Source organism: Rhineura floridana, chromosome 6 (genome assembly GCF_030035675.1).
Source record: "Rhineura floridana isolate rRhiFlo1 chromosome 6, rRhiFlo1.hap2, whole genome shotgun sequence".
NCBI classification, from domain to species: domain Eukaryota; kingdom Metazoa; phylum Chordata; class Lepidosauria; order Squamata; family Rhineuridae; genus Rhineura; species Rhineura floridana.
In genome coordinates, this window is record NC_084485.1 from 25,575,310 (window position 1) to 25,719,488 (window position 144,179).

Consider the following 144,179-nt stretch of genomic DNA (forward strand, 5'->3'; position numbering starts at 1 on the left):
CAAGGGCTAGACGACTGCTTAAGGAAAGGATTTTACTATATGCCCAAAGATGGACCCTCCACTCGGCACTTCAATCTCCTTTTTCCCTATGGTACCCTTGGTACAAGACATTGTTTGGGGTGGAACCCTACCTTTCCTTCCTGATTCCCTCACAGTTAAGAATTGCATTTACCTCCCTCCATTTTCAAACTATGCCCACGGCCATGTTAGACGGCCGCTACGCTAATATTCCCCTTGACTCTAGAGTGTGCATCTGCCAATCTGGTGAACTGGAGGATGTAGCTCATTACCTCCTGAGATGCCCACTCTACGATGATCCTAGATCTAAATTTATCTTCCCCCTAATTTACCCACTGTTAGATAGACCTGTCCCGGAACAAATAGCCACCCTCTTGGTTGGCATGGACAAACATGTCACAACACGTGTTGCTAATTTTGCCCTTGCAGCCAAGAAGATCAGGTCTACATTTGTTAAACAATCAATGCAGGCTTGTAATTGTTAATTATAGGGCTATGTGGAGCAGGTTCCTTATGCTCACGTTCATTCCTATGCAGACCTTCACCTTCTATACACATAATAACCCTCCTGTCCTGACGGTAGACCATATTGTCCTTACCCAGCTTTGATTTTCAAGTATGTATTACTCTTATGACCGACGGCAAATTTTATTACCTTTTTATTTATTTATTATTATTATTATTATTATTATTATTATTATCTTTATTTATACCCCGCCATTTTTACAAAACTGGAACTCATGGCGGCTTCCAGATAAAAAATACATATAATTAAAAACATACAAAGTCTACATTAAAATAAGATTAAACTATTTCCAATATTAAAACCATACACACATATAGCTAAAAAAGTTCAAACTAGTTTAAAAATGATATAATAGACATTAGCAATGCAGCACCCTTCACGCCCTATCCTTAGCCTTCAATTCCAAAGGCTTGTTGGAATAGGAAAGTCTTTGCTTGTCGGCGGAAGGACTACAAAGAGGGTGTCATTCTTACCTCCCTAGGAAGGGAATTCCAAAGCCTAGGGGCAGCCACCGAGAAGGCCCTCTCACGCGTCCCCACTAGTCGTACTTGAGAAGATGTGGGTATTGAGAGAAGGGCCTCTCCTGAGGATCTCAGGGCCCGGGCAGGCTCATACAGGGAGATACGGTCTGATAAATAGCCTGGCCTAAGTCTTTTACCCAGCTCTTCTACAAATTTTATATATTTATGTATTTTATGTATTTTAATCCTAGCTCTTGTGGTGGCTATCTAGCTTTAAGCAATAAAATATGTTTGGTTTGGAAAGGTCCCTCAGTTTCGGTCCTCTCAGTTTCTTGTTTTTCCAGTCTTACATTCACTTCTCCACATTTCTGCAGCAATTAGATTTTTTTTTAAAAAATCATGAAATTTTTTCAGCATTTTAGTGTGAATTTTTCCTTATAAACAAATTTTTGTAGGCACTTTTCACTAATGTGCACACTTTTGCAAGCTATTTCTTGTCATATAATTCATTTTTGTATATTATGTTATATTTATTTTTATGCACGTTTTCCCCTAACGTACAGTATATATCTTTGTAAACACTGTTTAGTTGGTGAATTGCATTGCAAAATTCAAATAAGTGCAAATTTCGAAGGATGGCTGTGTTTCGGTTCTCATATGGTTTAGGAAAGGGCAAATTTGAAAATGGAAAATGTGGAATAACAACTGCTTGACTCAGCAACATCTATTCTTCCCACAAACAAATCAGAATGAATGTTTAAAAATTAGCCAGCATCATCCAACCTCCCCACAACCTTTGTGCAAACATATCAGGATGAATGTTCAATAAATAAGTCACCTGGAAGTGTGACGCTAGACTTTCTGCAAGCAAAACAAATGTTCTGCTACTAAGCTATGAGAGCTCCCGATACATCCACTTAAAAACTCTACTGGGATCACATTTATATCAATGATGAAAAACATGCAGCTCAGAGCACAGATTTTCTGTAGCTGAAACCACATCAGTATACAGCTGTACAATCCTGTTATTATCACTAGAAGGATGCAAAGGTAGAGACCACTTAAGGTCTACTTAGTGGTTAAGAAGAATGAGTGGGAAGAAAATCAGCATATCCATTTCCAGTAATGGAAACCTCCAAATATGTCTTCTCAAAGCAGCTATCAACAGAGAGTAAAAAAAGACACTAAAGTGCTATTTCAGGGTTGTGGTGTGGACCAGAGGATGGGAAAATCATAAATAGAATTATGTCAAGAATCTCAAGGTCTGACTTTCTCTCTGGCCACTTATACTACAAACCTCAAATGTCTGGTTTAGCCAAGTTTCAAATGGAGGAATCTTTAGACCACATAGCACCAATGTGACATGAGGACTCAAGCAGCATCTGGATTTCTTGTGAGCTGTGTATACAAAGCAAGAACAATTCTGGTCAGGGGTCAGACACAATGCAACCCAAATTAAACAATATTGCCTCCTTGCTAACATGGGCACAAGAGTCACTGCCACGGTGAGTAAAGATGTGATTTGGTGGCCCATGATTGCCTTGTTTATGCTGATTCCCCCCCCCAGTAATCCCAGAACACATCTAGATAGGTGCCGGTTTTGCATTTCTAGTGTTTTATTTCTGGGCTGGGCTGGACTATACACTGTCTGCCTGTTATGAGTCCTGCAATGCCTTTGGAACCTGATCTGGGTTGGCAGACTCTGGAGGAAGAGGAGGAAGAGGAGGAGGAGGAATAGGAGGGGGAGGCTGGAGCACCAGAGCAAGAGTCTGGCAGGTAGGGGCCTTCCCCACCCCCCTCTGGAACACCACTGGCTTTGATGATGAGACAGGAGGTCTGGCTCCTTCTTCCCGTCCAATAGGGGCGAGAGCATTGTTACAGTCTGGGAAGGAAGAGGATCTGCAGACTGGAGTAGCTGAACAGTATTTGTATGGGGAGGCAGGCTCCCAAGACAAGTCGATGCCTCCAAAGAAGAAGAGAGACATGCCCACCTAGATACAGTAGGGCTCCACTCATATGGTGGGTTACGTTCCAGACCCCCGCTTAAAAGCGAAACCTGCCAAAAAGCAGAACTCATTCAATAGAATGGTGCCCGACACCTGAAAAATGCCATAAAAGCAGAACAAGCGCCATATGAGTGGGGCCTTACTCTAATTCAAATCTGCCAAATTAGCAGAACACCGAAAAACAGGCCGCCGAAAAGTGGGGCCCTACTGTACAGTGCATACTTGAAGGTGAGACTTTGCACAGGACTACAGATCCTCATAACTAAGCATGCCCCACGTCAGCTTTCAAGCTCGGCGGGTGGGCATGGGCATTTGTTGGAACAACGCAGCTCCCATGCAGTCTTTGTGTGTACGTGTGTGTGTCTGTAAATATTTTATTGATTTTCATAATAAGTGATTAATAACAAGAATAATAGTAAAGTAATTGTCATTCATTTTGTCCTTCATGTACATTTTCGGTTCTAAAATACAGGTGAATTGTCTTTCTTCTTAAAAACTTAATAACAAACCCAACATCAATACCAGCTCCCATGCAGTCTTGAACTTCTTGTGCCTGATCTTAAAAGTGATGAACCTTGGCCTTTGCTTCTATATCAGGCTTCCCCCCACCATCCCATCACCTTATAGGAGCTCTGGGCAGTAGTGTAGTGGCAAATTCAGAAGTGAAAGGTCCATAATAGTCACAGCCACGCTTCTTGTAAAATTATACAACCTAATATTATAGAATAACCTGGCCAGGTTTAAATACTGCTTTCCTGCTTCTCTATCCTTGTTAATGCCTTCTCCCACAACAACAGAAGCTAATCAGCATGAAAGGGGAATGTGCTACCAGGGCCGGCTCCAGGCATGCCGGGGCCCTTGGGCACCAGCCTGCCCCGGGCCCCTCTGCTCCCCTTCTGTGCAGGACAGGAGCTTCTGAGCCACCCGCCATCCCCCCACTTCACCTACCTTTCTCTGCTGTTTTTTGCGGCTGCGTGCACTGCACGCACAGGTTTGCCATCAATCAAGATGGCAGCCAAGGTTTCTATAAGGGGCTGAAGCCTCTGCTGCCATCTTGGTTGATGGCACGCATGCACGCGCCTTGCTCCCATCAACCAAGATGGCGGCAGAGGCTTCAGCCCCTTATGGATACCTTGGCCGCCATCTTGATTGATGGCAAACCTGAGCACTGCAAAAAGACAGCAGGGAGAAAGGTAGGTGAAGTGGAGGGATGGCGGGCAGCTCAGAAGCTCCTCCTGTCCTGCGATCCACAGCTCCTGCCATGGATTGTGGAAGGGGAGCAGAGGGGCCCCTCAGGGGCTTCTGTAGCTCCAGAGGCCCTCTGGCCAGTGGCCCACCTGGCCGCCCTTTAGAACCTGCCCTGTGTGCTACTGAGAAGAATCTTTTTGCTCCTTTTACTCTGATTGGTAGGAAATGACAAGGAAGCATGTTAGATTACTCTTTTTAGTGGTCAACACACTTCCCCTTCATGCTGATTGGCTCATAAAATGCTGGAGATATAGGGACCCTGCTGGGACCTCCCTCCCCAAAAGGAAAGGGTGTAAGATCCCCTGAGACTCTGGTCAACTACATCCCTGGCTCTGGCGCTGGAACAGCTCTTTGCTGTTGCTGAGTCTGTACCATTACTTTGCTTTAATAAAGATTGCTTCCTTACTTCCCAGTAAGAGCTTCTAGTGTTGTGTTTTGGGCAGGAGCCAGGACACTGCCATAAAAAAGGTAGCCCTGACTCCAGTTCCCTCTGCCCTTTTTATAATATCTATTACAACAACCCATTGTCCTGATCTCATTTTTCTGTGGGTGAATTTTGCTGCCCCTCTCAAAGGCAGCTAGCAATGTGGGAAAACAGTGGGAAAACATTCAGCATAATGATGGCACTGCACAAGGTATTATAGAATCATAGAACAGTTGAGTTGGAAGGGGCCTATAAGGCCATCAAGTCCAACCCCCTACTCAATGCAGGAATCCAAATTAAAGCACACTCAACAAGTGGCTGTCCAGCTGCCTCTTGAATGCCTCCAGCGATGGACACCACACCACTTCCCTAGGTCATTGGTTCCATTGTTGTACTGCTCTAACAGTTAGGAAGTTTTTCCTTATGCTCAGTTGAAATCTGGCTTCCTGTAACTTGAGTCCATTATTCCATGTCTTGCACACTGGGACAATCGAGAAGAGATCCTGGACCTCCGCTGTGTGGCAACCTTTCAAGTGCTTCTGAAAATGCGATGTCCAGAACTGGATACAATATTTAAGATGAGGCCTAACCAGTGGCAAATAGAAGGGAACTAGTATTTCAGGCAATTTGGAAACTATACTTATGTTAATGCAGCCTAAAATAGCATTTGCCATTTTTTGTAGTCACACAACACTGTTGGCTCATATTCAGCTTGTCATCACCAACAATTCCAAGATGGTACTCTCATGTAGTATTGCTGAGCCAAATATCCCCATCTTATAACTGTGCATTTGGTTTCTTTTTCCTAGATGTAAAACTTTGCATTACCCCTGTTAAATTCCATTCTGTTGTTTTCAGCCCCAAACTCCAGCCTATCAAGATCACTTTGAATTTTGTTTCTGTTCTCCAGTATATTCGCTATCCCTCCCAATTTTGTATTATCTGCAAATTTGATAAGCATTCCTGTACCTCCTCATCCATTAAAAAAATGTAGAAAAGCACTGGGCTCAGGACTGAGCCCTTCAGTATTCCACTCATTACCTCTCCCAAGTATGAAAAGGAGCCAGTGATAAGCACTCTTTGAGTACAGTTCTGTAGCCACCTGTGGATCCACATGATAGTTGTTCCTTCCAGCTCACATTTAGGTAGTTTGCTAATCAGAATATCATGGGGCACATCTTCAAACATTTTGCTGAAGTCGAGATATATTATGTTTACAGCATTCCCACAGTCTACCAGGAAGGTTACCTGATCAAAAAAAATGAGAAAAGATTAGTCTGGCAGGATTCGTTCTTGACAAATCCACGTTGGCTTCTGGTAACCACTGCATTGTTTTCGAGATATCCCAATGGACACCAGCTACCACTGGTCCTCAGTCTTCCCAGTTCTGTTCCTTGAGATCCTTTTAACAGAATTGAACAGGAATTGAACCTGAGACCTACAGAATAGGCTCTCAGCCACTGAAATATGGACCCTCCTACATCAGTCACCAATTCATAGGCAAGTCTAAGGATGAATCACACTGCCAAGAGGGAAAGTATGCAAACTTGGTGGGTTTGGAACTAATTCCAGACAGTTCCCCTATGGCATTGTCTGCATTTCAGTGAAGCGTCTGGGTATAGATGGTTTGTTTTTTCCTCCCCTGGTTGTAAATCTGTGGGAAAGCAAGGAATAAAAAGTAACCAAGGCCACTTGATATCCAGAACAAACCAAATGGGGACCATTTTATTGGGATACACCATGTGCTCTAGTAAGTTTAAATGGGACATTTATACAGGCAGGATTAAACCAATCTGTTCCATGACTGGTGATTTAACTAGCTAATCAACGTTAAAAGAGCTGAACTAGCAATGACAAGTCCTTGGTGTGATTGTTACAAGAGAAATGCATTTGGGCAGAAGACCTTAATGCATCGCTGCCTTCCTGCCATGGGAGTTATTTCAGATTTCATTATGGGGGACCAGATGCTTTAGGCTAGGAGAAAGATATCCAAGGTCCAAAGGCCCATTGTTGGGATACCTTCAAGGTAAAAGTGCAAAATAAATAAACTATGTATTTTGTGCACTAAAAACAAAATGTGCGCTCAGTGGCTGGTGTACTATTAATAGAAGGAGGCTCTGATGAATATTTAACCACAGTGGGTGCTTCAAATAGTCCTACTGCCCTTTCCTTAAGGGGCAACTGACAAGTTACACACGTAGCAAAGTTCCAAAACTGTTAACAAAAACGAGTCTTGGGAGACTGCTATTTTGAGCAGAGGAGGGATGTCTTTCCTTTACCCTGTCATCTATTTATTCCATGTAAAATTGCCTCCAACTCCTTTCCAGATGCAGGCTTACAAGAAAAAAAAAAAGACAAAGCTAGGGGTAGGGCATTTTGAGCTCCTGCCCTCAAAACTGCAACCTTCTGAGACTGCTTTTCATTTTTAAAAAGCTGGCAATTTGTTATGTACATTAGTGTGGTATGTGCCCTTAATTTTGCAGGTTTGATATCTCATTAGATAAATTAAACAGCAAATGGCAGGGCTGTCTGCCACTGAAGCCTTGAATGGGTAACAACATGTGGCCTTGGTGCTGTAATGAAAAGAATGTTAGATTTGGACCATGAAGTTCATTAGGTCCAGAGCTTGGAAAAGTTACTTTTTTGAACTACAACTCCCATCAGCCCCAGACAGCATGGCCACTGGACTGGGCTGATGGGAGTTGTAGTTCAAAAAAGTAACTTTTCCAAGCTCTGATCAGTGTTCTTTAACCTTGGGTCCCCAGATGTTGATGGACTACAGTTCCCATCATACTGTCTGGGGATGATGGAAGTTGTAGTCAACAACATCTGGGGACCCAAGGTTGAAGAACAGTGCATTAGGTGACCCTGGGTCACTCCAGTCTGTCAGCCTAACCTACCTCTCAGGGTTGTTGTAAACCCTACACCACCATCACCATTATGGGTATGCCACCTGAGCTCCTTGGAGGAAGATCAGGGTAAAAAAATGCGAGAAATGAATTATGATTAACAACCTCTTCAGTGATTCAGTTAATCTCTGTGATAAACTTTGCACCAGAGATGGCTGGGGTAAAATACAAGGCAGACATGTTATATTGCAATTCTATACATGTCTGCTCAGAAGTAAGCCCTGCTGAGGTAAGCGTTACGATCGCAGCATTAATGTTTTTGGTTTGGGAGTGGTGTTTTTAACAAAAAGGGACTTGCTCCTTTGGTGTGCCCTCCTAACATATAGACACATAAATGAAATGGAAATAGACTGCCTTCATGTCAATGCCGATTTATGGCGACCCTATGAATAGGGTTTTCATGGTAAGTGGTATTCAGAGGGGGTTTACCATTGCCTCCCTCTGAGGCTAGTCCTCCCCAGCTGGCTAGGGCCTGCTCAGCTTGCCACAGCTGCATAAGCCAGCCCCTCCCTTGTCTGCAACTGCCAGCTGGGGGGCAACTGGGCTCCTTGTGACTATGCAGCTTGCCCACGGCTGAACAGGTGGCAGGACACATAACCCCTGTGCAACTCACTGTGGGGGTGATCTTTAGCTGTCCCTTGACCCCCAGGAGACACGAGCGGGGATTTGAACTCACATACTCTGGACTCCCAGCCAGGATCTCCTCCCCACTGTGCTATACCAGCTGTCATAGACACATAGATCCAGTTAATAGTTTAGCAGCAATCATTTGGTACAGTAGGGCCCCACTCATACGGTGGGTTACATTCCGGACCCCCGCTGTAAAGCAAAAACCGCCGTAAAGTAGAACTCAATTAATAGAATGGTGCGCGATGCCCGAAAACTGCCGTAAAAGAGGAACAAGCACCGTATGAGTGGGGCTTTAGTCTAATTGCGTCTAATTGAGACCGCTGTATTAGCAAATCGCTGTAAAGCAAAATGCCGTAAAGCGGGGCCCTACTGTATGTAGAACTGGTGAGGTAGCTAGAAATATAATCTGGATGTAGAATACTCACATGTGCTCTGCAGCAAGTGCTGTTCCTGAATGGTGCCCTTCACTCGGGGGTGAGGGAGATAACTTGGAGAAACATGACTTTTCTTAGGATTTATAAAATACCTGGTGTATAGGAGCAGGCAAAGGGAAAGGCCTGGGAGTGGCACTGCTTGGATGAATGTACCCCACCCTATGAATACTGCAACATTTCACAAGTTTTCAGCAGAAGTTGTCATATAGTTTCAGTTTTTAGCTGCAAGGGCTTCACATATGCTCTGTTTGAGAAAAAGAAAGAGGAAGCAGGGTTTCAGAGTATATAGAGCAGGTGTGGGGAACCTTTGGGCCTCCAAATGTTGCTTTACTACAACTCCCATCAGCCCCCAGCAAGCATGCCAATAGTGATGGGTGATGAGCACTGTAGTTTAGAAAGATCTGGAAGTTATCTGAAGCTTATCCACACCTGCTATAGAGGAACAAGACAGTGTGAACATGATGAGTGCAAAAGATCCCAGGTTCTGGGGCATTTTTCAATAAAAAAAAGTTGGTCAAAAATTTGTTTGAATAAATTCATCATGGGATCTCTACTTTGCTTTGATTACTTAAAGCAAAGGTTACTTAAAGCAAATTCCAGATGCTGTTGGACTACAACTCCCATTAGCCCTGACCATTGTCCATGGTGGCTGGGACTGATGGAGTTGGGGTGCAACACCTTCTGGAGGGCCACAGGTTCCTCATCTCTGTTTTAATATTTAGAATCCATTGGTCTTAAAAGTAAATATAAATAAATAAATAGCAATGACTTTTACCTAAAAAGAGTTATTGATAAGGACAGAGATGGCAAATGACTTGATCATACTTGCTTCATACATCTGTATCCCAAAAGCGAACTGGAGCCAGAAGCCCTTATTCTTGTAAACAGTCTCTTTATTAAACCAAAAGCAGTAACTATGAAAATCAGGATGCGCCATAGTCCTTTATGTTTTTCAAACGAAGAGTCCCCTTGGTGTTGCTCTTCAATAATGTTGGGCTTTTCCTTCTACTATTAAATTAGCTGATATTTATAAAACATAAATCCACAAGGAATTCCCCCTAGTGATGTGGATCATTCCATTTCATATTTACAAAGTTCCCAGGAACTGTGATTAGCAAAGAAAGTGGAAAGAAAAAATAAAATTGCTGAAGAAACTTACCAGAAGTGAAAGCAAGACTGGATTGTTCCTGTAGTGAGATAGTAAATGTTTCCACATTTCCAGAATGTCAATTACATTTTGGACATGAGCAAACCTGAGATATACCGGCATTAATTTGGAAAGCTAATCCTGCAGACAGAAGGTTTGTGCAGCATATAGAAATCAAAGGATATATCAGACTTCTGAACCAACAGCAATCAAGGTGTTTGACAGAAAGCAAACTCTGGGCCTTTTTTTGACATTTCTTGTAACTAGTAGTATAGGAGTTACTGACCCAAAGCTTCCAGGCCTATTATCAGCAAAGCACATGACACCTAAGGGGATCTGCTGATGTCAGAGCTGTGCCTCCCTTTTTTAAAAAAAATCCATTGTTCTGATCAGTGCCACGTGAATGGTTCTGGGAACCACAGTTACAACCTTCCAAAATGCATTACATCAGGGGCTTTATGGTAAATTAAAATTGCAGCTGCTTGGTGCTGACTAGAGGCTTCAGAGACCACATTGACACCATACATTTATTCCACTATTATTCCACTTTAAATAGTCATGACTTCCCCAAAAGAAAGGTACTGAGTAGGGTTGCCAGGTTCAGGGCCTGAGACTGATCCTGTATCTTTAGGAAGAGAAAGTCAGCCAAGTGCAGGTGTTCTTGCAACACTGTAATGGGAAAAACCACAAGGTGGACTTCTCCCTTGCCCCTGCACAACTTTTAAAGATACAGAAGACCTCATGGAGGCCCATTTTTGTGGGAGGGGAAGTCATGTGATTTAAATGTACTTTAATGTATGGTGTGCATGCAGCCTTGGTCTAACACTATATACTAAATCCAGAGAATCCAGACTTATGCACTTATGATTCAATTACTAAGAAGGTGTTGCCCTCTCATCAGGAATGAAGCAGTACTCAAAGCTTTAATAAGCGAACTGGTCTGTAGTAATGCTCCCTTAAAACCAGAGCTGGGGAACCTATGGCCCTCCAGATGATGTTGGACCCCAGTTCCCATCAGACCCAAGTCAGCACTGGCCAATGGTCAGGGATGATGGGACTTGGAGTCCAGCAACATCAGGAGGGCCACAGGCTTCCCAGCCTTGCTTAAAATTAATGGCTTCGGAGGGTGTGTTTACCATGAACTTTCATAGACATAGATATGCACTCCTAGAGTTTATAACTGGCAACAGGATGGTCTACAAAGTGGATTGGCAAATCTTCAAGCCACATCTGGATACGTAAATTATATGGTAGCTTCAGGGGTGGGGAGGATGACTTCTGACCTTACCTCCTGCTCACTTCCCTCTTTGTTTAGGGGTCACCAGTGCCTACCCAGTCAGCTCTTTCAAGCCATCAGAAATGGAGGAGCATCTCCCCCTACTGTCCTCCTTGGTACCTCCTTCCTCCATTCTAATAATTATTGCACCATTGCCTGTTTTAATTGTGTTTGAAATATTTTGTAAGCCACTTGGAGAACTTCAGTGGGTAGACAGGGTAAAAATACTCCAAAATAAATAAAATTTAAGAGCATTTGGCTTGGATGCTTGTGGAGTGTTGTAGCTTTCCCTAATCTGGCACAGTCCAGATGTTTTGACTACAACCCCCTTCAGCCCTAGCCAGCAATGCCAATGATCAGGAATGATGTGAGCTGCAGTCTGAAACATCTGGAGGACACCAGGTTGGGGAAGGCTGCTAGAGGCCCACATAAAATGAATGGTAAAGGCATACACACCAGCTGTCCAAGGACCATCTCTGTGCATGGAATCTTGCCCCTGGTAAAACCTTACCTTAATTTATCTATTTGATTGACAAGTAGGACCTGCCACACAAAGTTGCATTGTGGAGTGCTTGTGTTCAGGGGTTCAGCCATGCCATCCTCCAGGACCCTCCATTCCATTCCTCCTTCCCACTGGTTTTCTATCCCACCTCCCACAACAGAAAGTCAGTGTTTCATGCCCACTGGCAAGGAGGAGGAGATGATGCTGGGTCTAAGTTCCATTGAACTCAATGGGATTTGTTTCCAAGGCTTTATTTCCTAAGAGTTGCACTGCCCAAGAAGCTGAATTCAAACACTACAAAGCCAATGCTCAGTAGGAGGTATTTAGTTTGATATCTGAGGTCTCTCCCACACATATTATATACCTTGCCCTACACTTTTTCCATGATTCCAGAAATTATTTCATTGCAGTGCCAATCTCTTCCTGTAATTTTAAACCCTCTGGAACTCAAATTGGTTAAAAAGTGTGAAAAGTGTAGCCCCAGGTTTATACACACCAGGTACAAAATTAGACTTTTGAGCTGATTAAATGTGAACTACCAAAAAACCCTGCAGGCATATTTTACAGAAAATCCAGGCTCTGGGAGGTTTATTACCTACAAAAGAGATTAGTCCCATGGTGGAGTGGGGGTTGCTACAAAATCTATTTTCTAAGCATTTTTTCCTGCTTCATTTCATGGTCTAATTATTATAGCTTTCTGGGCAGATGTTGTTATATGCCTTCAAGTTGATTTCGACTTATGGCAACCCTATGAATCAGTGACCTCCAGTAGCATCTGTTATGAACCGCTCTGTTCAGATCTTGTAAGTTCAGGTCTGTGGCTTCCTTTATGGAATCAATCCATCTCTTGATTGGCCTTCTTCTTTTTCTACTTCCTTCTGTTTTTCCCAGCATTATTGTCTTTTCTAGTGAATCGTGTCTTCTCATGATGTGTCCAAAGTATGATAACCTCCATTTCATCATTTTAGCTTCTAGTGATAGTTCTGGTTTAATTTGTTTTAACACCCAATTATTTGTCTTTTTTGCAGTCCATGGTATGCACAAAGCTCTCCCCCAACACCACATTTCAAATGAGTTGGTTTTTCTCTTATCTGCTTTTTTCACTGTCCAACTTTCACATAGAGATCGGGAATACCATGGTCTAAATGATCCTGACTTTAGCATTCAGTGTTCTGGGCAGAAAAGAAGGATATTATTTAACTGCCTGGCTTGAAAATAATTCAATGCTGCCATCTGCTGACTTTGTGGGAAATAGAATGTTACACAATCTGGTCATGCACTGGTAACCAGATAGGAAACAGACAGCAAGTGAAATAAATACTTGCTTTTTTTGGACTGATTAGTCAGTTACAGCAGTGGCATAGGTGCAAATGAATATGTATGGTTAACATTATGGAAGATTAGCCAAATATTTCACCCATTTTTTTTACAACGGGCCATGCACTATTACAACATTTAATTATTTTAGTGCTTTCAAGTGTTCGGGTGCTTCACATGCATCATCTAGTTGCAGAGCTCAGAAAAGTTACTTTTTTAAACTACAACTCCCATCAGCCCCAGCCAGCATGGCCACTGGATTGGGCTGATGGGAGTTGTAGTTCAAAAAAGTAACTTTTCCAAGCTCTGTCTAGTTGTAATCCTTACAAAAGGGATGGGGAACCTGTGATTCTTTAGATGTTGCTGGACTACAGCTCCCATCCTCCTTCACCATTGGCCATGCTGGTTGGGGCTGATGGGAGTGGCAATCCAGCAACAGGTGCAGGTTCCCTCTTCTGGCCTGTCATACAACAACACTTTAAGATAAGTCATACTGCAAAAAAGAGGGGACCTAGACAAAGAAAGGGAGAGTGGATTGTTTGAGGCCACCTACTGAGTTAAAAAAAAAAGTAAGGTTAGAACCAGGGACTTCCTGAGTCAAAACGAGGGATGGGGGAGAAATTTGATTCACTTTGAATTTAAAGGCAAACCTACCTAATTCACACTTTCCAAAACAATACAGGAACTAAAACTCAGCCATCCTTTGAAATTTGCATTTCTCTGAATTTTGCAGTGCAATCCTCCAGCCAAATAATGTGCACAAAAATGGATATACTAGGGCAAAGTGTGCATAGAAATGCATATATTATTGAAAATAACATACAAAAATGCATTATATCATAGGAAATTGCTTTGCAAAAATGTATATAGTAGGCAAAATAACAAAAAGGTGCATATTAGGAGAAATTTTAAAAGAAACTGATGTGGAACTGATGTGGAGAACTGAACTTAATACAGAAAGAGTGAGAAACTGAGAGAAATCAAAATGGTCATATTCATCCATCCCTAGTAAAAACTTAGTTTCCCGGGGTAGACACAAACACAATATTTTGTTGGCTCCAGTGGATCTCCACCTCTCCTTTCTGAAAATGGGGACACACTATGCTAGTCAAACCCCACTCCTTTTTACTGTAAAACCTGGTGGGAGCAGCTTAAGGCTGCTTTCACACATGGAGCTTATTGCGTTAGTTTAACTGATTAAAATCATAGCGCTTTTGTCCCAATTTCTAAAATTCTTTTCACACCCTGCAGTACCTGATATACTGGGATATATTGACACGTTGTGCAAATGTCTTTCACAGTGCTGCAACTGGAGATACCAGGATCAGGTTAAAAAGACAAGAAAAACTGCAAGAAAGCAAAAACTCCAAAAAGAAAGAGCCAGAAACAAAGCACCGAGGAATGAGTTAAATAATACAGAAAAATGGCAAGACTAGAGAGAGGAAGTTTGGATGCCTGTCACATGGCAGGCTGCTAGCACAAATCTCCTGCGAACTTCTGGGTTCCAGCCTTATAATAATAATAATAAAATTTTATTTATGAGTCGCCTATCTGGCCGAATTAACGGCCACTCTAGGCGACGTACATAACACAGTAAAATACAATAAAAAAAACAATGAGGACCACAATCAATAATTAATCTAAACACCACCCTTCCAGGTAATAACAGCATTAAAAGCTAATCCACCCCAGAGATCCCATAGGCCTGCCTGAACAGCCAGGTCTTCAAGGCCCGGCGGAAACCTATCAGGGAGGGGGCATGGCGAAGATCGAAAGGAAGGGAATTCCAGAGGGTGGGGGCCACAATCAAAAATGCCCTCTCTCTGGTCCTCACCAGCCTAGCTATTTTACCTGGTGGGACCGAGAGAAGGTCTTGTATGGCTGATCTCGTCGGGCGGCATAATTGGTGACGCTGGAGGCGCTCCTTCAGATAAACTGGGCCGAAACCGTATAGGGCTTTAAAGGTCAACACCAACACCTTGAATTGGGCCCGGTAAACAACTGGCAGCCAGTGTAGATCTACTAACAAAGGAGTAATATGATCACTGCGACGGCTATTCCTAATCAAACGTGCCACCGCATTCTGTATCAGCTGTAATTTCCGGACCGTTTTCAAGGGTAACCCCACGTAGAGCGCATTACAGTAGTCTAAGTGGGAGGAGACCAGGGCATGTAACACCCGTGGGATCAGATGGATAGGAAGGTAGGGTTGCAGCCTTCGTATTAGATGTAATTGATACCAAGCTGCCCGGCTCACTGCCAAAATCTGAGCCTCCATGGACAGCTGGGAGTCAAGAATGACCCTGAGGCTGCGGACCTGGTCTTTCAGGGGTAATCTTACCCCATTGAACACCAGGTCTATATCTCCTAATCTTCTCTTGTCTCCCACGAGTAACACCTCGGTCTTATCGGGGTTTAGTTTCAGCCTATTCCTTCCCATCCATCCACTTACGGATTCCAGGCACTTGGATACAGTGTCCACAGCCGACTCTGGTGAGGATTTAAACAAGAGATAGAGCTGACAAACAGATTATTCCTGATATTATTTATCATGGAAATTGGGGCTAAACTTGCACTACATTCCACTAGATTTCCAGAACTACCTTGTATGTTGTGTCAAAGGTCAGATATAATGTGCACGTTACCAGGTAAGCATCAGCTTAACGGAATAAAATGCGCTGTGAGTAACACCTAATGCCTAGCCTTTGCCAAGCACAAGATTATTGAGTACAAGATTTCAGCAGGACCATGAACACTGCTGGCAGCGGAGAAATTGAAGGCTTTATTACAGCAAAGAGATACAAACAGCTAAAATGGAGCTAAATAGCCGTTAGAGCAGGATTACAAACAGCTAAAATGAAACTAAGTAGCTAACATGTTACCACTCCCCCCTTGTCTCTAAGTGCTCTTATCTCACATCTGTCTCCCTGCGTGCTGGAAACCTCCTAACAGCACAATGATAAATCTTGCCTGGAAGGGGTTGAGTCTTCAATCTTCTTGATGTTGCTTCTTGATGGTACTTTGAGGCTATGTCAGCCCCCTGCAGGCTTAATCTCCTTGATCTAGGGGTCTTGTATTTATCCTTCAAAGACCCTATGGGAGGGGTCACCTTACACCTATTAGATCATTATCTTCCCATCATTCAGGTAGCTGGTTTTCCCCTCAGATGATGTGTCCTGATCCTGTCCTCATAACATCTTGGGCTTCAGAATGCAGCTGCATTCTCAAGGTTGCTTGCTTGTTTTGATTATCAGGCTACTTGTTTACATTAGCCAAGTGAGAACATTTGTAAGCCAATTAGCTCATCACCTCTTCAGTCTTGGGAAAACTATAAACAATTCCACCTTACAGAGCGGAAGCATGGGACAAGCTGCATTATTTTGGTTAATGAGCAAAATTTTCCCAGACTCTGTTGTTTTGAGCACAGAGGCATAGGGAAACTTCCCAAATGATGTGATTGCGACAGGAAGCCTGCATTTTGAGCTTTCCAGACTCCAATTCTAAGCACTAACAGAGTGCAAAAGCAATCAGCACCCCCATAAATCAGGGGTTTGGGGCAATAATTAGGGGACAGGGGCCATTCATGTGCCAGTTCTAATCTCCTCAATGTACATCTAGATAATCTTCCGGTGACTGGCAATACATTGTGAAAGCAGCCTGAGTGTGTTGTTTTTTTTAAATCAGCTTCAAAGAGATTTTGCAACTGATCAGCAAATCAACCCATCCCCCCTCCAGGTATGGCTCGTGGGAACACCTTGATCTGGCGACTAGTGTGTTTACAGCCTTAACCTCTACACTGCACCAGCTCTCCCTGGTGTAGTACTACTATTATTTGCTATGAATGTACATCACCTTTTACAAAATAAGAAACAAACGGGACAGGGGGCAGGGAGAGAGAGAAAAGAAAGGTGCCTGCCCCATGGATATTGCACTATAAATGCAATAAATAAATAAATGTAGATTTTAACCGTGACAGAGACAACAGGGGGGGGAGAAAGGGAAGAGTGGTGCCAATGTATCAATAGATGAATGGCAGTTATACATACTTAGGCATTCATAGAAACATAGAATTTGAGCATTGAAAGCAACCTTGGTGATCACCTAGTCCAACCTCCATCGGTGCAGGATTTGCAATAAGGATAGATGGGGCCTGAAAGTCACACTCCAAAGTAAGTGTTCATTTGTCATTGGGAGACACCAGTAATGTTACTGCTTTTGTATAATTTTGGGCTTCTCCAAACAACCTATTTATTAAACACTCGTCCTGAGTTGCTTGCACAAATCATCAGACTCATCTGGCACTATATATTTAAAGCAGCTTCTGGTCCCAGGTTCAGTCCCTGTCATCTCCAGGTGGGGCTGGGAATGTATCCAGTCTAGAACCCTGGAGAGCTGCTGCTAGTCAGTGTAGACAATACTGAGCTGGATGGGCCCATGGTCTGACTGAGTATAACACAGCTTCCTATGTTTCCCACTTTAATTGCACAAGCCTAGATTTCCAGTGAGGGGAAGGGCTATAGCTCAGTGATAAAGCATCCAGAAGGTCCCAGGTTCAATCCCTGGCATCTCTTGGTACGGCTTGAGGGGAAAAAACTCTCTGAAACCCTGGACACCCACTGCCAGTCAGTGTAGCCAATATTGAGCTAGATGGACAAATGGTCTTACTTAGTATAAGGCAGCTTTCTATGTTCCTGTGGTATGCACTTGAATCCCTTCTGCAAGGTAATGACAGTCTAGACTTAGGTACCCTTAACTGGAAACTAAATCATCCTATTGCTTATGCACTGTATCAGTATTTGCCTTGGTATTTGCCTGGTATCCAAAAGCCCACTGCTGATCCTGCAAGAAAGATTATCTCTGATTCCTGGACTAGTCCAGTAGTAGCTTCTGAATGAGCATTGCTGAAAAATGCCGTATACAAACACCACCATCAGCAGCAAAGTGTGACTTGAAAGAGATAGTCTAGACATGAATAAGTCATTTACGGAGTCAGCTGAGATTTTTCATGCTTCACCCCAAAAGAGAGGAAGACAGGGAAAAGATGGTGAAGACATTGCTCAAAACACCACAACGGCTTTGACAAGAAGAGGAGAAGGACAATCGTCATCTCAACTTTGTATCAACTCGCATTAATGGAGCAAAATATCTAGCATAGTATTGCAATCAACGGGGCATATTTGGTGGGAACATCAAGCGGCTCACACAGGGAAGCGATTGTGTTTCCAAAATGCCTGTCCCACCCACCTCCCTTGCCTCCTCACAATGGCTTTCTGTTTTAGTTTTGCTTTCTGACACAGTAACCTTCTATCTTTTCTGAACGCTCCCACATGAAGAAATTGCTGTTTTCAGTTTTGTCATTCTTTTAAACATTGTACCCTAATTTAAATAAATAAATAAGATTTGTGTGTGAGGCTCTTTAGATGTGAATGCACATTACTACACTTACTTGAAAATGTGATAACCCACCTCTGCTGCATTGGGGGCCCCCTCTGTTCATACCACTGAGTGGGAGCCTGGACCTCTGCCCCAAAGTCCTACCCTGAGTGCACCATTAGTTTAACCACACATGCAGACACATGCACAGCTCAAACAGACAACAGTCAAAAGACAAAGAAGGGGCAGGAATGGAAGAGCAAAAGGGAAGGAAAGCAAATGGGGATGGGAACTTCTTGATCAGAGTCTTTATATGACTACTCAGATCTAGATTAAGTATCGAAGAATTAATTAATGAATTGACTGATTTTATTACTACATTTATATCCCACCTTTCCTTCAGGGATATCATGGTGTTGTATATGGTTCTCCCTCTCTTAATTGTATCATCAAAATAGCCCTGTGAGGTAGGTTAGTTTGGGAGACAGTGACTGGCCCAAGGTCATCTTGTGAGCTTCATGGCTAAGCGGAGATGTGAATCCTGGCCTCCCAGCTCCTGGTCAAACACTCCAGTATGCCACCAATTTTTTCCCCAGGAATGGGGGCTAAAGATTTACATATTTCCCACTTGTCTCATATCTATTAAGCTGCCATTTTCTCCTTTAGAGCCAAGAGTCAATGGGTGACCTTGTGCCACTCACTGCCTCTCAGCTGAGCCTTCCTCATAGGCAGGAGAATAAAACCATTGGGAGGGAAAGACCTATTTGCACCACTCTGAGTTCCAAGAATGGCACAATAAAAATAAACAAACATTAAATTAAGCTAGCCATGGAAAGGGACCTTGATCCTCTGTCGCACTCTCCATCGCACAAACTTTCCTTGATGTTAGATCTAGGGCTCCTCCAGATGACCTGTTTATTGGGCATTCATCCTGATTTGCTTGCACAAAGCCTGCGTGGTGGTTGACTATGTCTGGTCTTTACTGAGCATTCATTCAGATTTGTTTACAGGCCAGTTATATGACAATGATCATGTATCCTGCATTCATCCTGACTTGCTTGCATGGCATTTAGTTTACATGTCTTCCCATTAATCATTTGTTCATCCCACATTGCTCAATGCATTTCCGTGTCACTTTCCAAAATGCAAAAAGTGTGTGTGTGTGTGTGCGCGCGCTGTGCACGCTCGTCTGCTTTTATAAGAAGATAGGGCAACAGAGCACTTTAATCCACTTTAAATGTGCAAACCTAAAGTTCTGGTAAATCTTTTGAACCCTCCCACAAAACACCAAGAGCCTGGAGGCACCCCTGGAGGTCATATGCTACCCGTGCATAACCATTTAGAAGCCATTTTGGCAAGTAAGCGTTATAGAAAGAAGAAGAAGAAGAGGTGGTGGTGGTGGTGGTGGTTCCCATCATAAAGACTTTCCCTTTTGCTTATTCCCATGGCTGGTTTAGAAACATGTAGATGTTTTGATCAGTGGGTGGCTCAGACCACATGGATAATTCTCACACTGCTGTCAGCATTTCGGAAGCACCCACAGAGTACCCCTTTCTGTCATTGCAATGAAGTGTAAAGCTTTGTATACGCCGCAAGATTATGAAATGAGCATGGTTTCTGTTATATTGATCAGGATGAGACCAAGGATAAAATAGAGCTTCTTTATTTAATAATTCTTAAACAATAAAACATTTGAGCTTGTTCTGTGCTAGGCCTCACCCAGAGCTTGGAAGTAACTAGTTACAAGTAACGAATTACTTGTAATTCATTACTTTTTTGAGTAACGAGTGGGTAATTCCTTTACATTTTAATAGAACTAGGAGTAATTTTACTACTTTTGTGGAGTAATTGTAACATTTCCAGAATTACTTTTGGCCATTACTTGGGGGGAGCAGGGGAAGTCTTCTGCTCCTCTGATTTGTGGATGAAAATCATGTGCCTCAAACTGGGCTTCTGTGCAGTGTCGCTCTTTCCTCATGCTCTGTGGATGGGTAGGAGGCGACGAGGGAGGAGGCGGAGAGTGAGACGGGGTGGAGTGGAGAAAACAATTATTTTAAAAAACGGATAGTGGTGGTGAAGAATGGAGTGGAGGGAAAAAGGATCTGGAGGTCAAGAACATGGATAAAAGAGAAGGAGGCAGCAGCAGAATGGAGATAAAGAACTGTGGAGGTGAAAGATGACAACGTGTGTGTGTGTGTGTGTGTGTGTGTGTGTGTGTGTGTGTGTGTGTGTGTGTGTGTGTGTGTGTGTGTGTGCGTGAGAGAGAGAGAGAGAGAGAGAGAGAGAGAGAATACTGTGTTTGCACTTGGCACACAAAGTGGCCTCCACCACCCTTTCTGGCTACTGTGCTGCATTTGCAGTATTTTAACTTTTTTTGTATCTCAGGGGAAAATGTTTGCTTGAGTGAGTGTCCCTTAGTTGGTGGCAGGACAGGGTCTGGGAGGTGGTTGAGAGAGATTATGCTGGCTGGCTGAGTGGCTGGGGTTGCACTTGGTTTGATGCTCAAAAATCTGAGTAGTGGCCTCAGCCTCCCTCCCCACCACCCTTACCAGTGGAGAGACCACCATTGCTATCTTATGAATAAAAATAATTATTCTACTACCTCTGTATGTGTTTGTTTATTATTAATGTTGTTTTAGGCTGCTTAGATGTGCACCAAGGCCAGCATCTTGTAGGCTTTTTTTTTAAAGTACAGTAGGGCCCCACTTCCCAGCGCTTCGCTTCCCGGCGTTCTGCTAATGCGGCAGCTTTGATTCCCTGTTTTTAAAGCTGTTTTTGCCCTTTTGCTGCATTTTCACGTCATTTTCACATCATTTTTGTGCGACGCACCCCATTATATTCAATGGGGTTCTGCTTTACGGCGATTTCTGCTTTATGGCGGGGGTTCAGAACGGAACCTGCCATATAAGCGGGGCCCGCCTGTAACTGAAATGTAATTGTAGTGATTACTTTGGAGGAAAAGTAAAGTAATCAGTTACTTTTAGAGCAATTGTAATTGTAACGGTAATTACTACTTTTTTGGGCCATGTAACTGTAACTGTTATTTATTACTTTTTAAAAGTAATCTTCCAAGCTCTGGCCTCACCCAGCACACAACACTGACTAACTCCAGTAACTAAATCAGTCTAGCTCTCCCTAGGGCAGTGGTTCTCAAACTTTTTTGGTTCGCGGCACACTGTAAAACATATAAAACTTTTCTGGCGCACTTTGTGTACAAAATTAAAAATATATTAATATATTTTAAACTATGAATAAAAATAAACTATAGAAAATTATTACTTACCCTATACAAATGGGTTTCTTCTCATATTTAAAATATACTTTCATAATATTTGAGGCACACCTAGCCACCTCTTAGGGCACATCAGTGTGCCTGGGTGCACCGTTTGAGAATCACTGCCCTAGGGTGTGTAATACGCTCTAGAGAAAGTTAACTCTTTCTTTGCTGTACATCTAACTTAAAGACACATTTCACTACAGTTTCCATTGATTTACATATAAGACAATGGCACCGCCCAAGATTTTAAACCAGATGATCTAGATCTCAGTTTCCTCCCTTAGGAGAACAAGCAATTGACAGATAAACAGGGAAGCAAACAGAAGCTTTCTTATGTAAACAGTGAGTAAGGCCTGTACAACTGAAACAGTCTTACTAATTGTCACTTGAGTCCATTGTTCCTTTTCAAAGCACACACCCTTCAGGTGCTTGTAGGAATGAGATATGATTCTTGGATTAACAAAACCAGCTGTAATTCATCCCACTTGTTTTTGCTACCCTCAAACTAAGGGTATTGTGTGAATATAAAGACATAAGAAATTAACTTGCTGAACAAAAGGTCCATCTTAATCCAATATTCTGTTTTCAACAGTAACCAACCAGATGACCCTGAGACAATCACAAGCAATTCTGGCAATTCCCCCTTCCTTAGCAGTCTCCTTGCCCCTCCCCATCTGCTACAGAGAGTCCCTTAACTCTCCGGATCACAGTTAGGGAGCAAGAGGACTGCGGGGGAGGAGGGGAGAGAAATCACTGAAAATGGAGATGCTAATCTTTTTTGAAATTCTGTACAACACTTAAAAACTTTGAACTAAATCATCTATCTTGGGGATATTGATATAGTGTTGTGTTTAACAAAGTCCTCCTCAGAGTAGACCCACCAAAATGAATGAACAGAAGTCATGTCTATTAACTTCAATGTATCTACTCTGAATAGGGCTGACACTGAATACCATTCATAGATATATTGGAATGACAGGGGAAACATTGAAAATGCTTCAGTAAAATGTTAATAGCAAAAGAAAAAACAACCACCACCTGGGGGTAGTTTTAAAAAGCAATTACAGAGGAAGAGGAGGAGATCACTAATCTCATTTGGTAATTTATTTAAAACATTTATATATTGCTTAATCATTCACATTTCGGAGGGACCGCTTACGCCATATGTACCTGTCCAGGATTTAAGATCATCTGCCTCTGGTCTCCTCTGCGTGCCTGGAGTGAAAGATGTTAGATTGACAGGCACGTGGGAGAGAGCTTTTTCAGCGGTGGCCCCTAAGCTCTGGAATACCCTGCCCCAAGAAGTTCACTCACTGCTCCCTCCCTTTTGGTTTTCCAGAGACTTCTGAAAATGATCTGGTTCCAGAGAGCCTTTGGGAAGGACTGAAGGTAAAGCCTGACACTGATTATGTACGTGTCTGGTTTTATTTTTGTAAGCCGCCCTGAGTGCCCTATTATAGGGTAGAACAGTGGGATAGAAATGTTTCAAATAAATAAATAAATAAATAAATAAATAAATAAATAAATAAATAAATAAATAAATATTTCTAAGCAGTGTCCATAAAAACAAGCCATACAGAAAATGTAAGAAAACAATAAAATCATCATAAAATCAAACACCACTCTAAATTGCCTGCTGGAATAAGAAAGTTTAAGCAATGAGCCAACAACAATGGTGCCTATCATTGCCTTTCTAATATCATTGGGGAGGGAGTTCCACAGGCTTGGGCCCACAACACTGAATGCTTGGCTTAAAGTCATTGTAAGTCATTTTGGGGCCCATGGGCACATTTTCAAACCAGGGAAATAATTGTGGGGACTGCACATGCACGGCAACCATGCACACACTACAAATGTACATACTTGCTCACTCCTACCAGCAATTACTTTGAGGTGGGAGCAGTGATCTTCCTGGTGAGTGCAGTGAGGAGGCGAGAATTAACCTTTCTGGCCGGAATTTGTTTTTGAACTCTGATAATGGCTCTTGCTTGCCTAAATGGAGTGAATCTGTGTAGAAAGGGTTGAGTGAGTCTGTGTAGCAACCAGCCAACTGTACAAAGGTAAAATTGTAACTTTGTTGCCCTACCACTTTTGCCTTGGCTCCACTCACTGCTGACATGTGGTCCTCAGAAGACTGTCCAGAAGAGAAGGCGGCCCTTGGGCTGAAAAAGGCTCCCCATTACTGGTGTAGAGGTAGTGGTGGAGTATCTGTGAGTCAGCTGCTGTTCAGAAGAGAGACTCCTCCCCAAATGCACACACACGCACATGGCCCATGCAGTTCTTCACCATCACTTCCCCCAAATTGCTTCTCTGGAAAGCCACATCCATTCATTTCCGTAGCTGGTGGGCTTGGAAGCAACTTTCTACCAAAAACAGAGCCAAGTGCATTCTCTCTGTCTGTCTCTCTCTCCCTCTCTCTGTCTCTCTCTTTTGCATTCTGAAGTTATCTGCAAGTAAGCAGAAAGAAAACAGAAAGCAAGAAGGGAGTCCTTTAATTTCTGAAATGCATGAGTCAGGCCAAGATCGAGCCAAGTCAGGTGACATAGTAAAAAGAAATGTCTGGATAACAAGTGCCAAATGGGAGGTGGAATAATCCTCAAGCAAATAAGCCAAAGTGAACATCCTCCATGGCAAACAGTGCAGGGCAAAGCCTGAAGAAGGACATCCTGCTTTTCATGGGCAAGTCATGAACTGGGCTTACCACTTATTGCTATGCTTACTAACAATGTGGTACACAGGAGTAGGTGTGCAGACCCAAGTACCTGAGTATTGGATAAACCAGAGGTGGGAACCTTTGACCCTCCAGATGTTGCCAAACTACAACTCCCATCAGCTCCAGCAAACATGGCCAATTGCTAAGGATGATGGGAGTTATCCAGCAATATTTGGAGGGCCAATGATTCCCCACCCCTGAGATACGGAGTGAGAGATCTTCTCAGGCATCAGGTAACAAGAGACACAAGATTCTTACTAAAGAACCTAAACTTCTAAGGCCTAGAGACTGTTGTTGTTGTTGTTATGTGCCTTCAAGTCGACTACGACTTATGGCAACCCTATGAATCAGCAACCTCCAAGACCATCTGTCATGAACCACCCTGTTCAGATCTTGTAAGTTCAGGTCTGTGGCTTCCTTTATGGAATCAATCCATCTCTTGTTTGGCCTTCCTCTTGTTCTACTCCGTTCTGTTTTTCCCAGCATTATTGTCTTCTCTAGTGAATCAGGTCTTCTCATGATGTGTCCAAAGTATGATAACTGTAACTGTCATCAACTAATGTAACAGTAACAAGGCATGGACCTTGCTGAAGCTAAGCAGGTCTGAATCTGGTCTGCCTGAGTCTAAGTGTCTGGATGGTTAACTAACTGGGAAGCACATGTATGCTGCCTTTGGTTCTGGTAACCAGCAGGGACCCTGGTGCAGTCCCAGCCCGCCATGCCCTGCTGACTGCTACTGCAACACACATAGGAAGAAACCTGCTGCCAGTTGGGTCAGGCCAAAGATCACAAGTAGGATGTGAGCACAATTGTCCTTCCTTCCTGCTCCCCAGAGCAAGGTTCCTCTGATTCTGGAGGTAGCATAACACCATAATGACTAGTAGTCAATAATAGCCTTATCTTTCATGAATCTGTTTAAGATCTCTAGGCCAATGAACATCACAGAGAAATCCATTGTGTGTTGTGCAAGAAAGTACTTCCACGTTACATAAAAGGATCTTTTGCAACCAAAATGTATCACCCAATGTTTAACAGACAAAAAGAGAGAGAGATGTTTAGTAACACGGCTTACCACAGATGGATTAGGCCTGACCTTGAGTATTGCATCCAGTTCTGGACACCATTCTTTAAGAGGGATGCAGACAAACTGGAAAAGATTCATAGGAGGGCAAGAAGGATGATCATCATGGGACTGGAAACAAAGCCCTATGAGGAGAGACTGAAAGAACTGGGCATGTTTAAGCCTTGAGAAGAGATGACTGAGGAGATATATGGTAGCACTCTTCAAGTACTTGAAAGGTTGTCACATAGAAGAGGGCCAGGATCTCTTCTTGATTGTCCCAGAGTGCAGGACACAGAATAATGGACTCGACCTGCAGGAAGCCAGATTTTGGCTGAACATGAGGAAAAACAGAGCAGTACGACAATGGAACCAATTACCTAGGGAGGTGGTGGGCTCTCCAGCAGTGGAGGCATTCAAGAGGCAGTTGGACGGCCATCTGTTGGGTGCGTTTTGATTTGGATTCCTGTACTGAGCAGGGAGTTAGACTTGATGACCTTGTAGGCCCCTTCAAACCTATATGATACTATGACTGATTACAGTCAGTAATTGTGCAGGATGAATATCAGAGCTCCACGCAGAGCCCAGTCTGTCATTTCACATACTGCAGTTGCTGCTGCAATATTTTGGATTGTTGATCCCATATTATAGGACATGGTGGGTTTTTTATTTTCTTCTTTGTTGCCAATTATCACATATGAAGGCTCAGCAAAGACAATGAACAGAGGAAAATTGTTGCATCTGAGTCCAATATTTATTTTGCAGTACTGAAGGATACTGAGGGGGATGGGGTGGGGGATGGAGAAGGAAAAGACAAAAACAGCTCTGGGATGGTAGTCTTTACTGATCTTGGATGTACAAGAAACAATGGTTATTGCCCTTTTTGTAATGCATTTTTTAAAAAATCTTTTTTTAAAAAAAACTTGCTTAAAACAAAAACAAATCCAGCACCACCTTCTGCAACAGGCCCTGTGCGTAGGAGCAGAACCAGTATAATACTGTGGCTCCTGTTCCCAGGGCACAAAGCCAGTCCAGTAAGATTCCACGGCTGATGCTATCGAAAGCCACTGAGAGATCCACTGACCCTGTCTCTCTCCTGAACAATGCCATACATCAGGGTGACCATGGCCATTTCAATCCCAAACTGGAGTCTGAAACCAGACTGACACAGATCTCAATAGGCAGTCCCCTCCAAGAACATCTGAAGCTGCCCGGCCACCACTCTCACAAGTACCCTGTCCCCAAAGGGGAAGTTTGTGACTGGCTGATAATTTTCCAAATGTAACAGGGTCGAGAGCATGCTTTCCAGCACTGGGTTACCTCTGGAACTACTATTGGCACTGTACTGCACCTAATTTCTAATGATTCTGAGACTCTAGACACCAGAAATAGGGAATCTCAGGCCTGGGGGCCAAATGCAACCCTCCAGGCCCTTCTATTTGGCCCTCAGGACTCTCTCCAGGAAATGCCCCCTTCCCAGGCCACACCCCTTTCCCACAGGCTCCACCCCTTACTGCTCCTAATCCATACCCTCCTCAAGTTCTTTTGCCTGGGTGGAATATGTCCCTGAACAGAGCTTGGAAAATTTACGTTTTTGAACTACAATTCCCATCAGCCCAATCCAGTGGCCATGTTGACTGGGGCTGATGTGAGTTGTAGTTCAAAAAAGTAACTTTTCCAAGCTCTGTCCCTGAACTCTGATCATGGTCCTTGCTCGCCTGGATGGGAGACAGAATGGTGAGTGTGTGTGTAGAAATTAACCTACTTTACAAAAGTAACATTCCCATTAATTACTGTGCCCACTTTTGCTTCTGGCCCTGCACACCACTGGCACGTGGCTCTCAGAAGATTTCCCAGAAGAAAATGTGCTTCTTAGTCTGAAAAACATTCCCTGTCCATGGCTAAAGCGTCTGTGTGTGCATGCCAGTGATGGGATGATCGTCTGTTTAGCTTCTCCCTGTTTCTTATTTGTCTAATCATAAACTCAATTCACCACATTGCTGCAGCAATTTGCTATTTTTCTTAATCCTCATGGAAATTCTTAAGCATTTTAGTGTGATTTTTTTCTAATAAATAATTTTTTTGTATGGCGTTTTGACTAATGCACATTTTTGCAAGCAATTTATACAAATGGAATGCATTTTTGTATGTTATCTTCACAAATATATTCATTTTGCGCACACTTTCCCCTAACGTATGCATTTTTGTCAACATTGCTTGGTTGGAGAACTGCATCGCAAAATTCAGATAAGTTTGAATTTTGAAAGATGGCTGTGGTTTGGTTCTCGTATCATTTCTGAAAGTGTGAATCTGATAAATTTGGCTTTAAGTGCAAACTGAATCAAATTTCTCCCCCATCCCTAATGTATGTATGACCCCTAACTGTTTATATTCTTATTTTCTTCAGGCATAGAATCATAGAATAGTAGAGTTGGAAGGGACCTCTAAGGCCATCAAGTCCAACCCCATGCTCAATGCAGGAATCCAAATCAAAGCATTCCCGACAGGTGGCTGTCCAGATGCCTTTTGAAAGCCTCCAGTGTCGCCCACTCCTCTCTAGGTCATTGGTTCCTTTCTACATTTCCTTGTCCTTTCTACATTTCCCCTATGCATACTTACCCACTGCACTGAGTGACTTACCTTTGCATAAACATTCTTAGAATGGTATTCTTCTTAGATCCTAGTCAAGGTACATGGAGTACATGATAGCCGACTGCACAAGCTTTTCTTTCTCTTTTTAATCATACAGAGTCAATAGACAGAAAGTGTGCTTGTAACGGAACAGGTTTGGGTGGCCCTGGAGGCCAGGAAGCAAAGCAAAAAAATAGTTGAGGAAGGCTGTTTAGTGTTGAGGACTCCACCCTCTCCCTATGTGTCTAACCCAGTATTTGTGCAGTTTCATACTGGGGATTGCCTAAGGCAAAGCAAGGCACCTGTTGGGCTCTGGGAAGGACTTTTACGGACTGCAGCACCTCTGCCTGAACAGCTCCAGGAGAGCTCAGCAGTGCCAGGGTCTTGGCTGAAAGACACCACAGGGTGAGCTCTCCTCTTTTAAAATTATTTTTACCATCTCTTCTAGATCATTAAAGTTGCCAGGCTGGTACTGTTTTCCACCCCTCCTTCCCTGTTCCCTGCCACGAGCCATTGAAAAAGGATGAGCCTCCATATGAGATCTTGCCAACTTCTTGAGCTGCAAAACAGAGTATCGTTTTGTTTGCTTACCAACGTGGCTGGTGTATCTGTTATTACTTCTTGCTGAAGGCTTATGCCTTACAGCAGAATCATCCCCCCCCCATTATAGAAATTAGATATCTGACAAGTGGTGGGTCCAGCTCAATTACTCAAGCAACCTAAGATTTCTTAAGTGCTGCCAAATGAAGATGCATGCAATTCAAGAGGTGTGCTTTAAGGGCCCGCTTGCAATGACACAGAGAATCCAAAGGGACAATGCTTAGCTTTTGGCAGTGTATATGAGAGCAGGCTACTTCATCCTCACAACAACCCTGTGAGGTTTGTTAGGCTCAGAGAGAGGGCGACTGGCCCAAGATCACTCTGTGAATGGAGAGTCCAGCCTAGGCCTCTCCAAGTCATTTTCAACACTTTGGTCACTACATTACACTGCCTCCTAATGGAATAGTGGACATAAATTTTGTCCAGTTATTATCTCCAGCCTAATCTACCTCACAGGGTTGTTGTAATAAGAAAATGAAACAGTGAACAATGCCTGTTGCTTTGGGCTCCTTGGTGGAAGGGTGGGGCAGAAGACCTGTACGTAATTTGGAAGTTCCTTATATAGAAATGCAACTATACATTGAGTTTTAAAAAGGGGGGTCCCCTCTTTAAAAAAAAGAAATTATAACAGAGTAATCACCATTATTTCTAGTACATTTGAAGTTATAAACAATATTAGAACATCCAAGATCAGCAAAGACAGCAATCCCAGAGCTGTTTTTGTTTTTTCCTTCTCTACTCCCCCAAACCATTCAGTTTTGTTTGTTTTTTTTGCTGAGTCTTCATATGAGATAATTGGTAACCATTTTCCCCCTAGAAAGTCATCCACAAAGAACAGGCTAAATGCACCTTGAATGTGGCCTCAAATCTTGTCCATAACAAAAGTTCCCATTCTGTATCAATCATACCCATAAAAAGTGTCAGATGCTTACCTTGCTATCTAACTCCTATTTGCAATTTAGCAAGATGATGATATAGATCCATTCTAATTTTTGGTATAGCCTCAGCATCTAAACATCCCAGTAAGATTGTGGTAGGCTCTTATGGGATGATGCAGCCAGTATTCAGTTTAATACATTGGACTATTTCTGCCTAATATCTTTTAATTTTTGGACGAAGGTGGTAGTAGGTGCATCACATTCTTAGTGAGTGAGTGTAGCTTGCACATTTCACCCTTTGCACAATACCCAGATGTGTTGATAGAGGATGCAGAAATGACTTGTATATCTCCTCTTGCCATTGTACCGTAATGCATAAATCAATTATGAACTGGGATCTACTTTTATTTCTTTTATTAAGGAGGACTTAAGAGTGTCATGGTGTAAGTGGGCTCCGCAGAGGAATGTAATATCTTCTCATGACTGATGTAAATACGTTGAGAAAGTAGGGACAATTCACAACGTACATTTGGCTGCAGATTTCCTTTTTCTTCTCTCTCCTTTCCCTCAGTGGTGATCTGCCATTTTAATTTCCCGCATTGCCACGGAGCAACACTGTATCCAGTGCATTATGGGAAATCAAATTGGCAGCTCACTACTTAGATCAGCATTCTTCCTCTGTCAGATAGGCCAACTAAAGGGCCCACTAATGTAGGAGTAATTCTGCTACAGGGTATTTTGGTAAGGGCCAGGAGCTGACCCTGCTAGCAACCTCTCTGCATTTGCAGTGTTGTGAACAGGCCAAGAACTTCCAGAGCAGTGCAGCAGAACCATTTGTGACACAGGGCCCTTTCTGACAACCGCTTACTGAGCATTCATCCTGATTTGTTTGCAAGGAGGTTAGACAATATTGCATCAAGCAGTTGTTTACAGTGCATTTTCCCATCACTTTACTTATTGCAAAAAAAAAAAAAATGAATTGGGGGGTGCGAATGGGATTGTTGCAAAAGCCCATTCTATCAACTTTCATTATGCAACCTGAATTTGCCAGTATGTGATTATATCCCATCTTAAAATAGCAACAGTCTGGAAGTGCCTACAATATTCAGGCATTCACATTACACTGGTTATAAACCCCTCATATAAGCAACCAAGAAAGAAAGACAATAAGGGACAATGACCATTATTACATCAGCAATATCACATCCCTGCTTTCCTGAAGAAAAGGAGGTCTGACTGTAGATGTAGCAGGGGAAGCGGAGTGCTTAAGCCTTTCTCCCGCCAGCCATTCTTCTGTTCCAAATCCACCTTCCCCATTTTGAAGTTACAAGGACCTGTCTGCCTATGGAGTGTAATGTGTGAATTCATTTAATGTAGGGAATGAGCAATCAGGAGGCCTGCCTTTCAGGCTAAATGGAAATAGGGATGAATGGATCTGCCAGTTCCAGTTGTTTCAGTTTCTAATTTTTCTGATCTCAAAATTCAGGTTTCCACATTCTCATGAAAAGGATCAGCATTTTAATGTGAAAGTCTCCTAATAAACTTTCTTTTGTATGCAGTTTTACCGAACACACACATTGGTGCAAAGCAATTTCCCCTAATGTAATGCATTTTTGTTTGCTATTTTCAGTAATAGATGCAAGTTTTTGCACACTTCTTTCTACTCTGTGCATTTTTGTACACATTACTTGGCTGCTGAACTGCATTGCAAAATGCAGAAAAGTGCAAATTTTGGCGATGTTTCGGTTTGTGTATTGTTTCGGAAAGTGCAAATTTGGTAGGCTTGCCTTTAAATGCGAACTGTCCCCATCCCTAAATGGAAGTCATAAGGGCTTGAAATACTGCATGAGCTCAGCTGGGTGCCTGTTTGAATTGTTCAAGGGTGGTTCTTGTTTACTCTGTGTGACTAATTCCAGTCCCTTCCCTTCGCTGTTGGCTTCGAAGCTGAGAAATTGCTTGTAAATGAGTACAGAAAGATAGAAACATTTGCCTTCTAGATTTGTGGGGTTCGCTTGCACCGGCAAACAGTTCCTGGGACCAGTAGGGCAACTACAGAAATGCCAAAGGAGCCTTTTTGCAGGCTATCTACCCTACCTTGCTTTCCCCTGTACACAACACAGGTAGCATCCGTTACTGACAGCCATGCTGGCTTTGCAACCGGATATTTACTTAGCAACAGTAGTCACATGCCTGACATATTTCACATGTTCAATTTTTTTTTCCTCTCTTGCCTTTTGTCATAACAGAATGTAGGTTGGCACCTGTAATTTTCTGGCGTCCAGGCTCATGATCCAACCTTGATGCTCTTGAATTTAGTAGCAAGGTTTTCTATCCTTAGAAGTGTATTCTGTCCTTGTGTATATCTTGCAGAATTGTCCAATACCAAGGACGTACTGACTGGTGTATCTTAAAGAGCCATGGTATGCAAAGTAGGATATATAGGATTGTGGTAGACTCGTGCTTTTGCATGTGGGTCAGCCCCAATCATGTGTAAAGGGGATGCAAATTTCAAATGCAAAAGGGGTAGTTTGGTGTAGGTGCTAAATTCTCCTGTCTGCTTATCACAGTCCACCCCTTCAGGAAGGTTTTGAATGATTGTGGAACTCCCTTGACACTTTGATTGCACGTTTCCAGGCACCACACATTGTCTCTTCTGTTCAGTTCAGATTTGGGTGGGTAATTTGATTTGATTTGTTAGGTATTCTTTCTTTCTTTCTTTCTTTCTTTCTTTCTTTCTTTCTTTCTTTCTTTCTTTCTTTCTTTCTTTCTTTCTTTCTTTCTTTCTCATAATGCTATAACAACTAGGCTCCAAAAAGTCCAAGATTCAATCACTGGAATCTCTGGGTAGGCAGTTGCAGATGGTGTGATGGGGTGGAAGTGCTTTCTTGACCCAGCAGGTCAGTTGTACCACTTACAGGGAGGCAGAGGAGTGAGGCGACTGGAAGGGCAGCATAGTGAATATGCATCAGCTGGAGTGCCAGATTGACTCAGCCACTGTGTTTGTGCCACAGCAAGCTCGCCGCCGCCTTGCCCCTTCCCCTTGTAGCAAGCAGCAGCAATTCATCTGTTGGGAGGTCAGGTCCCGCCACACTGTCTGCTATCATGGGCAGGGTTAGGAAAGATTCCTCTCTGAAGCTGCTGCCACTCAATGTAGACGGGACTGAAACAGACAGACCAGTGGCATAAGGCAGCTCACCATGCTCCATCCCAGAACTGGGGAAGCACTGTAGATCAATGGTAGAGCATGTGATTTACATCAGGGATGAGAAACATCAGGCTTGTGGGGCTGAATTGAGTCCTCCAAGTCTTGAAGGAATGCCAGACCCAGGCTGAAAAATGTCCCACACCTTTCTTTACATGGAAATGTCTCGTATTCAGTCTCTGGCAACTCCGGGGAAGACTGAAAAAGTCTCCTGAAGAGCTACTGCCAGCTATTCTAGACAACACTGAGCTAGGCAGACCATTGTGAGTGGAATAGCAATCTCCTAACCGATCTGAGTACTTAACAAACTACAGTTCCCAGGATTCTTTGGGGAAATCCATTACAGTGACATAATAGCACTTTAAATGTATAGTGCAGATGGGCCCATTGTCATCACCATTAATAAACAAAACATTGTACAGTAGGGCCCTGCTTTACGGCGCTTCGCTAATGTGGCTGTCTCAATTAGACGCAATTAGACTAAAGCCCCACTCGGAATTGACTTGAAGGCAGTCCATGTCCATTTCTATTAATGAGATACTGGGTTTGAACAGGAGAGGATTAATGGATACAGAAGTATTGCTGGAGGTGCCCTTAATAACACATCTATTGTTAGGAAAACTACAGGTTAATAGCCAGGAATTTTCAGGTGATGTGTTTCCATGGAAACTAAATAATTAGACAATTGCTTCTTGAAAAAAGGACCAATCTGGAGTTTTCCAAATAAGGGTGCAAACACAATAACAGAAGGGGCAGACCTTCGTCACCCCAGCTAAGAATGTTGTCATGTAGGTAGTTTTGTGTGAAAAGAGCAGTCGAGAGAGAGACCACTAAGTTTTGGCTATGAATGCTAGCAGCATCTTGAGATGATGCCTGCTGCTCTCTGGAGGTCTAATGTGTGTGCTGTGAACTTTCACTGTCTGTTAAATTAAGCTGTGTTTTCCACCTATGCTCCCCCAGCACATTTGTAAATAAATTCAGATATTACTTAATGCCAATAAGCCTCCAGTTACAGTATCTCCTTCCAAAGGTAAACCAAAACTAAGCAAGCATACACTCTTGGAACTTCTGAGCACTCAGAGAAGAGAGATGAGAATATATTGGAGTTTAGTTTCTTGCACATCCACTCAGAGTTCTGCTAAAGCATGTCTAAAGCCTGCCCAGCCAACCTCCTGTTTCCTAAATTTCCATTTTGTGTTTTCTCAACTACAGTGGCCACCATGGGAAACACATTGTCCATGCAAAGAGAACCCGAAGATCAAGATACTATTCATATAACAGCGTACTCACAGGTAAACTATGAGAGAAACCTTCATTCTATCTTCATTTGGAATTACTTTTTAAGATTTTTTAAAGCTTTTTTATAAAAAAAGATGTTTTAAAGATGTTTTGTTTTAATATGTTTTAAAGTCTGTTTTTATGATGTTTTAGAGTGTTTTTAGTGTTTTTGTTTGCCACCCTGGGCTCCTCCTGGAAGGAAGAGCGGGATATAAATTTAACAATAAATAAAGAAATAAATTCTGCTGTATCTTGACTATTCCTCTGTGCTGAAGGCAAATTGTATTGATAATACACAAACGCTGTCTTTCACAGTCCTTGCCAAGTCTTGCTGGCCTGCGAGAAATAGAGTCTGTATTTAGAGACTTGGGCTATGTACACACTCCGGCTTACTCTCCATCCAGTGAACTTCCACCGCTGGTCTAGCAAAGCAGCATACACACGTTAGCCACAATCCATATCTACCCTGTATCCTATTGTTTCTTATGAGATACTGCATTTTGATGCATTTTCCCCCAAACCAGCTTTGATTCAAACTGAGAAAAAGAATGACCTAGCTATGTTTTAAGCCAGTAATGTGTACGCAGACTGGGAGGAGTTGCGTGGGAAGAGGAGGTGGTCACCTAGTTCTACAGTATTTAAATAAGCTTTTGTACTTGGATCTCTTCAGTTTGTACTTGGGTGTTTTGACAAACAAATGACATGGGTCCTGACTCTTCTGAGACATGAGCTTTGTCAGTCTTTGGCTGCTGTTTGCATTTGGTTAGTCAGTTATAGTTTAGCTAGAGATCCACCTCGTGCAGTGCTGCCCTTCACTGTCCTTGCTTGATGTATCCTGCTTTTGCCACTATGCTGGAACTGCTTACTTGAAAGGGGCTTCCCTGTGCTATTTATTTAGGTAGAAGTATCCGTGCATGCACACATCATTACGATTTCCCAAAATTGCATGGTAGCAGGGATAGATGTTGGGCCCTGTTGCTATGGGAAGAAGTTGAGAACAATTTTGATCTTTCAGTTTGCAGAGTAGGCTCCACTTACGGGGAGCCAAGTTATTTAGGTAGTATTACTGGCTAGGAAAGTTAAGAACACAAGAACAGACTTAATGAAATAGATCAAAGGTCTAGCCAGTTCAGCATTTACACTTTAGTCCTCTAAACCAGTCTTCCTCAATGTGGTACCCTCTAGTATCTGTTTTGGATTACAACTCTCATTGTCCTTAACCAACGGCCATGCTGGCTGGGGCTGATGGGATTTGAAGTTCAACAATATCTGGAAGGCATCAGATTGAGGAAGATTGCGCTAAACCAAGTATTTTGGAGGATATAGTCAAACAATTTAGGAGAATATACTCTCTTTTTTTGCAAGGAAATTTTATTTTGAAAATTGTTGTGATGTCAATTCACACCCCATATTTAGTTGCAGCTCTGGCTGAAGCACTGATATAGAATGTATATAATCATGCGCAATACCACAAGGGAGAGGTGAATCCTATGTTTTTTCAGATACCCAGCTCGTTTGAATCATGGTTTAGTGGTTTGTGAATAAATCTTAGGCTTGTACACATTTTCTTCCCCTTCCTTCCTCTGCTTTCTTATTCCTTCCCTGAATTCTGATTTAATGGCAAGCCACAGTTTGCTGTTACATTCAAACCCGAAAAACTATGGTTTGACCAAAACATAGTTTGCCCACTTCTGATGCATAGAAATATATTGAAAGTCAGGGAAGGAATTGAAGGAATAGGAAGGGGAAATAGGCAGTGCACAAGCCTAAGATAATAACAAACTATGGTCTGAACCAATCCATTGTTTATCACTGCAGTGTACAAAATTGTGCAAGAGTTTGTGACAAAGCAATTCCAGTGTCTAAACTTCAGTCTGATGCTTCAGGTTTCATCTGAACCTCCTGAGAACCTTAAGAATGGGCCTGCTACAATCCAGCCTGTACAGACTGTTCCTTCTGCAAACGGAGATGCAGGTATGTCCTGAGAAGAAAAACCTGTCATATCCATTTCTGTCATCTTGTATAATTATGGCCAAAGCAATCCATCATGCATAGTGTAGTGTGGAGATTCAGCATGGTATAATGAACAGAGTGTGGCATGTAGTATTGCTCAGCCATATGAAGTTCATTACTTGGCCTTGAACAAGTCACAGTTTCTTGCTCAGCCTCTTTCTCTCCCAGGAGTTGATTCCAAGAATCAAACAGAAAAGCCTCACTTAGGGCCGGTTCACATGGCTATTTAACATGAGATGGGTTCTACTTGCATGCCTGTTTAATTCGCAGCAATCACATGACGTAGGAGGCAAAGGGAAGGTGTCCCAGTGCTTTCAGCTTTTAATCCGCAGCAAATAAATCCAAGTTTAATGCAAAAAGGGAAGGAAAAACTGTCTGTACTTCGTATCTCTAGGGGCTTGTAGATGTTTAGCTCAGATGCTTTTGTGAGTCCATGCCCACTCCCTCCTCCACCCTATGTTATGTCATTCCTGCTGGCTCCCTTTCTGCAAGCCTGCTGCAAATGGGGTTTTTTTTCTTTCCCCCCAAACTTGTACAAAAAAGCATAACATTGTTCAAACATATATTTGTATTTCTGCTGGATTCTGAAAATACAAATAAATAAAATTGAGGATTTTTTTAATGACACTTACTCTGGAACAAACTGAGCATGCTTGGTTGCCAAGGTAACCAGAGCAAGTGATAGTTTGGCCTTAAGAGGATGTGGTCATTAGGAAGCTGTGTGACTCTTTCCCTTCAGTATGAATGGAAAACAGTGATTGGAAGGGTGATCTTTAAACTCCAATCACGATGGAAAAACTTCATCTTTAAAATGGAGTTGAACTCCAGTGTGAATGAGCCCTTACTCTGACCCGAGCAACTTGGACAAATACGAAATGTTGTACATATCTATCGGCCTTCTCAAATTGTCATATCATAAAATGGTGGCTGCTCAAAGAGTTATCATTACCAGAGTGGTTTAACAATCCCAGGGACTCTGAGAACTGCAGCTCTGTGAGGGGACCAGGGATCGATCTCCTAACAACTCTCAGCAGCCTTCACAAACTACACTTCCTGTGATTCTTTGAGGGAAGCCATGACTATTTAAAGTGGAATAATAGTGGAATAAATGTATGGTATGAATACGGTCTAAGTGGTCTGCCAAGACCCGCAGCAATTTTGAAGTGGTCTCTGTGTGTGTGGGGGGGGGGAAGTTTTGGAAATAGTGATCTAGACCAATAAAAGATATCACCCTCTTTGGCATTTCTATTTGGCATTTCTACTGACAGGAGGTATATATAAATCATTTAAATTAAGGAGACATTAATTATATTGGAATGGAGTCTATACTATATACTAGACTACAGTAGAGATAAAGGCTGGGAGCCAGAAATGTTGGTAAAGCAGGAAGCTTTTAAAAAATGCACAAGATAAAACCATGTAAGACAAAACCGCATGATTTATTGCACCTCTGAGGAAACACCTGCTTGCTTATGAGTTGCATGGCTTCTGCATGACTATTTTGTTTCATTTAGAAAGGTGAATACTTAAGATCAGGGTATGGAAATCCATTTTAAAAACAGAGAGTCTGTGTCTCATGCAGTGGATATTAATACAGCTAGCCCTTAATCTGATCAAAGTGATTCCACTGGGGTCTGCAATGGCTCGCTTCCCAAAATGGGTGAAAATTAGTCTCTCGCGTGAAAAATCTAAAATCGCCAGGAGCAGCTCAGACAGAATGGGGAAGAGAGAGGAATGTGGTATATGATCACAAAGTCAGAAAAGGTTTATTGGAGTTTGATGGTTGCCAATAGACCAGAAAGGGGGAAAATAGTCTGGTCTAGGTGGTCTCGTTTCCCTTTGAAATCAGTTGACAGAAAAGCAAGGAACAAGGTTGGATTTTCTCCACCCTTAGCCAATGAGGGATATGTGGGTTTTTTAGCTGTATATCTTAGATCAGGAGTGGGGAACTTTTTTTTTTTGGTCAAGCGCAACACATCCTTGGGGATAGTTTGGTGAAGCCTGGGCTCCACTGATAAGCAGGGCCAGGGCCCCCAAATGGCCTTGCACCCCTTTTCTCTTTCTGATACCCTCTTTTCTCTCTCTTTCTCTCTCTCTCCTTGCACCCCTTCCCGCATTTTTCCTTCCATGCCACCCACACAAAATTAGGCCAAGAGTCACAGCTTGACCACCCCACTTTAGGTCAATAAGCAGCTCTGCCTAGGATTTGTCTAAAACCATTGAACTGCTGAGTTCCATTACCCTAAGCCTCTGAACTCTGCCTCCAGTCCAGTTACAAACTGCCTGTAGCTCACTTCAGCAGTCCTGGCCAGATTCAGGACTGGTGTCAATACCCAGAATGCTTGAACAGCTGCCAGCATCCCAGCAGGACGCATCACTGATGCTTGCCCTCCAACAAATGCTAAAATGGCTTGCAGCTGCCATTTAAACTCCCTGCCATGCCCTGGGAAACTCCCAATATATTACTGACCCAGGACATTGTGGGAAATATAAATGTTGACTCCAATCCACTGTTGCATGCTGTAGAGCACCCATTAGCAGTGCATGTGCTGGGGTGGAGCCACCTTCCTGACACTGGGGTGGGGCAGTGATGATGTTGTAGCCATGCAGTTTTAACAGCACCACCAATTCAGTGCTGCCACCCGTGCACCCAGGCAGCCACAATCTCACTGCCACCTCACCCCAGTCCCATCCAGGAGAGAACAGCAGCACCATCAGTGCCATGATGCTGGCTCCACAGGTGTGCCTGACCACATATGCCGCTAGTGATTATTTGTGAATGAAGCCCAGAAAACTTGCAAAGCAAACAAACTTTGCACGTAGTTAGGGTTAGGGATAGAAGGATCTGTTAATTTTAGTTCTCTCAGATTCTCATTTTTTTCCCATCTTAAGTTCAGTTCTCCACATTTCTGCAGATTTTTTAAAAATCGTCATGAAAATTCTTCAGCATTTTAGTGCAAATTTCTCATCACATACATTTTTGTAAGCAGTTTGGACTAACATACACATTTTTGTAAGCAATTTCTCCAAACATAATGCATTTTTGTTATTTTCACTCATATATTTATTTCTATGCACACTTTTTTGCACAGTCTTTGGTGGGAGAACTGCATCACACCATTTGGATACGTGCAGACTTTGAAGGATGGCTATGTTTCAGTTCTTATATTATTTTGGAAAGTTCAGATTTGATAGATTAGGTTTAAATGCAAACTGAACTGAACTCCCCCCTCCCCCATCCCTTCTTAGGGCCCTGTAATCTTGATAACTATATCACAGTTACCAGGGCTATAAAATTATCCATTTAACATTAGTAATAGGATGCAAAGAAGCTGAACATGGAAGTGTTCAGAAGAGAATTGGGATGTCGGGGGGGGGAAGAGACTTTTTGACAGCAGAGACACGGGCGCTAGGGCTATGTTCTGATGTAACATTTGGAATGGGGATGTGTCTGTGTGTGAACAGGGTCCTAGATTGCAGTTGGATCCCACAATCCACATTCACAGACATATTTGCATGAATGACTAATCCCTGCCTAATAAACAAACATCCAGGGGGTTGTTTTAAAATGCCTGACCGTGATTTGATGGCACCATGGTGGAAATGACCCCTAGTCTCCCTAGCCTTGCTCATTTATTTATTTATTGTCTGAAACGACATGACTATTTTCTATGTACAGTACATAGGTGGAGATGCAGATGTAATACAAAAAGCAGATATGTCAATGCCATGTATAAGTTGTGGGTGTTAGCTCAGAGTGATTAATGGTATTTGACTTGGTTCTGACTCATTCAGAAGTTGGCTCGTCACTCCTCTCTTCCACACTGCATTCTCTGCAAAAGAGGAATAGCATTTGCCTTTGCCCAAGTCTTGTGTGTACTTGCACACTCATGGGCAATGAGTTACTTCAGTCCTGACCAACTTATAACACAGGGTCATGTGGTGCCTGGTGGGGTGCAATGGTGCCCTTGAGGTCTTCCCCCAATGTGCTTGAAACCTCTGAGGTCCACACATGCAGACATTCATGCCCCCTTGGTCATAAGGTGGTGAGGATGGTTACCCTTTTCCTCTTTGAAAAGTACATATAGTTGAAGAGGGAAGCTGGAAGGATGATGCTCTTTTTCACTTCCTCTTTTAGCTCTGTGTGCTTTTCAAAGCTCAGATTTTGGTCACATCCACACCATACCTTTAAAACATTCTTATACCACTTTAAGAGTCATGGCTTCCTCTCAAAGAATCCTAGGATCTGTAATTGTTAAGGGTATCCTGATAACCCTCTGCACTCTTAACAAACTACAGTTCTCAGGATTCTTTGGGGGAAGCCATATCTGTTAAAGTGGTATAAGAGTGCTACAAATGTACAGTGTGGCTGTGATCCAATTCTACTGGATCCAACTTTTACCCAGTGCCCCCACTACTTACAAATCCAAATGTGCCCACCATTGTAACAGGACATGCTGACCCAGCCACCAACCACTAGTATCTTGATAAACCTCCTGTTTTTCTTTGGAAAAAAAAGTCAGGGAGGGATGTCAAGCAATTGGTAGACTACAGCAGGTGTGCAGGCTCAGTGGAGTTTAACCTGTTTTGTGCTGCAACCTGATGCCTCAGTACGTGTGCAGCTGTTTCCAAATAGCTTCGCTGAAGAGTTAACACATTCATTTTAATGGAAAGCCTGATTAAAACGATAAGCACATACTTCCCTCTGCCCCATGTCTGTATTAAATCAGAAGCATTTCTTTCATTAAGTGAACGCTGTAGCATGTTTTTGCAGCTGTTCGCTGCCTGTCTTATGGTGCCACTATTCAGCGCACATCAATTTGATGTGCCAAATGTTAGATTAACTCCATTCTCAACATGACACTTTGGTTATGCAGATTGTTGGTTCCAAGTTGGTGGGTCTCCCACTGCAGTTTGTATTCAAGACTGTGTATCCTTAAGGCCTTCCTGTTATTTAACATCATAGCACAGAAAGTACCTATCCTAAATGGTAATAGTAATCCTATGGTAATGGTAATCCTAAATGGATTCCACCTTGTGGTTTTTCCCATTACAGGGTTGCAAGAACACCTGCATTTGGCTGACTTTCTCTTCTCCTAAAGATACAGGATCAGGATCAGGCCCTGAACCTGGCAACCCTATACACACACAAGATAGGGTTATCAGCAGGCACGGGGAGAATCCTAATGGTTGCAGGACAGAAAAAGAACTGAGCATGCTCAGTAATCACAGAATGCTGGTTGACTGTTGGCAGGGGAGGAAAACCATGTCATGTGGCTGGCTGTATCATTAGAGGCAGCCTCAATTCTCTAGAACAGGAGCAGCCATCGTGGTGCCCTCCCACCATTTTTTACTTCAGCTCCCATCAGCCCAGCCAGCATTTCCAATGGTCAGGAATGCTGGGAGTTGTAGTCCAAAACATCTGGAGGACACTGCATTGGGTATCTCTACTCTAGAAGATACTGGCACAGATCTTTTCTATTCTGAGCACAGCTTGTGGGGGCATTTTTCTGAATCATAAAGTGGGGGTTAGATGTGATGGTTAACACACTGTCTCCGGGCTGTCAGTATCTTGCAACAGGGATCTGAGCGCATAGTAGAAATTTAGGTTTGCACAATTAAAGTGGATTAAATTATTCTGTCACTGTAGTACCATAAATCCACTGAAAAAACCAACAGTAGACTTTGGCAGTCAGGAAACTGATGGGGAAATGCACTGAAAAACATGGGATGAACAAATGATTAATGGGAAGTTAAACAAATACTGCACAAGCAAATGCAGGATGAATGCTCCTTGTCATATAACATCCCTGCAAACAAACCAGAATTACTGCTCAGTGAAGACCAGATATAGTCTAACCTGCGTGTAAGCTTGTGCAAGCAAATCAGGATGACTGCTCAATGAATAGGTCATCTGGAAGCGCCCTTGGTATCTGCCCCAATTGTGTAGATCTGATTTTCAGTGGAAAGGAACGTGGCATGTGGGTTAGTGTGAAGCTTTTCTCCACTCATGGCTTACCTCTCCATAAGTTGTCCTACTGCAACACCGTTTTACCCTTATACGAGCATAGGACACTGACTTATGCAGAATCAGACCACTGGTCCATCTAGCTCAGTATTGTTTATACTGACTGACAATGTCTCTCCAAGATTTTAGACAGGAGTCTTTCCCAGCAGGGATCAAACCTGGGACGTTCGGCATGCAAAGCAGATGTTCTACCACTGAGCTAAGGCCCTTCCCCTAATCCTGGGGTTCCAATATCAGAGACAAGGCTAGCTGAGAGAAAAGCAGGGATAAACAAATGGACTGCAGCACTTCTCACCCATGAGTCCCTTTTTCACTTTAAATTGTTTTCTATATGACCAGGACAAATCCGGATTGAAATGTATAGGACTGCCACTATCATGTCCTAGTTTGGCTCACTTTTTCTGTTGCTATTTAAAGCTAGGGTGGAAAACCTCAGGCCCCGGTTTCTCTATTTGGACCTTAGGACTTTCTCCCTCCTTAGATGCTTTTATCTTAGTGGAAAGTGTCCTTGCATTGTACTCATGCCTCTTGCTTACCTGGAAGAAAGAGGGAGAGATGTGTGGCCTGATTGCATAGACTTGTCTGTGACTGGAATGTAACATTACTACACCCAGTGTAGTAATGGGTGGTGATGAATGCGGCCTCCATTTATTATGGGCTGCCGGAGCTAAGATCCCACCTTTAGCTTGTTCTTGGGGATACTTCAATTTTCCTATGCTGTTTTGTGTTAGCCTGTTCACCAATAAACAGCCTCTTTCTCTGGGCCTGCAAAAATGAGTAACTCTGCCTTATATTAAAAAAAGAACAACTCTGCTGAACAAAGGTACGCCACACTTGCTCACTTTTGCATCTAGCCTCGTCCACCACTAGTATAATGCAGCTCCTGGAAGGTTGCCCACAAGGGAATGTGCATTTGAATAGCATGTCATGTGTTTTTCAACTTGCTTATCGGTTTTTATGGGTCTTAATTTGGTATGGTTTAAATTTGTATACTTGTTTTTAATGTTCTTAATTGTTGTAAACCGCCCAGAGAGCTTCAGCTATGGGGCGGTATATAAATGCAATAAATAAAGAAATAAAACCTAGGGTTGAAAAAGGTTCCTCCCCACCTCCCTTCAAGGCACTGATGTATTCTTGGGTGTTGCACCTTTCATTTGAGGTGCATGAAGCCATGAACCCATTTTCATGCATCTTAAGACATGGTCACGGCTGGAGGCACAGCTGTATATTCAAAACCCTAATAAGAGATGCCCTAAATGCCATGGTTGAACAACCCTTTCTGCCAGGGCACATAAGGGCAGGCTTTCCTGGTGAAAAGCAAGCCTGGCCTTGCTGGAAATCTGGCACATGTTTACGGAACTGGCATGTATAACTTAGGAAAATCATAAATCATTGCAAGCCAGTCTGAAATGTCCTGGATCTAGAATTTCATGAAATGTCACATTACTCTGTTAAGCTACTTATATGCTTACAATAGGTACCTGTTCAGTGACATACAATGAGGACCTAAGTGTGAAAGTTAAGATGTGTTTTATATGTATATAAATAGATATAAATGACTTCTATCCTGCTTTGCTTTAAGGAACCTCTGATGTTGGGTTCCATATTCATAGGCCTCATTCACACATCATAGCCCTCTCCAAATGGCCATTGGCACTGGAGGCAGGCCAAGTGTACCAAGTGGGTGGGTGGGTGGTTAATGAAGACCATGCATGGGGAAATAATTATTTTTATTTTATTTTATTTTATTACATTTATATCCCTCCTTTCATTCATCATAGAACCCAAAGTGGGCATGTCTGTGGTTCCCAGGAGGTCTCCCATCCAGGTACTGACCAAACCCAGATCTGCTTAGCTTCAGCAAGGTGGGGGCCTTGTGCCTTCAGACCATACCCTGATTAGAGAAAATATCATCAGTTCCAGCTCACAATTACCCCTCCTTCTCCGTTTTAGATGGCTGCTGAAGACCCATCTTTTTATGCAAGCATTTGATTAAATTTCTACCCTTTATGCCATTATACTGGTGTTTTTAAGGATTTCGTGGATTCATTTATTTATTTCATTTATATACCACCTCATAGCTGAAGCTCTGGGCAGTTTACAACAATTAAAAACATTAAAAACAAGTATACAAATTTAAAACCATACCAAATTAAAACCCATAAAAACCGATAGGTGAGTTAATAATGTGCTATCAAATGCTGTTAAAAAATGCATGGGAGAAGAGGAAAGTCTTGACCTGGTGCTGAAAAGATAAGAGTGTTGGTGCCAGGCGCACTTCGTCAAAAACATCATTCCATAATTTGGGGGCCACCACTGAGAAGGCCCTCTCCCTTGTTGCCAGACTCCCAGCTTACCTCTGAGAAGGCACCTGGAGGAGGACCTTGGATGTTGAGCTTAGTGTACGGGTGGGTTCGTGTCGGGAGAGGTGTTCCATCAGGTATTGTGGTCCCAAGCCATGTAAGGCTTTATAGGTTAAAACTAGCACTTTGAATTGGGCTCGGAAACATACAGGCAGCCAATGCAAGCGGGCCAGAATCAGTTTTATATGTTCGAACCGTCTGGTCCCTGTTACCAATCTGGCCACTGCATTTTGCACAAGCTACAGTTTCCAAGCCATCTTCAAAGGCAGCCCCACGTAGAGCGCATTGCAGTAATCTAACCTGGAGGTTACCAGAGCATGGACAACTGAAGCCAGGTTATCCCTGTCCAGATACTGGTGTAGCTGGACCACCAACCAGAGTTGGTAGAAGGCACTCCGTGCCACCGAGGCTACCTGAGCCTCAAGTGACAGAGATGGTTCTAGGAGAACCCCCAAACTACGAACCTGCTCTTTTGGGGAAGTGTGACCCCATCCAGGACAGGTTGGACATCCATCATCCGGTCAGATGAACCACCCACTAACAGCATCTCAGTCTTGTCTGGATTGAGCCTGTTTATTAGCCCTCATCCAGTCCATTGTCTCAGCCAGGCACTGGTTCAGCACATTGATATCTGTTTATGTATGGTTTTTTGTATGTTTTTGAATTTTTAAATCTATGCAATCTGCCTCGGGACCCACATTTTGTGTGAGAGGCAGATAACAAAAATAAATTTGTTGTTATACACATTTTGACCATTTGGAAAGAGAAAGTTTTTTATCATGGCCAATAAATGGTCAAGCTCCAATGAAGCTTTCTAGATTTTTTGAGGCGAGAGAGTGAGGTGATCACAAATTAACAACTCCTCTCTTAATAAAGTGCTGAAGAACTCTGTATCCCAGTGATTCAACGGATGTGTAGACTACACTATAGAATAGGGGTAAACATGGTGCCCCTCCAGATGTTGTTGGACTGTATTTCCCTTCCCTTGGATTAATGGGAACTGTAGTCCAGCAACATCTGGGGGGCACCAGCCTTGGCTGCCCCTGCTGACATAGAAAACAAAGGGCGTCATGTAGCACCGTCAAATTTACACTTTCTGATTCTTTCTACTTTTTCATGAATTTTATCTTTTTATTTATTTATTTATTAGATTTGTTAGATGCCCATCTGGCAGAGGTTAATCTGCCATTCTGGGCGACGTGCAACAAAATACAATACAATCCATGTAAAAACAATTCAAGAAGCAAGCAATATAAAATTTAAAACTGAATAAACCCCCACGGAAATACCCTCTGCCACCCTAACCCACTTCAGGTGAGCCGCCGCATTCTGCACTAGCTGCAGCTTACGGACCGTTCTCCAGGGAAGACCCACATATAACGCATTACAATAGTCTAGCCGGGACAGAACCAGAGCATGTACCACATTAGGGAGCAGGTGGCTCGGGAGGTAAGGGCGCATCCTACGAATGAGGTGAAGTTGGTAAAGCGCCACCCGACTAACAGCTGCTACCTGTGCCTCCATGGATAGCTGGGAGTCAAGAATGACCCCCAAACTCTGGACGTGGTCTGTTAGGGGCAGTTGTATCCCTTTAAGCACCAAATCCGTAATCCCCAGCTGCTCTTTATCACCCACCAACAGAACCTCAGTTTTATCGGGATTCAGTCTAAGTTTACTCCTGCTCCTCCAGTCCCTGACAGCCTCCAGACAATTTGATAGCCTTTCTATCGCCACCGGTGGGGGGGACTTAAATGAGAGGAAAATCTGGGTGTCATCTGCGTATTGATGGAATTGCAGTCCAAATCTTGTTGATGCTTTTCCAGCCTTCCCAGCACACTGTCTGATGTTGTGTATTTAGTAGTGTATTTAGTAAAAGGGTGTAGTAAGCTTGCCAATCTGCTAAAACAACACAAGCGACTCAGAGTGTCAACCTAGTTGAGCCATTCATATGGCCTGATGAAGCTTCACTGCCTGCAAAGTCACCATCTTTATCTGCTTCTCATTCACGTGGACCCACGGGTGGCTCCCTACTTTGTTTTGTGTTCTTTTCCTTCAGCTAAAACATCCAGCTTGCTGCAATAGAAGAGGTTCAAAGCTATCTCTGGATCATGGGTGGCTAATCTGTGGCCCTCTAGGTGTTAGCTCCCAACATTCCTGACTCTTTGCCATGGTGGCTGGAGCTGATGGAGTCTAACAACATCTCGAGGGCCAGAGGTTAGCCACATTTGGTCTAGGTCCTTCACTTTGATTCCAAGTCTTTTTCTGCAGGGTGCTAGCTATTTGGCAGCATGCAGTACTATTGTTGGCCTGTCTTCTGATATAGTTCAAACTACCCCCCGAAAGACAAATTAGGAGCAAAATCTGGTACAAATGTAGGAGTAGGTCAATGAATACTGAGTAAATCCATTCATGAATCATTCAGTTATTTGCTTCAGCATATGACCAATGTGTAACTCAATGTGTCCTACAGCAATGTTTGCCAACCTTTTCCCAGATACTGCTGGACTACCGTTCCCTTCATTCCTGACCATCAGCCATGCTGGCTGGGGATGATGGGAGATGTAGTCCAACAACATCTGGGGACCCAAAGGTTGGGAAAGGCTGTCCTACAGCATTGTTCCACCGACTTTGAATCAAGGTCAGTTCACATGACCATGGTACACATGAGAAAATGTCAGCCATGCCAGCTTGAGCCCATAGGGATCTATGTGTGTGAAACCTGATACAATGGATGTGTATGACACCCAACTGCAGCTGCACTTATCTCAAAACTGTGATCAATATTACAAGCTAGTTCATGGGCAACCATTTTACCAAGACAACAATTTACCAAGTTGCAACTTACCGCAATGTGCATACAACTATTTAGTAAGCTGTCTGTCTGTATCAGGAGACTCTTATCCCATTTAGGCCCCTGATCAGAAATCAGGATAACCAGGGAAGTGATAAAAATTATTTGCCCTAGCTGGCAGGGCAATACAGGTGAACAGTGCACACTATGGCAAGTCATTCATACTTGCGTTCAATGCAGGCTGAAGCCAGCATAGGTTGCCTTTTTGCTGGTCTTGTTATGTCCAGTTCAGAGCGAGAACCACCAGTCGGAGACAAGGGTGCAATCAATTCTTGTTTTATTAAAGTAATGGATACATCAAAGGCTGTGCGCCTCATAGAAACCCCTATGCTAACTCACTACAATCCCTAACTGCACTCTAGACATGCTCTGCAACTTGTGAGGAAAGTTGACTCAGCGCCCACTTCCGGGCATGGTAGTCTCAAATAGGAGAGGTCTTGGGGCGTAACCTTTCACTCCATCACACACACGCCTCCTTCTGCCCTGTTCGCTTCTCCCGACGTCGTGAGCGCGGTGAGGGGGGGCAAGCTTCCAAGGGCTCATCGGAAAGCATAGGTTCCTGATCGGCAGGCGGGAGAGCGGAGGGCAGGGAAACGTCGGGCATTTCTAAGATACTGCTTGGTGAAGGAGGAGTGTCTGCTCTCTCAGGAGCATCCCCCCACAGTCCCGTGGGAGTGCTGGGGGGCTGAGCGCTGTCCCATTGAGGGGCAGGACCAGCCATGGGAACGGGCAGGGCGGGTGACTTGCTCTCTTCCCCAAGGTCGGGGTTAGACTCAACAACAGCTGGATCGTCCATGCTCCCTAACGGCTGAGGCTTCTGAAACTCATGCCTTCCCCCTCCTTCCTCGGGAAGGAGGCTGGGTCCGTCACCCCTGGGCTCAACATGTTAATTGGTCCTCAAACATATCCTGAATTATCATCTTCACCTTACATAGAGTTTGTTTGGTCAACTTTTATTTCTTGCAGTATCACATCTTGGGGAAAGAAGGTCAGTATAGACAGTACTGAGCTAGATGGACCAATGGTCTGCCTCACTGTAAGGCAGCTTCCTATGTTCCTAACTGTTGCATCAAAAATGAGAGCTGGCCAGGCAGAGAGAGGTGATTGCCCCCCACAGTTTTTCTTCATGAGTTCCCTGGCCATTCTCCTTTGTTGTAGGACCGAGTTGTGAATGGCACATGGTCCCCCTAAACTAGCCTGCTGCCTAAAGTGCAGTGGAGGATGCCATCCCATTTGTACTAAGAGTCAACTGCCAGTCTGGTTGTCTTTTGTATACGGAGTGGGAAGGAGGCACCATCTCGCCCGGTGCATCAGGCACCAAAGTGCCTTGGGCCAGCCCTGTTGCACTTAATCCACTTTTGCCCAGTGAAGACATTTATGTTAAGGGAATATGTTCTGGGCTAGCAGTGTCTTGAGTCTGATGCAATGGGATCGATGGAAACTCTCCCTGCTATACCTATGGTACAAGACCAGGCACAGAATGGCCCATGTTGGCTTTTGCTTTAGAAGGGTTAGTCTCAATATCAGTTTTGCAATATTGTTGTGGTCTTACAAGTAGCTTGTATTTGCCAGTAGAAGGCAACTTCTAGCCACTTTTTAAACTTAACTCCAGATGGGTCCCACCAAGACTATATTAGCCTGGGACTATATTAGCCTTTAGGCTATGTTTTCAGCGGCTGTGAGTTGGCATGACCAGGGTCACATCCATGCCATACATTTAAAGCACATTTAAAGCACATGGCTTCTCCCAAGAAACCTGGGGATGGTAGTTTGATAAGGTGATGGGAATTATAGTTCTGTGAATGGTAAACTACACTTCCCAGGATTCTTTGGGGGAAACAAAGTGCTTTAAATGTGTAGTGTGGATGTGATCTAGATCCCAGACTGACATTATGAAAACATAACTTAGGGTCAAACTACATGCCACAGACACAAGTGAGAGGCAATTCTAAGGAAAAACACCTTAAGGAGAAGCCAGTCTAAAGAAGTGCAGGAGGTCTTAACTCTTCCCTGCTCACCACTTTTCTGCTGCAGCTTCCATACAGCTGCTGCTGTTGAAATCAGGAACTGAAGCCTCTGGATGCATCTTCTAGGTGGAGCTGTATGTGTTAGTTAAAGACGCATTTTCAGCCGGATTCCGCTACACAAACATGAACGGGGAGAAAGACGAATATCTGTGGTTCTACCTGGGTTTATTAGCTGATCCCAGATGATTTGGGCCAGTTGCAGGATATGCAACAAGAAAGCCAGTGTGGTGTAGTGGTTAAGGTGTTGGACTACAACCTGGGAGACCAGGGTTCAAATCCCCACATAGCCATGAAGCTCACTGGGTGACTTTGGGCCAGTCACTGCCTCTCAGCCTCATGAAAACCCTATTCATAGGGTTGCCATAAGTCGGAATCGATTTAAGGGCAGTATATTTACATTTTTTTTGCAGGATATGCATCATGTATAAGGGCTGGTTGGTAAAGTTCAAGGTTGGTGGGTCACAATAGGAAAGTGGTGACTGTTAAATATTGTGTGAATTATGCTCATGCTCACCTTTCCTTTCCATGTTGCTGATGATTTTGGACGCCCCAAAATAAGCATCCTGTGTTTAGCACACTTTGGGCTCACAGCTCCAAAGTCATTACACTGGGATTTTTCCATTTTCCAGTTTTGTCTTGTACACTTGGCTCATGTCTTTGTACAGCTGTTTAAGAAACATTGAAGAAATGCCCTTAGAAATCATTTTCTTGTGTGTCTTACCTCAGTGCAGTTTCTGAAGTCAAAGGTATGTCAATCCACCATGGCATGCTTTTATCTTTGTGTTTGACTCCACTTAGATGAGTGAAAGGATGTCATTTTCAGGCCAGATCCTACAACCATACGCATGTTGATTAATGAAGGCTTATGGCAAGTCTTTAGACCTATTACTTCAGAACCAGAATATTCAAATCAAGAGACAGACCTACCTAAGGGGTTTCAGGGATAGGGGGACAGTGACCCTTCCTTGAGAACTATAAGGATAGCCCTGTTACAAGGCAAGATATATATTTTGGGCGTCAATAAGGGCAACCAAGTGGCAGACTGAGATGAGTCAGCCCTGCCCAGCCCTGGAACTCTGGGTTTCTTTGGAGAAGGAATGGGGGCAGCAGGATCCCCCAGCAGATCTCCAGTGGCCCTGAGCCACTGCATCTGGACATTCCTGCCCTAGGACTGGAGTTCTCCACACCAGCTACCTGGGTTCCTGGCTGGCTCTTCGAACCTCCCTTAGCACCCATCCCCAGGTCCACAGGAGCGGAGAAGAGACAGAGCCCAGCAGGTGCAAAGTGCCTGGCTACTTGCATGTGAGGTTACTCAGAAGGAGGGAGAAGCATATGTAACAGGGCCAGAGATTGGAAAAATTACTTATTAAAACTACAACTCCCATTAGCCCCAGCCAGCATGGCCACTGGATTGGGCTGGTGGGAGTTATAGTTCAAAAAAGTAACTTTTCCAAGCTCTGAACAGGGCCTGGCTGAGAGCCTCCAGAAAATATCTCAGTTCCTTCCCAGCTTCAGTGCAAAAACTTCCTAAGTCAGTAGAATACAGGCTGGCAGGCAAGAGACTGACTTGACTAATGCACCAGAGTTTAGGGGCTTCAAGACAGACCATGTGGCACACACAGCTCTGCCCTTGAATGGAGGGGAACAGCTAAAGGTCTCAGGAGAAACAGCTGGGAGGCTGCCACTGCTGCCCCACGTCTTCTGCCTGAGGTAGTTGCCTCACTCTGCGTAATGGTAGGGCCAGGATGGATTTAGAAACAAGACAGGAATAGACAGGAGATTGCAGCAAATAATTCCTTCAGTTCTCATGCACTTTAAAAAGAAGAGATGGGAGGAGAGACAGATGGTTAAAGGGTGATTTTACACTGGAATAGGCAGGGAGGAGTGAGAAAAGGACAGCTCTTTGAAGGGAATTAACAATTAAATTATTCATTCTGAATAAAAGAACAGGTTTCTTTTTCATTTCTACATCCTTAATTCTCAGAAAATGTACCCTGAGCCTTTATTCTTGCGTTTGAGGACAAATTTTCATTGTTTCTGGTAAGGAGGACCTCACCTTTACTATTTACAGAAATCTTACCTTTTTCACAACAATGAAAATAATACGTGTCAGGTCTCCATTCCCCATTTTAAGGAACTAGCTATAATGAACTCAAAGCATGCACAGTTTTTTACTTCTCCAGCATGCAGCTTCACATGCAATTTCAATTCCTGATTATTCAACAAAGAACAATAATTGGGAAGCTATACTTTTGTAATGTCTTTTTAAAGAAGAGTACTGTAATTGTGACTAGGGATGGGTGAGAATTTCAATTCAGTTCGCATTTCAAGCAGTATTTATCAAATTCGCAATTTCCTAAACATTATGAGAACTGAAACACAGCCATCCTTCAAAATTCGCATTTATTAGAATTTTGGGATGCAGTTTGCCAACTAAACAACATTTACAAAAATGCATATATTAGGGGAAAGTGTGCATAAAAATGAATACATGAGTGAAAACAACTTGCAAAAAGGCATGAAATGATGAGAAATGGCTTGCAAAAATGTGTACCTTTGTCAAAACTGCCAACAAAAATGTGTTTATTTGGAGAAATTTGCACTGAAATGGTGGAGAATTTTCATGAGGATTTTTGTTAAAAAAAATTGCAGATTGCTGCAGAAATGTAGAGAACTGAATTTAACATCAGAAAAGTGAGAAACTGAGAGAACCAAAACAGACAGATCTTTCCATCCCTAATTGTGACCTTTACCTCACAGGGCATGCAAAGAGAAAGCCTTTGACCAATGAAAAATGCTGCAAATTCTTAGCCCCTAGCTTCCTTTAAGCCCGGTCATCCTATGGTTTGAGGTAGCATTCGTGTGACACAAAAGTGTGGGCAATACAAAATGGACAAATGACAATCCAGTGGGTTTTGACAACCCAGATTCCACGTATAAGCCGATAGGCCAAAGCTCACACTTTGTAAAGAGAACGACACTTACACACCGTGTTTGTTCAGGCATTGCAGTTTACAATCAGTCCATTAAAGACACAGGCAGCTATGATTAATAGTGCATCTTTCCTGTTATGATGGATAATTGCTGTTTTCTTGTTTGCACTTGTAGTGGATGCAAGAGTGAGTGTTGTCCAGAATAATGCGGCTGTTTCTTCCCAGAAGACAATGGAGCTAAGCTCCATCTCTGAGGCCAATGAAAATAATCTTGGGAAGGCAGCCAAGACAGCCCCGCCAGCTGCCAAATCTCGATTTGTCTTTGCGTTTTCACGGCCTGTACCAGGACGTACTGAAGAGCAGGCAACAAATTCATCGGCTGGATCGGCTCAGCTTGATGTCAGCTCAGAAGCACCCCAAGCGAACAAAGCCTTGAGTGAGAATGCGGACCTTCCTGCTGCAGCTGTGACAGAGGAAGCTTCAGATAAAAACCTAAGCAAAGCATCTCTCAGTGAAATTGAACTCACGGCACCAGGCAAGGCAGAGGAGGAGGATGCTTTGCCGAAGCCCAAAGAGTTAACCTTTTTTGACAGGCTCTTCAAAGTGGAAAAGGGGAAAGCCAAGAACAAAACACAAGAGCAAAGCCAAGAGGAGGTGAAGGCAGAAAATCCACGTGGCGCCATCACAGTAGAAGACCCTGCAGGATTACAAAGCACATCAGAGAATGTCTTGCAGGAAAAGGCAAGTATATAAAACAGGAATATCTGTTTAGTTCCTCATTAAGTCTGTCTCTGGAGTTTGTTTCTTATGGGGCAAGATGGCATCATACTGTGCAAATGAGAAAGCAAACCCCCATTGAGTGAGAGGTGGAACAGCCACCTGTGGAATAGGAATCAAAGGCATTGTAGCTGTGGTGTTAGTTGATGGTCTGCAGCACAGTTTGATGAATGGGAGCCCAAAAGCCAAATCTAGCCCACCCAGCACTATTGCCTGGTCCCCAGCAGCCTCGCTGAATGTTAATTAAGGTATACTGAAAATGTTGCCTACCCCAGGGATTTCTGTCATATGGAAAGAAAATTATTTTCAAAAGGAAAATTATTTTCAAAAGTTGTGAAAAATGTTACATTTGTCTTTGGGTTTCGTTTTCAAGATTCGGACATTGGTCAAGCATAGGTGCTCCCTGGTTGTGGAGACCTTACTGCTAGAGAGGTGTCACCAATTTTATTATAGAGCTTCACCATGTAAGTGTGTGTGTATAGAGGGGGAGAGGAGACAACATGGGCAAAATAAACTTCCTTCACTTTTCTATACTATTTTATGGAGAATACCCTTGAGAGTACAATCATCTCTACAGTTTAAATTCAGTCATGCGTTCTGTATCAATGTTATCCCCTGGTTGTAGTACCCAAAAGTAAATCCTATTTTATGTGCAGGTTGTTCTTTAAAATAGAAGGTGGAATTCCTGTTGCTAATCAGGATACTATAGGCCAGTATATATATTTTTAAACTCTCTATGCTGGGTTTGCCTGCAATAGAATTTTGAGTGTCTGGCATAGCCAGGGTATAAAAACCCAACAGCTTTTATTTCTACCAACCAACACATGTTTTGGATACTTGGTACATAATAAACCCTAATGGTTTGATGGCTTTTTTAAACCTCTGGGGAATGAGAATCCTATGCAGCTTATTCCATTACGAAAAGTTAGAATCTGTTAGATGGTTGCATTTAGTGCTGCATTTAGCTCAAGGGTGCCTAAGCTGATTGGTAGCAGCTCTCCAAAGTCTCAAACACGGAGGTCTTTTCTCAGCACTGCTACCTAAGGGCCAACTAGATGAAACATGAACGATCTGTTCTTAGATCTCCTTACCTTTTCTTTTTGTAAAAAGCATACACACCGAGCAAATTGGATTCAGGCCATGGTTGACCCTTTCATCCAATTATTTTTCTGACAGGAGGCTGCCTCATACCAGGTCAGAGTATTTATCCATCTAGCTTGATATTGTCTGCTCTGACCGGCAGCAGTTCCCCCAGATCTTTCTCCTCACCAGCTTTCTGACCCTTGTCATAACTAGAGAGGCTAGGGATTGAACCTGGGATCATCTGTGTACAAAGTCAGCGGCAAAACACTAGTATTTGTATATTTTCCACTTTTGGACAGTTAGTGACTTGGAGAGCAGTTTAAATTCAGAAAATGTCCTCTCCAGAACTGTGGCCCTGGTGCAGTTCATCCACCCACACCACCCAAGTGCAGCTGCAAATAAGGGGAGAAAAGTCTCATCTCGTTTAGAGGTGGGCCCTTATCCTCTGAAGGAAATGGAACATAACACTTGCCTTTGTTTTTATGACATACTTTTAAATACATGGCTGTTACTGGTATGCCTCTTTTTATGGCCATCAGACTTGTATGCTGTACCGTCTAAATTCACTAGTTTGGCTTTTTGCTGATATATCACCATCTCACACAAGAAAACTGCAAAATCCTAGCCAGGCCAGACTAGAATGAATTTACACTATCAGGTTACCAGCATGGTGGGTGTCCTTCAGATGTTGCTGGACTAAATCTCCCATCATCCCTGACCATTGATCATACTGGCAGGAGCTGATGAGAGTTGTAGTACTCCAATAACATCTGAAAGTCACCATGGTGGCTACGCCTAGCATGCAGGATGAAGCAGCATTCGTGGTGGGTCATCCTATAGCTTTGGTTGTCAGTATTTCTTGGTATTTCAAGTATTATTGGTATTTCAAGTATTCCAAGGATTATCAATATCTCAGCACAGTCATTAACCAAAATGGAGACAATAGTCAAGAAATAAGAAGAAGGCTAAGACTGGGGAGGGCAGCGATGAGAGAACTAGAAAAGGTCCTCAAATGCAAAGATGTATTACTGAACACTGAAGTCAGGATCATTCAGACCATGGTATTCCCGATCTCTATGTATGGATGTGAAAGTTGGATAGTGAAAAAAGTGGATAAGAGAAAAATCAACTCATTTGTAATGTGGTGTTGGAGGAGAGCTTTGCACATACCATGGACTGCGAAAAAGACAAATAATTGGGTGTTAGAACAAATTAAACCACAACTGTCACTAGAAGCTAAAATGATGAAACTGAGGTTATCATACTTTGGACACATCATGAGAAGACCTGATTCACTAGAAAAGACAATAATGCTGGGAAAAACAAAAGGGGTAGAAAAAGAGGAAGGCCAAACAAGAGATGGATTTATTCCATAAAGGAAGCCACAGACCTGAACTTACAAGATCTGAACAGGGTGGTTCATGACAGATCCTCTTGGAGGTCACTGATTCATAGGGTCGCCATAAGTAGTAATCAACTGGAAGGCACATAACAACAAGTGCGCTTAGGCCTGCAGGGCACTCTTTCCCAGGCCATACGGGTTCAGAAAGGAGTAAAGCAGGGATGTATTCTGGCCCCTTTTTTATTTAATGTTTTTATAAATGACATCATCCCCACAATGGCTTCCCCGTCCTTCTTCCCTCCTTCAATAGGCTCTCGTAAGACCCCCCTATTGTTATACGCCGATGATCTGGCTTTACTTTCTTTAAATAAAACTGGCCTCAAAAGGATGCTCACTCAACTGTGCGTTTACTGCAAGAAGCACCTTTTGACAATTAATTACACCAAAACCAAGAGCTTGATCTTTGGCAATAAGAAGGCTGCTTCCAGCTGGTCAATTGAATGCAATGTGCTGGATCAAGTTCGCCTGTTCAAATACCTGGGTATCTGCTTCAGTGAGAACTCCTCACAGAATTCCCACATTAAGGCCGCCAAACTGGTGGGTGCGAGATCTTCAGTCCAACTCCAAAGATTTTTTTATGCTAGAGGGGGGCAAATGGTCCCCCCGTTGCTCAAGGTTTTTGTTGCTAAAACAGTCGCCTCCACACTTTACGGGGCCGAACTTTGGGGGGCTGTGGCTAAGCAAGAAATAGAAACTTTACAAAACAAGTTTATGAGACAAATTCTAGGGTTCCCATTGGGAACCCCCGCTGCACATCTCAGAGCGGAACTTGGGCTACCCTCCTTAGCAGCTAGAATAGATCTAGCTCACCTTAGATATTGGAGGAGAATATACCAAATGGATGACAATTCCCTTACTAAACTTTGCTGGTCTGAGCAGCTATTGAAGGGGGGGTGGGCCCGCACTAACCAGGCACTGCTGGAGCAATACAACCTCCCTATGGGCGAGCTTCTGAGTCTCAGCTCCCAAGCCCTTAGGAATTGGGTTTTTAATCATGCAGCGAGGAAAGATCGGGTAGACATCTTAATAGCCCCTTTCTCCATTTGGTACTCCCAACTCAAGCCTAATCACGTTAGATCATCGTATCTTGAGATCCTCCTGCACCCCTCTCTCCGTAAAGCATTTTCGGAACTAAGGCTCCAATTGATGCCTTCGGCCTATCTGGAAGGGAGGTACATAGGAGTCCCCTTTGAAGAACGGATATGTATTTTCGGGTGTAATATTCCAGAGGATATCATGCTGTACTGCCCATTGTACACCGATCCCAGACAGAAATTCCTAGCCCAACTTATTTATCCCCCCCAGGTTAAATGCCCCAAGGAACTGGTAGTAGAGCTTCTAAATGACAAATTCAAACACATGACTATCTCCGTAGCTAATTTCGCCTTGGCAGCTAAGAAGCTACGCGTAGCTTACACTCAGAAACAGAAATCCTGAAATTTTTAAATGTTTTATCTTATTCGCATATTATGGGTCTCATGGTGGATGATTTTACCTTATTCTCATATCACACCTTGTGGTATTTGTTGTGCTTGCAATGGCCTTTGGCTAAAATGCAATAAACTGAACTGAACATAACATTTCATTGGTCTAGTCAGTAAAGCCAGTTTAGGGGTATGAAAAGCTGCCAAGACCCTGTCCCTCCCTTCCTCCATCCCTGACCCACCAGGATCAGCACTGACTACTCCCCACTCAGTCTGCTATCTACTCCTGGTCCCAAGGCTACTCAGGTTTTCCTAGGGCCAGCCCTGCTGTTAGGCAGAATGAGGCAGCTGCCTCAAGCAACAGATGCTGGGCAACAGGAAGGGTCAGCAAACTGATGAAGCACAGAATTCTATCCCGAGGCTATACTGAACTCTGGTGCAGCAACGGAAGTTTTTATATCACCAGCATTGAAGTAAGATTAAACTGCCAGTCTAATCATATGGAATTGGAGGGGCACCATTTTGTCCTTCCTCTCAGGCAGCAGAATGTCTTGGGCCAGTCCTGAGCTTCTTTATAGTTGTTATTTCCATATTTAAAACTGTGGCTATTGTGCATTCATGCAATTAACATTGCATTTGTTTTGGTCCTTATAACACTAACATTTTAGCAAGACATCCTCAAAGGCAAAAATAGGGGCAATTGGTGATATCCAGCATTAGGCATATTTAGAGTAGAGCCATTGAAACCAATCTGCCTATGACTTTGTTGGATATCACCCAATAGTTTTCCATGGACACCATACCAGAAAACAAGGATGGTCCCTGGTAAACAGGAACAGTTGGAGCATATGACAGTTGTAAGGATAACTGAGATAATGTATAGGAAGTAGGTTTGTGTTTTTTTAAGATTCTACTATTTGTAGAATCTGAGATTGCAGAATTTGAGATCCTAAGTATTATAAAATGCTATTTTAGTTCTGCCATCAAGCTATAATCTCTCCTCCTTTATGAGGCAGCCCTTTACTTTTCCAGGCACATTTTCTGTGAAAATTGCAATGAAATGAGTGTGACCTTTGGCTCTTGTGTGGCTTCCCCTTAATTCCAAAGTGGTTTATTTATACATGTGTTCAGGGTAGACAGAATTTTGCTTTGTATGTTTTTAAAAGTGTAATTCCCTTCCCAGTGTTGTTTTGATTTGGAGTTTTTTTACTTGATTCAGATTAAAAAGCACAAAGGGAAGCAGCACACTTTCGATAAAACCGGTTTCTTTGGCTTCTGATAGATGGCAGAAAGCCAAACTTCTGATTATATGGATGATATATTTATACTGGAAGTCTAAATATTTGATATAATCCTAATTATCCAGATTTTGCTTCAGGCACACTTCACTCTTTTAGTAAGCCATGACTGATAGCTTCTGTGGGAGCTTAATCACATCAAACCTTTTTCCGCATGTCGCAATGCCAATAAACAACAACTAATGTTGCTGAGAGGGGGGGAAGGAGAGAGAAAGAGGGAGATGCCTCCATTTTAGATTTTGGTCCAGGAACCACACAAGCATTCTGTTTGGTTGAACCATGGCTTTATTTTCAAGCACCACAAAACTACAGTCAGGAAGCTGCATAATTAAAACAAGGGCAGGATTCATGAACCGATGAAGTGTTTGCTATTCAAGCCAAGGTAAATTATGTGACTGAAATGTTTCACTGACTGAGCCGTGCTTCATGTGGGCAAAGAAGGCTTGGCAGAAATACACCCTTTTCACATAGATTCTCTCCATACCCTGCCCCCCCCAAGTAGCAGAACTGATGCTAATGTGTATGATTTTTATAGAAAACAGAATATTCTGTATGTACAGGATATTTTATGGATGATGCTGACCTTTTTCTTCCCTCCCCCACCCAAAAAAATATAGTATGTGGTTAGTATTGGAGTGTGACCTGGGAGGCCAGGGTTTAAATCCCCACTCGGCCATGAAGCTCACTGGGTGACCTTGGGCCAGTCACTGCCTTTCAGCCTAACCTATCCTGTCGTGAGGATAAAATGGAGAGGGGGAGAACTATGTATACCACCACCTTAGGCTCCATGGAGAAAAGATAAAATTGAATAATAATTAAATAAATAAACATTAAATGCTTGTTCTACTCAGAGTAGACTCATTGAAGTTAACAGATTCCACATCACTAACTTAGTTTCATTAATTTCAGTGTGTTTACTCTGATTAGGAGCCAGTGTGACGTAGTGGGTAGAGCGTTGGACTACGACCTGGGAGATCAGGGTTCAAATCCCCACACAGCCATGAAGCTCACTGGGTGACCTTGGGCCAGTCACTGCCTCTCAGCCTCAGCGGAAGGCAATGGTAAACCACTTGAAAAGCAAATTGCTTCATGTTTCGAGGAGGCATGATGCAGTAGTAATGGGAGACTTCAATTATCCCAATATCTATTGGGAGACAAATTCTGCCAAACACAGCCCCTCTAAGAAATTTCTGACTTGTGTTGGAGATAACTTCCTCCTACAGAAAGTGGAGGAAGCAACCAGAGGATCAGCTACCCTGGACTTGATTCTAACCAATAGAGATGATTTGGTGGATGATGTGGCAGTTATGGGAACTCTGGGGGAAAGTGACCACACCATACTTGAATTCTTGATTTTAACAGAAGCAAAAGCTGAGAGTAGCCATACACGCACCCTGGACTTCAGGAAAGCTGATTTTAATAAACTCAGAACAATTGTAGGTACCGTTCCATGGCAAGAGAACCTAATGAGAAAAGGAGTCCAAGATGGGTGGGAGTTTCTAAAAAAGGAAATTCTAAAAGCGCAATGGCAAGCAATTCCAACAAGGAAAAAAGGGGGAAAACAGCAGAAGAAGCCAATGTGGCCTCACAAAAAGCTTCGAGATGACCTGAAAACAAAAAAGGACACTTGCAGGAAGTGGAAAGAAGGCCAGGCCACAAAGGAAGAGTACAGGCAGGTATCATGGAATTGCAGGGATGGTTTCAGGAAGGCTAAAGCTGAGAATGAGCTGAGGTTAGCGAGGGATGCTAAAAGCAACAAAAAAGCTTTCTTCAGGTACGTCCATAGTAAAAGACAAAGAAAAGAAATGGTGGCACAGCTACTCAATGAGGATTGCAAAATGATAACAAAGAAAAGGCAGAAGTGCTCAATTCCTACTTTGGCTTAGTCTTCTCCCAAAAATTGGCTATGACCCTCCCGGGAAACATGAAGTAGAAGGGGAAGGATTGGAGCTTGAGATTGATAGACAAATGGTCAAGAAATACCTAAGCACTTTGAACAAGTTCAAATTGGCAGGGCCTGATAAACTGCATCATAGAGTATTGAAGGAACTGGCTGAAGAACTCTCAGAACTGCTATTATCTTAGTGAAATCATGGAGGACTGGTGAAGTGCTGAATGACTGGAGGAGAGCTAATGTTGTCCCTATCTTCATAAAGGGCAAAAAGGAGGAACCGGGGAACTACAGACCAGTCAGCCTAACATCAATCCCTGGAAAAACTCTAGAGCAGATTATAAAGCAGTCAATCTGTAACCACCTTAAAAACAGTGCAGTGATTACTAGAAGCCAACAAGGATTTATAAAGAATAAATCCTGCCAAACTAATCTTATCTCATGTTTTGATCGGGTATCCTCCCTTGTAGACTGTGGGAATGCTGTGGACATAATATATCTCGACTTCAGCAAAGCTTTTGACAAAGTGCCCCATGATATTCTGATTAGCAAGCTAGCTAAATGTGGGCTGGATGGAACAACTATCAGGTGGATCCACAGTTGGCTCCAGAAGCGTACTCAAACAGTGCTTATCAATGGTTCCTTCTCATACTGGGCTGAAGTAACGAGGGGGTACCAGAGGGTTCGGTCCTGGGCCCAGTGCTCTTCAACATTTTTATTAACGACTTGGATGAGGAGGTACAGAGCATGCTTATCAAATTTGCAGATGATACAAAATTGGGAGACACAGCTAATACCATGGAAGACAGAAATAAAAATTCAAAGGGACCTTGATAGGCTGGAGCATTGGGCTGAAAACAACAGAATGAAATTCAACAGGGATAAATGCAAAGTTCTACACTTAGGAAAAAGAAACCAAATGCACAGTTATAAGATGGGGGATACTTGGCTCAGCAATATGACATCTGAGAAGGATCGTAGAATTGTCATTGATCACAAGCTGAATATAAGCCAACAGTGCAATGTGGCTGCAAAAAAGGCAAATGCTATATTAGGATACATTAACAGAAGTATAGTTTCCAAATCATGTGAAGTATTAGTTCCCCACTATTCAGCACTGGTTAGGCCTCATCTTGAATACTGCGTCCAGTTCTGGTCTCCGCACTTCAAGAAGGATGCAGACAAACTGGAACAGGTTCAGAGGAGGGCAATAAGGATGATCAGGGGACTGGAAACCAAGCCCTATGAGGAGAGACTGAAAGAACTGGGTATGTTTAGCCTGGAGAAGAGAAGACTGAGGGGAGATATGATAGCACTCTTCAAGTACATGAAAGGTTGTCACACAGAGGAGGGCCAGGATCTCTTCTCGATCATCCAAGAATACAGGACATGGAATAATGGGCTCAAGTTGCAGGAAGCCAGATTTTGACTGGACATCAGGAAAAACTTCCTAACTGTTAGAGCCATACGACAATGGAACCAATTACCTAGAGAGGTAGTGGGCTCTCCGACACTGGAGGCCTTCAAGAAGCAGCTGGACAGCCATCTGTCAGGAATGCTTTGATTTGGATTCCTGCATTGAGCAGGGGGTTGGACTTAATGGCCTTATAGACCCCTTCCAACTCTACTATTCTATGATTCTATGACCTCTGAATACCGCTTACCATGAAAACCCTATTCATAGGGTCGCCCTGAGTTGGGATCGACTTGAAGGCAGTCCATTTCCATTTTTACTCTGATTAGTACTAAACTGAACACAATCTATAATTACAGAGTCCAACCATTAGGCCAGAGGGTGAGGAACATTTTGCCTCCAGGGGCTAGATCTTTTTCTGCCCCCCACCCTGCAGCCTGGCTTTGACAAGTGGGTGCAGCAATCCACCTGCTTTACTTCAACCCGGCAGCATCCTTCACCATGCCTGAGGATTACCTTAGAGGGTGCATGGCAGACCACACAGGTCATACAGGCATACACAGATGTTCATCCCTAGGAGAGTCAGAGTGGGATTTTCTGTGGCAGTCCAGTTCTGTCCTGCTCTTCTTCCTCCACCATTATGAATCACATGTTTACCTACTTCCAAATCCATCACTGATGTTTTCTTCTTCCCTTTTTCTTTGGACAGGTTTGTGTGGTTTTAAAATAAACAAATCTTTAGGCACATGGCACTTTTCTCAAATGTTCATGTTGTGCTTTTTCTCTAAAAAAAATACAACACAAATCCAATCCATTAAAAAAAACTTTAAACATTGCTCTAGAAAGGGAGTGGCTTCTCATGATTGCCACAAAGACCAGCTGATCAACACTCTGCACAGCCAGCTGCTCCTGGAAACAAGAAGAACCACATTCTGTTAGGAAGGCTGAGGATCTGCGGTGGGCTCACCATTCATGGCATGCGCTTTTGGAGGCACCCTAAAATGAGACTCACAGTAGGGCTATGCAGATGAACAGCTGGGCGAAATTGTCTCATTTTCCACTGGCTCCCATTGAGAGACAAACCTGCTTCTCGCTACAGCCACTAGGATTTTGGTCTTGGCTCTGCACTTGATTCATTATATTTCTGATGATGAAGATCAAGGGGTTTTGGATTACTGAACAGACTAAAAAGGCCCTGACCTAGGACCCGTGGTTTTCATAACACACTGGTGTGGTCTACTGTTTTTTCTTTAAAATGTTCTCAGTTAAAGGGCCCTTCTCATTGGCCTGGCTAGGATCTGTGATTTTCATACTAAAGCATTGGGGTTTTTCAGTGATACCGGAACTAAAGGGGAGAAACTGCCGTTTTATTTTTATTCATGTTTAACCTAGAAGTGAATCATACATTCTTTCCAAATGTATGTCACTCTACTGCACCTTAAACATAGGTTGGTATTCAACTAAAAAGTTGTGCTAGCACTAGAGCTAGCATTAGTACAACAGGATTCCCCGCTTCTCCTTTTGCACCATCCCCAAATCTGCTCTGAAAGGTTGGGGGAAAACCCAGAATAGATTTAGGGGGTACAGAGGGGAAGGGGAGGGAGAGATTGTTCTGTTGCGCATGGAGAAGTCGTTGCACTGACAGAACAATCTGTGTAGTGTTATTTCCCCCCCACACACACACACTTTTAAATAGTATTTAAATATACATTTGAATCATATTTTTCTCACAAATAGGCATTTCTAAACATAATTTAAATTGCAATATCAGATTTTGATTAGCAACCCCATATGAGCAATACAATGACCTTGGGCCTCTTTTGTCTAATTTATATCTTTATCATTTTTGTTATTATGATAAAGAATAGTAAAAAATGCATGTTTTCTATAGGGTTTTTTTTTCTTAGAAAGCCTTTGCACTGTTTTTTGGCAACTGCTCGTGACTATTCCATTAAGTTTCTTATTACAATACATTTCCAAACAACTTGTTGAGACATTCCAAGCCAACTGATCTGCTAACGTTTGGGGGTCAGCTTGCAATATGGTAGGCGGGGGAGATTAAGTAGGCATTATCTTGTGGTTTCGCCTAATGAAACAGATTCATTTAACTCTTTGGATGCCAGTCTCAGAATGAGTCCTTTCTCTATGATCTTTCCATGAAGCTAAGAAGGACTTTTGTTGTCCTGCAATTCTATGCATGCAAAATTTCACACATATCAAGAATCTCTGGCTCCAGCCCACAGCTGACCCACTCAAATGTATGTTTCCTTCTTAATAATATGTAAACCATTCTATGTAAATTCTCTATTTGTTAGAAATACTAAATAGGTTCATAGTAGATTTGGCTTTATTATGTATTCCAGCAAACCCAAAAATTGCTCTTATATGGGACAAATCTCCAAGCACAAACAAGGAAATAAACTGTAAATATTGGGATGTAGCCATGGCATGCAGTCATTTAAAAAAAATACAAGAAACTTAGACAAATATTATACAAGCGCAAAGCAGGTTGTTTCTAATTACTGGGTACCTTAAGGAGGAGATAAATATAGGAAATAAGGAATTCCTATGAAATCTTTTTTGCATATTTCAAAAGGTTAACTAAACACTATCATAATTTTGATGTTTCTTGGGGTCGAACTAATTGTGGTGCAAAAGATCTGTGAAGAAAATCTCCCATGTTTTTAAAAGTGCCAAAAGCACCAAGGAGCCCACCTGTGGTTGCTTTGGAGACTGGGGAAGTGGTGCTGGTGGAGGTTTATTGAATATGTTTTACCCATGCCAATTCCCTAATCTAAATCCACCCACCCACCAGCTAGCTCCATGCCAGAAAATGTACATATACTTGGTTGTGAGAACTGGATTTGATATCAGGGTATGCATTTGTGTTAACAACTCAAAAGCCACTCCCGCATTTATATAATTTAAGCCAATCTGCTGATTGCTATGAAAATCTGTCTCTGTCATGGATTTAATAAGCTTACCCAAAATTTGTGTCTCCTCCTCTGTGGCAGTTCAGGTCCAGGCATGAGGGAGACCTCTGCAAAGGGCTTGTACAGTGGATGGCCCCCTCTAGCTTACCTAAAAGTGACAGTGGAGGATGGGTGGCATGCAGCTTACTCCAAAATCTGCCATTTTGATTCCCCACAATGCCCCGAATAAAGTATTCTCCAGGACATAGTAGTAAATTTAAATAACTGTGCTTGGATCTAGCTGTGTTTTCAGAGGAGGGCTCAGAGAAAGCATCTGTAATGGGCCTTGCTGAGGCCCAGACAGCTGCCCAAGTATGCCAGGTGCTGATGCCACACCAGCTTCTATCCCCCACATATCCGTGCAGATAATCAATAGTGCTGGGTCTGAGATGATGGTGATGATTCTTATACCACCTCTCAACCAAAGTCCTCCGGGCGGTTTGCAAAATAATATAAAAAAGAATGGGATGCAGCTGTTCTGCTGCTGGTGTCCATTGGGACTTGTGGAATGAAAGGCAGGGACACACCCAACAGTAAGTGGAACTGGACCAATGATATGGGGGCCAGCTAATTCTAGTTGTGTCCCCATCCTCCTCCCTGATGAGTTCTGCAAGGGGCAACACTGAGACTAAGGAAATTGACGGGAGTGACACCCCCTGGAGTGGTTGTAAGCAGGCAGGTAGGGAGGTGGGAGGCTGGCTGAGAGCAGACTGAAATTTGTAGGGCAGTGCCCTCATGAATCCCAATTAACTGGCTATCTGTACTTTTTGGAAACAACTGAAGAATTTTTTGTTTTGACAAGCTTTTCCAGCTGGATGAAAAGGTGTTTATTTTGTATTGTTTTTAAGCCTATCTTTAGCTGGGGTTTTTTTGTACTGTGTTAAAAAATATTTTTAGCTGTTTTTATGGTATGCTTGTAAATAGCTTTGAGATGCTCATAAAAGGCAATTCACAAACACATAAATGATCCTGTAGTAAACACAGCCATCTCTGTTGCAAAGCACCATATTAAACATTCCCAAGTCTTTATGGAGGGAAACTGTTCTAATCAGTTTGCGAATGCACCTGCTTCAGAATCCAGGCAGGACAAGCTACTGTAGTATAAAATAGATGCCGCGCAAGAGCAATTTGCAATAGTGTGTATTACAAGCAGGGGAGAGAATCCCTTTAATCATCTCTGAACTGTCGGAAGGTATAAAATCAATTAGGAATTGTTGGGCACACAGATAAAGGGAGAGGGAGGAGTGGGTGGATGCGTAACAGGTGTCAATACTGAACTTTGGACTGTGACCTGGCTTCTATGCTTTATATGAATCAGCTGTGCAAAGAAAGAGAAGAAAACACATTTCTTTGCTTCACACATTAGTGTCTTTGGCACCATTTGAAAGCAAGCTGGAATAAAAGTAAAGCTGACATCAACCATTTAATATCATTTCTCCATGTTTCTGTACTGGAGGGTAAGACTTCTTTAAAAAAAAAGTCAAAGATCGTTTTTACTTCTTTGATTGGGCATTTATAAATACAGAATACACTTAATGATAGAGGTCATGGATGATTAACCTTCATATAAATCCTGTTATATAAATACATAATAAATAAATAAAATATCTTTCTCGAGCTCCAGTCTTCTGAGACTGTAAGATCAGACTGTTTTTGTAACTGTTCCAAAGAAGCAGTGCTGACCATAACAAGGATCCTAAGATGAGCTTTATTTGTTTTCAGTGCAATACTATATGTGGTTACTTAGAAGTAAGCACCATTTAGTTCAATGAGACTTACTCCCAGGTAGGTGTACACAGGATTACAGTATTAGAGTGCAATCATATGCATGGGGAAGGGCCATAGCTCTATGGTAGAACATCTGCTTCATATGCAGAAGGGCCCAGATTCGGTCCCCAGCATCTCCAGGTAGGGCTGGGAATGTCCCCTGGCTGAATTCCTGGAGAGTCGTTTCCAGTCAGTATTGATAATACTGAGCTAGACAGACCAATGTCTTGGTATATTTACTTGGGGATAAGCCTCATTGACCTCAACGGGACCTACTTAGCAGTAGACATGTGTAGTATTGCTCTATTTAAGTGTTATCCCAAGCACAGTTTCAGGGAACCAAGCCCCTCTTAAAACAGAGGGAGGTAATCCTGCATAATCATGTTTAAGATCACACTGCGTGTCTGTAGGAATAAGCACAAGGATTCTGAGTAGAGCAGTTTTAGCAGCATTTTTTATCAATCCTTGGAAAGGAAGCGTGCAGTGTTGTGTGAATGTTCTTCTGGCTTGAAGGCACATGAAGCCACCACCTTGCAGGCCTGGGTCTGGTCAGTGCCTTGATGGATGGCTACCTGGGAACCACAAGTATGCCATCATGATGGGGGAATGGTGGGATATAAATGTAAGGAAATAAATAAGGATTGGTGCGGATGTCAGTGAAGAGAAATAAAGGCTCCCTAGCATTAAAAGAAAATCCTCTCCTCAAACCTTCATATAAATGGTGAAGGCTAAAGGTTGTTCATATGTGCTGCCCTCATATTGCCAGGACTTGCAATTAGGCTTCCTTTCACCCAAGACCTAAGGGGGGATTGAAATGATGTCAACCCTTCCCCCAGGTTAAGAAAGAAGAGAGTCTGCAGTGCATGTCCTCCAAACAATGTCCCCGACAAGGATCCTTTTGAGCTGTGAGAGGACACTGCACTCTCACAATTTAAGGGGAGAGGAAAAGGATGCACATCTTCAGAAGTGTTCAAGGGTGGCCAGACACAAAAGAGGACTGGTTGCCTGCACTTTTTGTAGCTATGCAGAAAAAAGAATTTTGGCAGGTGTAGCTTATCATGCAAGCTCTATACCTGCTGGATTTCCTTCTTCTACGCTACTATTAAAGATACAGGAGCATTGTCTTCATTTGCATCTGCCCCCAATGCTGATTTCCTGCTTCTCTGATAGTGTGGCAGCTTCAACTATGACTTTTCCTCAAAGCCAGCTAGGAGCAGGACCTCTGCTCTCTAGAGGGGCCAATCCTGGTAGGTTTATCTGCTGAGCTACAGCTGGCCCAAGTTCTCTAAAAACACGGAATAGGAATACAGGGGTTACTTCCCCTGAGTGATAGATGGCAGAGATTCATAAGTGGTCACCAGAGCTTTGGTTTCTTCTTAGGAATGCAGGAAGCTGCCTTATACTGGGTCAGGTCATTGGTCCATCAGTATTATCAACACTGACTGGCAGCAACTCTCCAGAGTTTCAGAAAGGGGTCTCTCCCATCTCTACTTGGAGATGCCAGGGACTGGACTTGGGACCTTCTGCATGCAAACAAGATGCTCTCCTACTAAACTATGGCCCTTCCTCTTTGAAGGTACCTCCTGATGCTAAGGTCCCGATCCCTGAATAAGATCTCTTGCCCCTGATCATATGTGTACTGTTGATATTCACTGTATAGGAAGAACTTGGAATACTTATCCTCTTATTGAGACTCTCAATGAGCCCCTCTTCAAGATATCAACCAAGTTTTTGGTTGGATTTAAACAAATAAGCCAATAAACCTGAGCTTACACTAGGGATGGAATGTTCTGACAATTTTGGTTCTCTCAGTTTCTCTCTTTTCAAATCTTAAATTCAGTTCTCCACATTTCTGCAGCAATTTGTGGTTTTTTTTAAAAAAAATCCTCCTGAAAATTCTCCAACATTTTAGTGCAAATTTCTTCTAATAAACACATTTTGTGGGCAGTTTTAACAAATGTACACATTTTTGTAAGCAAGTACTTGTCATATAATGCACTTTATATGTTATATTCCTTTTTATGCACACTTTCCCCTAACATATGCATTTTTGTAAAAATTGTTTGCTGGGCAAACTGTATTGGAAAATTTGAATATTGTTTTGAAGAATGTGCAGAGTTGATAAATTTGGCTTAAAATCCAAACTGAATTGAAATTGTTGCCCATTGCAGAGAGAGAGAGAGAGAGAGGAGTTTTCCTGGAAAGGGGTAGGGAACTGAGCAGTAGGGGCCCTCTGTGTGTGGTGTGATCTGACAGTAAAGAATTCAGAGATCAAAAGTGCAGCCATGTGTTGTTTACTATTCAGTGTTCAGCTGCATTGCACAGAAGAGTGGTTTTTTTTAGTGTCATATGCAACCTGGCTTCTTGTATTTGTTGTTCTCTTTGGTTCAGAACAATGTTCCCCCAGCCAATAGCAAATGCTGCATATATTAGGCATAGCTTGCATAAATGCCCAATTGTTCTGCATATGTAGGCTGAGGAAATATGGATGGAATTAGGATTGTGGCTCAGACAGCAACATGATGCAAGTGGCAAATAGGCTACTTTTACAATCTTCTACTGGGCATTCAACGAGCGAGGAACTGACCGAACTGTGCTCCCTTTTTATACAGGACGTAACAGATGAGCACAACCAAAACACTCTGCAGCTGGACTCAGCAGGTGACAGTTGCTTGGCAGCTGAGGATCTTGCCCAAGGAGAGGTAAAACCAGAGAACGTTAAGACAGCAGCTGGGGCTGACGATAACAACTCTGTCATCATGAGTTTCTTTAAAACCCTGGTAAGATTTTTGCCATCATTTTTTCTATATGGAACTGATGTGTGAATGAATTGCTGAAAGATGAGATTGCTGTCAAACTTCCTTCGTGTGGTTGTGGAGAGAATTTTAGAGGGAAAAGAGATGCTTTAGGATTGTTGGCTGCAGACGTAAACACAGCCAGAGCTACACAAGCTGAGTTCAATGTGAAATCATAACAAACAGCAATGGGGGAGAAATTCAGTTCAGTTGGCATTTAAAGGCAAACTTACCTGATTTGCATGTTCCAAAACAAGACATGAATCAAAACTATCCTTCAAAATCCCCACTTCTCCTAATTTTGTAATGCTGTTACTAGCCAAGTAATGTGTACAGAAATGCATACTCTAGGGCGAAGTGTGCATTAAAATGCATGTAGTCATGAAAATAAGATACAAAACTGCGTTATCTTATTGTAGCTCAGTGGTAAAGTCTGTGACTGTTGGAATTGCTTTTTAAGATTTTTTAAAACTCTTTTTTAAAGATGTTTGTAAGATGTTTTGTTTTAATGTTATAAAGTCTTTTGTTTTTAGGATGTTTTAAAGTGCTTTTAGTGTTTTGTTTGCTGCCCTAGGCTCCTTCTGGGAGGAAGGGCAGGATATAAATTTAATCAATCAATCAATAATAAAATTATCTTAGGGGAAATTGCTTTGAGAAAATGTGTATATTAGGGGAAAATTGCATTAAAACGCTGAATAGGATTTTTAAAAAAGATTATAAACTGATGTGGAAATGTGAAAAACTGAACTTAAGACTGGAAAAATGAGAGTGAGAGAAATTGAAAATGACAGATTCATCTATCCCTAATAACATGTGAGAAAGGAAATTAGTGTGATAGCCAACGTTGGTGACCAAGGCAAAAAGCTATTTATTTGTAGGATGGCCAGATGCAAAAGAGAACAGTGATTCTGCACTTTTAGTAGATGCGTAGGAGAAGGAATTTCTGTTGGTGTAACTCATTATGCAAGCTACATCTGTTGAAATTCCTGCTTCTACACAAGTAGAAGATGGTATCTGCAGGAGGCCTTTAGCTGCAGAGCACAGTGATCAACTGGGTATATCAGGGTGAGATGATCTTTCAGGTATCCTGGTCCCAAGCTGCATAGGACTTTGTACACCAAAACCAGAATCTTGAACTTGGCCTGGTAGCTAATGGGCAGCCAGTGCAATTCTTTCAGCAGCAGGGTGACATTTTGGAGATATCCTCTCCCAGTGAGCAATTACACCATTGCATTTTGCACCAGCTGCAGCTTATGGACCAACCTCAAGGGCAGCCCCACATAGAGCATATTACAGTAATCCAGCCTGGAGGTTACCAGTGCATGGATAACTGTGGTCCGGCTATCCTGGTCCAGAAGTTGGTAAAAGCTGAAGCTGGTAAAAGACTCTTCTAACCACTGAGGTCACCTCACAAAGATGGATCCCGGAGCACCCACAGACTATCAACCTGCTCTTTCAGAGGGAGTATGGGCCCATCCAAAACAAGCAACTGACCAATTGTCCGAACTCGGGAACCACAAACCCACAGCACCACTGTCTTGCTAGAATTCCGACTCGGTATATTGGCCCTCATCCAGCACACCACCGAGTCCAGGCACTGGTCCAGGGCTTGCACAATCTCTCTCAATTCAGATGTTACAGAGAAATAGAGCTGGGCATCATCAGTGTACTGCTGACACCTCACCCCAAATCTCCCCATTACTGCTCCCATGGGCTTCATATAGATGTTAAACAGTATTGGGGACAAGACAGTACCTTACGGCATCCCACAGAGGGTCAAAAGACAATCACCCAATGCTGCTTTCTGAAAACAACCCTGGAGATAGGATCACAACCACTGTAAAACAGTTCCTCCAACACCCATCTCACCAAATCAGCTTAGAAGGATACCATGGTCAATGGTATCAAAAGCTGCTGAGAGATCAAGTAAGGATAAGAGGGTCGCACTCCGCATCCTTCTCCTGATAAAGGTCATCCATCAGGGTGACCAAGGCTGATTCAGTTCCATAACCAGGCCTGAACCCAGAATGGAATGGGTCAAGATAATCTGTTTCATCCAAAGATTGCTTGCAATTGCTGCTCCACAACCCTTTCAATCACCTTCCCTAAAAAGGGAGTATTTGTGACTGGGTGGTAGTAGTCACAAACCAATGGGTCCAGGGTGGGCTTTTTAAGGAACAGTTGGATAATCACCTCTTTCAGGGCAGCTGGGACCACTCTCTCCTGCAAAGATGAGTTGACTACATCCTGGATCCACTCTGTCATATCTGCTTGGCAAGCTTTAATAAACCAAGAAGGGCAAGGGCCGAGAGGCTGCATTGTCTCCAGTATCTTGTCCACATCTTCAACCACAGCTTAGGCACAACTAAGACAATTGTGCTGCTGTCATACATTAACAGTGCAATCACAAGCATCTTGATTCCGAGGGAATGTCCATTGAGCTCAGTGGAACTTGTTTCCAATTTCTAGGGACCATGGGACTCATTTCAGAGTAAATATGCATAGGATTCTGTAATAAATCGAATACAATATTTCTGCAATATGACAGGAAATGTTACCAAAACACTTGGATATTTCCAGCATGTGATTTGGCTTTGGCTATCTTTTCAGTCATAGTTTATTTATAGACTGCATTTGCCACAAAAATATTGTATTCAAAGCTGCCAGCTGTAACAGCTTCTGCACCTTTAATTGTTGGGTGGAAGAGGGAAGTTCAGGAGCTGTAGCTTATTATGCAAAGTACAGCTGCTGAAATTCCTTCTTCTAGCCAACAATTAAAGGTGCAGGAGCCGTATCTTCTTTTGCATCTGGCCACCCTAGGTTCACAGAAGACAGCTTAAGTACTTAAGAAGTATAATGTACAATACTGCTGTATACTATTGACATTTTAACAATTGCAAGTCACTTATAGCACTCTACAGTAATACCTCAGTTAACAAATCCTCCAGGAAAGAAGCTCCTATTAACAAAGTCTTTTTTGGGTGCGAGGTGTGGGGGTCCGCTCACTTTGACAGAGTCAGAATGTGGCTCTGTGTCTATTGGATTGCAGTGGCTGCAGGCAGCTCTCTCTTGCGTGGCTGGAATGGCGCTCCTTGCCAGGTGGAAATACCAAATTTGTATTTTCACTGGTACAATACAGCTGAAAGACAAATCTTTGTTTGAGCAGTGTTATGCTTTTGTGCACAAGTTTTGGGGAAAAGAAAAATTAGGAAACATTTGCAGCAACATAAAAAAGGCTTGCAGAACGGGGGAGAGCAGCCGGAAGTTGTCAGCCCATGGGAAATGAAATGAAAGAAAGGAGGAGGGAGTGGGCATGGAGAGGGGAATGATTGACACACACACACACAAGCATCAGAGCAAAGCATCTGCAAGCACTAGAGTTATGGAATGCAGGCGTTTTTTCCTTCCCTTTTTGTGTTATCAGAGTATTGGGTTAGTACGGATTTACAGGGGGGAAACTGCGGGATAGCTTCTGTTTGCCAGTAACATCATGTGAACCATGCAAATTAAAAGAGGATGTGAGTAGCACCAAACACACACTAAACCACCATGTAGATGAGCCCAAGAGCATCTCTGAGGCTGAAGCTAGTCATTTTACAGTGCAATCATATACATATCTATTTAGGTATAAGTCCCACTGAGTTCAGTGGGGCTTACTCCAAGTTTAATAAGTATAGGACTGCAGCCTAAAAGCTATCAAAGTTGGTATCATTAAGTCATTGCTGCCTGCGATTACTTAACCTCTAGTGATCAAACAGCCTTTGTGGGGGTTTTTGAAGCTCAACGAAATCTTACAAAATACAGATAACTAGAGACAATGGAATACGTTCTGGTCACCACAGCACTAAAAGGATACTGTAGAGTTACAAAAGGGCAACCAAAATGATGCATCGTTTGTGGCTATTTAGGGCTAAAAAGAAATGGGGGTAAGGGGGGACATGACAGAGGTATATAAAATTATGCATGGTGTTGAGAAACTGGCTAGAGACATTTTCCTCCCTCTCTCATTATCTGAGAACTCAGGACCATCCAATGAAGTGGAATGATGGCGGGAGATTTGGGACAGGCACAAGGAAACAATGCACATAGTTAAAACGATGGAATTTGCTGCCAAAAGATATAGTGGTGGCTGCCAATTTGGATGGCTTTAAAAGGGGATTTGGCAAATTCATGGTGGATAAAGCCATCAGTGGCTACTGGGCAATACATTACCTGCAGTAACAGGCAGCTTACCTCTGAATACCAGTTGCTGGGGAACACAAGTGGGGAGAATGCTGTTGCACTCAAGTCCTGCTTGCAAACTTCCCATAGGCACCTGGCTGGCCACCGTGGGAACAGAGTGCCAGAGTACTAGATAGGCTTGTAGCCTGATGCATCTGAGCTCTTCCTATGTACTTCTGTTCTTATAGTAGTGTGACACAAAAAAGAGTCGACACACCACAAGCAATGGTGGCTCTATCATGCCATGTTCAGATTTCTGGGGGAGGGACCCTATAATCTGCTTTCACCCTGCCAGGTGCTCATTTAATTTGTCCTCAAAGAAGACTTTACAATCTCCCCTGGTAGCTTGTTCTCACTTTGAATTGCTTTTACAATTAGGAAGTTCTTTCCAATGCTTAACTTAAATCTATTTCTGTATTTGAAAGCCATTGGCCTTTGTTCAACCCTCCATGCACATTCTCAGTTTAAAATCTGCACACCTAATGTTTCTCTCCTGGCTAGACTAAAGATTCTCACTTAGATGCTTTCGAGGGTTGGGTTTTCAATATTGCACATTTCATGGATTGTTTTGTCTTCTTTAATTGAAAGGTATCTCCAAGCAAAACAGATTCCAAGGGTGACTCTGAGGATAAGGTGAGTGATTTGTTCCTGGCAAAATAAGCGCAATATAGGGCCCTCCTCCCTTTTTGGGGGTTACTTGCCTAAACTGGATTAATGGGTATTTTAGGACTGGTTCACACATGCATCTACAACCTAACCTGCATTGAAAATTCATTGCATTTGAGTTGATGTGAGACAATGTTAAAAACCCTCTGTGGTGTTATTGGTTACCACAGTTTCTTCATTTACTTTTTGGATTTTTTGCCACCTTTTCTTCAAGGAGCTCTGGGTAGTGTACATGGCTGCTGCCCTTATTTTACCTTTACAACAACCTTCTTATGTAAGGTTACACTGAGAGACAGTGACTGGCCCAAGCTCAACCAGATGCACAGCTGAGTGGTTTTTTTAATTCCAGCCTGACTCTCTATGGACTGGTCCATTCGCCCATGCAAGGCATGATATGGGAATGATGTTGAAGTCATCAGGTGAGGACCATGTACCTATAAAGCCACCCTATAGTAGAAAGAGTGTTAGATTAAGATGGGGAGAACCGGCTCAATTCCTATTCATCCATGAAGGTCACTAGGTACGGTAACCTTAGGCTGGTCACTATCACTGAGCCAAACCTGTCCTACAGGACTGTTGCAAAACTAAAGTGTGGCAGGGAAGAATTACGTGCAGTGCCTTGAGCTCCTTGTATGAAGTATGGAATAAAAAATATATAATTTGTTACTCAATCATTTTCAAATATAGACTATGAAGAATTTAACAAATGCCCCCTTATCTTGGTTTGAAATTGTTTAATTATGAGCTGGAAAGGAACACGGGAAGCTGCCTTATGCAGAGTTAGACCGGTAGTCCACCTAGTTCTACACTGTCTACACTGGCTGGCAGTGGCTCTCCAGGGTTTCAGATATGGATCTGTTCCAGCCCCACATGGGCAAGGGATTAAATTTGTGACCTTCTGGTATGCTCAGCAAAGTATATGATCTACAGTTCCAGCAATATAGTGAAATATGTTAGGGCTTCTGCACGCATTACTTTTTTTTTTTAGGTGCACTTCAAAAATGTGAAATGTGAATTGGCAAATAGGTATTTGAGAGTACCTGTTTCAAATAGGTACACGTGAGAGAGCGCCAGGGTTGACTGCAACTCCCTGTTAAATGGATATTGTTGGAAGACCTGGGATATTTATTTATTTACTTGTTTTATTATTACATTTCTATCCCATCCTTCCTCAAAAAAAGGGGGGATTGCTATGCAGTCTGTGAAATGGCCCCTAAAACTAGTTTGCTTGCTTGTTTGTTTGTTTCAGCACTTGTCTTATTTATTTTTATTTTATTTATCTATTATGAAATTTTTATCCCACCTTTCCTCCAAGAAGCTCAAGGTGGTATACAAACATGGTTCTCCCCCTCCCGATGTTATATTCACAACTACCCTGTGAGGTAGCATAGGTTAGGCTGAAAGACAATGACTGGCCCAAGGTCACCCAGTGAGCTTCATGGCTGAGTGGGGATTTAAACCCTGATCTCCCAGATCCCAGTCCAACACTCTAACCACTATACCATACTGGCTGTTCTACACCATACTGGCTCTAATAACTTGAAGGTGTATCTTATTAAGAATCCAAGCAGTAATATTACATCTTTCGTTGGGAATTTGGTGCATGTATGCAATCAGAATCAAAAAGGTTCATTGAAGGCAGAATGTCTGAATACTGCATATAATGGTGTATTTATGCAATATGTACACTTACATATGTATGTATAGTGCTGTGCCTGAGCACATGTGCACTGCTTGATTAACTGGGAAGTCTTTGCCACTAGATGGTGCCAACTTTATTATGAAGCTGGCTCTCCTTGGCCCCTAGATCACTTTCTAGAGAGAATAGTGGTCCACAAGACTACAGAAGCTGACATCCATTCTCTAGACTAAAACTCATTGGAGTTGATTAAACAGGAGGTTAAAAAAACAAAAAAGAAAGAAAGAAAGCTGCAAACAAGACATGGCTATACTTTGCAGAAGGAGTGGTTTGCACAATGTGCTGGAGACATCCAGCCACTCACAGCAAACCAAACCCATATAGTATATTTGCTTCCAAGCAATCTTTCTCCAGGAACGCAATGCTGGTAGTGCCAAGTTCCCATTTATTTTTGTACTACAAGATTGGGGGCATTGTGTAGGAAAATGAAGTATCTTGGTGTGTTTTCGACCTTCTTGGTCTTATATGATAAGCAACGGCTTAGAAGTGCAGCACACATCATTAACAAGCTGCCTTTACAACGTGTATTTTAGGTTGCGTTCATCCAGGGCTGCTGCAAAACTCAACATGTGAGTTGGCTAGTACACAACGTATGCTTTTAGAACGTGGCCCAAATGTTCTGCAGTGTACTTCTATATAGGTATTCCTTGGCAGATGAATCAATAGTAAAAGTGTTGAAGGCAGAATGTTTGAATGATGGGAACCGTTCCTGTGTATTACCTTCATGCAGAGATTTTTCATCCTGTGGGCCATGCTCCCTTCATAGGCAACCTTTCAGGAGATACAAACTGCTTGTGGGCAGGGCCACAGGCAAAATGTGTGTGGAGACAAATACAAAAATAGACAGAGCACTGGATGTGACTTCTACCTTTGTACAGGAGGTTGCATTCCACCCACACCAAAGTCAGAGGTTCCTTCACTCACCCACAATTCCCAACTTCCATCCAGGAAAACAAGAGGCGCTATCTCAGTTCAAGGGCACATTCCAGTCCAACAAAAGTACTCAAGGAGGGTACAGAGCAGGGCAGGATGTGGCCCATGGAGAGGGGGTGTAGCCTGGGGAGAGTTCCAAGGGCTGGATAGAGCATTCTGGGGGGCCACTTTAGCTCCCAGGCTTGAAGTCCACCACTCCTGCCATAACTGTGTTTTTGGCGGAAAAGTTACTTTTTTTGAACTACAACTCCCATCAGCCCAATCCAGTGGCCATGCTGGTTGGGGCTGATGGGAGCTGTAGTTTAAAAAAGTAACTTTTCCAAGCTCTGGTTTTTGGGAGAAACTGAGAGGTAGTTATCAAAACAATGGACTGCAGAATTCTCTTCGCTAAAGAGATGTGTGGATATCTTTACTATTTTATGATAATGTGGAACATATAACCTTGCTGATGCACAGCTCTTTTTTTGTGTGATGGTACTCACTGGTACAGAGTATTGGTGCCTCTTTTTTTTTCCTGCCCATGGGAGCCATTTTGTGCTGGCACACACAACACTGTTATCAAGATATGAGTATCAGCATCTCAGGTTTTTTTACCAATAAAAGCACTGTTGATGCATATGCGCTTTTACAAGTGCCACATAAAGTTTGTTCTGCTCTTACAAGAAATCAATATTTTAGTGCGGCAGCACCTATCCTCTTGAACTCCTTGCCTATTAATATTAGGTAGGCGCCTTCATTGTACTGTTCTTGATGTCTGCTAAAAATCTATTTTGTTTAGGCCAGACATACATTTATTCTGTACATTTGTTTCTAAAGCTGTTGCTTTTTGCCTATATTTTGATAGCTTTATTGTCTTTTTCTGTCAAGATTGTGTGTTGATCATCATGCGCCGATCTCCCCACATAAAACAAATTCACACACAGACGTCTTCCAACCAAATTATGTTGGAAGACAATCTTACTCGGCCACGAGTGATCGCCAACATTGCCTGCTGTTTTAAAAGGCTGTTTTTAAAATGAGTATTTTGTGCTGTTGTGTAAACCACTTAGAATTTTTTTGTTAGAAAGCTGTATAGAAATCTTGCTAAATAAATAAATATTGTAAGCAAAAGGAAAATGGAACATGCAGCAGATACTCAGCTTTGAATGATGTCGCACAAAAGGGATCTCAAACAGGCCACGGCGAGCAGTTTTCTGAGAAGACGGCGGCCGATTCCCATGTGAAAGGCACCAAGAAAAAGAAGCCAGACAGCCCCAGATTAGGACACAGTACATTTAGCAAACTGTTTAGGCATAAGGTTGGTACTGGAGACTAACAAAAACGGAACCCTGAATGGTAGCAGATGAGTCTTCATATTGTTAACCCAGAATGAAAAATTGCAATGATCAGACTCAATAAAGGGCAAAATCTGGCTTGGTGGGGAGGTAGTGTCAGAGAAAGCAGCCAGGGGAAGTGGCTTAACCACTTTGGAATCTGGAAATTTGACCCTAGAGTAACATCTGTGAATTCAGGGTTCAGGGAGGAAAGCCCTCTGACCACATCATAATGACCATCCTGAGTAATTTTAATAACCCCCTCTCATTAACAAAATCTGTGTTGCCTTTAACCAGAGCTTAGAACTGACAAACAATGAAGTCAAAAAGTGCCTTTTAAAATTACACTTGGCATTAATGTATAATGAATTTAAAAGTGTTTAAAGAATTTCACACGATGTATCTTAATAATCTCTGCAATAGGTAGGAGAACAATCATTATTCCGTTCATGGTGTCTCTTTCTAACAGTCTGGAAGAAACTCCAGAAAACTCTTTGGCCAGCTATTTAAAACATCATTTTAAACTGTATCATAGAATATTAGAAATTTAGATTTAGAAGGGATTTTGGAGGTCATATAGTCCAATCCCCTTCTCAGGGCAGGAACTATAGCATCCCTGACTGCTGGTCATCCAATTCCTACTTAAATACTTCCAACAAAGGATTGCCCAGAGCACCTCCCAAGGCAGTCTGTTCCACAGCTCTTACCGCTAATGTTTGATCAAAATCCTAGGGTTGTATCCGATGCTAGTCATACTCAGAGTAGACCCGTAGAAATTAATGAACATGGCTAACCTCAGTGGATGTCAATAGGGCAGTGAATCCACTTTATGGTTCAGTCTGACCTTTCAAGAAGCTGTCTGCTCCAGGATCCCAAGCCGGTCTCACTGCTATCATGTGATGGCATCAGGTGTCCCAACTGCTGCACCATCCTGAAGATCACAGGGTCCAGATCAGGTCCAGATCAAGCCAAATCATTCTGTTTCCCCACACACACACACACCTCACCATGCCCGCCAGGAGTGGCAGAACTGCGGATGCGGTAGTGGCCCTGCCACTCCGCAAAGCCCCATGAGTGGGAGGGGGGCATTTGCATTGTGCCCTAAGCTGGTAAAAAGCACTCTGTGCCATAGAGGCCACTTATGCCTCCAGTGACAATGAAGGATCCAAGAGTGTCCTCAAGCTCCAAACTTGCTCCTTTAGGACAGCTCTTCAGATATTTGAAAACAGCTGGTTGCATGCAACCAACAAAGAGGTAGAGCAACGCTCCAGCGATAAATCAGCAGTAAAGAACCAGAATGAGTTCATGCTTCATTTTGAAGAACTGAAGGATTTGTGTTAGTACAAAATTGTAGTCAAAACCATCCATGTATTATAATTTAATATTAAGTATCAATATTTTTGTTTGACAGAAAAGAATGGCAACATTATATCCTGAGGAATGTGTATAGACAAAGACCCTCAAGCTGTGGATGGAAAATGACATTAATTTCTGAGTGAAGAAATTCCACTTGGACACCCACATGGAATTTTTGGGAATAGGGGGGATCACATAATAAGTGCATTGATTTGGGACTGAATTGTGATGGGGAAGACAGGCTGGTTGGAGACAAACGTATCATATTGGATGCTGTTTTAAAAAGGGAAAGATCCACATTTTCCCCTAAAGGAGAATGAGCTATATCGTTTTATAGTAGTAGCTTCAAGTCCTTATTGAGGGTAAAGAAAAAAGGTTTAAGACTTTAGTTCTAATCATACATGTTCTTTAGTTCTAATCATACATGTAAAGAAATCAGAGAGATGTACATCTGAGTAGACACCAGGATCAACGTGGGAAAAGTCTGCTTCCTTGTATGTTTTTCTAAGTTAATAATTATATCCGTGAGTAGATGGGCATGTGTCAACAGAAGATCAGCTCTGCTCCATCAGCATCTGTTTCAGCCTTCCCCAACCTGGTGCCCTCCAGGTGTTATGGACGGTAGCTCCCATCAGCCCCAGCTAGGATGGCCAATGGGCAAGGTTAGTGGGAGCTGTAGTGCAGCAGTATCTAGAGGACACCTGGCTGAGGGAGTCTGACCAAGCAGGGTATTCTCTTTCCCACAGTGGCTAGCTAAAAGCCCCTGGAAGGCTTATCAAGCAAGACATGAAGGTAGCAACCCCCCACTCTGTCTTGCCATCTATGGAGAATTCGTCAACATTGAAGTGAACAGGAAGTCCCCTCCCACTTCAAACTCCATGTATGTATTTGGAGTCATACTGAGCTTTTTCCAGATAATTACTGGTCTAAGTGTGACAAGGATTGTGAGGAGCCTGATGTCTGTGTCTTTTGAGAATAGGTTGAAATTGAGCATGTTTAGCCTGTCAAGACACTATTAAGAGGGAACACAGAAAGCTGCCTTCAGCTTACACAAAGTAAGATAATTGGTCCCTCTAGCTCACTGTTGTCTACCATAACTGGCAGCATCTCTACAGGGTTCAGATAGGGGGTCATCCCAACCCCTACCTGGAGAGGCAATGCTTGGACCTTGTGCTCTGTCACTGAATCACTTGAATCATGTGTTCTGTCACTGAGCTGTGGCCCACTTGTAATTACTGAGCTACTCTGATTAGACAAATTCGTGAAGGACAAGGCTATGGCCATGCTTGGACAGGGATACCCAACTGTGCTTATTCATGCACTGGTAGTCTCAAGACTTGATTACAATGCACTCTGTGGGGAGCTACCCTTGCGCCTGGTCCAGAATCTCCAGCTGGTGCAAAATGCTGCAGCTAGACTATTGATGGGGACAAACTACCGCCACCACATAAGTGCAGTGCTTAAAAGCTTGCACAGGCTGCCCTTTTGTTACCAGGTCCAGTTCAAGGTTCTTGTATTAATTTTCAAGGCCCTTAAAAACTTGGGTCTAGGATGTCTTAAGGACCACTTGATCCTTTATAACCCTGCCTGACCACTGAGATCTTTGGGAGAGTCTCAGGTGATGGTCCCCCATGGCTCAGATGCACAGCTCATGACTACCAGAAGCTGTGCATTCAGTGTTGTGGGCCCAAGCCTGTGGAACTCCCTCCCACCTGAGATGAGACAGGAACCCTCCTAGCTGAACTTCAGGTGCATGAACATAAGTCTGAACAAAGACTTTTTATATTCCAGCAGGCATTTGAAGGTAGTGTTCCAGTTTCTGTTTTGTTTTATAATGGTTCTATTGTTTTATTTTGCATGGTTTATTTTGTGTACACTGCTTCAAAATGTAAATGATTAAGCGGTATATAAATGCCATAAATAAATAAATAAATAAATAAATAAGGCTATCAGTGACTGTTAGCCATGTCTGCTAGGCATACCTCCAGGATAAAAGGCAGTATGTCTTGAATACCAGTTGCTAGGAAACATGAGTGGCCAAGTGCTATTGTGCTCATCTCCTGCTTATGGGCTTCACAGTGACATCTGTTTGCCCACTGTGGGAACAGAACATTATTATTTTGCTTTCACTCCAAGCATCAGAACCCAAACCAACAGATTAAAATTTATAAGAAAGGGGATTTACAGTAAATATCAGGAAGTCTAAGCTGTTCAAAGGGACTGCCTCAAAATGAGTACGTACTCTTCTCTGATAGGGGTTTTTTAAGCAGAGGCTGGATGGCCACCTATCAGGCATGCTGTAGTAATGGATTTCCTACATCAGCAGTGGGTTAGACTAGATGACCTTAAAGATACCTTCAAACCCTAGAAAAGTTTAAAGGTTGAAAGATAAGGAATGACTTGGAGCAATTTCAGACATTAGATGATGCAGGAAGAACAAGAAAAGTGAGTGACTCCTTTTCCATACTTTTTTATATAATGCCTGAAGCAATGTATGCTCAAACATCAGCAATAAAATGTGTAAGCTCCAATTTGAAATCTATAAAATGGCATGGAGAACTGCCAGCCAGTTCTTCTTGTATCTCATAACTTCTGAAGCTACCTTCTCCAAAACTATTGCCACCTTCTCCACCAGGGAAACATTGTTTTTCAGGTCGCCTTGTTAATACTAATTTCAACCAAAAGCAGTTTTTCTCTTTTTTTAAAAAAAAAAGAGTAAATCTCACCAAAATAACATAAATACTAATAGTTGGATACAAGTTTATTGCTGCACTAGGATTATATTAAGAGTTCATGTTTTTATATGAGAAATTTTAAAATGGGAATTTTGAATGCATACTATGTTGTCAAAAAAGGATTAGTTTTGTGAGATCACCAGAAATATATGGTGGGACAGGAACAGTTGCAAAGATTGACTACTGGATAGTAAGGAATGACAACATAATATGCAATATAATACAATATTATACTTGTTAGTTGCTTTTCTTATAGAAGCGGCCTAAAATGACTTACATTAATAATATTGTTACAAGTAATGCTTTCCCACAGGTTGAAGCTGCTGAAAGTTACCTTGGATGCATCCCAAAGTGGATAAGTAACAAAGAAATGAGTTGGTTTTGGTTTCCACAGCTACAAGAAAGCTGGGACATCACATGAGTTCATATAACCATTTTTTAGTGGATGAGTCAGTGAAGTCATCATGAGTTGATTACACACAGGCACACACACAAACAGAGCTGATCACTTATGAGAATGCCACCATCATGGCTTTAATTTTAGACACCAATTCACCACTATCTATACAACCTTCAGAATGGATGGATCAAAATGTCAGCATGTCAGATAAATACTGAAACACATTGCCAGTCACCACACATTCTTCCAGTTACAGGGTTTCATCATGTCAGCTATGATGCATACTGATGGTGTGAACCTATCCCTGTTCATAATAATAGATACTGGAAAGTGTGGAATGGCACTGCCCCAAATGACTTGCATGTGTATGTTTTCCCCTCTTTTAGGTGAAGAAAGGTGCCCAACAAACAGAAAATACCAAAGTGAGTAACACTGTGGAAAAGCATTCATGAGGACCATGTAGAATGGAAGATTGCTACATATTTCACCTTCATCCTTGGCAGTGCTCAGGAAATCTAAGAAGCCAAAAAATCAGTGCCATTTTGAAATTGGTGGTTAAAACCAGTGTCATTTTTAGCTGAACATCAGGAAAAACTTCCTGATTGTTAGAGCAGTACAGCAATGGGACCAATTACCTAGGGAGGTGGTGAGCTATCCAACACTGGAGGCATTCAAGAGGCAGCTGGACAGCCACCTGTGGGTATGGTTTAACCTGAATTCCTGCATTAAGCAGAAGGTTGGACTCGATGGCCTTGTAGACCCCTTCCAACTCTACTATTCTATAATTTTGATTCATTTTGAAAGGTTCAGTTCCCCATCTTGGTTCAAAATTGTGTCCATTTGTTTCCAAATATTAACAAAAACATGCTCCTTGTTTTAACCATCACACAAAATTTGGTTAAAATCAGTGCATTTGTGAAAGGTTCAGTCCACCATCTTGATTAAAATGGTGTCCAATTATATCTAAACATAGATGAAAACCTCTTCCTTGATCTCAGGAACCATCATGTCAAATTTGGTTATATCTTAAGTATAGCAAACAAACAACTTTCCAAAATATATAGCCATGCTGTTATCTTCATTCTTAGTGTAACCCAGCCTTCCACAACCAGATATTTTAGACTACCCTCATCAGCATCAGCCAGTGCTGCAGCTATGCTGGCTGGGGCTGATGGGAGTTGTAGCCCAAAACATCTAGAAAGCACTAGGCTGTGGAAGGCTGCCATAACTTGTGCTATATGAAGATAAATGTAGGAATTAATTGTATTTCATAAGCAGGGCCGGTCCCAAAGGGTGGCCAGGTTGGGCCCTGGCTGAGGGCCCCTGGAGCCAGGGCCTCTCAATAGGATGGGGAAGGAGTAGCACTCCATTTCCACATTCTGCGGCAGAGTAGCTGCCGCGGATAGCAGGAAGGGAGCTTCTTCTGCCTGCCGGGCTCTCCTATCTCTTGAGGCTGTGCAGGTTGCGCGCGCAGGACTGCCATTAACCAAGATGGTGGCTGAGGTTTTCCTAAGGGGCTGAAGCCTCCAGTGTCATCTTGATTGATGGCAGCGATGTGCACACGTAGCACAAAACAGGAGAGATGGAGCCAGCGAATGGGTGAGCGGAAGAAGCTCCCTCCCTGTGAGAGACAGGTAGGCGCATGTGTGCGCCGGGGCACCAGCATGTCTGGAGCCGGCCCTGATATTGTAAGATATGGTTGTGCCATGTTATCATGTCTCTACTCCCTCCCCCCCACATGTAATACCAATGTTTTCCCAAATATTTAATTTTGTCCTTGTCTTACAAATTCTTGTACATGTTTCTAGAGTATTGAGCAACCTGTAATCACTACTACTGTAAAATCAGAAGCAATTGTTGCTCCGTCACAAGAGAGCCCAGCAATAAAGCAGAACACAAAAGCCCCTGAACCTCCCGTACAACAGCCAGCAACAGCATCAGTGGTTGTCACCAATGAAAGTCCAAAAGACATAGTAACAAAGGAGATATATTCTTCCACTCCTACACCGCTAAGTAAATTATTTTGGAAAAAGGTATGTGTGGATTTTCTAGATGATACATGTTTTTTCTAGATAGTCATTTTCCCTTGAGGGTCATCTTGCAATGAGATTTTGGTCACATCCACACCATACATTTAAAGCACTTTTATACCACTTTTCCAGTCATGGTTTCCCCAAAGAATCCTGGGAACTTTAGTTTGTTAAGGATGCTGAAACCCCTATTTCCCTCAAAGAGCTATAATTCCCACAGTTCCCTGTGAAGAGGGATTGGTTGTTAAACCACTCTCAAAATTGTAGCTCTGTGAGGGAAACGGGTCTCCTGACAATTCTCAGCACACTTCACAAACTACCTTTCCCTAGACCAGGAGTTCCCAAACTGCGTCTTGTGGACCTCCAGTCTTCCACGAGCTTCGCTCAGATAGTCTGTGGATTTCTGGTTGGAGACACGAGGTGGCAAATCCTTCACATTATAAATTCACATTGATTTTTTGTTCTGCTTTTATTGCTGCTTTTATTTCTTATATTGTATTTTATTATATTACAATTTCAGTTCCATAGAATTCAGATTATAATGCATCTAGCATAGCACATTACAATTGCTACAATAGGCAGAAAAATAATTAAGTGGTCCGCAAAAACCCACAGCAGTTTTCAAGTGCTCCATGGGGATGTTAGCATTACAGTTTATACCCTTTCATTTATTATCCTTTTGTATTCTGTGTTTGTAACTGATTTGTGAAAAGATGGTGATGTGATTTTGTTCTATTTCCCTTTCTCTTTCATACATTTCTCACCATTACGAATATCCAATCATAGACAGTGTTTTGTAGAAATTTATAGTTAAAGCTTTTAACTTTTAATCTCTAATTTTTAGGATTTTGATTATGTCTATATGGAATGTACTTGTGTTTGGTTGTAAGTCGCCCAGAGTGGCAGATTAACCTCTGCCAGATGGGCGTTTAACAAATCTCATAAATAAATAAATAAATAAAATAAAAACAGTTTTTAGAATCGCTGCCCTAGATTCTTTGGGGGGAAGCCATTCCTGTTTAAAGTAGTGTGATACTGCTTTAAATGCATACCGTGGATGTGGCCTTATTGTTAGACGTTTTTCATATATCACGCAATTGGCCCTGGATTGCTCCAGTATTGAGATGATTTTCAGAACTGATGATGTCACATCATGGCCAGATTAAATGTAGGTTTGCCATGACCATCATGGGAGATTTTTTTTTAGCTACACATGTCAATTAATTTCACTATATGCCAGTTCAAAAATTGCTTATTGAGTAGCAGAGCTACTGAAAATGGGTGCTTGCAGTAAAATAGCACCACTTTTATTTTTGCAAGATCTAATTACATCAAATAGTTTCAAACATACCTCTATCAGCAAAAGTATCCCTATCAGCTAAAGTAGCCATCATCAAAGTATGAGAAGCAGCATAATAATAATAATAATAATAATAATCACCACCATGGTCATAAAACAGTCAGTCAATTAGGCTTCCTTATTTTCTTTGAACGCCGACATACCTGGAATTTCCTCCCAGGATACCAGCTGTTGTCACTAGTGAAACTAAACCCATTGCATCAACATAGCATGAGAGACAACACGCATTTGGGCTACAGCTGTAGCAGCAGTCACTGTAATATGATCCCACACTATACTGTTTTTTAAAAAATGAAGTCCTGGGAGACTGCTTCTGCCTTACTGAAGATGTATTCTGCTTTGGAAAGAGAACATTCTCCTACCCCTAAATAACTGGTGACTTTATGTCTGGGTGGGTTGGAGGAGTTAATGTTTTCTGCTGCTGACAGCAGAAATGTATCTGCTAATGTCATAGGCTGATACAATTTATATTTGGAGGGGATGCAATTTGACATGCACCACACTAATATTTGTTTTGAAATGTTTATAAGACTTTCTTTGAACTGTTTATCCTGTATTCTATGTTATAGCTGTGGTTAGCTGTTCAATATTAATCTCTGATTAGGTTATGTCCTTCTGTTTCAGGCCTCCAGTGTTATAAAACACTACTGCACTACATTTTATACTAAGATTAAGTTAAAACTTTCAGATGACATGGTGGCAGTATCATAGACAGTCATAATGGTTCTGGTTCTTTTTATGGTTATCTGATTGAATCATGATTTATTATTTGTTATAACTGTGTTGTCAATAAACTCAGGGCCCTCCAGCTTTTTTATGTGCATTCATGATTATTTGTGCTCATTATGCTATTGGGGTAGAGCAGTAATACATAGCATAGTACTGCTTTCAGTACTGTTTGTGCCTGCAAAAGTTTCGGGGCGGATATACTGCTTCATTTCCAGTCAGTGCTTGTCTCGTAATATACTTCTGAAAACCTGTAATTATAGTGCAGGAGTGTCCTTCCAGATGGCAATAATGTGGTAACATTGGGGAAGCATTGCAGAATAGCGAATAAAACAGAATGATATGTGGATGGTCCAAGATAAATCCACCACTAATGCACTATTGTTGCACCAAAGGCATGCTGCTGAATGCACCCGTAAAACACACAGAGAGAGAGAGTCTGGAGGGGCTGATACAATACATCACAGGCTAAGTCTGCAATCCAATACAGGTCTACTCAGAAGGAAGCAACATTGGCTTCAATTGGACTTACTCTCATTAGCCTTAGTTGCTAATGGTTACTTGACTTTTGAATGGAACTGTACATTACGATGAAACCACAGGGCTGATGACAAAAAACAACAGCCCCGTGTCAAGTTTTCTTCCTCTTCCTCTGTGACTATTTTGCTAATTTACCCATAGCTTGACTTTGCAACATTATGGGTTTCCCCAACCCTGCTCCACATAATTGACTGTCATTGGTTGGTGGCAGGGAAGCACACTGATATTATAATGTCAGTACCATGGTAAATGTCACTACAGGTTACAAAGAAGAAAGCGGGGACTAAATACAGGACTGCCATTTTTAGCAGCAGCTCTGCGTTTATCATAATGTGCATGTAATGTGATGGGTTACTGCTCCAGCAAATAAGTAGGCCGGAGGGATTGCAAAGGCTGACTCCTTGGTAGTTCATTAACCAGCATGTTTCAGAAATCCACTGTTACCATGCCAAACCTGGATTGAGCAATGGTGTACAATGCCCAATACAGTGGGCATATGAAAGTGAGGTTTATCTATGAAATGACTTGGTGCAGTCTTGTTAAGACTGTACCATGTCAGGCTGCACATAGATGGGATGGCATGTTTGAATTTTCCTGCATAGAAAAATAAATTCCCTGCATGTAGAAATGTAGCATGTCAGGGGGAAAGGTTGTAGCCTAATTTTGCACCTGACATGCTACTTTTCTATGGGCAGAGAACTGAAGGTTTGTTTGTTTGATTGATTGAATGATTGAGTCTGGGTGTGGAAACTTTGTCCTTCCATATGTTACTGGACTACAACTCCCATCATGCCTGACCATTGCCCATACTGGTTGGGCTGATTTGAGTTGTAGTCCAACATCATCTGGAAGGCTACAGGTTCCCCACTCCTGCTGTAAATCATTTATAGGAAAGTTACTAGCAATAGATCTCAAAGCAGTTTACATTGCTGAGGTGGCTGGTTTGCTTGCCTTTGTAACCAGCTAAATATATTCCGGAAGTTACTACTAAGGATTTTCTCAAAAGAAAATCTAAAAGTTTTGTTGCATTAAAAAAATTAAAGAAGAAAGTGGCATCCAGAAATGCAAAACTCCAGGTGCCATGCAGCCACTGGTTGCTAACAAGTGCCCTCGGGACTGACAGTTACTAAAGATGGCAAGAAAGTGATTACTTCTCCTCTATATAGTGCTCTGTGATATATTTGGACATCTTACTTTCTTCCTCTTACTTGCTTTGCTCCTAATTACAACAAGCTGTCAGTCACTGGGGAAAGGGCTCATTAATCAGAGGCTGCGATATTCAGGTAGGCTTGAGCTATGAGACAACTCATTAGGAATGGACAAATCTGTCAATTTCAGTTTCTCTCACTTTCTTATTTTTCCAGTCTTCACCACAATTCTGCATCACTTTTTGTTGTTGTTTTTAAAAAAAATTCACAAAAATTCAACAGCATTTTGTTGTGCAGTTGTCCTAACATACAGTTTTACCTCCCGTAGACATTTTTGCATGCAGTTCCACCTAATGCATTTTTGTGAGTTATTCTCACTAATACATGCATTTTTGTACATATTATTGTTATTTTGCTAGAGAACCATATTGCAAAATTTGGAGAAGTGTGAATTTTGGAGAATAGCGACATTTCACTCTGCACGTTGTTTCAGAAAGTTGGGTTTGGATTAGCTGGGTTTGCATTTAAATGCAAAACTACATGAAATTTCTCCCCCATTCCTACCTCTCATATATGAAATATTGACTACAAACCTATGAAACTGTCTTATACTGAGTCACTCAAACCACTGGCCCATCTAGCTCTGTGCTGTAGACTCTCACTGGTCTCTCACCAGCAGGGTTTTTCTCACCCCTGCTATCTGGGTTCCTTTCAGCTGGAGCTGCCAAGACATTAAGACCTTCTGCATGTGAGCCATGTGGTCTACAACTGAGCTATGAGCTTTTTTTTTTGCATGTGGGCAAAAGAATAAAAGACCAGAACACCCCAGCAAGAACAGGATCTCTCCTCTCACTAGTGCTGCCAGATCATTCTTTCTTCCTCTTTCCAAGCTGTGTCCTAGAAAATCTGCCTGGCTGAAGTTTTGAAATAAATGTTCCATATGGGATTATGACAATGATTCCTGTGGGTGATTCTGAATTTCTAAAACAGACCATCCTCATTGATCTAAGTGCATTGCCGTGGATGATCAGTTTAATCACTTCTTGACATTCGTTATGAATAACCTACAGACTCCAACAGATGACATCGAGGTGATAACCACTGAGAGGATTGAAGCATCTCCCGAGGTCCCAGCTAAAGACGAAAGCAGGCGCCAGGAAGTTGCAGAAATCAAGACCAAAGGAGATGAGAAGCCCAGCAAAACAAACCTGAGGAAATTCTTTAAATTGGTAAGAATGATGTTTTTGGATTTGTCTTGGAGGATATATAAAGTATGTCCCAGGAGGGATTAACTTGATTTTCTAAATAGCCACTCTATTTTATTTGAGTACTACAATAGTTGTTTGGTAGTGGCCTGTGGCTGAGCAACTCCTCTCCTCGTCTCGCACCAGTTCCCCTCCCTTCCTTACCCTGTGCAATAGGCCTCATATTAAAAACAGTCAGACATGAATGAACTCTGCCCGATCAGAAGCCATGCAACAGATAAAGGCTGCTTCTAAGTTCCAGACAGGTGTTTATTGTGAGATCAGTACTCCTCATACATGGAAGTTTTTTTGCAGTCCACACAACACTTGTCACCATCGAGATGCCAAACTGTAGTTTCCTCCCATATAATCCAGTTTTTGCTTTGTCTGGATAAAAATATTATAAACAATTTTTTTTACAAATGTTGCCACTGTGCTGTGTGTGATATCGGAATGGGCCGTTTGCAAATTAAGCCCCTGTTTGGAGCCACCCAAAGCCAAATAGATAGTTTTGGAAACACAAGTTAGAGACTAACAGTACAATCCAAACCCAAGATCCATCAGGATAAGTGAGTTTGGTGGTGAAATAGGCTGCCCTGGCTCAGTCAGGGCTGTGCTGGTATAACTCCCCCATCACAGCCCATTCAGAGATATGCTGGGTCATTTAGGGCTCAGCTGGTAAAACATAAGCTGGCAGAATTTATGCTGGTTTAAGTCCCCCAGAAGGGGTATGGCAGAGCAAGAGGAGACTTGCATCTATTCCAAACCTCTTTCTGCTCAGTTATGTGACCTGGCAACCCAGGGGTACGTATCCCAGCAAACCTCTATTTAAAGGTTTGTTTTTCCCTCTGCCAGGCTCAAGTTGGCTCAGCCACCAGTTGCTCCGCTCCTGAACAGAGTTTGGAATAGGGGTAACTTATTCTGGCTTAATTTAAGCCAAAATTAGTTCCACTGGCTTCCTACACTTAAGATTGCTTTGTCAGGGACCTAGCTAGCATCGCCTATTAAACAATCGTCACAGGAGCATGCTGGAAAGAAATGCATCTAATCCTTTATTATTTTAGTCAGTCAGAAGAGATGCAGGGGTAACTCCTTCAGAAGAGGTAAATGGGCAAGGACCTGATCCCCAAGTAAGTGTATGGATTCCATCTTCCCTTGGTGATGGGTTCAGCTGAAACCAACTTCTGGAGTTTCACTTTGCCTTTTTTCTGTAATGACAGCATAACTGATTGGTACATTCTGACCTATTGTGTTTCATCCTTTCCTTCTTGCCTAATAACGCTTGCACTGAAAGTGGGACTGTTAGGTTAAAAATCATCATTATCTCCTTTGAAAACAAATCTCAGTATTCATAATTGTAATCGCAGCTAAAGTTGAGACATTGCTTGAGTTTTTAAATTATCAAACGTATCAAAAACACTCCAAACAGATATCCAATATTTCACATGGATATGCATTTTATAAATTAAAGATTTACTAACATCATTTTAAGCTATCAAACCTTTACAAAATTCAACATAAGAATAAAGCCAATTCTGTTTTATTTTATGTTTGGTCTCAAGTTTGTCTTAAAAACCTCTCTATGTTCTTATTTTTATGTATAATGTGTGGCATCTGTGTGTAGTTCTTAATACTGCATCAAGTGCATCCACTTCATATTAACTCAGTTTGGTATTTCTTCTATGGAATTGGAAAAAAAAAGATATCCAGCACTGCTTTTCTGCGCACACAGCAGACTTCCATTTATGCAGAGCTTGCCCCTCTCCTCTCCACTGCAGCTCCCTGTGCACACTCAAAAACTGCTCCAGAGGGTCCGATTTTGGAGGTGCACAGGGAGAGGAGAGGAAGAAGCTCCATTGCACCAGCAGAACTCCACTCGTGCCACATTAGATACAACCCAAAGTTTTTCTCCAAATTTGTTTTTTTCTTCCTCAACTTTCATCCAGCATATTAATTTAATGCATAAGCTTATGTCTTTATCTCCCACTTAGTGATAGTAGGTACATCTGCTTTTTCTCAGTTATGGACTATGAAAATCTTTGCTGCCATTGATAAATGAAAAAGCAGATATTGTTATACTGAAGCCCTCTTTATAGGTTTACTACCTGTATAGTATATGATGTGGACAATAAAGGCAGCAACCTGACAATTACCATTTGTGGAATGTGGCTGTTCCTTGCAGTCCATTGGAAAGCACGGGACGCATCCCTATTGTTTAAGCCTGTAAGCCAGGGGAGCCTCTCTTTTTTTGGTTTGAGGGCCACATTGCCCTCCAGAAACCATATGCCAGAGGTGGGTGTGGCCAATATGTGGATGTGTAAGCTGTCTGAATGAGAGACCGCCTCCTGATGAACTATATATAAGCCACTGACAGCTCTTTGGAGAATGAGTCTGCAATGAATATAACAAATAACTATCCCTTCTAACTTTGTACAGTGTAAATAGGGCACACTTGCTGCATTTGTGATGTTTGGTGTTGAGTATTGCATTGGTTTTTATCAGTTCATCTAGCCTCTTGTCCCCTTGCAGTAGCTTTTCAGTAAGTCCTTGAACTGGCATAAGACCTTATGGGGGACCCTGCAGTATAGCACTGCACCTATGCAATGTGCCCACATGTAACACTTCACAGTTGCTAAGGGAAACACTCTGCAATCAGCTTTATTTAACCTCATGGTGGTGGCAACAGTATAGAGCACTGAAAAAAAGAGGGGAGATGTCACTGAACATCAATAGAGGCATGCAGAAGCTGACTCTTCAGTACACCATTCTGGAGGGCTGGCACCACAAGGGCCCATTTGTCCTCTGGTGGGGGGATCCCCTCCTTGGATGTTCTGCTTCCACATTTCTGATCTTTGCCAAAACGCAGTAAACCAAAAATTGAAGAGTTTGATTGATTCAGCTGATTGATTCAGCTGATTGATTCAGATTGAAAAGCTTTCCTACAGCCACTATAGCTTTGTGGCTTCTGTGAACAGAATTCCTCAGGAAAACTATGATCCTATTAATCTGGTTTTCCTTTCTCAAGAAGCACTAGCTGTCTTCACGCTAGGGCAGATCATTGGGTCTGGATCAACCATTACAAAGAGAAGGATTAAATCAGTTCATTATTTATAGCTTTCCATTTCTATTTCTCGAAGTCCTTTCCTTCAGTATTAAAATGTGTCAGTTTTCAGCTTTTAAACAGTTAGTATGGAAAACCTCAAAGAGATTATCTAATTCATTGTATTCAGTTTTTTTTAAAAAAACTGCTGATATTCAGGCTGATTCAAGGATAAGATGACATGCTGGGCGTACTCTTTCCACTTAGCTCCAGGGCAAACCTTTCTTGACACCGCCATTTGTTCTTTACAGCCAACAGAAACTTAAAGGAAGAGGCCTTGTGAAGAGAAAGGGTGGGATGATCAAGACAAATCACTGGGTGGTTGCAATGGAACAGGGCTGCCATTTTTTAATGCAGAGCACCTGTGTGTTTAACCATTTCACAACAGGTGGAAACTGAATAAGCAAATATTTCCCCGTAGCTGCACCTCCCTGGCAATTTCTAGATAACCACGAACTTTTTCTAGGTCTCTCTTTCCACCACCACCCTGGTTTTCCATATGTTAGTCCCTCATATTTTAGCTCCAGTCAGCCATGAGCAGAGAGTGGTTGGAGACATAATGTCTCAGTTTGCATGCAATACTAAGCCAGACCATGGCTTAGCATGAATGAGGAAACATGTGGCTTCACACAGTGACTGTGTTGCTCCTCCTCTGGTCCTGCTGCTGCCCCACTGCTATTTGCTAAGCCATAGTTTGTCTTAGTGTTACATCCAAACCTGAGCTATAGTGATGGTTTATTCTATGGCGTTCTATTCATGGTTTGCTTGCTCACATTAAGCCATGGTTTGGCTTAGCATTGTGTGTTCACTTGTTCAGCAATCACTAGCCCTTTACACAAATCCAGGTACATACCTAACCTAGTGTTCAAATGCTGGGAGAGGAATGTACCTAAGTTTCCTCACCCTGGATTGTGATAGCTGGTGGGGTTGTTAAAAGCTGTAGGTGTGAGGGCAAATTTGCATACAAGAGGGGAGGGGCTACAATGAAGAAATGTGCAATTCTGCAGCCCAACCCAACAATCATGGATTGGGCCTTGACCACGGCCAGCAGCGGGTGGCAGGGTGGCCCTTACCTGACCTCCCATCACCCACATTGCCATGGTGTACTGGAAGGGAGAGGGACAAGGAGGAGGTCAGGTCAGTGCAGTCCAAATGCACCAATGGAGCCACTTCTGCTGGTGTGTTTGCTCTGCACAGACTTCACCACCGCCTTGCTTCTTCCCCTCTCGGTACACCACAGCAACATGGATGATGAGAGGTCAGGTATGTGCCTCTGCCCTGTCGTCCGCTGCTGACCAAGGTACTACCTGTGCACTGGCCTACACAATAAAGTAGGAATGCTTGAGAACTACCAGCATGGGACTTCAAACAGTTTTTCTTCAGCCACAGCTTTTAATGAATTCAATGCTCATTCAAGCATCAAAAGTCAGTTTTGCAGTCTGTAACAGTTATGACACCAGATGTTTCATCTGCCATGAAATGTGGCCCAAGCAAATTAAATTTAACATATTTTAAATTATTATTATTATTATTATAGATGTTAACACATAGATTTCTGATAAACCCTGAAAATATCATGACCTATGACTCTGAGCCACCTTTACAGCATATGTTTGCTTTCAGGTGTTTAGCTTGGGCATAACATCCCAGACGCACAGTGATGGCTGGAGGGGGGAATGAGTATTCCTTTGTTGCACTTTGTAAACTTGAAGAGCTGTAACACTAACAGTGCCATTTAGTTCCTTTTTCTTTTAAACAAGCTGTACTGTAGTTCAGTTTTGAACCTTTTTGACCTTCAAGCCTCGCCCTTACCTTCTTCTCCCCCGCCCTTTGCTGCAGTGAACTGCCTTGTAGTAGTTGTTGCTTTGCAAAGAAGTTTTTTTAAAAAAAAATAACACAAGAAGTCATGTTTCCTCCATTTGCAATCCCATGCAGAATTTTCTATGGCATTGGACAACCTCAGCCAAATAATGGCTTGTCAATCTTCTGGGAGTATTGTAATTTTACAATGTGGACATTTGTTGTTACCATCTTTCCCTTCTGCAGCCCAGCGTCATTTGTCTGTTATCTTAACTTTTCAGATCTCTCTTCTCTCTTTTGGTTTCATGCTTCATGGCTTAGGATGAGAAGTTAGTTGCTTTGTTGTAGTTTGTTGCATGCATGCATGTGCAAACATTCTGTCTGTAGGGCTGTGTCTGGATTGTGACTTTCTAGGCTCCAGATTGAACGTTCTATTATTATGCCAATTATACTTGAAATCCCCTCTTCTACAGAACTATTGAAGGTTCAGGAGCCCTGATCTCCTTTGCATCCAACCACCCTTGTATGCCAGCATGGGAAGCTGCATTATACCTGATTTGGTCATCTAGTCCAGTATTGACTACACTAACTGGCAGAAGCTCTCCAGAGCCTCAAGCAGGGGTCTTTACCAGCCCTACCTGGAGATGCCAGGGATTGGACCTTCTGCATACCACCAGGAGTGTCTTTTTCTTGTGATTATTGCAGAGAATCAGCAGTACAGAATGCACATTCCATGTTCATCACCTGCTGGTTCCTGTCAACAGAGTAGACTAAAGAGTGAGCAGCACACAGTTCTTATTACCTGGTGCCAATATTGTCCCAGTCTTGGACTTACTAAGTGGCCTTCAGCAAACAACTATCTCTTAATCTCAGAACTCCATATGGAGACTGTTGTAATTATTACTGAGAATCTATGTGGTATGCTTCGGACACTTGCTAAAACATGTTAGAAAATGATGGTGGTGGATAAACACCCCCCACAATGCCTAAATTTATTTTATTTTTATTTATGTATTATTAAACTTCTATCCTGCCCTTCCTCCCAGAAGGAGCCCAGGGTGGAAAACAAAGGACAAAACACTAACAACATCTTAAAAATAAATAAAACATCTTTAAAACATATTTTTAAAAATCTTTTTAAAACTTCTTAAAACGCAATGTCAGAACAGACACAGACTGTTAAGATCTAAATAAAACTACTTGAGTTCCATCTAGACATGGCCCTACATCAGATACCTTTCCTCTTTTATCATGCAGAAATGGATAAAAAGAAATGCTTTGCAGAAAGCCACTTAATGCCATTTTCCTTCACATGAGTAACCCCACAATTGTAAAGGGGGAAGTCATGCGTGTGCGGGTGGCAGGCTAAACTCCCTGTTAATATGCTGTGCAACCTGATCCTTTGCAAGTATAGGGAGAAGTAAGCCCTAGTTCATCAGTAAGTGTGGCTGGGATAGGATTGCAGCCCTCAATTTGGGGCAAATGATTTTTCCACCATTTGGTGTGTGTGTGAGTTGTGTGTTGAGGTGGGGGGAGGATGGATAACTTTAATTTTAAATAAACGTGGGAACCTCCTGCCGAATGCGTTTCTTTCTTTTTTCCTTCATTTTTTTTTTTAAATAACCCCTGTTTGAAACTGCTTTAGACACTGGACTTCAAAGACAGGCCCTTGACCCAGGCTGAGAACAGAGAACCTGTGGGTGAGAAGAGTCAAGAGAGCTCAACAGAGAAGCTGAACAAGCAGCAAGAAAACCAACAGGAAGCCAGAGACCAGCAAGACTCCAGAGAGCAAGAAACAGCTGAGACGGACTCCCTTCAGAATGGAGGAGAAGTCACAAAGGCAAACACCCCCAAGAGAGCAGAGAAGAAACAGTCGTTTGGAGGGTTTTTTAAGGGCCTTGTACGTTACCCTTTTTTCTTTCTTTAGTGATCCTGGTGTAGCCACCGTCCCGGGAAGCTTTTGTGTGTGAGCCGATTTGGGACTTAGGTGTTCCCAGGCTTTGTTGTATAATGCCGCCAGCATTTGTGGATTGGGATTGTAATGTATTTGGTTGCATCTGGTAAGGAGTGTGGCTGGTGCGCTGTTTGAGGGGGCCTGGGCAAGGTGCCTTCCACCTAGGAATGAACAAAACTGTTAGTTTTGGTTTCTGTCTGTTTCTCAGTTTCCAGTCTTCAATTCAGTTCTCCACATTTCTACATCATCTTATGATTTTTTTTTTAAAAGTCCTCACAAAAATCTATCAGGATTTCCCCCAAATCTATACATTTTTGTAGCAGTTACTGCCTTAAAGACGTGGTATTCCACTTGCACACCAGGACTTCCATTTCCTCTCCTGTTCCTGCCAAGGGTTCTCCAAACCTCTGGAGCAGATTTTTGAGAGTGTGGGGAGGAGGGGGGTGGAGGAGAGAGGAAGGGGCAGTTCTGTTGTGCAAGCGGAAGACTGTTACGTGAGTGGAACAGGAGCTCTGGACACAACTCTAAGATTTATTGTGGCATAGACTTTGGCAGACTTGAGCACACACCTTCAGGTGCAAGTGGGTGCCCCTCCAAGAAAGCTGATGCCACAGTAAATCTGTTAGTCTCTGAGGTGCCACATAGAGTCGCCAGGTTCAGGGCCTGAGACTGATCCTGTATTTTTAGGAGAAGAGAAAGTCAGCCAAGTGCAGGTGTTCTGGCAACCCTGTAATAGGAAAAACCACAAGGTGGAATTCTCCCTTCCCCCTGCACAACTTTTAAAGATACAGAAGACCTCTGGGAGGCCGGGCCTGGCAACCCCGGTGTCACAGGCCTCCTCTTTGATTTGGCTGTAACAGGTTAAAGATCAAATTAGACATGATGTTAACAGTTAATCACACAGTTGGCCCTTGTGTGCTTAATTTTTGTTTACTAGAAAGCAGCCATGGAGGTGGGGTGGGGATAGAGATGGGATCTGTCAGCTGGTGTTCGATTGAAGCATTCCGTTGACCTAACAGGCCGATATTGATTTGAGTTCCTTCTTTGTCTGCTAGCCACTGCTTTTACCAATATTTTTCCCCTTGCAAAAAATATTGACATTAATACCCATATTTTGAAATGAAATATCAATAATTTTAAAGGAAATATCAATCTTCTGAAAGGAAACATCAACATTTTGAAAGGATATATTGATCAATGGAAGGAAATATCAAAAATATTGATATTAATATAAATATTTGAGAGGTGGGGGTTTTTTTTGAATTTTCTTTTAAATAGCTGTGGAAAATCACTGCAGTCTGCTACAACAGACAATAAGAGAATTAATGGAAAATTTGGAACGAAATCCAGATTGGGTGGAATTCTAGCATAGCCCTTGGTGGGGGAGAGATCTGGTTCTGAGATCTGGACAGCAAAGGTGCCAGACACACCTTTGTAGGGAGGGAATTCCATAACTCAGGAGATCGCCTGAAGTATATTACAGTACTGCTGAAGAAAACTTACAGCTGCTTGAGAAGGGTCAGTGTGAAACATACCTTGGATTGTGAATCTGACTGCATGTTTTATCACTTTTGTTCAGCAGTATCGATCCCACTTCTTATTCCTTTCCAACCTTCTTTCCATATATGTGTCATGTCTTCTAGATTGTGAGCCTTTGGACAGGGCCCTTTGAGCTTTTTTCCCCCAACTGTACAAATTAATAATAATAATGACTTGTATATACTAAAGACATTTTCAATTATCTCATCCAACGCCCTGACATGAAGGAAGCTAAACGGAAAAACAGAAACTCCTAGATCCTCTTGGGAAAACCACTGATAATATATCTTTTGTTTTAATATTCTTTACAGGTATGAATGCTACTGGTGGAATTTTAACAGTATTCATAAGCAGGGTAAAAAAAACACTGGAGAAGCTACACTTGTTTCACCTCTTCTTGTTCATGAGCTCACATAAAGCCAACAATGTACAGGCTTTCTGCAGGATGAACCAAGACCAAATAAAAGTTATCCTATGAATGAGATTAAGTTGCTGGGGCATGAGCTTTCAAATGTTACAACCAGGGCATATGTTTTCTGTGCTTTTGCATCAGCACAGAGAAAGTGCAGAATGGGGCCACCAGATGCAAAATCTCATTTTAAAAAAACCCAAGTTTCTAGTCCTTATGCTTGCCATCCTTAAGTAGTAAGCTTGTTGGCAGTGTCTGCACCAGAGAGGTGCTGAATAAGATTTCTAGGAGTCTGGGTGTAAGATTTCAAAGCCCTTGCTCCACCCCATAACTAATAATACATATTACCGGTTTTCTCTGACCCAGCATTTGACTCAACTTTGCACAGAATTATTTTTTAAGTAAAATTTACACACAGCCAATGTCGTTGTCTGCCTTAAAATGGCCTACAAACTTACTAGGAACACGAGTGGAAAATGCGTAATCATATTTTTAGCATCTTCATCAATATCTATACATCTCTTTGTTTTTTCTCCTTTAACAGAGCCCCAAACGGATGTCTGATGCTGAAGTGCAAACAGATCCAGTATCAATTGTGTCTGTCGTGAAACCCAAGTAATGAAAACTCTGAACTGACTGAAGAATCATTGGATCCCCGTCATCCCCCACACATACCATTAAGTTAAAAAAAGAGTTGACTTTTGTTAATTTCTCTTCCCTTCTGCTCCTTGCTTTCACGGCGTTTGCCAAACAAGTGCTGTGCCAGGCTCAAGCAAAAACTCTGTTTAAAAAATAAAACCTGTTCATGGTTATAAGTAGCAAAGTCACAGAAACATCAACTTTTAAGAGTATGCTTCAAATTGATTTTCAAGTTATTAATATTATAGGAAAGGCTGAAATGTACAGGACTTCTAACTCATTCTCATCTATTTTCTTCGATGTAATAAAATGGGGGAAATTAGCTTTTGGAAATAAAGTAATTAAGGTATTAACAAAGATGCAACACAAGGGGGCAGACCTGGAGCTCTTTATATTACTAACTCAAAAGATGTATTTACTTTTGTGATATTAATTTTTTTTCTTATCATTAAAGGAAGAAAATCACTTCAGTTTTTACAGACACTTTTTTCGTTTATATATTTCGTTTATGCCTGTAACTAAACTTAATTTCTTTTTAAAAAAAACACCACCACCAGATCATAGGACTCAACACAATTTTGCCTGCTTTATGAAGATCCTGTGAGATGCAAATTTAATTGTGTTTATGGAAAAATCGGATATATCTAAAAGTGAGGAAAAATAAGACTAATGTTATCAACTGGCATTTGAATTCTAGATAGTTGTATATTTTGATTTCCTTCTGATTCAATAAACATTCCTTAAGAAAACTTGTTTGCGTTTTCATAGTCCAAATGAAAGTCTTCATTTGTGGTCATGATTATTTAAAATCTGGTACAGAGGTGCTGGAAGAAGAATATTACACCATGTTGTTTTAAAAATGAATGGACGCATTTTTGGAGAATAACCATCATGCAGACTATTTACATAAATTACACCTAAATCAGTCTTTGCACGTCCTCTTCCAAAAAACTGAATGAGGCAGGGTGGAACACTATATTGTCTAATGGACACATTAGCCACAGTCTGGCATGCTGATCGTGTGTAAAGGCTACATATGAACAGAGACAGCAGGGAACAGCACGCTAGACGTCATCCCCCCTGTGTTGCTGTGCCTGTTGTCCAAGATTTGGAGGTCAGTCTGAAGTGATGACCCTCTTCTACTCATGGAGGCCCCGTATGTGATTTAGAACACTGAAAAATTGGGATTCTCCACTTTTTATAACGCATGAATAACATTCAGAAGCAATCTGTTCCAACTTCTGGGGCCAAGCTATATGTTATGATGGAAATGCATGAATGTATGTGTTTCTCTTTAAAGTTTCTGCACCTAGCATCTGTGCTGGGGGCAGTCAGGTTCAAGACTGTGGCACAGGAGGGGAGCTTAACCTTTCCCCCTTACGTTATTTTCCCAGTCAAAATTCCTCTTGCTGAAGCTACTATTTGCCCATTTAGTAAAAAAAAAAAAATTATCATACAGGCTGTGCTTATATGTTTTGACTAACAGGGCAGATACCAGCTGTGGCACATGATTTTCATTGTGAAAATGATGTGAAGGAAAAGAGTTAAAAACTTCTCACGCACTGTAATCCCAATCCTAATTTTTTTTCATTTATTTATTTAAAATATTTCTATTCCACCCTTCTACCCTACAATAGGGCTACTTGCAAATTATTTAAAAGATGTAGACACATTATGTCATAATGTGACGTTTAGCCCTGAGAATTACTAGTGAAAACATTTAGGGCCCAACCCAAGTCCAATATAAAGTGTGATGCTGACAGAATAATTGAATAATAGAACTGGAAGGGCCAGCAAGTCCAACCTTCTGCTCAATGCGGGATTCCAACATAAAGAATACCCAGCACGTGGCTATCCAGCTGCCTCTTAAATGACCCCAGTGTTGGAGAGTCCACCACCTCCCTAGGTAATTGGTTCCATTGTTGTACGGCTCTAACAGTTAGGAAGTTTTTCCTGATGTTCAGTTGAAATCTGGCTTCCTGTAACTTGAGGCCATTATTCCATGTCCTGCACTCTGGGATGATCGAGAAGAAAACCTGGCCCTCCTCTGTATGACAACCTTTCAAATACTTGAAGAGTGCTATCATATCTCCCCTCCGTCTTCTCTTCTCAGGGCTAAACATGTCCAGTTCTTTCAATCTCTCCTCATAGGGCTTTGTTTCCAGTCCCCTGATCATTCTTGTTGCCCTCCTCTGAACCCGTTCCAATTTGTCTGCATACTTCTCAAAGCGTGGTGTCTAGAACTGAATGCAGTACTCAAGATGAGGTCTAAACAGTGCCAAATAGAGAGGAATTAGTACTTTGGAAATTATACTTCTATTAATGCAGCCTAAAATAACATTTGCCTTTTTTGCAGCCACGTTGCACTGTTGGCTCATATTCAGTTTGTGATTGATAATCCAAGATCCTTCTTGCATGTAGTATTGCTGAGCCAAGTATCCCCTATCTTATAACTGTGCATTTGGTTTATTTTTCCTAGGTGGATAACTTTGCACTTATCCCTGTTAAATTTCATTATGTTTCTTTCTGATAAGATGACTTTATGATGTGATTGCATGATCGGTACACACTCACACTGAAGGGCATAATTCATATCCCACTGCAGTCAAAGTTATGGTTGTTTCTGACTAAGCTAGGCTGCACACATAAAGTAATGCTGGAATTTATGTATAGCTGGTCAACAGGTTCCAGACAACTCCCTTAGCAACTGAGAGGTCCCCTCCCCATTACACTGAACTCAATGGGGCATGTATAGGACTGCACCATTAGTCAATTGTATGACTTTTAATCCATTAATCAAACCTGCATAAATGTATATGTAAATATGCAAAACGTAGAACCATTTACTGTTAATTTATAGACTCTCACTAGCATGAGATGTGTTGATGGCTGCTAGCTCAGGGAGCAATCCAAACCTAAGATCTGCTGGGATGAATGAGTTAGGATTTGGCAGATCTCCAGCTCACCTAGGGCTCTGCCAGCATAAGCCCCTGACCCCAGTTTAGCCAGAGAAACAGTGGCATAAGTCCCTCATCCCGCTTAGCCAGAGCTATACAAAAGTCCCCAAAAGGCAGTCTGGGGGCGTGGCACAGTCAGGATCAGGCAGGGGGGGGGGATTTAGGCTGGATCCTAACTCCATTCAGCTCAGTCATGTGACCTGGCAATCCAGCAGAATTTACACCAGCAAAAAAGGGTGGTGTATGTTAAACTCTATTTTAAAGGCTTGTTTTCCCTCTGCTAGGCTTGGACTGGCTTCATTGACAGCAACCTCACTCCTAAACAGAGTTTGGATCTGGAGTATTTTGTGCTGGCTTAATTTAAGCCAGTGTAAATCACGTTGTATTCCCATAGTTAGGATTGCTCCCTTAAGACTGTTTTAAATGAGGATTGAACAAATTGACAAAGAATACAGCCATCAGTGACTATTAGCCATGATTGCTAAATGGAACCTCAATTGTCAAAGACAGCAAACCACTAATACTAGATGCTGAGAACATCTAGCTGGTCCCTGCAGCAAACAGAATGATGGGCAAGATAGGCCTTCGGCCTGATTTAGCACTCACACACACATACTCACACAAATCTGCATATATTAGCGTCATCTGTGTCGCTCTTTCTCGGCAATGTGTAAGTGGCCACCCTACTGAATTGTATGCAGGACTACTTTCCTATCTATTCATTTTCAAGTATTTTGAAAGAACTTTGAAAACACCTTGGTATCCTACCTCCCCAGTCTTTACAGACGCAACCCAGCTTAGCAGCACTTCTGCAAGGACAGGAAATTCTGCACCAGCCCTGCTGTAGGTGTATTAATTCCCTTGTGTAATAATTGAAATATCTGCTTTAAGAAAAGAATCGCAGACACAGCAGAGTGTTTCTTATTAGCTTTCTTGATCATTTTTAACTGGCAAAGGCCACAATCCCATTTACAAATTCAGAAAGCAGGATATGTACATAGGTACATAGGAAGCTGCCTTTTACTGAGTGAGACCATTGGTTCATCCAGCTCAGTATTGTCTACACTGACTGGCAGCGGCTCTCCAGGGTTTCAGACGGGGTCTCTTCCAGCCCTACCCAGAGATGCTGTGGATTGAACCTCGGACCTTCTGTATGCAAGGCAGATGCTCTGCCACTGAGCTATGGCCCTACCCTGAGGAGGGGGTGGCAGCGTGGCTGATACCATATCACTGTTTTTGACTAGTCATTAATATCTTTTTAATAATGTTTTTAACCCTTTTTTAAAGTTGTTTTTTAAAAGTTTTTAACACTGTTTTGTTTTAATGTATTTTAAGATCTGTTTTTATGATGTTTTAAAGTGTTTTTAGTGCTTTGTTTGCCCCCGCCCTGGGCTCCTGCTGGGAGGAAGGGCGGGATACAAATTAAATAATAAATAAATAGTCCCCATGTGCAAAGCATCCTGCAAGTTAAAAGCAAAAACAAAACAGACATAGCCCAATCTATTCTCTGCGATGCTAGATCTATTTGCAAAGGGAACTGACGATGCAGAAGAGCCTTCAAAATGTGATTCCCCCACCCCGGGCTAGCTCCAGGTCTGAGGGTGGGCTTGGCAAAGGACTGTTTGGTAGGCCCCGTTCTAGACTCCCAGTGGGCTCACCAAGCAGGCTACATTAACAGTACTGTGATGTCTGTCAGGGGACTTACAAGCTGCCATTTTAATTTTTCACATTGCCCCTGATGTAGAGTTGCTCAGGGGTGTTGTGCATGGGGACCCCAGCACATGCTTGAAGATGCTGTGTCATGGCACTCTATGAAGTGGTACAGTTCCTTCTACCACACCTTAACAACAAAAGCTTGCCTATGAAAACTAATGCCACAACACAGTTGCCATCAACATTCTTTTTTTTAAAAAACGGATTAGATATCAATAGAAAGTAATGTCACTAGTTGCCAGCTGGTTATGTCAACCTCTGCTTCCATCTACCACCATTTCATGACTGGCTCTGCCCTTGAACCTCCATTTGTGGATGATGGCCCTCACTAATTTTCAGTTGTCTCAAATGAGGCATGGGGGTAGAAAGTATAAGACCCCCATGTGTTTCTGTACAGAAACAAGAAGAGGGGAGCAGAGTCTAGATTGAAAGTAACAAGGTCAAATTCTGAACAGTGAGCTTGTCGTTCATCTTTATTTTTATTTTAATATGTATACTATGTGTCTCAAAGCAGCGTACAAAGAAAGAAAACCATACAATGAACATTTAAAACATAGATTAAAATACAAACATTAGAGTAGCACTTATGTTCCAAAGCCCTCCTGAAATAAAACTTTTGATCTGACATCTGAAACTTTGCAGTGACAATGCCTGCCTGGTTTCTACTAGGAGGAAGTTCCGTAGAGTTGGGCCCACAACCCTTGAAGGCACAACTCCTTGTTGATAAAGAATCCTTTGTTTATGCCAACAAGCTTATACAGCTGTTTAAAATGTTATTGATTAGTCAGTTGTTTCAATGATAATTTTGCACTGTTTTTAATGATGGTTTATGTTTTATTGTATACATATTGTTGTACACCTGATAATTTATGAGATGGTGGTACAGACATATGTTTATTTAAAAAAATGAGTGAGTGGGTTGTGCTTCTGGATCATAGGGGACCACTAATAGTGCTCCCCCAGGTGATCTCAGTGATCAGCATTGGTCTTCAACTTGTGGGCCAGGACCCACTACTGGGTTGCAGTCTGATCCAAGGTGGGTTGAAACACCTAGTTTACCACCATACCAATATATGGTAAAAAAAATTAAGAAATGAGTCCCAAATGTATGTTTGGGTTAAAGGTGGGTTGCAGGTCTGAAAAAGGTTGAAGAATACTGGTTCAGGGGTTTGTACACTAGGATAAGAACCTTGAAACTGGTCCAGTAACATATACTTGTTGGAATTTAAATACCAACAGTATGCCTCACATAGGGAGCAGAACAACCATGTTCTCTTTGGGTTGAAGATTTGGGGGGGGGGGGCGATGAACAGATGACAAATATGCCATAAATGCCATTATATGTCATTTGTATCCTACACTTCCTCCTCCTGCACTCACTGCAGGAAATCCAGTGTGGTTTAACGGTTAGAGTGTTGGACTAGGACCTGGGAGGCCGGAGTTCAAATCCCTACTCACAGGGTTGTTGTGAAGATGAAATGGAGAGGGAGGAGAAGCATGAGATCCTTGGAGGAAAAGTGGGATATAAATGTAATAAGAAAGAATAATAATAAATTTAAAGCAAGAATAGTTTGAATTGTGAACTGCGATAATAAGCATTAACTGAATTGGGAAAGGATTAAGAAATGGTTTTCCCTCATGATGCTAGAACTCATGGAGCCTCAATGAAGCTAAAAGCTGGAAGATTCAGGACAGACAAAAGAAAGTGCTCCTTAATGCAGTGCACAGTTCATATGGAATTTGCTCCCACAATAGGCAGAGATGGCCACCAAGTTTAAAAGAGGATTAGACAAATGGAGGATAAGGCTACCAGTGGCTACTAGCCACAATGGCCATGCTTTGCTTCCACAGTTGGAAGCAGTATGCTTCCAAATACCAGTTGCTAGAAACCACAGGAGGGGAGAGTGCTCGTGCACTCAGGTCCTGTTTGTGGGCTTCCTACAGGCATCTGGTTGGCCATTGTGAGCAACAGATGCTGGCCTAGATGGGCCATTGGCCTGATCCAGCAAACTCTTCTTATGTTTTTATGTTCTTAAGATTTCTAAGCAATCACTAAAGTACTTGAAAAAGACATGTGTGCTGTACTTTCACCCTTCAACGCAGCCACACACTGGAGCAATTGCAGTGCAGTTTTTCACATAGTGCAGCCTCAACTCCAGATGTGCTTGAGCGTAACTGAAATCTGAGCCTGGCTTTATAAAGCTACACAATTAGCCGCACCAAAGAACATCAGTCAGGGCAGTGAGTGGGGGAATTTAGTTTTCCATAACTGTGAAACAGAATGTTCCTGGTTCTACCCATGACCTCTGTAACACCCACCTCCCTGAAGAGTTTCTGAAAGATGCCTTCAGTTTTATTAGGATAGTTCATGAACTTAAGCACAGTTGCATGGAAGCAAAATAACTTTTAAATCAAAGTGGGAAAGTGCAACTACAGACTCGTAGGATGGAGCAAAAGACTGTATGAACAGAACTTGCAAGCAGTTAGTTACAAAAAATTAATTACTTGTAATGTATTACTTTTTTGAGGAACGAGTGGGTAATTTCTTTACATTTTGATTGTAATAGAATTCACTAATTGGTAAAAAAAACCTTGCGGTTTAAGAACGTACTTATAGCCAACAGATATTTTCTAGCAAGCTTTAAAAAGCAGGGAAATTGGACAGCTATAACGAATGCACCAGGGAAGCAGGAGATCTGACCTCCTCTCTGAGATATTGGACTGCCCCACAAATTTGTAAAAATGCAAACACAATTTGGGTTGGTCTTTCACAGTCCAATCCACTTCCTGTACAGTTTGGAAGAATTTGGTAACATGTGCCTCTGAGCATATGGTGAGTGGTGGCAACATCTGCCATTTCCAAAAATGGAGAATTACATTTTTGTATGTTTGTTGATGTTCTTTTTACTTTGGTTCTTTCCTGTTTTACTACTGTTTCTACAGAAAAACTAACCTAGAAAATTATGTTTCTCTCATTATTCATCCTAGCAATATTTATCAAATTATTTTTATTAATTTCGAAGCCTTTTTATTGGTCATTGTCATGTGATGGTGAAGACAGCCTTTTGTGTTTCAAATTGGAGGTTATGTTCTATTTCTATTTTGGGTGCATTAACAGTTGAATCAGAAACTGCTTGATGTAAAATCAGACAAATTACAATATGTGGCTACTTAAGTAATGACACTAGCTGTTGGAAAAAATGTAATTGTAGTGAATACTTTTGAGTAACAATAATCAATTCCTTTCAGAACAATTGTTATGGTAATGGTCATTTATTCTTCTTTGGGCCCATGTAACAGTAATTGTTCTTACCATGAAAACCCTATGAATATATCCAAAGAAGATTCATAGGGTAGCCATAAGTCGTAATCGACTTGAAGGCATATAACAACAGTAATTGTAATTTATTCCTTTTTAAAAGTAATCTTCCAAGCTATGAACAATTCAAAATACGGTTTGTGAAGGTCCACAGGGGCCAAAGGGCTCTTATTAGCATAGCCCCTTTAAGAATGCTCCAGCCCACCTCTGTAGGGGTCAGGGCAGCCTCTCCATCAGCCAAACCTGGAGATGGGTGGGGGAGCAGCTGCTAATGCCTGGGGCAGATGGAGGACTTCTGCAGCAACTAAACATAAATAACCCAGAGCAGAGCTTGGAAAAGTTACTTTTTTGAACTACAACTCCCATCAGCCCTAGGCAACATGGCCACTGGATTAGGCTGATGGGAGCTGTAGTTCAAAAAAGTAACTTTTCCAAGCTCTGACCCAGAGTTAGAGGTTCTTCCTCATAATGCTAGAACTCATGGACCCTCGAAGCTAAAAGTTGGAAGATTTGGGACAAAAGAGAGTGCTTCTTCATGCAGTGCATATTGCTATGGAATTTGCTCCCATGAGAGGTTGTGATGGCCACCAACTTGGATGACTTTAAACAACAATGTAGTAGCAAATTCAGAAGTGCAGGGTCCCTTCATGATAGTCACAGCCATGCTCTCTTCTAAGATTATAGACATTTCTAAGATTGTAGAATAATCTGGCCAGGCTTGAATACTGTTTTCTGCTTCTTTGTCACTGTCACTATTTGGGTGTCCTTTCTCACTGTCGAATATATTGCTTGAACTACTGGATTCAGTGTCTACATGTTTATCTTCTACTACTGCCAAGCTGCTTGATGATGTGGAGGGAGGGAAGGAGGGTTTTGTGGAGGAAAAGAAGAGACCTGAGTAACTGCTATCCCTTGTTGTTATGTGCCTCCAAGAGCATCTGTCATGAACCACCCTGTTCAGATCTTGTAAGTTCAGGACTGTGGCTTCCTTTATGGAATCAATCCACCTCTAGTTTGGCCTTCCTCTTTTTCTACTTCCTTCTGTTTTTCCAAGCATTATTATCTTTTCTAATGAATCATGTCTTCTCATTATGTGTCCAAAGTATGATAATCTCAGTTTCATCATTTTAGCTTCTAGTGACAGTTCTGGTTTAATTTGTTCTAACACCCAATTATTTGTCTTTTTCGCAGTCCATGGTATCCGCAAAGGTCTTCTCCAACACACCACATGTCAAATGAGTTGATTTTTCTCTTATCAGCTTTTTTCACTGTCCAACTTTCACATCCATACATATAGATCGGAAATACCATGGTCTGAATGATCCTGACTTTAGTGTTCAGTGATACATCTTTACATTTGAGGACCTTTTCTAGTTCTCTCAGAGCTGCCCTACCCAGTCCTAGCCTACTTCTGATTTCTTTACTATTGTCTTCATTTTGGTTAATGACTGTGCCAAGGTATGGATAATCCTTGACAAGTTCAATGTCCTCATTGTCAACTGTAAAGTTGCATAAATCTTCTGTTGTCATTATTTTAGTCTTTTTGACATTCAGCTGTAGTCCTGCTTTTGTGCTTTCCTCTTGATCTTTCAGGCACGAGGGCTTGGAGGTTTCCCTGGCCCTTTAAATCCTCTGGGGACAAGGATGATGCAGAACCTACCCACTGGAAAGGGACCAATCAGAGGACCTCTGTACCTATCACTTCCCAAGCGCAATACACTAGAGAAAGGGGCTACTGGAAAGCCCAGGACTCTGAAGTGAAGCAGAGCTGTGCCACACCCCAACAAGGGAAACAGGTGAGACTTGGGAGGTCTACAATGGCTGTCCTGGAAGAGGACCCAGTAAAGCCCAAGTATAAAAAGACGTGGTGGTAAATCCATGTATGAGGATTTAGTGGAGCCTGGGAGAAGGGGGTGGAAGTCTGCAGCAAGGGCTGAAGCTTCAATAATCTCAAGCTTGCTGCACTCCCACTGGTTGTGGTGGTAATTGAGATTTACGGTTTGGCCTAAGCCCCCATAGACCAAGGGGCCTTCAATGTGCTCCTCCCCCAGGAGGGGATCATACTACCTCAGTTGAATCCAGCACTTTCTTGCACCATGGAACCAAAGATGGCTTACATGTGGTTCCTAGGGGGTCCACCATTCAGGCATGTGGCTCCCCACACAATTGCCCATTTAGGCACTGACAAGACTGATTAGCTTGAGCAAGATGGCACCCTTATGGGCCTTCAAACAGAGCATTCCCTGGAATGTACTATTCCAACGTTGCAAGTCCCCCACAGAGGCCTGTGCTAGCATTGGGTTAGGGTATGTCTGTCCCGTGACCCAATGCTGGTGCAGATTGTGGAGCAGGAGCCACCCTCTCAGGCAACACCCCCTGTCGCTGGCGTGAACTGCCCCTGCCATCTTGGGTGATTGTAGGGGTGCACATGCAGTAGGGATGGGTGAGAATTTCAATTCAGTTCATATTTCAAGCAGAATTTATCAAATCCACACTTTCCAAAACAATATGAGAACCGAAACACAGCCATCCTTCGAAATTTGCATTTATTAGAATTTTGGGATGTAGTTTGCCAACTAAACAATATTTACAAAAATGCATGTATTAGGGGAAAGTGTGCATAAAAATGAGTGAAAATAACATGCAAAAAGGCATGAAATGATGAGAAATGGCTTGCAAAAATGTGTACCTTTCTCAAAACTGCCTACAAAAATGTGTTTATTTGTAGAAATTTGCACTAAAATGGTAGAGAATTTTCCTGAGGACTTTTTTTTAAAAATCGCAGATTGCTGCAGAAATGTAGAGGACTGAATTTAACACTAGAAAGGTGAGAAACTGAGAGAACCGGAATGGATAGATCTTTCCATCCCTAACATACAGTGCACTAATCCACTGATGCAGCCGGGCCACCACAGCCTTCGAAGACCCCTGCGGTCTGGTGCCGGCCCTGACTGTGCATCCAAAATATCTATTGATATCAATTGAAGGTCCCAGTTTGCAACAGATTCGCATCTGCTGTCTATTGACTTGATCATGAATATTCTGTAAATTACTGTAACTACACTGATCAATTGTGATTTTTATTTGTATTTTTCTCACTGTCTTTCATAATTAAATTCATAAAAGGCAAGCTAAGGCTTTTGTATAAAGTAAGACGACTAGAAAGGAAAAATAGATTGATCCTCTCTCAAATTCTTTCCAGTCAGGTAAGATTAGATAATACATTCTAGGAAATGGTGGGAGGGAAGCTAATAGGAAGCGTGGGCAAGCTGCATAGTCCCAAGGAGCCCAGTTGCCCCCCAGCTGGCAGTTGTGGACAAGGAAGAGGCTGGCTTGTGCAGATGTGGCAAGCTGAGCAGGCCCTAGCCAGCTGGGGAGGACTAGCCTCAGAGGGAGGCAATGGTAAACCCCTCTGAATACTGCTTACCATTAAATCCCTATTCATAGGGTCACCATAAGTCGGGATCGACTTGAAGACAGTCCATTTCAAAGAAAGAGGAAGGTTGGCTACAACCACATAAAACAAATTCAAAAAGGGAAAGGGGTGGAATTGCTTGACAACCAGAGAAAGGTTTGTGCACGACAGAAAATAGTGGAAAGTTTGACTGGGACACAAGAAGAGACACTAGCATTGTGATGATATTTGGCCTGCTGCAAGGATTAGGGATGGGTGAATCTGTCCATTTCAGTTAGCAAACTTTTCAATTAAAAAGTCCTCATGAAAATTCACTATTCTAGCACAAATTTCTCCTAATATATACATTTTTGTTAGAATTTGCCTAATACACGTTTTTTCAAATAATTCCCCCTAATAGAATTAATTTTTGGATGTTATTTTCACTTATATGCATATGTGTGCATAGTTTCCTCAAACATGTAGAAGGTCCTCAGCTGGAAAATTGCATTGCAAAATCTAGAGAAGTGCAAATGCTGAAAGATGGCTGCATTTCAGTTTGTGTCTTGTTTCGGGAAGTGAAAATTAAGTAGGTTTGCCTTTAAGTGAGAAATGAACCAAATTTTTCTCCCATCCCTAAATAGAATAACTGTTCTGTACTGTATTTTTCTTTCTGTTAAAATTCTATCAGAAAACTGTTTCCAGTAAACTGCTTCCACTGAATTCAGTGATTCATGGGAAATTACATTTCTGGCTCATCCCAATTTTGATTCACAGGAAAAGTGGGTGTTCCACTTATCTGCTGCTTAGTCAAAACAGCTGCTCATCTCAGTATTTCTTCATGGTATTTGATTGGATTTCCAATTCTCCATGTTAAAATAGAACGTCATAATGTTTCATGCCAGTCTTATCCAAACATATGAAATAAGGAAGTCAAACATTGAAGACTGATTGTCATATAAAAGTCCCAGCTAATTTCTGTATAAATTCTGTAGCTAGCCAGTGTAACAAAGTAGAAGCAATTCTTGGAACAAGGGCAACAAAGCTCCCTACTCTGACTTGAAGAGAACTAAAAATAAGTAGAAAAATTTAAATGGCCTAGGGTTGCCAGGGCAACCAAGAGGTCTTCTGTATCTTTAAAAGTTGTGCAGGGGGAAGGAAGAATTCCACCTTGTGGTTTTTCCCATTACAGCGTTGCAAGGACATCTGCACTTGGCTGACTTTCTCTTCTTCTAAAGATACAGGATCAGTCTTAGGCCCTGAACCTGGCAACCCTAAAATGGCCTAACATAATTCCCCCTGTTGTCACCCTTAGGCCATTGCTACCAATGAATGGAGGAATTAACCCTCAAATGAGATGCTGCCTAATATCACTTTTTTGTTGTTCTGCAGCAGCAATAAAGAGATACAAATGGATGAAGTGATATTATTTATCACGAATGTCAGAAGAGCCCTAGAGGAGCAACCAAAAAGCCTATCTCCGGGTGGGGAACCTTTGGCCCTCTAGATGTTGTAGTTCAGCATCAACTCCCATCATTCCTGGCCATTGTCCATGCTTGTTGAAGCTAGTGGGAGCTGAAGTTTAACAACATCTGGAGAGGCAAATGTTCTCCACCCTTGGCCTATCTAGTCCAGCATCCTGTTTCCCACACTGGCCACCAGATGTGAGAAGCCCTCAAGCGGGACATGATAGCAGTTGGATCCAACTCTGTTGATGTAGGTGGACCACACTGTTCCATGAAAGTCTTCCTCAAGCAGATTAGAAAGGTTGTTAAACTCATTATTCTCACTATTCTACTCTGATTCTAAATGGGTTGATTGTATAGTGTAAGATTTAGTGATGGGATGGGAAGCCAGAGATTCCAAAATGTTGCCCTTCCTTTCCAGCCAGCTGGCTCACCCCTTGTTATCCTCCCTTCCTCTGAGAAAGCAAGAGGTGACAATGGGCTGGGGTGCAAAAAGCTGGAGACCACCACAAATATAGGTGGTTGCCTTATAGCAAGTCCATGTAGCTCAGTATGAAAGCCATTAAACCAGACTTCTCCAACCTAGAACACTTCAGATGTCTTGGACTGCAACCCCCATCAGCCCCTGCCAGCAAGACCAATGGCAAAGGATGATGGGAGTTGTCGTCCAAGACATCTGGAAAATGCAAGATTGGAGAAGGCTGCATTAGTCCATCTAGCTCAGTCCATCTACTACAGGTAGCCAACATGGTGCCCTCTATATGCTGTTGGACTACAGCTTCCATCAGCCCCAGCTGCCATGGAATCCAACAACATCTGGAGAGTGTCATGCTGGCTAACTCTGATCTACACTGACAGACAAGTGTTCCTTAGAGTTCCAGATGGGAGTCTTTTCCAGCCTTACCTGAAGATACCATTTTGCATGTAAAACAGGTGTTCTACCACTCAGCTACAACCCTTCCTTGATGATGGTGCCATCTTGGGATGTACTCTTAACTTCAGTGAACTTCATGCAGACAGGAGCAGCACCTTGGACCATGCAAGAGAGTTGTGCACCGCTTCCAACTCAGCCAGCTGACCTGGGCACAATGGGAAAGCATGTGGAAGGAAGGCACTTTGTATGCCCTCACTCACTCCCCCTCCCCAGCTGTCTCTTCTCCCACTGGGTTTTGAGGGGCCTTCCTATACAGCATCCTATGCTGCTGCTAATTTCCACTTCAAGATCAATGGGGACAACAGAATGAACATTTCAACTGAACATCAGGAAAAACTTCCTAACTTTTAGAGCGGTACAACAATGGAACCAATGACCTAGGGAGGTGGTGGGCTCTCCAACACTGGAGGCGTTGAAGAGGCAGCTGGACAGCCACCTGTCGGGTATGTTTCGATTTGGATTCCTGCATTAATCAGGGAGTTGGGCTCAATGGCCTTATAGGCCCCTTCCAGCTCTACGATTATATGATCCTTTTTCTTTTCAAATTCATCAAGCGCTCACCTTTTTAGCCTGCACTATAATGTTCCACAAACTGGTAGGAGCTTCTTCGAGAACCTGCAATGAACGGTTTTCTCAGTGTGCTAAAATGGCTTGTAAAGCTGGCAAATTGCAAATAGTCCATCCGTTCACTAAAACAAGTAGAGCATAAAAAGACTTACTGCAGGCAGCTTTAGTATAACCATCTGTATCTGACTGCATAGTTTTAATTGCATTAAACAAAGGTAGAAAACAGGGCAATAGCAAGGGGAGCCTGAAACAAAATTTGGAGTGCTCCTGCTCAGTGTTTCAGCCAGCCATGGCTTCTTTAAGGATACTCCATTCCATTTGCCCTCATGGTCAGACTATTTGTCCATCACATGGTTTCTCTCCAGGATCTCGGGCAGAGAGAGACTTTCTGCTGTCATCTGCTACCTCTGATCCTTTTCTCCAGTGGGGTTTGTTTTGTACTGTTGGTAATAGGTTGTATCCAATGTAGCGCTCTCTCAATGCAAGGATTTATGCTTGTGCAATGGAACCACTTCCTCCTTCCATGTGCCCCCTAAATCTCTTCTGAGGGTACTCCCAACCCTCCAGAGCAGATTTGGGGAAGGTGTGGGATGTGCGGGGGGGGGAAGGGAAGTCCCACTGCACAAGCATAAATCCCTGTGTTAACGGAATGAGTGCACTCGATGCCACCCAACATATTTTAGGACACTTACATGTCCCCCCCCCAGTTTAATCTTTGCCCAAAAGAGGAGACACCCTTTTTGACTTCAAATCAAAGCAGGACAGCTGCTGTAGGGAAAATAAATCCAGCATGCAGCTTGTGGGGAAAAGATTTCAATTAAATTTAAGTTGCATTGGTTTTAATTATATTTTAATGAGTATATTTAATGTGTTGTTTATGTAAGCCATTCAGACCACAAATGTGGAATAATGGGATATAAATATCATTTACTTATTGACCCAAAGTATAATTCTCTGCATGCATGAGGTGGGGAAAATGATCCGTAGTGTTAGAACAAGTGTGCTGCAAGTATATGACAGTATCCTTATTTTCATGGTGTGCTCTATACTGTACACTACCTTGTCCTTTATATACCAGCCAGATTACTGTGATCATCTGGAAAAGCTCTCCTGACTGTCCCACAGTTATGTAATATCTTTTTAGCTTCTACAAGAGCCAAGGCTTTTAGTAATTTAGGACATGGTAATATGGAGATTTGGAACACATTCCTACTGAAATTCAACAGGCACTTACAATCCTGATATTCTGTCACCTGCCGAAAATATATTTATTTCACCAAGTGTTCTTAGAAAATTAATCTGATCCCATGTTGGTCATTTGTTCTGTATTTTATGATTTAATACTTTTATGATTTTATTGTTTTATGAAGTTAATTATTTTATTGTGCATCGCCTTGATTTTTTGATGAGTTGGTGGTTTATAGATATTCTTATAAATAAAATAAATACATCTGTGAAATGTTAGAGAATACGGTGCTGCTTTTGGCTGCCTTCAGGAATCCTTTTTCATCCACAAATGCAGATTTTTGAAAACTTTGTTCAGACTTACAATTATGCCTTCATGTGCCCCCCACACACACATACACAGATGAAGATGAACATTAAAAGGTAACCATGTTGGCCCACAACAAAAATTCCAAAATCCACATTCAACAAAACTCTTATTAGGCCAACCAAACTCTGTTGCCTATAGTAACATTTTTACTCTTGAGTACTGACAGGAATCCTGAAACATAAGTACCAATATCCATACAAACATGAGAATATGCAGCCTCTGCCTGTCTCACATTGTCTTGCTAAAAAAAAAAAAAAGACACATTTCCTCTTTTTCCTTTGATGAAGACTTCCTCGTGCTCTATGAACTTTGAAAATGCAATACATCGACTGTATAAGCCTCTCTCTCTCTAGTTGTTTTGGCACAGAGACTGACAAGGGCATTGTAAACCAGCTGGTGTTCTTAGTGTTTCCATTTAAATAGGCTTCAGACTGAACTGTCAAAACTATACCACAGTATAAAGACATTTTGCTTTGTGCTTTGTGCAGAGGAAATGAAAGCAACCTGGATGATACCTCAGTTTCATTCCTCTTTTGTCTCCTAATAGCTTCTGTTTCAGCATCTTGAAATTTACACGCACACACACACACAGAAGTCAGCACAAGGTCTGCCAGGAATTAGATAGTCCTGGCTGATACTGTGATTACAACTGTTGGGCCTTGCCCACTTTCATTGACAAAGTTCCTTCCACTCTTGCTTAACATCACTTCCCTCCTGCATTTTCTTTCAGCTTCCCCTGCCCTTGCTTCCAGAGCTTTAGCCTCCAATGACCAGTAGAGGGGGCCTTGCTCTAGTTTCTGGAGTCCTTCATCAAATACTGTATAGTTCTGTTTTTAAAATCCTTTTCAGGAAGCATGCAAATATTTGAGAAATGGGAACACTGCTGGAAGTGCTCTCCATGTGTCTTTTCATCAGAGAGTTTTCTTCCCAGGATCAAGCTTCATAAAAACTTTTCTCTCCCATCAGTTTGCAGCAGAAGCCACTAGAAACTTTTTGTTTGTTTGTTTTTCCAGTTTGCCCCCCAAAAAATCCTGGGAACTGCAATTAGTTGCTGAGAATTGTTAGGAGACCCCTATTCCCTTCACAGAGCTACAGGTCTCAGGGTTCCCAGGAAAGGGGCTGACTGTTAAACTGCTCTGGCCACTGGAGCTCTGTGAGAGGAACAGGAGTCTCCTAACAACTCTCCGCACCCTTGACAAACTACCCTTCCCAGGATTCTGTGGGGAAAGCCATCACTGTTTAAAGTGGATGAGACTGCTTTAAATGTATAGCGAAGATGCGGCCTCAATCAGGTTTAAAGATAAAGAACCCTAAGAAGGAAGAGCAGGAGGGCCCCTGAATTACTAGCCATGATGGCTATGCTCTGTCTCCATAGTCGGAGGCAGCATGCTTCCAGATACCAGTTGCTGGAAACTGTAGGAGGGGAGGCTACTCTTGCACTCAGGTCCTGATTGCAAGCTTCCCATGGGCATCTGCTTGGCCATTGTGAGAACAGAATGCTGGATTATATGGGCACCAGCCTGATTAAGCAAGCTCTTCATATGTTCTTAAGAATTTGTCCCTCAGTGGTGAGCCCCAGACAGCGCACTAAGCAGGCACACAGTCACCTTATTACAGTATTTCTCACCAAAAAAATAATGCGTTCCTGTTCAAATCGTAGTCATAATTTCTAAATGTGCATCTCTATGTATAAATAAGCATATACAGATTTTAGGCAAACCAGTGCACTCTTTTGGTCTCTGGGTCTCCTTTGCTGACAATCCAATGAGAGTGGAACAGCTGCCATGGCTATTTCCCAAAATGTGGGCCCTGCTTGGTGACATGGGGGGCACAGACTGGTGTGGCCTATTTATTTATTTATTGTATTTGTATACCGCCCCACAGCCGAAGCTCTCTGGGCAGTTTACAGCAACTAAAAACATCAAAAACAAACATACAAATTTAAAACACATATTTTAAAAACAATTTAAAACACAATTTAAAAAATTTAAAACAATTTAAAAAACACATGCTAAAATCAAAGAGACCCAATCCAAGGGCCCCCTCAGGGTTAGAACCAGCCCTGCCACTTTCCTTGCTGCCACCAGCTCCAGACTACCTTTGCAACTTTTTATTATTATTTTACAAAAAATAGGGAATGAATGTACATTTAATTGAACAAGTATACAGATGGACAATTTACCTTTTAAAAAATGTTTTAAATGTCACATCCACATTTAATAGATTACATAGAGCGCTTGTAACCGAAAAACAAACAGTAGTGTGCAGCTAACCTAAAGCATGGGGAAGATGCGAGGCTGATGACAGAATCATGGTTGGATTTGTTGGAATTTATGCCTGTCTTTCAGACTAAACTTGGGTGGAGGTGGGCTCACCCTCTGGGAGTTAGAAAAACATACACATGGTGAGTCCTGTTTTTAAAGTACACCCTCGGGCCTGGCCTGCATAGGTAGCAGAATGAAGTGATGATGAGGTGGAAGAAGACTCCTGCAGTGATAGAACAGGCTGTTATTTCAGTCTTCACTGGGGGATCACCAGATGCTTATGGGAAGCCCAGAAGCAGGGTGTGAAGGCAATAGCCTTCTCCCAGTGTTTTACCAGAGACTGGTATTCAGGGGAACTCTGCCTCTGATCCCAAAGCTAGTACTCAGCCATCATAACTAGCGGTTGCTGGTTGACTCTATATATTTGATAATGAAGGTCTGGAAGGACAGTGTCCTCCTGAGCATGAATTGTTTGCTAGAGTGTTCTTTTGTAAGGCTGCTTCCTCTTTATATCCATACTCCATGCAAGGGATTGTGGGATAATCACTATTATTCAGTAGTGGCAGGTGCGGAGGGGCAAAGCAGCAAAGCTGCTAGATTGGCTCTGCTGGTGCATCCGTGCAACCCGATCTGGCCATCGCCCTGCCCCATCCAGCACCATCCAGGTAAACTGTAGTGACCCTACTGTCAGGAGGGCGGCTCCACAGGTGTGTTCTACCACACCAGCTGACTGCTATTATTTTGTTCTTGGTTCGGGCAAAGAAAAGAGGAATTAATAAACTGTTGAATTCCTACTGAAGTGCCTGAGAACATAGTGCAGAAGTGTAGTGCTTTACTGCAGAAAATGATGTGGAAGTAAATGCCTGTTGCTGTCTGGGAAGGTTGGCATGGTAGAGGAAAGGGTGAAGCAGAGAGAAAGGCTTGTTTTTAAGAGGAAGGTCTTCAATAGGTACTGGAAAGATAACAGAGTTGGGGCCTATCTAATATTCCCCTTGCAAACCTACAATTCCCCTGGGAAGAGGGATTGATTGTTAAACCACTCTGAGAACTGTAGAATGGGGTCTCCTAACAAACACCTTTAACAAACTACACTTCCCAGGATTCTTTGGGAAAAGCCATGACTGTTCAAAGCGGTGTGATACTGCTTTGGGTGTATACTGCAGAGGGGGCCAAAGGGACAATGCAGTAGCTTATTCCAGTCTATAGCTTCAGTTAAAATGAAGCATTTGACCAGGCTGGCACCCCAGTCCTAGTCATATTTCCTTGGAAACTGATTCCACCGAAACCAATAGGATTTTCTTCCAAGTAAGCAGAACATGACTGCACATCCCTTTCATCCCCAGGTGAAGTTCTACTGATCTAACATGGGGTTGCTAATATTTGCGGTGCTTTTCACAGCAGCCTGGCTTGCAGCAATGAAGCAGGTGACCCTTTTGCTAGCATAGAGCTTGGGTTGCCCAAGGTTGAAATAAAAAAAAATGGCAACCAAGTGCAGCTTGGAGGGCAGGGCCCCCTGGGTTTGGGGGCGGGCTTTGGAGAGATGGGGCCATTGTTTTGTTTTTTGCTTTCGCCCTACCCACTTTGGCCATAAAGCCCCCGAAAGGGGGCAGTAAAAGGGCTACAAGGCCACGTGACCTTGAGAGTGAAAAAAGTTCCTCACCCTTGGAATGAGTCAGGAGTGTGAAAAGGTAGGCCCAGAGGCCAGATGTGATCCTCCAGGCCTCTCTATTCGACCATCAGGATATTTGCTCCCTAGGCAGGCTGTACATCTCTCCACCAGTGCTCGGTCTCCTCTTGAGTGCTTTGGCCTGGCTGAAATATAGCCTTGAACTGTGATAATTCCTCGCTGGCCTAAATGGAGGATGGAGAGAGATGTGCATGGGGAGATACCTCTTACCTTTGCTGAAGTATTGCCTACTTACAAAGGCAAGAGTTACATTCATTGCAATGCCTTCTCTTGCTTCTGGCTCCTCCCAGCACTGGCCAGAAGTTTGCCCATGAAGCAATGTGGCCCTCAGGCTGAAAAGGTTTCCTCACCAATGATGACTTAACATGTACAATGACTTGGTCCCTTGTTTTTCTAGCAACTACATTAAAGGCAAGAAAACGAGCCAGGTTGTTTGCTTTCTTCAGTTGCTTTACCGCCCTGTGGTCTAGTATGCACATCATGGGAAGCCAAACTATGGCACAGCGGGACTACGCAAGAATGCTGGCTCTCAGAGAGGAGCTCACACCCACTTTGTGCCTCCCTAGCCCTTTTAGCTCAGTGCAGCTTGGCCACTAAGCCAAGGTTTGGCGTAGCATGTTGTCCAAACCCAGGATCGTGGTTAAGCTCTTTCCTCCTTAACCACGTAGCCAAGAACAAACCTTAATCATGGCTTGGCTTCCCATGTGAGTGTGGCCTATACATAGGAATCTTCATCTGCTTAAGGGCTACCTGCCAGGCTGAGTATGAAGGCACAAGAGCAGAGATGGAAGAAATGATGATAACCTTAGGCCAGAATTCTTGCAAAGATCCCATAAGATCATGTTTACTTGTAAGCCTTAGAAAAATAATTTGGGTTGCAAAGTAATGTTGTCAAATCCTTTGATCCAGAGAAAAGCAAAGAGGGGAAGACACAAGAAGGAGGGGAAGAGAGACAGGGGGAAGAAGGAAGGGAAGGAAGGAAGATGGATGTCACATCTGCAGATGCATGAAATATGCCCCTTTACTTATTTGGGGGCTTTCCCACACTGTTTTGAAAAATTACAGCAGAGAGACATTCACAATTATGTCTTTGTTGGAAAAACAGTTTAAATTTTGTTGCAGCTAGATAGTTACATGAGTATGTACTATTTTCACATAAGTGATCCAGTGGGGGAAGAAATCCCTCCTTTGGACAGTTTCCCCCACCTGATAAAATCATTTATTTATTGGTAGGGTGGCCACTTGTACAAAAATGGGGAAATGCATCACCAAACAAGAGAACAAAAGGGGACACAGACTTTCCTAAAACTAGCACTTGCCAATTTATATGTACAGGTGCAACATTGGAAATCATTACTGAAATTTAAATAGAAATCCAATACATCTCACCATAGTGGGGAAGACTGTGACCAGGTGACCTGTGTGCTTGCTCGGCCTGCTGTCCAGGTGCTCACTGTTGATGGGCAACTTCAAGGCCCCTTCATGCTCTTCTTTCTTAGGGTGCTTTATCTTTAAAACAGACTTGTGTCACATCAGACTATACATTTAAAACACACCACTTTAATAGTCAGGGCTTCCCCCAAAGAATCCAGGGAATTGTAGTTTGTAAAGGGTGCTGGGAATTGTAGCTCTGTGTGGGGTCTTCTATTATTATTATTATTATTATAAATAAACAATTAAAAAACAGAAGCAGCAACTGTCCAGCCCAGTTCCCACTCTTACTTGCTTTCACTTGAAAGTTACAACTTCTCTCTTTTCTTTCTTGGAAGTCTTTTCATCTGTCTAATTTGCTGGAATAATTTTCATTTGCAGATTGGTTGCTTGCTTCTAAGCAAATTTTAGCAGTAGGATTCTTTTTTTCTTTTTAAAGCCATGATGATGCCTTTTTTAAAAAGGCAGCTGCTGAAAGACAGTTCTTGAAAGAGAATCGGTGGCATTGCTGAGGCCACCTTCTCTGTGTGTTTAGTGTATAAATCCAAGGACGTGTGTAACATGCTTTGTGTCATGAAAGACAAGAAAAGATGAAAAGGAAATGGAAATGTTGACAATAGATATCAACAGAGTCTGGAAACAAAAGGCAGGGGAACAATTGGGGCCCTTCTGTCTGCCACAGGAGGTATTGTTGAAGTATCACCTTAAAAGGGTTGCATTACCAGCACACACCTAAATGCAGAGGCAGACACAGGCGGCCCTTCCATCACAACACTTTATGAGTTGTTTCTTGCCATGAGTCATCCCTGGGTAAGTAACCATGATTTTTATTTATGTTCGCTGTGATTTTTATTTATGATTTTTATTTATGTTCACTAAATTGCTGCAAGTATTGCTGTTGCCACCTCATAGCTATTTAAGAGTTTGCTACATCATCTGTAGAGGTTATGCAAGCAGAACTTGTAATCTAGCAGCCAAGCACTGTCAATCCAGTTGGGCAGCAGGGGAGCAGCAGGTACTATACCCAAATATATTATATATTCATTATGTGAGGACTTACCTTGGTAGGCTAGGCATACAACAAAATTGGGAGCTATTCATCTGCCCGCCAACATGGGTAAGAAAAATTATACCAGTATCCTGTGTCCCTGAACATCTGATAGGGTGCAGATGTTGTAAAATTACCTCCTTGCATAAGAACATAGGAAGCTGCCTTGCACCGAGTCTGTCCAGCTCAGTATTGTCAACACTGACTAGCAGTGGCTTTCTGAGATTTCGGACAGGGGTCTCGTCCAGCCTTATCTGGAAGTGCCAGAAATTGAACATGGGACCTTCTTAATGCAAAGCATATTCTCTCCCAGTGACCTATGGCCCGATGACTGGCTCCCCAAGTGCGTGCATGCATACAATGTTAAGTTTCTACTTAGGCCGTGTATACACGATCTGAAGCACATTTAAAACACAAGACTTCCCCCAAAGAATCTTGGGAACTGTAGTTGCTCCCTCACAGAGCTACAGTTCCCAGCACTCCTAACAAACTACAGCTCCCAGGATCCTTTGGGGGAAGTCATGTGCTTTAAATATATGATGTGTACACAGCAGGGATGTAGCGACAGGGGGATTGCCCCCCAAATGATAATTATGCCCCCCAAATGAAATTTTCCTTCAGTCCCCAAATTTCCAGCATTGTAGCAACTTAAAACTTCTGCTGAAGATTTAGAAATACGGTTTAGACATCCCACGAGACGGGCAGGGCAAAGTTACCAAGGGAATGAGAACACAGCAAACGTAAGAGTTAAAAGTGTTGATGGAGTGAAATGAAATGAACATAAATCTTGGTGGATGGAGGGTTGCACCTGGAGAAAGAAAAGGTGGAGAAGTCAGTATTGTGATGCACTGCAGAGCATCTCCCCCTCCCCTGTAGTGCTCAGCCAGCCTCTGTAGGTGGTGGATGTTATTAGTGCATCTGGTGGGTGTGCCTAGGCTTTTGGATCTAGCCTGTGCAACAGCTTAGCCTAGTCCAGGGCAGGACCTGAGAAAAAGCAGAGAGGGGAGTGAGCTGGCTCTCCAAGCCCCAGGAAGCCTAGTGAGACCTCACTAACTTAGCCCAGGCAATGGGGAACTGGAACATCGTGTATGCATGAGTTCCCTACTTTATTTTAAAAAGTTGAAAAATATATCCTTTCAATCCTTTTAAGCTGGTTCCATTTCAAAATGGGTTTGAAGAGTATAATGTATCTAGAGCCTTAACTGCAACAGTTTTAGATGCATTCCCAACTATGCAAATGATCATTATAAATAATTTACCTAATTTAACTTTTCTCATGCAAAATAGGGTGAGTGAGATTTGCTGGTAGAGCCATCAGCAGCAATGTTAGCTGGCGGGCGCAGGGCCTTTCTCTGGAACAGAAGTTATGTGCTTGTACACTTAATTCTAGCACCTGTAGTTTGGAGAAACTATAGTTCCTATGTGACATGCTGTCAAGCATTTCTTTATGAAAATTGATGTTTATAAGTATTAATTTAATTTTTAAAGTGAAACTTCTCTTAATTGTTTTTCTGGCATGGCAAAGGCGACCAGGGTAGTGAGTTCCAGGAAGCAGCTGCCTCATGAGAACTGAACTCACAGTTCACAAGCTTACTAAAACATTGTACCTATACAAGGACGCCTTTCCATGCATGTACACTTTGGTGCATCTACAGCTGTGTGTGAAAATGCATCCTTAACTTTGACACATGTGCTGACACCATATTGGTGTTCAGTGCTTCATCAGAGAAAAGCAAACTTAGATTGCTAAGTTTGACTTTTGAAAATAACATATTGGAACGAATTTCAAGTGAACAGTTCTTCTGCAAGTTTGAAGAGAAATCATGGTGCATTAGACTTTATTGACAGATCAGATCATTATGGTAGGATGACTTGCACATTATACATTTACTTCTTAGTCACTGTTATTTAGTTTACACAACTGTTTTGCAGGTGGAAAATACTGTATTTTAAATTGATTTGCTCTTTTGTAAACTTCACAAGTCACAGTTCCTAATTAAAATGCATAAATTGGGGTTTATTTTTTACATTACCTATGAAAACATTTCATCCAGTAACCTCTTTTATAGTGACCGATGCCCCAACCTTCTGCCCCTCTCCCCAGTTCTTGTCTCTGCCCACCCACTGAAAATTGTCTCGCTATACTCCTGGTGCACAGTTACAATAAACGGTCATATGGAGTTCCTCTAATCCTGTAGGAAAACAAGTCTTACATGACTCAGATTTCTTCCACTTCTGTTACCAAATTCTTACACAGCAGAAGAATGACCCAGTTTATCTTTTGGTTGGTTTCCCCTCTGTTTCCATTACTCATTATCCCTCTCCTGAATGCTAACACCCTTAAATATTTCTAGACAGTCCTCATATCCTCTCTTAGCCACTGTGTCATCAGTTTATATGGTCCTAATTTTAGTCTTTTGCTTGCAGACCATAGATATAAATTTGTTCCTACTATTCAGATCATTTTTCCTCTCTGTTTACCCGCAGAAACTCCACAAGGCACTTTTTCTGCTTCAGGAAGGGAGTAAAGACATTTGGTGAGTGAATGGGAAGATCAGAGCAGGGATGGGAGAACCCTTTTGCAGACTGAGAGCCACATTCCTTCTTGGGCAACATTCCAGGAGCCACATGCCAGTGGTGGGGGGGGGTCAAAAGCATAAGTAGGCAGGACTAAATGCAAAAGTAGGTGGAGCCAAAGGATGTGGCTTCTGCCTTTGTACAGTAGGCTACATTCCAGCCATGCAGAAGTCAGAGAGGTAATGCACACACCTCACACACTTCTCCATGCCTCCATCTAGCCATGCAAGAGACATTATTACTATTCAAGGACACATTCCAGCCAGGCAAAATGAGGGCATGGGGCAGGACCAGTGAGGGGCGTGGCCTAGGGCCAGGGCGTGTGGCCTGGGGAAGGCCATAGTGGGCCACTCAGTCTGCTGCCCAGGTGTGGACTATTGATGTGTAAATTCAAGGTCCCTGCTTTCCTTTCAAAGTGCTCTGTACCAAAACGGACTCGGACAAGACAGCCCTCACATAGTGGATGCCTTCAAGTTGAGGGCTTTGCTTTGTAAAGTAGGATACTTGACTACTCTCTCAACAGCTCTCAACATGCCTTGCCCTTTCCCCTAAAAATGGTGGTACAGTTCCTGTGAGGGTTGCTTTTTTCTTGCACCCTTTCTTCTTCCTGTATGAACCTACCTTCTCTGCAGCTACATATCTCAGTATGTGTTGCTGCATGTGAGAATTGGCTTTGGCTGTGCTAATATCAGGTGTCCAGATTCAGTTCTGACTCCAACCAGGTGCTAGAGAACATGAACAGACAACATTCTAGCAATGAGTGTGCATTTCTTTATTTAATTACACCCTTATCCCATCTTTCCTCAAATGAGGCATCATACATAGTCCTCTCCCCCTACTCTTTTATCCTCACAACAACTCTATGAAGTAGGATAGGCTCATAGCGATTGGCCTAAGGTCACCCAGTGAGGTTCACGTCCAAGGGGGAATCTGAACCTGGGTCTAGCCAAGGGAAGTAAACCTGGGTCTTGTCAGCACTCTAGCAACTGCTCTAACCAGTACACCACACTGTCTGTGTAGTACAAGAACACTAAGCTCACATCTGGGTTATTTATTTACTATCACCCAAAGGTTGCAGGCTAGGTTACATCAAAAACAACAGAAACAAATTACAAACCAAAAACATGGATGTAGCTGTTTCCCTGTAGAGCATTCAAGACCTGATCCAGAGAATCAGGGGAAGCCTGTTTCTGTGTAATTATCACCCTTGCTGGATCAGGGCAATTGCTTGTTAATTATTGGTGGACTATTTTTAAATATTTCACCACTGCTATTGACCATTACAAGAAAGCCTGCTATCTTTCCCAGGCGATGAGTCTATAAATTACTGATTACTTTCTCACGGTTTAGCAGAAATAGTAGTGCTTTATGTGGAGAACCCAGGGCCTCGAAAGAAGTTTGAATGTTACCACATCAGTTTACAGGAAGTATAGATTTGGTTTGGAACTGCCATACAGAGAAGAGTTTGAAACAAAAAAACCCAACAACAAAAGACAGAAAAAGAAATCAGTCAAACTACACTTCTGAAAACCAGCACTGGAAAGTTCCTCTTTCCTTCTTCCTCCTTACAGCTCAGTTCTTTTCAGTTAATAATCGGTATTGTTTGTCTGCCTGACTTTCTGCTGTGAAGGATTTAAGGTAATCAAAGATGTTTTGCTTGCCCTAAGTCATTGTTCTGGTTGTTAGAACATGCTGCCATTTAATTTTGGCATCATCTTTTGTTAGCTGTACATCACAGTTACTTGCCCACTTGAACCAGGAATGGGAACCCAAGGACTGAATGTGGCCTTCCAGACCTCTCTATCTGGCCACACCCTTCACCAGCCCTGCTCCACACTCTCCTGGATGGACCACGTCCTTGGATGCTGATAATACCTGGATGGGGGATGAAGAGATGGTGTGGAGGTGTAGAAACCTCTGAGTTTTTTGTGGCTGGAATGTAGCCTACTAAGAGCCACATCCATCATCCCTTCCACTTTGACCTCTGATCCCACCCATCTGTTGCATGCAGCCCCCAGAAGGTGGCCCATGAAGGAATATGGCCCTCAAGTTGAAAAAGGTTTTTATTTATTATTTATTTATTTAGTTGCATTTCTAAACCGCCCTATAGCTAGCAGCTCCCAGGGCGGTGTACAACATGATAAAACCACAATATTTAAAATACAGCAAGTGTGTATTGCGCAACAATATAAAACATTATATAAACAAAGTAAAAGAAAACTAGAAATAAAATAAGTAAGATTAAAAGCATAAAATACATTAAAATGCCTGGCTGAAGAGGTGGGTTTTTACCTGGCGCCAGAAAGATGACAGGGAAGGCGCCAGGCGTATCTCATCTGGGAGGGCATTCCATAATTCGGGGCCCACCACCGAAAAGGCCCTAGATCTTATTACTGTTCTCCGGGCCTCTGTATGGGTTGGGACCCGGAGAAGGGCCTTAGACGTCGAGCGGAGTGAACGGGTAGGAACATAGCGAGAGAGGCGCTCCATCAGATATTGCGGTCCAGTGCCATTAAGGGCTTTATAGGTAAGGACCAACACTTTGAATCTGGCCCGGAAACATATTGGAAGCCAGTGCAGTTGGGCCAGAATAGGTGTTATGTGGTCGAATTTCTTCGTCCCAGTAAGAACTCTGGCCGCAGCACTCTGCACTAGCTGAAGTTTCCGAATCGTTTTCAAAGGTAACCCTACGTAGAGAGCATTACAGTAATCCAATCTAGAGGTTACCAGAGCATGAATAACTGAGGCTAGGTTCTCCCTGTCCAGATAGGGTCGTAGTTGGGCTACCAGCCAAAGCTGGTAAAACGCATTTCGTGCCACCGAGGCTACCTGAGCCTCAAGTGACAGAAGCGGATCTAATAAGATCCCCAAACTACGGACCTGTTCCTTTAGGGGGAGTGTAACCCCATCTAGGGCAGGTCTGACATCAGCCATCTGAGCAGAGGGCCCTCCAACTAACAGCATCTCAGTCTTGTCAGGATTGAGTTTTAGTTTGTTCGCTCTCATCCAGTCCATTATCGCAGCCAGGCAGCGGTTCAGTATAGCAACAGCCTCACCTGAAGAAGATGAAAAGGAGAAATAGAGCTACGTATCATCAGCATATTGCTGGAAACGCACTCCATAACTCCTGATGACCTCACCCAGCGGCTTCATATAGATATTAAAAAGCATGGGGGACAGAACTGAGCCCTGCGGGACCCCATACTGGAGCACCCAGGGACTCGAGTAATGTTCCCCAAGCATCACCTTCTGGAGACGATTCCCAAGATAGGAGCACAGCCACCGCCAAGCAGTGCCTCCAACTCCTAAATCCGCGAGTCGCCCCAGAAGGATACCATGGTCGATGGTATCAAAAGCCGCCGAGAGATCAAGGAGAACCAACAGAGTTACACTCCCTCTGTCTTTCTCCCGACAGAGGTCATCATACAAGGCGACCAAGGCTGTTTCTGTACCAAACCCCGGCCGAAAGCCGGATTGAAATGGATCCAGATAATCAGTTTCATCCAAGAGAGCCTGGAGTTGGCGAGTGACCACGCGCTCTAGAACCTTGCCCAGAAATGGAACATTTGCTACCGCCCTATAGTTGTTAAAGTTATCAGGGTCCCGGGAGGGCTTTTTTAGGAGCGGTCTCACTATCGCCTGTTTCAGGCAAGGTGAGACCACTCCCTCTCGTAACGAGGCATTAATCACCTCCTTGGCCCAGCCGGCCGTTCCATTTCTGCTAGCTTTTATTAGCCACGAGGGGCAAGGGTCCAGAGCGGAAGTGGTCGCCCGTATCTGTCCAAGCACCTTGTCCACATCCTCGAGCTGTACCAACTGAAACTCATCCAATAAAACAGGACAAGACTGTGTTCTGGACACCTCATTAGATTCAACTGTTACAATATTGGAGTCAAGGTCCCGACGGATGTTTATGATCTTGTCTTGAAAATGCCTCGCAAACTCATTACAGCGGGCCATTGATGGTAATATTGCGTCCGGAGAACTAGAGTGTAAAAGTCTCCGGACAACCTTATAAAGTTCTGCTGGGTGGTTACAAGATGACTGAATGGAGGTAGCGAAGTATTGCTTCTTCGCCATCCTCACCGCCTTCACATAGCGTTTCGTGGAGGCCTTCACAAGTGCATAATTACAGCCGTTGGGAGTTCGTCTCCATTTACCCTCCAGCCGTCTCCTTTCTTGCTTCATCACTCTTAGCTCATCGGTAAACCAAGGAGCCAATTGAGCTCTGCAATGGAGAGGGCGCACTGGGGCGATTGTGTCAACTGCCCGGGTCATTTCCGTATTCCACAGAGTGACCAGGGTTTCGACAGGATCGTCAGTTTTATCAGCCGGAAAATCCCCCAGAGCCCTCTGAAATCCTTCAGGATTCATTAGTCTCTGGGGACGGACCATCTTAATTGGTCCTCCACCCTTGCAGAGGGGAGAAGACGATGTGAGTCTAAATCTCAAGAGGCGATGATCTGTCCATGACAAAGGAATAGATGTAAGATTCCTCACTGCCAGATCACCTTCCCCCATTCCAGTGGCAAAAATCAAGTCTAGAGTATGTCCTGACACATGCGTTGGGCCAGTAGCAAATTGAGACAGCCCCATGGCTGTCATGGAGGTCATGAAGTCCTGAGCTGTTCCAGACAAGGCGGTCTCGGCATGGATGTTGAGATCCCCCAATACCAAAAGTTTGGGAGATCGCAACACCAAGTCCGAGACCACCTCTGTCAGCTCAGTTAGGGAAGCTGTTGGGCAGCAGGGTGGACGGTACACCAACAGTATTCCCAGTCTGCCTCGCTGGCCCAACGTAATGTGCAGACACTCCAGGCCATTAGCCACTTGGATGGGGTGCCTAACAAGAGAGATAGAACTTCTATAGACCACAGCGATTCCCCCTCCCCGACTCTCGGATCTACCCAGATGCTGAACCGAATACCCAGGTGGGCACAGCTGGGAGAGATTAATACCTCCCAGATCGCTCACCCAGGTTTCGGTAATGCATGCCAGATCGGCCGCCTCATCCACTATTAAATCATAGATGAGGGAGGTTTTATTATTTACCGATCTGGCATTAAAAAGCAGCAACTGGAGATCCGAGAGTTGGCTGGTAGAACTACCAACAATCCTGTGGATGTGAGGAGGACCGGAACACGGCACAGCCACCAGTTGTCTGGCCCGAGTTCCCCTTAACTGGCGTGTCCTCCTCACAGCGCCATACCTCCCATTACCCGTCACTGCGCTGATTGGGGCCCATCCCTGGTTCCCCATCCCTGCCTTAAACCCTTGCCCATATACATGAGAAAACCAGTTTTACGTGTGCCTTCTGATCCCATGTACCACTAGGACTGAGTACTAGCCACAAATGGCTGCTAAGCCCCAGGCAGGATTGCGCTTCTTCTGAGCAATGTACTTTTGCAGAGAGAAAGGAAGGGCTAGATAGAGAAACTGGCCATAGTGGCTCCTGGCCACCCCATCCAAAGGGGAGCAGGAACAGCTTTGAAGTTGCTCATCAGCAGTGAGCACCTGGACAGCAGACTGCCTCCAGGGACTCGCAGGCCACCTGGTCACAGCCTTCTCTACTGTGGTGAGAGCTCTATACAGGAATGACTTCTACATTTGCATCTATGCAACATATAAGTTAGCACTTACAACTTACATGCAAATCTATGTCTTTTGTCCACTCTTTTGAGGATGCATTTCCCCTTTTTTGGTGATGCATAAGTGGCCACTTGAGGAGCAAGGATATTGGGGGCCTATTAAAAGTAAAGGAGGCAGAGCTGTATGGCTCTGCCATATTTGCTTTGGACCAGAATGGCTCCAGATTGGCCCCACAACTTCTCTTAGTACTGTCTGCTCTAATCCCTGACTTTTCAGGTTTTTAGCCAATAAGTGAAGTCATGGTTGTGATTGACAAGATTTGTCGACACCCCCCCCCAGGCAATAACTAAAGCCTCAGTTTCCTTTACCTGCTTCTCTCACATGAGGAATTCAGTAAATATATAGCTTTCAGCAGCATAAAGAGTACTTTGTACTGGATTGGGATTGCTTCTGAGTAAACATGCATAGGATTGCACTACAACAGAAGATCACAGCAGGATCTTGGAAGGCATAAAAGTGTGCGTGTAGGGTTTTTTTAATTACTTGCCAAAAATTGCATATTATACATTTTATCTTTCAAATTATTTTTGAACAGAAGTTTTAAAAAGTGAACATGGTGCAGAGTTATACTTTTCTTATTAAGGAGTCAACAAGCTTAAATTTTACTGGACTGTTGAAGAGGGCAGTTTATTTGTCTTATTCATAACCTGTTTTGAAAACCTTCCCAGTATGACCCTTTTCTGAGAGTAAAGCTGCAATGCTAATTCTACATACCTGGGAGCTAACCCCATTGAATACAGTAGGAGTTACTTCTGAGTAGACGTGGTTAGGATTGTGCTGAAAATCAGTGGAACTTTTGAGTGAATATAGAAAAGGATTGTGTTGTAAATCTTTTTCTACCCCTCTGATCTTTTTTTTTAAGCATTTATTTAGCAGGAAACATACTTTTTTTAAAAAAGATGTTCTTCAATGGCCAACTGGTTTTGACAATAAACTATTATATGGGATGTATGTATTTTTACATCTCCAGTGTGTGTGTATATGGAATATTTCCAGCAACCCTTTGAGGTAAAGTTGGAAACCAAGGCAGCTCACAAGAAGAAATAAAACCATTTAAAATCCAATAACCATGAAACAAGTATAAAACAGTTGCAAAACAGCTTAATGTGGCATGATTCTGAATTTTGGATTGGGTGAGTGAAGTTACTTATCACTGAATTGCAGTCCTGTGCATGCTTCCTTGTCTGAGTAAGCCACATTGAATACATTGGGAGTTGTTTCTGAGTAAACATGCATAGGGTTGCACTATAAATATCTTTACAGGTTGTGTAAATAATAAACATCTTTGACATTATCTAAATATTTCTTCATACTATGTCTTGATATATATCTGATTCACCACTATGGTTGTAAATGATTGTTTCCTCTACATCAGTGGTCCCCAACCTGGGGCCGTGACCCCCAAGGGGGCCATGAAGTAATCATGCTCCCCACTGTTGCTGCAGACAACATCTCCCCCTTGCTCCAAATGTGAGGGAGGACTTTTGCTGAAGCGGCAGAGCATCTTTCAGGCATGCCGAGGGCAGGTGTCTGCCTGTAAAACACATGGCAGATGCTGAAGTAGACTGAGGATGGAGCTACCAGGAAGAAGAGAGGATTACTATTGCCGACTCCCATCTCCTCGCACTGCTGCTGCTGCTGACGCCCTTACTCAGAACGAGAGGGCTTTTCGTGAATCAAAAAGAAGCTTGCTTGCAGAAGGGACAGGTGTGTTTGTGTGTGTGTATGTGCTGGTCTGTCTTTTGCTCCGCTCTCATTCCCCAAATGCATGCTAACCAAGTCATAAATTCTGATGATAATTCCAAGGCCTAAAAGCACTAACCGCCCACCTTAATCCATCCACCCTGTTGTCTGCAGTCCATAATCTAGCATCACTATCTTCACCACGCTGCTGCTTCTTGATTTTTTGTTTTTTTAAAGCTCAGCAGCTCAACACTGTCACCCACTAGGAGACAGGACTGCACATCTCCAAACTGTGTGTGTGGGTGGGGAGGGAGATACCAATTTGTTTGGACCCTTGCATTAAAAAAAGAAAGCAACACCTCCCTGCAGATAAAAGATAAGCACATCAGGAAGTTTCCAATGCAATTCATGATTCTGGGTTTCTGTCTGCAGGGAGCTTTTAATGGAAAAGAACATTTGGAGATGTGATTTTGCCAGACACCATCTGAAGTAGTTCACTCCATTTCTACCAGTTCTGAACATAAGAACAAAATCAGAGTAGAAAACATAAGAAAGACTGAAGGAGGAGGCTCAGCGAATGTAGGATGAATCAGGAAAAGGCAAAACTGAAAATCAAAAGTGCTAGGAAGTCATAAAGAGGGAAGACAGTCAGGAATAGAGGTGAAAGCACTGACCCCTCTCCTCAATCTATCCACCCTTTTGTCTTCAGTCTAGCATCCCCACCACTATCACATGGCTGCTTCTTGATTATTATTTAAAAAAAAGCTCAGCAGGTTGGCTGCTGGGGTCCACATACTGCAGCTGAAATGTATTTATTTATGTATTTATTACTGCATTTATATCCCACCTTTCCTCCAAGTTGCTCAAGATGGTGCATATGGTTCCTCACTCCTTTCCATTTTATTCTTACACCAACCCTGTGAGAAAGGTCAGGCTGAGAGACTGTGTTGGGTCCAAGGTCACCCAGTGGGTTTCGTGGCTGGGTGGAGATTTGAACCTGGTTCTTAGTCCAACACTATCACCTGCTGGTGTTGGGAGGCAGGACTGTACATCTTCAGTCTGTGGGGGGGGGAATACCAGTTTCTTTTGGACGTTTGCATTTATGGAAAGGGATATTTGGAGATGTGATATTGCCATGCACCATTTTTTCAATTAACAGAGACTAAAATGACAATTAGCACGAGGGGCGGTCATGACTTTTTTCACGCTTACAAAGGGGGTCCCATAATCATATAAAGTTGGGAACCACTGCTCTACATTTTATTATTATTATTATTATTAAATTTATTTCTACCCTGTCCTTTTGCCAAAGGCCCTCAAGGCGGCTTACAAAAAAATAGGCACCAGCATAAAAATACATCAATGAAGGCAATACCATTTACAAAAATTAAACAACAAATATCATTATTTTTTAAAAACAGCAATTACAACATTATTAAAAAACAGCAGTTACAACTTATACCCCTGCAGATGTTGCTGGACTAGATTGGATGTATGCATTGTCACCTATTCCCACAAATGGAACCTGAGAAACAGTGAACAGTCACCTATGCCATGAATAACATCAGATATAGATAGGACAGAGTCAATGAAGTTGTTAGGGGTTGCTGGCACATTTAGTTGGAATCAGCATGAATTAACGGGAGTCTTCTGAGAGTGCTGTTGAAATCTTAGAGCCGCTTGCATTTTAAGTGTGCCCTTCTTCCTTGGGGTGTTCATGGCCCCCCTCTGTAGTTTTCATCCTGAGCGGCAGATTAGGGTGAGAGATGGTCACCCAGTAAACTTTGTAGATTAATATGATTTATATGCAGGCAAAGTTTATGAAGTAATGCAGATCCACATAATACATTTAAAGCACATCCAACTTGCATTTAAAGCACATGACTTTCCCAAAAGAATCCTGAGTAGTATAGTTTCCCCTTCACAGTTATAGTTCCCATTCCCACCACCACCCTTAACAAACTACAGTTCCCATTATTCTGTGATGGGATTAATGTGCTTCAAATGTAAGTTGAATGTGCTTTAAATGCATGATGTGGATCTGCCCTAGTATGTTGTGCATTCATTAGTGAACTGAAAAGAAGAATTTTAAAAGATACTTTTTAAAACAGGGCTATAGCTCAGTGGTAGGGCACAAGGTCCAAAATTCAATCTCTGGAAGAGACTATTGCCAGGAATCCTAGAGAGCCAATGCTAGTCCATGTCATAATTACTGAGCTAGATTGTACCAAATGGCCTGACTCGGTACAAAAGAGGAAAGAGACCCAATGGCCACAGTGACTTCGAAACTGATTTATGTATTTTATTTACAACATTTATATACCGCCTTATTGTAAAAAAAATCTCAAAGCGGTTTATAGAAGGAATTAAAACAATAAAATTATTGACAAAACAGCTAAAGACAGGTATTTAAAAACATTAAAAATAATAAAACCAACAATGAGTTAAAAACAGATAAAAACCTTAATAGCTTCTACGTGCCTGGATAGGATTGCCTAAACAAGAAAGATTTTAGCAAGTGACAAAATGAGTATAATGAAGCACCTGCCTAATGCAAATAGGCAGGGCGTTCCAAAGTGTAGGTACTGCCACACTAAAGGATTGATTTCTTACAAAAGCAGAATAAGTACTATGTGGCACCTGTAACACGGAAAGCACACCTGGAACTTGGCCTGGTAGCAAATTGACAACCAGTGCAGATTTCAGAGCAGAGGTATTATGTGCTGATAGGATCTCGCTCATGTCAGTAATCATGCAGCAGTATTCTGCACTAACTGCAGCCCCCAGGTCAGGTTGTGCTGCATGGGGATTTCTGTGACCTTGGCTGACTGGCTGCCAAGATTTTTCCTAGTTTTGGTTAGGAATGCTGATTAGTTGCGAGATGCTGAGTTTTCTGCCTTACTGATAGGAATCTTGTTGTGATTTATATGGTATTGCATTTAGGAAATCATCACTGTCTTTTCTTTTTCTACTTGCATTTCATTTACCTCTGACCTTACTCCCTTACATCCATAGAAGCAACGACAATGTTTCCATGTGGTCAGTTCAACCCCCTTAAATCTACTGATAATGCACCTTGTTATTTGCATGACGGTTTGTTTCTTGCCCAATAGTGGTAAAAGAGAATTCACATACTGGGAAGTGTGGCTTCAGTTGCTGCTGTTCCCAATCTACTGCCTATGAAGGTAGACCAAACCATGTGTGTTTTCTGTCTGTCAGTCATTCCTCACTGGAATTGGGTTGGCTGTCTATAGCAGCCCACAGAATGAGTTTATAGCAGCCCACAGAGTAGGCAGGAAAGAGCAGAGAATCTTCTTAACTCTTACTAATTTCTCAGACCTCTCTCTGCAGTGAAGGGTCAAGTATGTAAAGAAGTTTGGAGCAGCCACGTTAAAAGGCAGGCAGGGCATTCCAAACAGGGGTTGCCAACTCTGCTTTGATATGGATATTGTTGAAAGAGACCCCTAGTCAAACCTTACCAATAGTACAATCCTAACAATATTTACTCAGAAGTAAGTCCTGTTGAGGTCTATGGGGCTTAGTCCCTTAGTAAGTGTGTTTAGAATTGCAGCCTTCAGGGGTGTCCATCTTACTCCTGAGTGTTCCCATCTAACATCTCCACAACACTAGGCTTTCTCCCTACAATGGCCTTCTGGTGACTGACCTGGCCTGAGGGCACTTAAACCCTTCTTCCAGAAGCAAGTAGATTAAATGCTCCTTACCCAGGCTCTCTAAGCAGGTGAGAAGGAATGATCCCATCACTTCAACTGGACCTGGAAACACCCTCAATTAGCTAAGATTTCTATCTTAATTTCCAATTAGATAATTTTCAGTGCAATAAATGTGCCATCTCCCATCTTCAATCACAGATCCACTAACACTCCATGGACCACCTGAATGAAGCTTGTGGGCCACTGGTGATCTATAGATCACAGTTTGGGAACCCCTGGGCTAGAAGAAACTGTAACCAGGAATTCAGTTTGCATTCTTACTGATCAGCTGAGGCAGAAAGTACAACCAATACAATAGTTATGACAGATGCTAGTGGTACTAGAGGCCATTTTGGCAAGTAAGTGGCATATAAATTAATTCATCATCTTCATGTTGTTTTCATTTCAGGTTTCCACCACATATACAGCAAGGAGCAACAGTGAATCTTGACTCTCTAACATATGATACATAGGTTTACAAACAAATATATTTAAATCATTTGTAAATTTACTTTATTTAATTAATGTAAAGCACCTACACCTACACTGAAGGGCCCTAGCTCAGTAAGTTACTGCATGCAAACAGTCTTTGGGGTTCAGCAGTAGGCATCTCTCTAGGTAGGACTAGGGAAGACTCCATGTCTGAAACCCTGGAGAGCTACTGTCACTCAGGGCGCTTCCAGATGGTCGCTATTTTCAGGTGGGATTCAGTCAATTATTGGCAAATTCAAGTCGGGCAATTAAAGCTGGTTTGGTGCTCTTGCTCTGAACAAACACTTTTCTACAGTAAGGAAAGTGATGAGAAAATGCACTGGAAAGTGTGGGATGACACTGGTTGGATGCAATGTTGTACGACCTGCGAACAAGTCAGAATGAATGCTCAATAAATAGTCAACATCATCTAACCTCCTTTGTGCAAACTAATTAGGAGGAATGCTTAACAGACCTTAATCCAGACTGTTAAAAAAATCACACTAATTGACTCTAGTGTATTTTTGAACCACAGTGAGATTTCCAATGGAAGGATGGGGTCACTTTGTACCCCAGAGACCTTTTGGGGGGGGGGGTCACCACAAGTGTGCTTGACACTTCCAAAGCATCTTGAGCAAAAAAGAACCCACATAAAGCACTTTGGCTCCTTCTCCATGCATACTGAGGAAACGGGGGTACTTTTGGACCCCAGTAGTTTTTTGTTTGTTTCCAGAAGGAAATCGGTAAGTGGTAACTGGCTGATTATCTCCCTGTTCTTCCCAGACATATAAGACTGCATTTAGCAAAGTCCTACTCAGAGTAGATCCATTTAAATAAATGAACCTAAGTTACTCGTGTCATTAACTTCAATGGGTCTACTCTGAGTAGGACTGGCACTGAATAAAAGGTAAAGGTAAAAGTGTCCCCACACTTATAGTGTGAGTCGTTTCCGACTCTTAGGGTGACGTCTTGCGACGTTTACTAGGCAGACCGTATATATGGGGTGGGATTGCCAGTTCCATCCCTGGCCTTTCTTTACCCCCCAGCATATGCCAGGTACTCATTTTACTGACCACGGATGGATGGAAGGGTGAGTGGACCTCAACCCCTTTTATGGGAGATTCGACTTCCTCTTTCTACCACCCCAAATTTAGCTATATATATTTGTGTTTTTTTAATGTTACCAATTTTATCTGTGTTTTCTCTATCATTATTTGATGTGTATTTGTTTTTTAACTGTTTTGTGGATTTTAGCTGTATTTTATTGAAAAAATTATGTACGTTGCTTGGAGAGTTTTGTGATTAAGTAGTTGCTGAGGGTAATAATAGGAGTTGGCTACAAGCGGTGGGAACTACTCAATGTCAGTGGGGCAGTGAATCCACTCTAGGTTTTAGTCCAAACTTTCAGGGTGCTGGCCAAGGTGATGATATACCTTGGACAGCTCTGTGAAAGTTCGGATTAAAATTGGAGTGGATTTACTGGCCCACTGACATCAGAGCCATCAGTGTCCACTAGTGACTGTGGACTAGCACAGGAGATTTGCAGACCAGGAGTATAAGGGTCAGAGAACCTGCTAGAGTGAGGAGGGGATGGCTTGAATTTCATATATGGATTTGAACAACTAGCCAAATTTCAGCCACAGTTCTCAAGTTTAAACAGATGATTGTATGCATATATATGCCTATTTCTAACAGGGGCCCCTTTACTTTGAAATCAGATAATAATGGTTGTTAGCAATTGTTGCAAGAACAAAGCCTCTCTGCCAACTGAGGACAAATCCCTCTGTCGTGGTGCACTGTAGTCCACCAAAGTTTATGCCATAATTAATGTTATTATGTGTTTAAAGCAGTTGCTGAAGAACTTTTTTATTTAAGAAGGCTTTCTCTGAAGTGTAACCGAGTCATTTCATGGAATACTTGTACCCAGTGTTGCTTGGAATTCTAAGAAACCAAAAAAACAGTGTCATTTTGAAATCAGCGGTTAAAATCAGTGCAGTTTTGAAGGATTCAATCTGCCATTTTGATTCAACATTACATCCAACTGCATCCAAACCCAGACAAAAGCCAGCTCCTTGATCTCAGGAACCATCATGCAAAATTTGGTTACAGTATCTTAAGAGGTGTCCCAATGCATAGTGAACAGATGTACAACTTTCCAAAAACTATAATAGATCAATTATACAATTGTATAAATGGTTTTATGGTTTTTAGAGTTTGTATCTTTTGTATTTTAACACTTTTTTCTTATTGTATACCGTTTTGATAGCTTCTGGCTGTGAAGCAGTTTATAAATCTGCAAAATAATAATAATAACAAAAAGCCATGCCTTTTTTTGTTTTCAGATTATTGTGTGAGTAATGCAGGATGTATTAAGGTTTGGCTCATCCAGGTTCTTTGCTTTGAAAGCAGCTTGGTATGAAGACCTAGTGTAGTGGTTAGAGTGTCAGCCTAGAACTGGGAGCAATCTTGCATCAGTCCCCATCTCTTAGCCAAACCTACCTCACAGGGTTGTTGTGAGGATAAAATGAGGAACAGAGAAACTAGGTATGCTACCTTGAGCTCCTTGGAGAAAATAAATGCAATAAATAAATAAATAATACTGCTGCACTCTGCCTATGACCCACTGTGGTCTGGACTGAGATATGGAGGATTCCACCTTGGGCTGAACTCTGTGGGCTTGTAGTTCTTTCCAACCCCGTGTGCTCACCACTCACACATGTGGTTGTTACATAATGTTATTGATGGTGAGTCATCACACAATAAACATCACGCAATGGGTGTGTTACTATTGAGTCATCTTGAAAGAAAGGAAAATATTACTGCAAATGCATACACATTTATTCCTACCTAAAGTAGTAGATTGCAAACTATTGAAGATGCATGAGAAGATGCATTGCGCTTCATAATTATTCTACATCCCAACTAGGGCTGTAACCATGGGAAGAACTGAGAAGGTCCTCATCAATGTTCTGTGGTCTTTACCCAGGTATTTGGTTGAACTGGAAAATCAAATTGCCATCATCTCTGAAGTTTAGCTTCTTTTGCTTATGGTGGAACTCTTCATCTTATGTTATTTATTGGGCTCGTTTTTATGGACGCTATAGTTTTTGTATAATCTTTTTCCTGTCTATTATTATTATTTCATTGTTCCCTGTTCTGGAATTTAAAATACTCATTGAAGAGTGAGTTATAAGTACTTAGAAGGAGATCAAATGTGCACTTCTAGAGCAGCTGTCTATTTGCACAAAATTTGGCTGTTATCCCACAGTTTCTAGTGCAATTACTATGTCACTTTTCTAACCACAAAAGTCCAAAAAGAAAAGTGATTGAAAATTGCATCAGAAAGTGTGGGATAACAATGGCCACTAGCTGGCAATACCTCTGCACAAACATAGGAATGCTTAATAAAGAGACATTGCTGAATAACCTCAGTGCAAGTTTTGTGCAAACGTTATCTTGAAGCTCCCCTAGTGTACAGACACTCTCCTAAACCTTATATTTGGGGAGATAGAAGGAAATGTATGCAAGCAGAGTTCTACCCAGTAGCTCAGCAAGGAGAAAAAAATACTAATCATCCAGGGTTCTTGTCAAAGGGTACAAAGGCATTACATTGATACACAAGCACTAAGGTGTGTATTTCAGCTGATGTACCATAGTGGCTGAGAGGCTGAGCTATGAATCAAGAAGTCTCTTGCTTGGATCTCACCCCTGCAATGAACTCACTAGGCCTGTTTTCACCAACATTGTGCCCTCCAGATGTTTTGGAGTATAACTCCCATTAGCTCCAGCCACCATGGCTGTACTGGCTAGGGATTATGGGTGCTGTAGTCCAAAATGTAGTCTGGAAGGCACCTAGTTGGTGAAGGCTGCAACAGTCCCCCATTTGCAATGTGGATGATGATAATATTGACTTACCTTACAGGGCTGTTGTAAAAGGATTACAGCAGGGGTTGCCAATGTGGCACCCATGGGCACGTGTGCCTGCCAGTACCTCCGAAGCAGTCTGTGAAAGTTCTCAGTAAATATCTGCTGAAAAATCCACAATGCTGCTCTGTTACTGTTTCCATTGGCTTGGCCTCTCTTACACTGAACATGTCCCCTTAAACATGTCCACATTCTGCTGGATGCCAGCACTGGACATCACCCTCACTTCCATTCTGAACAGAGGAGAGGTGCAAAGCTTCTCTCTGTGAGCATGTGCTTCCCCCACACCACACTGATTGAGAGGGTTGCCCACACCATTTTGTGACCCTGACTCTGTTTCTAATCTTTTAGATGCAGCAACTGCTGGCCCCAAAAGGTTGCCAACCCCTGGATGACAGCTAGACAACATGTGTGAAGCACTTTAAACACTTGAGAGTGCTATACAAACATTTCTTATGTTATTCATATTTAATTCAATGAACTATATTTAAACATAAAGATTACCTTTGTATTTAGGTTATGAGGTTTCTGCATTGATTTCACATGCAGCACACCCTAAGGGCCCCTCATAAAATTCCTGCCCACGGACGGTCCCACCATTTTTTTTGCCTACATAATTTTTTTTCATGGAAATGTTACTTATCAAATGCAGCTACAAGAAACATGCTCAGTTTCACACCACTGCCTTGTTGATACCTGAAGGTCTGTATAGCCCAAAACACACTGAACGTTTTTGGGGTAGGGGGTTCAATTAGCTATCTTTAGTAGTTAATGTTGCATCAAAGCGTCTCATGAACTGGTAGCTTGCAGGCTGCATCCAGCCACTAAAGTAATTTTATCTGTTCCCTAGAGACTTTACCATATTTTAATCAAATTGCAGCAAAGTTCGCCACAGTTTTGCTCATATTGGGGGGGGGGAACTCATTAAAATGTAAAATGTCCACAGAGCATTACAGCATGAAGTCATTATGTCATTATGGAAATCTCAGTCCTGACCTTGGCCTACCGTTTATCCATTTCTTATTACTATTCATCGCTTATCTAGAGTCAGTGTAGTATTAGTGGTTTAGAGTAGGCCCAAGGATACGTGACTCCAATCCACCCATGAAATGAAACTCACTGGTGACGTTAACCAGTCACCATCCTTCAGTGTAACCTACATTACAAGGTTTTATTGTTTGTCAGCTCACATTATCAATAAGAATAATCCATCAATTTTGATGTATTCCATAATTCTATAGCCCAAATAGATAACCAAATGAGATGATGATGATCTGCCCTTCACCACAAGGTCCCAGGGCAGGTCACAACAAAGTAAAATATAACATTAAAAACAGTTTAAAACAAATTATACATTAAAATTATAAGATATACATTCAAATGTAGAAAGGGAAGTGAGATCTTCAGACCTCTAAGTAGTGGATGGTGAGTTTTTATTCTTCCAGCCTTGAAGGATAAGTCTCTTTGCCAGGCTCACAGGATCCATTTTCATTGCCCATCTGTTAGTCCACCTCTACATACTACAGCAGTATAGCTGAAGAGTTTGTGAACATCCACAAATATCAAGGATTTTTCCAAACCTAAGTTAATACAAATAATAATTTCTGCCAGAAAGAAGATGCCACAGGACTTGCCCACAATCTATGTCTCAAAGAGGTATTATCAACATTACACCAGTAGCATCTGTCAGAACTAGCCAATTCCTTCCTATTAAGTTGCTGTGGAGTCCAAAATTACAAACTTGTGACAATTTAGAAAACTGTGGGTTTTATTCAACATAGTGCTAAGTCACTGATTCAGTCAGCACAAGAATTTCTCCTTGCGCAATGGAATGTTCTCCCTCTCTCCTCCCCTGAGCACCCTCTAAACCTGTTCTGGGGCTTCCCCCAACCCTCCGGAGCAGACTTCAGGGGTGCACAGGGGGTGAGTATGGTGGGGGGAGGGAAGAAGTCCCATTGCACTACTACTGATCCTTGTGCTAATCCTGGCACAATTTTTTAGATGAATACCACCCCATGTACGCTGCTCACAAGTGGCCGTATACTATAGCCAGCATGGATTTTTTGCATTCCGCAATGTTAAATTGAAAGTAACCTCCATGACATTCTGATGCTTCCCATAAACTCAAAACAAAACCTTACAAAATTTATAGTTCTGAACTGAGAAACGCTTGCTTAACAACACTAAGTTTTCATGGTAATACACAAAACAGTCAGAGAGAATAAAGAGGTCAAAGTGTAAAAAGAGAGAGAGAGAAACTGGACCCCTGTTGGACTTTCTTCTGTCAGAGTTCTCATAATTTGTTGAGATTAACTAAAACTCAGCCATGTTAACAGAGTACCTGTAATCCTATTACTGACCTTGCCCCATACTCTGAACTTCATCTTCTGCAGTTTAAAAGTTAAAAAAAATGCCTGGATGATTTTTAAGAAATTTAGCATTGAAGTCAATCATAATCCCGGGCATGCTCAGTAAGAACCAACTGTCAGTGTTCTAACAGCCAGACTCACAGCTGCTTGGCTTGGCTAATCAAGGAGCCACACCCACACCAGACTTTGATTTCACTTTAGACAGTCATGGTTTCCCCCAAAGAATCCTGGGAAGTGTAGTTTGTGAAGGGTGCTGAGAGGAGACTCCTATTCCCCTTACAAAGCTTCAGTGGACAGAGTGGTTTAACAGTCAGCCGCTCTGATTGAAGCTCTGTGTGGGAAACAGGGCATCTCCTAGCAAGTCTCAACACCTTCACTAACTTCACTTCCCAGGATTCTTTGGGAGAAGCCATGACTGTCCAAAGTGAAATAAAGGTCTGGCGTGGATGTGGCCAGGGACAGCTTTGGTTTAAATTTGGGTGGGAGACTACACATGCCTGCCGTAGAATAAAAAGGTGAGGGAAACCCTGAAAAATGATACTGTTCACAATGTTTTCCTTTTGGAAAGGAAAGGGGCTTCCCCTCTGCCCAGTGCCTACCCACTCAATCTTCTCCCCTCCCTGCCCCCCTCCTCTCCCTGCCCCTCCCCCAGGTCAGTTTAACCTATCCTAAAATGATTGCACCGGAGTAAATTCCATTGAACTCAAAAAGCATGCAAATGATCAAACCTGCCCTCCCCTCATCCTTCCTCCTATCCCCTCCCTCTTCACCTTTCACCCTTCCTTAGCCACTGCCTCCCCCCCTTCCCCCCATGGTCAGTTTTACCTATCTTAAGCATGATTGCACAGGAATAGGTCTCATTGAACTCAGCTGGGGCACAGCTTGCAGCACTAGGGGGACTGAAGAAGTCCTGCCCTAGGAGTGAGTCTCTGAGCATCTGGGTGCTTGCTGCTTACTCCTCTGGGTTGCTGTCTTTTGAGACAGCTGACATCCCTGGTAAGTGCTGCAAGGACTGGGGCCGCCTGCCTGACCCTGGCTCCAGAGAGAGGCTGCAGTTAATCTTGCAACCTCTTGCATCAGCTCCTGGCTGGGTCAGGAGGCATATACGCCCAGCTGCCCTTGGGGAGCCTCTTAGCGAGTCCCGAGGGTGAGGGCGCTAGCCTCTTCTATTTCTTTCTGTCTTTTTTCCTAACCAATCTGGGGGAGATTGGTAGTGGGGAGGGCATATGGCTCATGTGTAGTTCCTGCACAACGTGAGAGCCTGTACAGTGAACTAATGATAGGAGAAAGTTGCCAGATGCCTTCAGAGTGAGAGTCTGTAACTGGCAGAAGGCTGGCCCTCCCTGGGTGTGAGACGGGAGGGGTATGTGCCCTGTGTGAAAAATATTGAGTGAGTCTGACTGTTCCCAATTCTCACAGAGGCCTACTGGGATAATTGGTTCAAGTAGGTTTTGTTGGTGGGCTTTTGTTGGGTTCATATCAAGTATTTATTTATTTATTATTTGATTTATATCCCACCCTTCCTCCAGCAGGAGCCCAGGGCAGCAAACAAAAGCACTAAAAACACCTTAAAACATCGTAAAAACAGACATTAAAATACATTAAAGCAAAACAAATTTAAAAACATTTTTTTAAAAAGCTTTGAAGACATTTTTTTAAAGGTTAAAAAATGTTGTTTTTTTTAAAAAAAAAAAGGTTTAAAAGCATATTAAAAAGCAATTCCACCACAGAAACAGACTGGGATAAGGTCTCAACTTAAAAGGCTTGTTGAAAGAGGAAGGTCTTCAATAGGCGCCAAAAAGATAACAGAGATGACACCTGTCTAATATTTAATGGTAGGGAGTTCCACAGGGTAGGTGCCGCCACACTAAAGGTCTGTTTCCTATGTTGTGCAGAACAGACCTCCTGATAAGATGATATCTGTAGGAGGCCCTCACCTGCAGAGCACAGTGATAAACTGGGTATACAGTAGGGCCCCGCTTATACGGCGGGTTAGGGACCAGGCCCCCGCCATAAAGCGGAAATCGCCGTAAAGCAGAACCCATTGACTTTAATGGGTCGCATCATGTGAAAATGACGTGAAAATGCCGCAAAACGGCAAAATCTGCTTTAAAACGGGGAATTTCCCCTGATTGAAAGCCGCCGCATCAGTGGAACACCGGAAAGTGGAGCCCTACTGTATAAGGGATAAGACGGTCTTTCAGGTATCCTAGTCCCAAGCTGTATAGGGTGTTGTACACCAAAACTAGAACCTTGAACTTGGCCCGCTAGCAAATGGGCAGCCAGTGCAATTCTTGCAGCAGCAGGGTGAAATGATATCCTGCCCCAGTGAGCAGTCTTGCTGCTGCATTTTGCACCAGCTGCAGCTTCCGGACCAACCTCAAGGGCGACCCCACATAGAGCGCATTACAGTAATCCAGGCTGGAGATTACCAGTGTGTGGACAACAGTGGTCAGGCTAACCCGGTCCAGAAACGGCTGCAGCTGTCGTACCAGCTGAAGCTGGTAAAAGGCACTCCTAGCCATTGAGGTCACCTGGGCCTCTAGCGACAAAGATGGATCTAAGAGCACCCCCAGACTACGGACCTGCTCTTTCAGAGGGAGTATGATCCTATCCAAAGCAGGAAACTGACCAATTATCCGAACTGGAGAACCACCAACCCACAGCACCTCCGTTTTGCTAGGATTCAGACTCAGTTTAT

At 42.6% G+C, this 144,179-nt stretch overlaps 1 protein-coding gene across 4 annotated transcripts; it reads left to right on the forward strand.

The window, feature by feature from the left end:
* Positions 1–33,844: 33,844 nt before the first annotated feature.
* BCAS1 (brain enriched myelin associated protein 1) lies at positions 33,845–99,495 on the forward strand. Of its 4 annotated transcripts, XM_061631228.1 has the most exons (11): positions 33,845–33,924; positions 35,797–35,884; positions 52,301–52,866; positions 68,766–68,933; positions 73,758–73,802; positions 82,658–82,693; positions 84,080–84,304; positions 89,146–89,304; positions 90,384–90,449; positions 95,865–96,119; positions 98,666–99,494. In XM_061631228.1, exons 1-11 carry the CDS (start codon positions 33,853–33,855, stop codon positions 98,738–98,740), a joined length of 1,755 nt encoding a protein of 584 aa, XP_061487212.1. In that variant the 5' UTR covers positions 33,845–33,852; the 3' UTR covers positions 98,741–99,494. The 4 variants fall into 4 exon arrangements, with proteins under 4 accessions (XP_061487212.1, XP_061487213.1, XP_061487215.1 ...); XM_061631229.1 differs by lacking the exon at positions 90,384–90,449; XM_061631231.1 differs by lacking the exons at positions 90,384–90,449; positions 95,865–96,119 and having other exon boundaries at positions 98,666–99,495.
* The last annotated feature ends 44,684 nt before the right edge of the window (positions 99,496–144,179 follow it).

Excerpts from the sequence above, each read along its gene's own strand:
- BCAS1 (XM_061631228.1), top strand. The coding sequence starts at position 33,853 with ATGGGAAACACATTGTCCATGCAAAGAGAACCCGAAGATCAAGATACT. Across the intron at positions 68,934-73,757 it reads TGAGTTTCTTTAAAACCCTG|GTATCTCCAAGCAAAACAGA; the intron begins GTAAGATTTTTG and ends TTTAATTGAAAG. Across the intron at positions 96,120-98,665 it reads GAGGGTTTTTTAAGGGCCTT|AGCCCCAAACGGATGTCTGA; the intron begins GTACGTTACCCT and ends CTCCTTTAACAG.